This window comes from Arvicanthis niloticus, chromosome 2, assembly GCF_011762505.2.
Source record: "Arvicanthis niloticus isolate mArvNil1 chromosome 2, mArvNil1.pat.X, whole genome shotgun sequence".
Lineage (NCBI taxonomy): Eukaryota > Metazoa > Chordata > Mammalia > Rodentia > Muridae > Arvicanthis > Arvicanthis niloticus.
Genome location: NC_047659.1, coordinates 126,699,288 through 126,842,240, shown reverse-complemented (window position 1 = coordinate 126,842,240; position 142,953 = coordinate 126,699,288). Strand labels below are relative to the sequence as shown.

General features: G+C 49.3%; 3 protein-coding genes across 11 annotated transcripts; 1 reads left to right on the top strand and 2 right to left on the bottom strand.

The window, feature by feature from the left end:
* Positions 1 to 4,410: 4,410 nt before the first annotated feature.
* Src (SRC proto-oncogene, non-receptor tyrosine kinase) lies at positions 4,411 to 51,208 on the bottom strand. Of its 7 annotated transcripts, none has more exons than XM_034494974.2 (16): positions 50,893 to 51,208; positions 50,368 to 50,482; positions 35,254 to 35,330; positions 19,591 to 19,767; positions 18,514 to 18,810; positions 17,240 to 17,339; positions 17,008 to 17,025; positions 12,859 to 12,957; positions 12,585 to 12,688; positions 11,000 to 11,149; positions 9,973 to 10,128; positions 8,610 to 8,789; positions 7,684 to 7,760; positions 7,004 to 7,157; positions 6,757 to 6,888; positions 4,411 to 6,448 (listed from the first exon to the last, which is right to left on the bottom strand). In XM_034494974.2, exons 5-16 carry the CDS (start codon positions 18,761 to 18,763, stop codon positions 6,240 to 6,242), a joined length of 1,629 nt encoding a protein of 542 aa, XP_034350865.1. In that variant the 5' UTR covers positions 18,764 to 18,810; positions 19,591 to 19,767; positions 35,254 to 35,330; positions 50,368 to 50,482; positions 50,893 to 51,208; the 3' UTR covers positions 4,411 to 6,239. The 7 variants fall into 7 exon arrangements, with proteins under 7 accessions (XP_034350865.1, XP_076786255.1, XP_034350866.1 ...); XM_076930140.1 differs by having other exon boundaries at positions 35,258 to 35,330; XM_034494975.2 differs by lacking the exon at positions 50,368 to 50,482.
* Positions 51,209 to 77,785: 26,577 nt separating this feature from the next.
* Manbal (mannosidase beta like) lies at positions 77,786 to 108,507 on the bottom strand. 2 transcript variants are annotated; one of them, XM_034496931.2, is made up of 3 exons: positions 108,361 to 108,507; positions 97,169 to 97,376; positions 77,786 to 78,619 (listed from the first exon to the last, which is right to left on the bottom strand). In XM_034496931.2, exons 2-3 carry the CDS (start codon positions 97,316 to 97,318, stop codon positions 78,512 to 78,514), a joined length of 258 nt encoding a protein of 85 aa, XP_034352822.1. In that variant the 5' UTR covers positions 97,319 to 97,376; positions 108,361 to 108,507; the 3' UTR covers positions 77,786 to 78,511. The 2 variants fall into 2 exon arrangements, with proteins under 2 accessions (XP_034352822.1, XP_034352821.1); XM_034496930.2 differs by lacking the exon at positions 108,361 to 108,507 and adding an exon at positions 108,021 to 108,304.
* A 2,924-nt stretch (positions 108,508 to 111,431) lies between these two features.
* Ghrh (growth hormone releasing hormone) lies at positions 111,432 to 142,333 on the top strand. Of its 2 annotated transcripts, none has more exons than XM_034493760.2 (5): positions 111,432 to 111,687; positions 138,115 to 138,205; positions 138,393 to 138,497; positions 140,165 to 140,255; positions 142,199 to 142,333. In XM_034493760.2, exons 2-5 carry the CDS (start codon positions 138,135 to 138,137, stop codon positions 142,235 to 142,237), a joined length of 306 nt encoding a protein of 101 aa, XP_034349651.1. In that variant the 5' UTR covers positions 111,432 to 111,687; positions 138,115 to 138,134; the 3' UTR covers positions 142,238 to 142,333. The 2 variants fall into 2 exon arrangements, with proteins under 2 accessions (XP_034349651.1, XP_076784417.1); XM_076928302.1 differs by lacking the exon at positions 111,432 to 111,687 and adding an exon at positions 134,512 to 134,575.
* Positions 142,334 to 142,953: the final 620 nt, after the last annotated feature.

Sequence of the window (142,953 nt, the reverse complement as noted above, 5' to 3'; positions counted from 1 at the left end):
CACACGTACCACAGTCCACACACGACTCAGGGGATTCACACACCTGGACTGTTGGAGCTCAGGTGCTGCCAGGAAAGGAAGGGGGATCCAGACCCAGGAAACACACACACATGCGCAAGGTCCCATGCAGAAACACTGAGACACGTTCACACTTACATACATGCTAACACACAGACACAGAGATATAGAAAGCTCACATGTACATGCGTACTTGACACAAGTTCACCCACCCCCACACACAACCGACACATGCTCACACACATGCGAATGCAAACACACACACACAAGCATGATCAGACTTTTACTTCCCTGAAGCAATATTCTACCATCCAGACAAGCCCAGGAGGGCCTGCCTCTATTCTCCTGAGGCCTAGGGACGTTTCTGCATCTGTCCTGACTTGTCACTTAAATGGAAGGTGGGTGGTGGGCCCAGCTTATTCTCTAGCCCCTAAATCACAGTAGGGGCCACATCGGGACTTCATACAAATCTGTCTAGGGAACAAATGAATGAACAAATGAATGAGGAAGGGGTGAAACAATGCTGAGGGGAGGGTGTGAAGAGAGCTTCCAGGGTTTGCAGATTATAAAAAAACGGAGGGGAAGGAGGAGGGGCGCACGGAGGGAGGCCCACACAGCTGGAATAATCAGGATGAAGGGAGACCTGGAAGCTGGCAGGAAGTGGGTGAGTGAAGCCCCCCTCCAACCCACACAGAGCACACACACATGTACGCACGCAGTCTGTAAAAGCTGGCACACCAAGACTGGGCAGCTCCCTGGAGGCAGGGAGAGGAAGGAAGAGTGGACAGGGGCCTCTGTCTGTCCCTCTCTCTCTCCTTCACACACAGCTGGGTAGGAACAGCCGCTCCACTGTTAATTTTTTCAGGAGAACCATGGGAGTAAAAAAAAAAACAACCCTCCCCCCCCCACCCCCGCCTTGCCGGACGATGGCAGTGACCCCAGAGCTGGAGCTAGAAGAGAGGGAAGGCAGCATGGGGGTGCAGGGGGTTGAATTCCTTTGCAGAAACCCAGGCCTGCAGGGTAGGAGACAGTACGGGGGCTGGGCCCACCTCTTGCATTTGTCTGTGATATGAATGAATGAATGAATGAATGTGACAGAGAGACAGAGACAGAGAGAGACAGAGAAAGAGAGAGAGATCTGCTGGGATAAGGGAGAGGGCCAGAGAAATAGAGCCAGAAAGACGTCACACACATACACACACCACCCTGAGTATGAGACAAACGAAAGAAAATAGGACACAGGACTTTTTTTTAGGGTTTCTCTTGTGGCCCTGGCTATCCCTGAACTCACTCTGTAGACCAGGCTACACTCCAACTCAGAGATCCGCCTGCCTCAGCCTCTCAAGTGCTGGAAACTTAGGTGTGCGCCACCTCCTTCCAGCAGACACAGGACTTGAACACCAGCACTGGGGGGGGGCAGAGGGAACAGAAAGATTGTAGGAGCCACAGAAACAGAGTTTGCTATGAGAGTGTGTCTCCTTGCAGTGTCAGAAATGAAGTCTCACCAATATGGCTGCCTGAAGAGGACCTGAACAAGGATGACACCAACTTACGTGTTGACATGGAAGGGGGACATCTCACCGAACCTCAATCCTAAACAAAGAACTGCAGGTGACTAGGGAACACTGAGAGCAGGAGAGAGACAGCCTTCTCCAGGGGAGAACACAGCAACTGGGTGTCCAAGAACAAGTGGTCAGCCTGAAAAAATGACACACAAGTAACAGTACACCGGCTGAGCAGGTTGCATTTATATATTTAGGAACACACACACACATACAAATTACAGGAAAAAAATGGCTATGAGTTTGACAGCAGGGAGGCTAGTGTATCCCCCAGTGGAAGGCAGGAGCTCACAGATGACCCAGGACAGAGGGCTGGCTTGCGAGCCATGACCAGCTACCACAACACCACACAAGCACACATGCAGGGGCTGCAGCAGTGCTGAGCCCAGGCTGAACTCTGGTGCGAGTTTTTCTATGAAGGAACTGATGTCCAGCAGCTCAACTGTGAGCCAGTACACAAGGACCCAAGGGACAGAGACAAAGAGATCGAAGAGATAAGAAATAGGGTGAGCAACTAGACACCGCTTACACCCCGAGGAGACAGCCCACCTACTGGACAGGAGGGGCAGATGAGTCTGGGGTACGAGTGATATTTGCTTTTCGTTTTTCCTTATCTGTGCCTTTCTGAATCGTCCTATGCTCCAAGAAGGAAGACACGTTATTCTTGCCACAGGGAAGTGTTTTCCTGGAAGAAAAACGCATGAATAGGAGCAAACCTGACAGGGCCCCAAGGCCATGTGAAGCAGTTAAAGGCCCAGGCCAAGCCTGGCTCCCTCCTCTGCTGTCTGCACCTGTCCTCGTCTCTCTGACAGGCAGAGCCCTGTGAAAGCAAAGTTACCATGGGACAGAGTGAGGAACTGGAAACCAGAGAAGGAATTGGCAGGGGGAGAGACAGAAGTGACCACTGTCTCCCTTCCCTGCACAGATGTAGGCTGGGTCTGGGGGGCATCTCACCCAGCCCCCCACACACACCCGCACCCAGTCCAGGGGGTGGAGCTCAGCTAAAAACCATGGCATGACAGTTTCTGAGGATTCTAGAACTTGGAGAAAACTTGCAGGGTGTTCTATGGCCTCTGACAGGTTTTGAAGGTTGAATAGGAGTTTCTAGCTTGTCAGAGATAAGAGGTTTTCAGAGTAGAACAAGCCCAGACCCTGAATATGAGCTGAAAATATGTGAGGACGATGGGAGGAGAGACTGACAATGGGAAGGGAAGGTCAGAGAGAACACCGCATGGAGATAGATAGACCTCCATGGAGCACACACAGCTCACCTGGGCCACTCCACCCCAAGCGAGCACGTGCGCACGCGCGCGCGCGCGCACACACACACACACACACACACACACACACACACACACACGCAGTCAGCAGGAGCACACAGACTCTGAGAACAGAAGATCCATGGGGAAGCAGAAAACAGGCCACAAGCCCCTGTCCACACCCTCCCTACACCCCAATGAACATTTTTAAAAGAAAGAATAGGGCAATTGAGGCTACCTTCTATAAAGGTCCTTGGGCAAGCCGGGCCGTGGTGGCGCATGCCTTTAATCCCAGCACTTGGGAGGCAGAGGCAGGCGGATTTCTGAGTTCGAGGCCAGTCTGGTCTACAGAGTTAGTTCCAGGACAGCCAGGGCTACACAGAGAAACCCTGTCTCGAGAAAAAAAAAAAAAAGTCCTTGGGCAGCTGGAGTGAGTGGGAAGAATGGGGTGGCCTCAGGTGTCCACTGTGGACCTGGCTTGTAAAGGGAACTGAGAAGTGTCCTGGTTTTAACTGAGCAGCTAGGAGACGCTTGCAGGCCGAGATATATTCAGGAGACAGTGAGTCACTGCAGGTCTCCTGATGGGCCGGACAAGGCTAGGAAGGTGTCATGGTTTCTCCTAGTACAGGTTTGCATAGGTTCCCTCCTACCCAGTCCAGCCCCACCAGGGAACACACAACACACACACACACAGACACACCCTACACATATACCACCCCACACATACACATCACACACAGCACACCACATACCTACCACACATACACAAACACATAGCACACCACACACACCCCATACACACACGCCCACAACCACATACATCATGCACACACACACACACACACAATCATACTCTACACGATCACACATATACTGCACCCCACACACACACAGCACACCCACACACCACATACATACTGCACACACAACATACACACCACACTACACACAGCACATACACACACACACACAACCACTGCCTTTGAGATCACCTAGGAACATATTCCATGCATGCTGGGCAGCTCTGCTCCATCCTGCATCTCACAAACATTCTTGCCCTAAACTTGGTGCCTCTCCCAGATCTTCAAGTAAGTGCAGACATGCTACATCTGTCCTATCTGATCAGTCCCATGTCCGAAAGCCACTAGCTAGGGATCAAGAACCCCACCGGCAACGGTGGCACCTGCCTTTAATCCCAGCACTTGGGAGGCAGAGGCAGGCAGATTTCTGAGTTCGAGGCCACCCTGATCTACAGAGTGAGTTCCAGGACAGCCAGGGCTACACAGAGAAACCCTGTCTCAAAAACCAAACAAGCCGGGCGGTGGTGGCGCACACCTTTAATCCAAGCACTTGGGAGGCAGAGACAGGTGGATTTCTGAGTTTGAGGCCAGCCTGGTCTACAGAGTGAGTCCAGGACAGCCAGGGCTACACAGAGAAACCCTGTCTCGAAAAACCAAAAACCAAAACAAACCAAAACAAAAACACAAACAAACAAGAACCCCGACAGCCATCTTCCCTCATGTCCAGGACTCTCCTTATTCCTACAATGTTCAATAAACTGCTGGCCAAACTGAGGTCTGTTTGTGTTTAATCAGACAGTATGCAAAGTATGTACAACCAGTCTGGATCCCCTTCCCCCAAGCCTGGGCCATGGAATGTGGGATCCCCAGGCCCGACTCAGAGCTGGGGGTCCCCAAGGCCTCTGCATAGTCATCTGAAATCTACAAAACACTGTTAAAAACAAAGAAAAAAAACCCAGACAGTTGAGGCCACCTTACACAAAGGTCCTTGGGCAGCTGGAGCCAGGCAGGGAGAATCGGGGACAAGCTCAGGCTCGCCGGGAGCGTGGGGAGACTTGGGCAGGAGACTATGGAGTAAAGTGGAAATGTCAGGGCAGGCCCTGCTTGGCATCCTTCCCTGCAAGCAGGGCCTGGCTGGCTCGGATCCCCAGAGGCGGGGACATTATTGCTGTGATGGGGCAATGGGTGAAATGGTCACATCTGGGGACAAAGTAGGGATGTTTTTACACGTTAAATATGGACACAAGGGAAGACACACAGACACATGTGTACAAACACACACACACAGGGGCCCTTGGTTGAGATGCCACAAATCATCAACTGCCCACCTTACAGACAGGGACACTGAGGCAGAGAGAAGCCACCACATATCCTAAAGCTGGGTGGAAGAGCCAGGGACCAAGCAGTCAGTTGTCTGCTGTTCCAGGGCCGTGCTCCCCTTGGACGCCCAGCTGTGGATCTATCTATACAGGGGCTGCAGAGGCCAGAGTCACAGGGGCAGAGAGTGTAGCCTAGAAGGGCAGGGTCAGTGTTGGTACACAGCAGTAAGGATCCTTGCCCTCCTTTCCTGGCCAAGGAACTCCACCCCCTCCCTGTGAGTTAGGAGAGCAAGGGCTGGGTGTTGAAATGATTGGGACAAACAGAGGAGCAGGGCTCCCCACTTCTTAGCTCTTCCTCTTCTACCTGACTGCCTCTGCAGCCTGAGAGCTCACTCCACTTCATGGCTGCACTGTGACGGAAGCCTGTTCCACACCATCACTTTCTACCCCTCGCTCCTGGCTCAGCCTCCTGCTTGCCTCTTCCCCATGTCAGAGCCATGCGCATCAGAGGCAGCAGAACCCTGGCAACTTGAAGCCACTCTCAGGGCACAGCCTGCTCACTGCCTGGAGGACAGTTCTCGTTAGTTCCTGAGGAAGACAGAGGGAGCACCAGGTGCCAAGCCCACCTCAACCCTAAACTGCCCATGGTCCCGGGCAGGTCACAGCCCCTCCTGGATTCAGTCTTTGCAACAGAGAAATGAGGGCGATGTGCTGTGATCTCAAGGGTCCCTTGTGGGGGACGGGGCTGAGGAAGTGCTCACTCTGACACATATCCCAACTGGTGTTGGGCCTTGGGCTGTCTAGCCTGAGAGCCACGGGAGAGGGTTCTAGACCCAATGTTCCACCAAGAAGCCTCCAACAAGGATGGCCAGGAGCAGGAAGTACATACAGGCCAAGGGCTGGGCCTCATTCCTCTTTGGAAAGGCTCTCTGACCAGCTTGAAACAGACTCAGGGTGAAAAAAGTGGGGAGGAGTCAGGTGAGTAGAGTGGGTTGAGGTTGGAAACCTACCCCCAGCTCTGCTCATCACCAGTGTGTCCTGCGAGAAGCAGGCTAACTCCAGAGAGAATGCACAGAGAGAGCCTGTGCCATAGCAGGCATGGGACAATCACTGTACCAGCCTCAACCTGTCCTTCCAGGCTGCCCCTGTCCCTGAAGCCCTTCCATGCTCCAGAAGGGGCACTGCCAAGGCAACTCAGCCCCAGAGAGAGGATGAAGGGAGGCAGGTGCATCAGAGGCAATACCCAGAATCCTAGAGGTGACAGTTCTGTGCACACAGTTCCTATAGGTTCTCCCCAGGCTGGTACTGCGGCTCAGTGGACGTAAAGTAGTCCTCCAGGAAGGCCTGCAAGTACTCGAAGGTGGGCCGTTCCTCGGGCTCCTTCCGCCAGCACTGGCACATGAGGTCATGCAGGGACTCGGGGCACTCGGGGGGACAAGGCATCCGGTAGCCCCGTTCGACCTGATCCAGCACCTCACGGTTCACCATCCCTGTGAACAGAGAGAGGGCTATAAGGAGATGGCTCCAGAGACTGACACAGCCTCGACAGCTTTTATCCTACGGTGTACTGAACCCTGTCTCTGGGGCTGACCAGAGGCAGCCTGTGACCAGAGGTCAGCCTCTTTGACATCCAGCCTGGAAAGAGGAAGCCCAGAGGTGTGTGTGTGTGTGTGTGTGTGTGTGTGTGTGTGTGTGTGTGAGAGAGAGAGAGAGAGAGAGAGAGAGAGAGAGAGAGAGAGAGAGAGAGAGAGACTTGCTCCTAGGGCCAAGGTCAGGGACACAGGTATAGCCTCCTCACCAGGATAGGGCACTCTTCCCTTAGTGGTGAGCTCTGTCAGTAGGACCCCAAAGGACCACACATCCGACTTGATGGTGAACCTGCCATACAGGGCGGCTTCAGGGGCGGTCCACTTGATGGGGAATTTGGCACCTACAAGCAAGAAAGCACTGGGTATCACGGCCAGCCCGCTGCAGGAGCACTACTCCCATTTCCACCTGACAGACTGACAGGCTGATGCCATCAGACGACCACGAGGCGCTCCCACCTTGCCGGGCTGTGTATTCGTTGTCTTCTATGAGCCGGGCCAGCCCAAAGTCAGCCACTTTGCACACCAGGTTCTCCCCAACCAGGATATTGGCAGCTCGGAGGTCCCGGTGCACATAGTTCATCCGCTCCACATAGGCCATGCCTGAAGCGATCTGTAGAGACAGAGAGCCTGGCTCAGGGGCTAACCCACACCCATTCCCATGCTGTAAGCAGGTGTCTCGGGCCGTCCATTCCTAGGGATAGAAGGATACCCAAACACCCTGCCAACCAATGTCTTTTCAAGCAAGGAGCTTCCTTCAGCATATAATAAACAGCACTGGCTTGAAAAGGTAGACCGATGCTCAGTGGGGGAGGGGACAGCAAAGGTCAGCGGGAGGACAGGTGAGTATATAAAAAAGAGGCCCCATGGACCCATGGACACAGATGCATGCCAGGTCCTGCCTGTTGTCCCAAGTCCCCTCTCTGAGCCTCTGTTTCCTAATCTAGCAAATGGAAGTAATAAATTTTAACTTTTAACATTTTATTTTTATTCTTAATTATGTGTATGTGTGCCTTGATTCCCAATACCACTCAAGGCGCCTGCAAGGTGAGACTCTGGTGCAATGAAAGCAGGCCTCCTGAAGGGGACGCTCTGACCCGGAGAGCTAAAGGTGTAGGAAGGTGGAAGAGGAGACTCACCTGCGCAGACATGTCCACCAGCTGGGGTAGCCTCAAGTATTTGCCCGTTTCTCCCTTGAGAAAGTCCAGTAGACTCCCTGGAGAGAGAGAGCCAGCTCTAGCCTTGCCTGGGTCTCCCTGTGCAGGAAACTGTGGCTCTCAGATCCTGGCCCCCTGCTTGAAGGCCAACACTCCAGGGAAATAGACCAAGGAATCCTACTGGGCCCTTGGAGTAAGTGGGGTAAGGAGGAGGTCCCGGAGACACAACAGGGGGTTGTAAGATGCAAAAGATCAAGCGTAAGGCCAGAGACAAATGGGTTTATCAGGACCAAACCGGCCAGCCTGGGGCTGGAGCTGGAGTGTCACTAAGGACAGCAGGGAACTCTGGGGTAGTGGGGATGCTATACATATATTTTTGTTTTGAGACAGGATCTCAAGTGACCCAACTTGCTATGCAACAGAGGCTGACCTTGAACTCTGGATCCTCCTGCCTCTACCTCCCCAGTGCTGGGATTACAGGTGTGTGTCATCATGCCTAATTCTTGTAGTACTAGGGATCAAACCTAAGGCCAAACCCAGAGCCTTGTGCATGCTAGGCAAGCAAGCTACAACCCCAACCCCACACTGCTGTTTACTAAGACAGAGACAGTCTTACTGTGTACCCAGCCTGGCCTCAAACTCAAGATCCTCCTGCCTCAACCCCATGGGCACAGTTGTTACAGGTATGTGCACCACACCAAAACAACAGGAGTCTTGACAGTGGTAAAGGACAAAAGAAGCATCTTTTAGGGAAAAAAAAAAGTAGACTTGTTATTATTTACAAAAGGAGAGAGGCAGTCCCTGACGTAGCCGGCCACTCATCGGGCTGGTTTGGAGTAAGGAGTAAGTTGTCCTTGGCCCGCCCCGTGTGACACCTGAGCCGAGGCTGTCCCCAGCTCAGACCTTACCCTTGTTCATGTACTCTGTCACAATGTAAATGGGTTCTTCGGACACCACGGCATACAGCTGCACCAGCTTCTCATGCCTCAGTTTCTTCATGACTTGGGCCTCCTGCAGGAAGGCCTCTGGAGACATGGTGCCTGGCTTCAGAGTTTTAATAGCAACCCTCGTGGTGCCATTCCAAGTTCCTGTGGGGGAGAGACATAGCAACATCAGCACAGGCCACCATTCTGTTGCACTGGGGCCAGCCAGGCCAGCCCACATGGATGCCTGTCTCAACCCCTACCTCTGAACTCACGGCCTGGGCTTGGGCAAGGCCAGATACCAGATGCTGAGACTCTATTCCAACTCAGAAATGGAGACCCCTCCAAGGGCTCCGCTACTGGGATGTTGATTTGGAATGCTGCTGGGAAGCAGGGCAGCAGCCTGAGGGGTGGGCAGTCAATACTCCAGGCACCAGCAACCAGAACATGGGACAGAGGAGACAGAGGGCTGTGTCTGGGGCCACTGGGGACAAGAGGTCAGCTCAGCACTTGTGCTGCATTAGGGAACTGACAGGCCAGCTTGGGAGACCTCCATGTCACAGGGACAGAGTCTGAGGGTAGACTGGGTCATCTCTCTAGCAGTCTTGAGTCAGGCCAAATGGCCTAATTCCTGGTGGTTGCTGGTCTCCAGGGAAAGGTGGGAAGCCCTCAAATCCCCATCACACACCACGAATCATAGCTGAGGTTGAGAAGGACCGAGGCTGTGGCTCACCCAGGCTCTGCCCAAACCCTCCTTTTGGTCTCAGCTTAAAAGCTGGCTTCTCCCTCTGCCCTTCTTCCTCACAACCCAGGACTTCCCTTGCCTGCCTGGCCTGGCCTTTCTAATGCCCTCTGAAAGGAAGACAGTGAAGTGGCAACAGCCACTACAGCCCCACAGTCCCCCTCTACTCCTGGGTGGGCAGAGAGCAGCAGGGGAGCCTGGGCTTGGCTAGGGCAGCTCATGTCCCAGGCTCCCAATGGCTGCACAATCAGACAGGAAACCGAACACTGACTTCCCACTACTCCCTCTGCACAGCGCTGTCTCTTTCTGTGCTGAGCTAATATGCAGATGCTTCTTGATGTTTAGCATCAGCCCCTTGTTCACATCAGGAACATGGGCTACAAGGAGCCAGGTGCCCACTGCAGTGCTAACCCCGGGTGAGTAATAGTGGGGGAGGGGGGGAGAGAGGGAGTTGGGGGAGGGGCTGGAGGTGATATAGTTTGTATAGTTAATGTACAACAATAAAATAAAAAACAGAGTCCAGTTGTTCAATAGACAATAAAAGAGAGGAACTCAGGGCCTTTGAGCTGTCTAGCTGGGATGGGGATAGGGGTGTGTGTTGCTTACCCATCCACACCTCTCCGAAGCAACCCTGGCCCAGCTTGACCTCCAGCCGCAGGGACTCCCGGGGGATCTCCCACGCATCCTTGGCCAGGCCCTGGGTCTGAGGCTTGGATGTGGGACACACGGTAGTGAGGCGGTGACACAGGCCATCAGCATGTTCTGGAGATAGAGGCAGGAAATGGGGCTCAGGTAGGGTCCCACAGCAAGTTGGCTTCCCTGTCCTGTGTGTATGGTCTACCCTAGGGAGGCCACACCCCCACCCCAGTCACCTAGCAAGATCTCAGAACATAGATGGAACAGAGGATAGTTGGGAGAGGGGAGAATCCTTTGGGAGCCCTGGAAGACATTCCAGAGGAAGAGGTTCCTGGCCTGGATTTGAGGGGTAACTAGGTGGCACCCCACACAGCACATCACCTATGCCAGAGCCCAAGACAAGATCGGCTGTAGCATTGGAAGAGGTGCCAGGAGGCAGGAAGCTGTAGGTGAGGGCGGAGGAACTGGCAGGGGAAAGCATTGGGCAACCTTTAGCCTTGGGACTGTCTCATAAGTTTCCAAGGTAGCCCTGGAGGATTTGGTCTGGGAACCAAATGATCCCCAGAGCATTAGCAGACAAACAGAGAGGCAGCCAGTCCTAGAGAGGCTGAGGCCCAGGCCAAGGAGGCAGCTCAAGGAGCTACACCTAAAACAGCCATGCACAGAAGGGCCCACACCGGCTCATCACTGCACACGGCCTCAGCCCAGCTTGCTCTGCTGTTCTCTAACAAGGAAGCCTCCCCCTCCTTCTCTCCCAGGAACTGGTTAAGACCAGTCTTAGGGCTGCAGAAACAATCAACACCAGCCTCTGGCCCCTCCCTTCTAGCTTGCTCAAGGCAAACCTCCTCCTCACCAGCCAGCTGCAGAGGAAGGAGAGGAGGGGGCTGGGCAGGGAAAGAGGGGAGAAGGGAGGAGATGGAGGAGAAGCAGGGAGGGAAGAGGCATCCAGGGGTAAGGAGGCACACCCTGGGGCACCGTGCTCCATGGGGGCACTCACTGGAGTAGTAAGCCACGAGCTGCTGCAGGCTGTTGAACTGGGTGCGGGAGGTGATGTAGAACCCGCCGCTGTCCAGTTTCCGGATCTTGTAGTGTTTCACGTTTAGGCCCTTGGCATTGTCGAAGTCGGATACGGAGAGGCAGTAGGCACCTGTGGGTAGGAGGGAGGAGACCCCGAGGCACCCTGCTAGTGTGCTCCTTGCTGGAGGAAAGTGAGTTAGTCCCACTTTCTTTCAACCCCTAGTATCCCGAGAGGATTGGACTCCAGGGCAGCCATGTAGGCATAAACCCCCAATGGCAGAGACACACCACCCCCAAACTCACAGCCCTGTAAGACATCTGAATCCCAAATGTGCTCACAGCTATGTGACCCTGACAAGCCACTTCTTGCCCTCTCTGTTTCCTCCCTCCACAATAAGACCTTGAAGATTCACTTGGTACTCAGAAAGCACTCCATAAATGCTGGCCACAGCACTCTCTGTACATCCGTGTCTGTCCTGTTCTGCTTGCTGGAGACCAGCTGAGCAGACAGGAGTAATGGCTGGCTATGTGGGCAAGTGAGTAATTAGTCCAGGGCAGGAGGTACAAGTGGAATGTGGCCCTGCCGCTGCCCTGCCTCTGGAGCCTAGAAAACCAGCCGCTGGGAAGGTCCTGAGCAGAGATCTTTGCTAGATAAAGCCTGGATAGCCTCAGGGAGAGGTGGGCACAGGGTCCAGGGACCTGTCAAGCAGTGGGCAGTTTGGAGTAGAAGGGCTACCCAGCACCCACTGGGGAGGCCCCTGGAGCCCCCCTGGATGTTGTCAGATAAACATTATCTGGTAACACGTGAGTGAGGCAGGCAGGGCTAGGCCTGGGACCCAACCTAACCTGTCTCAAAGCAACCCTGGGAAATCATGTTTTCTACAGTCTGCCCACTTCATGTGCAGACAGAAGGCACGGGCTGGTGGCATCCCTATGCCCAGTGGCAACATGCTCACATTTGCGTATACCCCCAAGTGCCAGGAACCAGGACCATGCCGAGTTACACTGGCTAGCCCCAACAGTGCACAAGCACACCACACACTCATGCACACATGCGCGTGCGCACGCGCGCGCGCACACACACACACCACTGTGTACTGTGCACAGCACACAGCGGGCGTGTGCACTTTTCCATCTCCCGCTGAGCCCCAGACCCACAGGAAGCAGCCTGGCTTGGTTGCCATGGTGATGGACTAGGAGAAAGGGCAGAAACAGCAGAAACAGTCTGTGGGGGAAGGGCAAGACCAGAAAAGGCCCCTGGGAAAGGGAAAAGGGAAACAGAGGGGCACATTGCTTCTGTACCCATCCTGAGAACACATCTACAGCTGTGTGACATTCCTGGTAACCTGTACCCATTCCCGGTGTGAGAAACTGAGGCCAGAGGAAAGCCTCAGCTCGCGTGTCCTGACCAGCTCTGGATCAGTCAGTCTTCCTCAAGTACCACCTTTAGTTCCTGCAATGTCCTCCCCACCCCATGTACCAAACTCCTATTCACTCTCCAATACCCAGCTCAAATAATTCCCTCAAAGCTGAGCTCTGCTGGCCACAGGTGTGCTCAGACATACCTTTTGTGGTCTCACTCTCCCTCACGAGGAAGGTCCCTCTGGGGTTCTCGGTGTTGAGCAGTAACCGCTCTGACTCCCGTCTAGTAATCTTGCCGAAGTACCACCTGGGGTGGGAGGGACAAGACTGTGTCTGTCAGCCAGGGTTCGCTGGCCACAATGTTGGCCCTGGGTACTAGAGACTCAGGGTGGCCAGCCTGCTGCCCACTCAGTCCCACGAGGGACCCTGTACTAGAAGCGGTAGTGGCAGCAGACCATAGCCAAACAACATACTCACTCTTCAGCCTGGATGGAATCAGAGGGCGCCACGTAGTTACTGGGGATGTAGCCGGTCTGCCCCGTGCTCAGCGAGTGTGCCAGCCACCAGTCTCCCTCTCTGAGCAGGAGGGAGGAAGCAAAGAATGAGGTCACCAGGGCAGCAGGGTCAGTAACCCTGACTTCCCCCAAGTGCATGACCAGGCTCTGCAGCAAGGAAAGCTGGGCCAGCCTGTGGACACAGCAAGCCAGAAAAAAACTGGCTAGAGCCTCCACCTCCCTGACACACTGACCCAGAGGGATGCCACCTAAAACCTCAGCAGAACTGAGCCCCATCCGCCCAAGGACTGAACTGTCCAGAAGTGCACAGCGGCCTGCAGGTGCCAAGGGCTGCCTTAGGAGAGAGGAAGGAAGGAAGCTCCCTGTCTGGGGCAGAAGGGAGAAGCAGGGTTTACATGAGATAGATGCCACACTAGACCTTCAGAGTCTCCCCAAGCCCTGAGAGTCCTAATGCCCAATGGAGACAAGGGCTAGCCCTTCTGGCCCAGCAATAGTTCAGGCTCATCCCTTCAAACAACAGTACTTGCCCCTGTCCCAAATCATAGCTCACTCCTAAAATCCATAACCAAAAACTACAGGCCTCCTCCTGCAGCCTATGTGGGGAAAGTGAAGCCAGAGAGAACTAGGCCGTGCCCAAAGTCACACAGCAAGTCATGGGGAATGAGGTGACTAAGCCCCACGCTCAGTGTCCTCTACACTAGTTACCCCAGGAAGAGGGGGAGGAAGGAGGAGGGATCCCAGCAGGGTTCAGGCTCTGGACCTGGGCAGGAGGGGGAGGGGCAGAAGTACCTTTGCAGCCATCTGAATGTGAACCAGGTCTGGCTGGAGCAGGGGTCCAGAGACAGAGGAGGGAGGAGCAAGCGAGAGCCCGACAGGAGAGAAGAGGCAGAGATGGGGGTGGTGAGAGGTCGTGGCAGGGGGGCCAAGGGAGAGAGCGAGAGCCAGGCAGTGCTGGGGACACTGGGAATGGGATCCAGGGGGCAGCCAGAGACCTCACATCCAAAGCGACCAAAGGAGACAGGGAGAAGGTTGGAGGTTTGAGGGACAATTGGAGGACAAAGACTGGGAGCTAGGGTCCAGCCCTTCCCACACCCCCTGTACAGACGGGAAGACTGAGGCTGGAGAAGCAGAGGGCTCTGTGCAAGGTCACACAGCCAGGCCAGGTACCTCCCTGTGGGTACCATGAGGCTCAGTGGCTCTGCAGCTCTTCATGCAAGGCTTGGGGAGTAGACAAGATGGGGTTCAAATCAGTCAGCTGGTGACCTTGGCCCTGCCTTGACCCTGAGAAGACACACAGCATCCCCACCCTGGCCCAGAGACAGAAAAGAAAAGCCCTGGCCTCAAGTCACACAGTCCTGACTTGAATGCACTGGAGGCCTGAGCACATGTTTGCCCAGCTTCACAGATGAAGTTGAGGCCAGGAGCAAGCGGAGCTGGGGAAACTTGAAGGACCTGCTGGAGGCCAGGTGACCATCAGACCCTGGCTAATGCTGGGCCAGAGGGGTCCCTTCCAGGTGGACATGCGCAGTGAAGAGGGTGAGTCATGAGGGACACACACAGGCAAGGGGCAAGCTCCCCTAGCACCCGTGCCCCAAAGCTCCACCCTTGCTCGGCATACACACGTTTCAGTCTGGTTTAACCCCCAAGATCATCCAACAAGGAAGAAGGCAAGGCCCCTCACCTGAGGAAACTACATTTGAGAGGAGTGGAGGACCCAGTCACTCTGGTAAGAAGACCAGTGTTTTCTTTATAGATTGAGGAAACTGAGGCACAGAGGAGAATGATGATTTGCCCAGAGCCACACAACAGTCAATGGCAGAGAGGGAGAGGGGCTGAAATCAGGGGTTCCTAAGGTCCACGGCCAAATGCAGCAAGCAAGCTCTCCAAATCTGCAGAGGCTGAGATTCCCAGAAGCCAGGGGACAAGAGATGGGGAGACAGTAGGACTGGGGCAGAAGACAATCTGCACCAGGATGGGGACCCCGGTTTGACATCAAAGACCACAGAACGAGTTGACCAAACTATAGCCAGAATGAGCAAAGCAGCCTGACAGGTCTCTAGGGGTCACCTCCACAAGAAAATGGGCAGAGAAATCCCGAACTGCTCCCCCACCCCCATGTAGAGGCCGAGCTCCCTGGCTGGCTTCCAGAAGGTCAAATGTTAGCACCTGGACCAACATGGAGTAGGTGCTAATACAAATAAAGCTGTTGATATCACAAGAGCTAAACAGGAACTGAACCACTAAAACCATGTCTCCTAGTGTGTCTGCATCGCCTAAACCCCAAGCCAAATAGTTGTTCCTGGAGGACCACTGGGACCTTAGACAAACAGCATGCCCTCTCTGGGTTTTGGTGTTCATGCTCATAAAGGAGGCAGTATTTAGTCAGTGGAGTCTGTACATAGCTTCAGGCTGGGCTCGGGGTAAGGATGACCACTAGGCTTCGGTGTACCTACCCTAGAAATGGGACATCAATCCCCACTTCCTATGCCAAGGGTCTAGGAGGACAGACTTGCCTTGGGTAGCCAGGGACTGGCTTGGTCAGGGGTCTGGCACTCTCCCATGTGAGGGGCCCCAGTTTCTCAGCTAGGAAGAGGTGCCAGGCCAAGCTGAGCTGAGAATAACGACATTCTCCAGCAGGCAGAACGGTTTGACACCTGAACATCTCTGAGTCTGGGTAGAGCAGGGGTTGGTCAGGCGGCCCCAGCAGCAGGTTCAATAGCCAGATCCTGACCCCACCATTCCACCACCCAGGGACCTCCAGGGGATGAGACTCCTTTGTGACTCACTCCAACTGCCTAACTGTACAGCCCCCACCATCCTAAAAGGCAACAAGAGGGGAGAAAGACACTGCACCCCTAAGGAGTGGAAGCTGCTATGACCCCAGAGTAAGACACAGAGTCTAAGCCGCCAAGCCTTTCCTGCCTCCTGCCACTTGTGCAGAGACTCCCCACAGGGTGGGTCATCACCCAGCACACCCTCCAACGTCTGTGGCCATCCCTTCTCTCAGCTCTGCCTCTATGAGCTGTGTGACTCTGGGTGAGTCAACTATCCTCCCTGTGCCAGGGACACACCGCTCCTCCTCCTGGCCATCAATGCTACCAGCAGCTGGGGACATAGGGATGCAGGGGCTTCCCATTAGGAGGGAAGGAGCAGCTGGCCACTCTGGTGGAGAGGTACTACGGAGGCCCCTTCCCCAGGGTACAGGTTAGGAAAAGGAGAGCAAATGGCCAGGTTCCATCCTGAGTTTGCTATTGGTAGCCATGGACAAGGGCCTTCACAACTTTGAGCCTCAGTTTCCTCATTCACAAAACGGAGCCAGCTCCTGCACCTCCAGGATCAGAGATGACGAGATGGAGGGTTATGAGTGAGACACACAGTGCACGGCTCTTGCCTCACACAGAGGGCACTCCCACCCTGGATCTTGAGGGATGAATAGGAGTTCACCAGATGGATACAGGAGAAGTAGTATTTCAGGCAAACAGAGTAGCATGCACAAGGACTGGGAGGCATGAGCAGCAAGACACACCCAGGAAAATGGAAAGCCTACCTCATGGGCCACTGGAGCTCTGGGATGGATCCTCTCTACCCTCCAGAACAGCTCAAATCAAAGTCCCCAGGCCTTACCTGTTCCAGGGAGAGGCCTCCACAGCCCAGCACATACCTCCAGCCATCAGCTGCCCCCCTCCCAGGGATGCTGCCCGTCACCCTTACCTGCAGTGGCTCACTGTCCTTCCTTTGATGGGCAGTCCGATAGACAGCCCCCTCTCCAAGGGTCATCTTGCAGGGACCCCAGCCTGCTTCTACCCACCCATGGCCTAGTCTGGGGTAATCCACTCCCCACCACACTGCCTCCCTCCCTGGCCTTCAGAATACACTGGTCCTGCATGTAACTGGCACCCAATGCGGAATCACAAATCAGAAGAGGGAGGAAGAGAACTAACAGGAAGGTGTGGGGAGAAGATGAAGGGCTGGCTCACACAGGTGAGATGCAGGATAAGCTAAAGGGACGGGGAGAGAGCTGGGAACACACAGGGGCAGTGGAGGAAGCACATGCAGAGAGCAGCCCCCAGCCTCAGCAAAGCATCCCCCTCTACCTGACCTCGGTACACACCTGACATCCACCTTCCTCCTAAGGGCCAGCGAGAGAGAAGCAGAGAGAAGAGGCTGAGGTGCGAAGACAGGGCCCAAGGCAAGGGAGGAGACTGGTTGGGTCTAGGGAGGGCCACCACCCACCAAGGGCAGAGGCAACCCTGTAACCCTGTTGGCTCTGCACCGCCCTCTGCCAGCAGCTTTGAGTATAGCCAGGCCCACGCTCCCAGTGCTGTCCCCTCTGGGCCACTCACGTGTTATTGACAATCTGCAGCCGCTCCCCTTTCTTGAAGGACAGGTCAGTCTCTGTCCGTGACTCATAGTCATAGAGGGCCACAAAGGTGGTCACCCCACCTGCAGAGAGGGATGGGAGGTGTCAGAACCCTGCAGGGCGTGGGGTGGGAGACTGCCTTCCTCACTCACCAGCCTGTCCCCGAGAGGGAGGGAGCTAAGTGGCCTGAGCCTCCCTGCGGGGCTGCAGACTAGGTGCTCTTTGTCTGATGTGTCTACTGACACAGGCAGAAGCCCCAGAGAACAGGCTTCCTTGCTCTGCACTCAGACCCAGCACACAGTAGATGCCCCAAGCCGCGTACTTAAGGGTCTCTGCCTGTGTGTGTGCCTGGCAGCTTGAGGTTTCAGGACCAAGTTTCAGGACCCTTCCCCTGACTGTCCCCTCACCCACAGCTGCTCCTTGGACTCCTGCATCCCACCCTCCGCTGCACAAGGCTCCACAAATGCTTCTCAAATGATTGAATGGGTGTGTGGTGGCATGGTGGGAAGTGCCTGTCCAAGGGTCTCACCACAACCAAGTTCCTGTGGTGGGATATGGGGCTGGGAACCCCTACATCCTGTTTCTGCATTCTGCAGGTGCACAGGTCCATCTTAGGGGGCAAGATTGTATGCACACCTGTATCCGTGTGTGCTCCACACTGCGGGTGTCTGGCCTAGGAGTGTCTCTAGGAACACTGTGAGCATTTTGTTGGTGTCTCCACTCAGAGAGGGTACATGCCCAGTGTGGGCACATAACATGGCCGAGTTTGGGTGGGATTTGTAGGTGTGGGTGTGCATCCGTGCGTGTGGCTCAGTCTGATCGTGGGATTTGCACGCATGGGTGTGCAGCCGTAAGTATGGCTCCGTCACAGCGTGGGATTTGCACGTGTGGGTGTGTAGCCATGCATAGAGGAGTGAGCGTGAGTCACCCTGCTAAGTCCCCGGCGGCAGGGCTGCCGCACCACACAGCGCCAGCAGAGGGCGCAGGGGCGCACTCGGCCACCGCTCAGCAGAGCCAGGAACAAAGGCTGGGCGGGAGGTGGCCGCTAGTCCTTGGCGCTCCTTCCCATGCGAGCCTCAGGGTCCCCTACAACCCTCTCCTTCGGAACCCCTGAACCTGGCAGCACCAAAGAGGCAGGATCCCCGCTTTCCAGTTTATGAGTCCTTCCCCATTCGCAGCCTCTAGAAAACCAAGTCCCCAGAACCCAGAGAGGGTGCACCATAGCTCAGGGACACACAGCAAGGGGGGAGGGCCGACCTGCCAGAGGCCCCGCCCTCTGTGGGGAGGTGACCGTGTCCGAAGAGTTGAAGCCTCCGAAGAGCTTGGGCTCGGCGGCCGCGGGAGGCACGAAGGCGGCGCTGGGCCCGCGGTGGCCGTCAGCAGAGGCGGGCTTGCTCGGTGTCTGTGAAGCCGGGAAGGCGCCCCCCGCCCCGTGCACGTTCTCCGCAGGCTCCAGGCTGCGGCGCCGCTGGCTGGCGTCCTTGGGCTTGCTCTTGTTGCTGCCCATGGTCCTGGCTGGGGGGCGACAGAAAACCCTGAGGTAGAGGAGAGCCTCTGGGGACAAACAAGACACCCGAGTCACTCAGTGGATAGGCAAACTGAGGTCCTGAGAAGGGGACTAGCCACCCTAGGAGAGTTCATCTCACAGTTTCGCCTATAAAATAAATTGTTGGCACTTTAGGACGCAGCTACGGATAGAAGACACACCAGTCCAGAGTCCTGACCGCTGGACCCAAAGTCAGTTTCAGTCTTTCATTGGCAGGGACACTTGAGTCATATCTGTGTCCCTAGCACATAGGAGGGTTCAGTTAAGTTCTGCTGAATGAATACATGGCTGACAAGTTGTCTAACACAGGGGGGAAGGTGCTAAAAGTGTTAACAGAGGCAGCAGTACAGTATGTGGCTTGAAGAAGGGATGGCCAGGCCTTTCAACCACAGGACCTTTGCAAACACTATTCCCTGACAGCTTCACCTCTCAAATCAAGGAAGGAAGGAAGGAAGGGCAACAAAAATGTTTCACGTCACATCCTTTAGGAGGGGGGTCCCCAAATCCTTTCATGAGCCCCCAGACTACTGTACCCCCTTGGTTATATGTAACCCCCTCTTCTTTTAATTCCTGAATTGCACACTGATATGCACAGCGAGGTATACAGCAGGTACTTAATAAACAACCAATGAATGATGAGCAGGGAGAGAAAGTTTGAGAGGTCCTGGGACCTGGACACACAGAGGGTCAAGTGGAAGGCCCAGTGGCACCCAAGGCAGGCAACCCTCCATATTCATGCCTAACCCAGGAAGCTGGGCTGGGGGCTCCTCTCTTTCATCTCCACTCACTTGATAGGTAGCAGGGCTACCCCAGTGGATCTGGGGAGCAGTCTGGGGGCGTGGCACAGACACCAGCTGTAGTATCCGGGGTCTTGGCCTAAAGACCCTGCTCCACCTCTCCTGCTCCGTGTCCCTAGGCGAGCTGCTCCCTTTCTCTGGGCCTCAACATCCGCATCTGCAGAGACTCTGTGGGATATGAACATGAAGACTGTTAGAGCTCTCACACGGAGGAGCAGGATCCCCACCTGCCTAAATGCCCTTTGACCTCTCCAAAGATCCTGGGAGTGAGAGGAAGATGGGTAGCACAGCGGTTGGAAGGCTCTGGAACCCAATTCTCCAGCTCTGGTGTCAACTATCTGGTCTGCACTAGTGTGGACATCGTCCCCTGTACTATGTCTTCCCCTTATGTGACAGAGCTGACATGGCCAAATGGGGCCACAGCAGGAGTCACCCTGCACACCAGCAATCACTGGCATGTGTTCTGGATGTGCCACCAGGAAGGGGTGGCAGAACTGACCACTCTTCTGGGCTGCAGGAGGCCTCGGCACTAGTCTAGATCTCCTCAAAGAACCCTAAAGGGAACAAGTCTTCTTAGTAATACTAGGTACCGAGCTCTGTGGCTCCTACCCACGGGGACCTGGGTGCAGCAGTCAGTTCTATACCTTCAGAGCTGCAGAGGTGCATACTGGGGTGTGGCTCAGGCTGACACCCAGAGTCAGAGAATGTGGACAGGGTCTCACATAGCTCAGGCTGACCCTGAACTTGCTCGTGGTTGAAGATAACCACCTAATCCTGCTGCCTACTCACCCCAAGCACTGAGACCACAGGTGTGCACACCGCGTCCTGGCCTGCACATGCAAGGTGAGTATTCTACTGACTGAACCCTACACACTTTCCTTTCCTTTTGTCTTTTAAATGATATTTTTTTATATGCATTAGGTTTTGCCTGCACATATGTCTGTGTGAGGGTGTCGGATCCCCTGGAACTGGAGTTCCAGGAAGTTGTGAGTTGCAATGTCGGTACTGGGAATTGAACCCAGGTCCTCTGGAAGAGCAGCCAGTGCTTTTAACCACTGAGCCATTTCTCCAAATTATCTTCTTAATAAACTCAACTCTACTTTATATTGACTCATCCTGGAATTCTTTTCTGCAGCTCCATGTGAGTGGAGATTTCTAAGAACCCAGCAGGCTGCGGCAGGCTGCAGTGGGGAATCTCTGTGCACAGGTCCACAGCACAGGACCACAGGGAATGGATGAGAAGAACACTTGAAGCCGTGCAGTGGTGGCGCACGCCTTTAATCCCAGCACTTGGGAGGCAGAGGCAGGCGGATTTCTGAGTTTGAGGCCAGCCTGGTCTACAGAGTGAGTTCCAGGACAGCCAGGGCTACACAGAGAAACCCTGTCTCAAAAAAAAAAAAATAAAACAAAAAAAAAAAAAAAAAAAAAGAATTTGCCTGAAGTCACACAGCATAAGAGTTAAAGGATGAAGGTGGTTGTGGCAACAGCCACACAGGGCAAGCAGGAAAAGGGCTGCTTGAGGGGTCTGGTGGGAACTCAGGGCTCCTCAGGCCCCCTCTCTCCTCCTCTGTTCCCACCTCCAGTAGCTGGAGAGTACCCAACAAGGACTTTAGCAGTATTGGGGGGAGGTCATATTGGGTGGGGTTGAGGCTCCCTTTGGAAAGTGTCTCTCCTGGAGCTTAGACCCAGACTTCAAGCTTCCCTGGAGTAGGGGTGTGACATCTGCCCAGTCACCGTGAGTCACCCATTTGAGGGAGCCCCCATCTTTCACCACTTGCAAGTTCTGAGATAGAAATAGGTCCTTGAGGGTCAAAGGGAAACAGTAAAGGATGTAAACTGAGGCCCCAAAAGGAAGGTGGCCCTTTCCCATGGGTCCAGTGCCTGACCACAGGCTCCTGATTAATTCCACCACAGGGGGGCTTCTACATCCCCTGCCACAACCCAGCTCCAACAGACCAGGTCCTGCCTAACCCAGCATCTCCCTAACTCTGCCCCACCCCGCACAGCTCAGTCTCACACCAATACTTGCAGAGCCCTGGCTCTGGGTGCCAGCTGCTACAGCGTGGAACCCTGAGAAAACTCCTGAACCTTCTTCCAATGCAACCTGTGTCAACCCAGCCCCATCCCTCAAACCAGGGCCCCGCCATCCTCAAAGACACAGCCGTCATGTCCCCTCCTGCCCATCCTAAAGCCAGAGGCTTCTCTATAAACCACGCAAGCCTAAGGACTCTCCCCAGAAACCAGTAATAACTGAGTGTGCATCAGTGGAGTTAAACAACAGCCCGCTGGCCCTGAGGAGGCTGGGCAGCACCCAATTTGAAAAGATGCTCCTGCCTCATTGTCAAAGTAAAGAGAAAGAGGTAAAGATCATGGCCTCCTGGCAGCAGGAGACACTTCCACTGGCATCATGGTGCCTTGTTTTCTTTATCTGCAAAGTGGGTTCATTCTCACCAACTACCTCACAGGGTTGTCAGGGCTGGAGATGACCCAGGCACTGGGCTCTGTGTTGCCCACAGCAAGCAGGATCTACTATTGCTGTAGTGTGACTGTTTGCTCATGTGTGTGTACAGGCAGATATACACTTAGAGAAAGTTCTGGAAGAGTCCCCAAGTCTTTACAATGTTTCATGTGACAAGGTGTTGGTCTGGAAAAGGAAAGTCCCCTTTTTACTTTATATCCTGCATCAGGTGACAGCTGGAAGATTCTCATGATGATAATTATTATCTACAGTACTGGGGGTGAAACCTGAGGCCTTGTGCTCACTAGGCAAGCAGCCAAGGACCACTGAGTACTTAAGAACACTCAAGAGGACCCCACAATCCCCCTGTGGCAATCTGCTCTGGGTACAGATCCCACTGCCCAGGACTCCACACTCCCTCTCTGGGGGGCTCACAGTGGTCCTTCTCGCCTGAAAAGGTGCTTCCTCTTCTCAGAATGAATGTAACCAGGTGTGGCAGGGCTGTGATGAAGATCTCATCAGAGCAGGGCACGAGTTTGCAGCTAACTCAATGTTGCCATGGTTGCCATGGTGTCCTTGGAGATTCCCATCTTTTAAATGGGCATGGGCTGGGGCATGAGTCAGCAGAGGAAGCCTCCCTGCCCTGCACTCATGAGCCCTCAGTTCCATCCCAACACCACAGTAAAACCAGACAGACAGACAGATAGACACACACATATACATCATACATACATAAGACAGAGGGGATTATACTAAGTCTGACATCTGGAACTAAGAGTCTGTGTGACAGGGAAGAATTGGTTTCTGATGAACTCTGTCCTTACAGGGAAAGGATGAACAGTCCAAGAAGGGTTGGAGTGTTCCCACAAAGCCAGTGCTCACCAGGGACTCTCCACTGTCCCTGCGGCATAGGAGAAGACACAGCCTGGCCCACAGCAACAGAGGAAATGAAGGCTGCCAGATGTGCCTCCGAGCCCTGCCCCCACACAGATGCCCCCATTGCCCGAGGCATCAGAAACATCAAAAAGCAACCATAGCCCTGAAACCACAGCGCCAGGGCGGGTGCCAGCTCAGCTTTTCCTAGGCACACAGACTAGGCAGGCCTCAGTTTACCCCTCCAAAATGGCATGATATTCCTGCTCAAATGAGCTTGCAGTAAGGTAGACACAGGGTAGTGATGTTTGCAAGGTGGGAAGCAATGGAGAAGTATCTGCTGATATCATCATGTCTATGGAAGACCTGCCCCGGCCTCTGATCTCTCTTTGATTGCTCTCACCATCACACAAAGACCTCCCAATGCCTCATTAAGTACTAAGGTAGGGACTGGAAAAGAAGTCAGAGTGGTCATCTGTCTACGCTGCGTTACGGATGGAGGCCAGGGAGAACAAGATCATGCTCTCTGCTGAGCAGAGAGATGATGGATTCAGAGGTTACGAATATGTAGCACTTTTGCAGAGGTCTCACATCCAGTTTTCGGCACCTATATTTAGAGAGCCCACAGACACCTGCACCCCAGTTCTGGGGGGTCTCCATGGGCACTAATAGGTACAGACACATCATTAAAAACAAAACACACCTTTCAAAAAAGAACATGGAAAAACAGTCACACGCAAAGTGAATTATGCACAATGACAGAAAGCTAAAAACCAGTAAGATATTCACACACCAATAGTGTCAAAAAACGAAATGAAAGAAAGCTTGGCATTACAAACAGCCATTATTCCCTTACAACCTTCAAGCTGAGTGTGAGCCCTGTAAAACCCCTAACGAGGTGTCAGGCATCAGTGGTGCATGCCTTTAATGCCAGGATGCAGAGGCAGAGGCAGTGGATCTCTGTCAGTTCCAGGCCAGCCAGGGCTACATAGTGAGATCCTGTCTCAAAAACAAAACCAAGAAATCCTACCTATAAACCAAGATTTATAAAATACATTTTATTTTATGTACACAAATATTTGCCTTTATATACAAATATGCACCTTGTGCCTGTGCCCAAAGATGTCAGGAAGGACACTGGATCCCTGGGAACTAGAATACAGGCAAGCGTGAGTCACTGTGTGGATGCTGGAAACTAATATCAGGTCCTCTGTAAAAGCAACCAGTGCTCTTAACTTCTGGGTCATTAGTCTAGGCCTCATCTCATCTCATCTCATCTCATCTCATCTCATCTCATCTTATTTTTGAGACAAGGTCTCTCTTGTCCAGTCAGCCCTGGCTGTCCTGAAACTTACCATTTAGACAATTAGACTAGGTTAGCCTTGAACTCACAGAAATCCACCTGCCTCTGTCTCCCAAGTGCTGGGATTAAAGGCGTGCACCCCCGCCCCCCCCCACACTTAAGTTTCTTAAGAAGAAGATAAATCAGTCCATATAAAAACCTTACATAGAGTCAGGCGTGGAGGCATATACTTGTCAACCCATGGAGGCAGAAAGAAGAAGATAGTGAATTCAAGGCCATCCTGAGCTACAAAAAGACCCTGCCTAAAGAAAAAAAAAAAGTCTGCCTGGCTTGATAAACAAATTTAAAATAGAAAAAAAAAATGTGCAACTCATGTTAGACAAGAGGTTTTTTTTTTCCTTAATATATAAAAAGCTCAAACAAGATAAAAAAAAAAAAAAAAAAAAAAAAAAAATTTTCACAGGAAAAGCAAACTGAGAGAACCTTACACACCACAAGACTCAGACAAAAGGCAAATGGAACCACAGTGGCCTCCCAGGAACAGCAGATCCACATTCTCCTCAAGTGTGCGTGCATGTTGTCCAAGTCAGACCATATGCTATGACAGAAAACAGGGCTCAATACATTTTTAAAAAAAATCAAATCACACAAAGTGTTTCCAGCCATGACAGAGCAGAATCAATCAATAAAAAGGATATCGGGGGACCCCACAGGTGAAGGCTACCATGGAAGAAAACACTAAAATAATTAGAAAAGAAAACAAGAGGCTGGATGCAGCAAGCAGGGAACTTAGAGAGAACTTTGCAGGGTAAATGTCTCTGCCAAGAAGGGAGATCTCAAATCCATACGCTGACCTGCCACAGTCAAAACAAACTAAACACAGCGCGAATGAAATGGAAAAAAATAATGGAGCTTATTAGCATGGGACTGATAGAGCAAAAAACTAGCAGGAAGAATAAAAATCCCAGGCTGTGACTTTTAAAAGACCACCAAGAAAGCGCTGCCAGCTGCTGAGCAGGGACAAAGAGCCCAGGTTACTCAGCTTGGAATGAACGCAGATCAGCAAAGCTTTGGGAATCAGATGAGCAGGCTGTGGTGAGGGTGCCTGTGATCCCTGCACTCTGGAGGCTGAGGCGAGAGGACCTTGAGGGCAGCCTTAGCTACATAATGAAAACCTATTAGAAGGGTGGGGAGACTCAGCCTTAAGGTTCACCCTCAGAAGACAACCTGTGGGATTCAAATCTCTCCTTCTATCGTGTGGGTCCTGGGGACTGAACTCAGGTCATCAAGCTTGGCAGCAAGTGCCCTTATGCTCTGAGCCATCTTGTTGGCCCTAAATCTGTAAATTTTTCTATTTGTGTATGTCTGTGCCTGCAACGCGTGCATGGAAGCCAAAAGTAAGAGTCAGATCACCTGGAGCTAACGTTACAGAAGGTCATACGACTCCCAATATGGGCATTCCTCTGGAAGAGTAGCAAGCATCACTAACCACTGATTCATCTCTCCTGGCCCTGAATTAGTCATTTAAAACTTCCCTCAAAAAGGCCCAGGCCCAGATAGCTTCACTGGTGAATTCTCTTGACATGAGCCAAATGACTAGGAGGCTTCAGTGGTGGATTGGGCCAGATACTTAGGGAGGGTTAAGGCCAGTTCTCCATCAGGACACAACTCCGATTCATTCCATGAAGCCAGTGCCCCTGGAACTGCAAAAAGACATCCTCAGAAAATGACAAACTGACATCTCAGAATCCAGAAGTTAAACTGTCCACAGTCAACAGGAAAACTGGCTCAGACACGTATGAAAGAGTCAACGCCAGGCCAAGCCTCCCTTTTAAAAACCAGTGACTAACACACCCACCCGCCACAGAACAAAACCACAGGATGATCTCAACGTGCGGCAATCTAAACACACACGGAAAAGACGTCTGACGTAACCCCACACCATCCCACCACAAAACACACAAAAAAGGAGTGGGCCATACCTGAGATTCCAGCGCTCAGAAGACAGAGACAGAAAACCACTAGTTCTCAAGCAATCACGGGCAATGTTAACAAAGACTATCGAAGAATGGGGGAACAGGAAAAGGAAGTGGGAGAGGAGGAAGGAGAAGACAGTGTGACGGAGGTAGAGGGGGCAAGTGAAGAACTCCCTCACCTGACACAGAGCATCTAGAAAAGCCACAGCTCATGGGGTGCTAATGGTGACAGATGGACAGGAAAGCCCAGATGTCCCCAGCAGCACTTCTATTTGAAGCTGTACTTAGAGCTCCAGTCAGGGCAGTGAGAAAGAAAGTAACAGACAAAGCCTACAGGCTGAGAGGGAAGGTGTCAAGTTATGTCTACTTGCAGATGACATTACTGCTTGCTTGCTTGCTTGCTTGCTTGCTTGCTTATTTACTTTTAAGACAGAGTCTCAAGTAGCCAGGATGGCTTTGAACTCTAACACTGGCTCTGAACTGATTCTCCTGCCTCCATCTCTTAAATTGTGATATTACAGGCACATGCCACCACACTGGGCCAACGTGAATCACATGGATAAAACGCTAAGGAGTCTGCTAAAACTCTCACAACTAGTGAGTTCAGGAAGGTCACACATTACAGGGTCAACCTGTAAAAGCTCATGAGATAGATGGCTCAGTGGGTCAAGGTGCCTGCTGCCATGTCTCACATCCTGAGTTCAATCCCCAGGACCCATATGGTAGGAGGAGAGAACCAACTCCCAAAAGTTGTCCTCCGATCTCCACTTACATGTCATGGTACGTGCACACATGTGCATATACAAAATAAAAGATTGTACAAACTGTGGTGACTACTCCTGGTTGTCAACTTGACTACATCTGGAATGAACTACAGGCTAGAAATGGAGATCCAGATCTTGAGGCTGGAAGACACAGGTTCTGACCTGGATCATGACTTGGAGATCTTGCGGCATAGTGGCCATGAAAAGTTTAGGCCCAGGCAAGGTAGTACATGTCTTTAATCCCAGCAGAGAGAGGCAAGCAGATCTCTGAGTTCAAGGTCAGCCTGGGACAAAGCATGTTCTAGATCCAGGCATGGCTGTACACACCTTTAATCTGGGCCACACCTTCTGCTGGTGGATCTGCATTGGACATTGGTAGAAGGAAGATTTTACTCTTCTTCACTTGCTTGCACTTACTTGACAGTGCTTCTTTCTGTAGACTTTTACAGAAGACCAGCTTAAACAACTAGCCTCGTGTGACTGAGCAACTATTAGATTCTTGGACTTCCCATTCACAGCTGCCCATTGTTGGGTTAGTTAGACTACAGACTGTAAGTCCTTACAATAAATTCCCTTAATATAGAGAGACATTCCATAAGTTCTGTGATTCTAGAGAGCCCTGACTAATACCCAGACTGTCAGGAGCCATAATGGGACAAGCTAATAATTAGCAGGTGATCATCCTGAAATGGCTTGCCTTGGATTATTATATAATCTGCAACAAGTGAGCCCTTATTCAGCAAGATTGTAAGGGACTTATTTCAGGAAAAATTCCTGCTATTAATATGCTTTTCCTATTATTATTAAACATATGTAACAATCACTAAGCAATAGCACACCCCTTTGGAGCAGATCTCTGCAGATCCACGAAGATGTACTGTCTTGTAGTGATGCTATACAGACAAATAGATGACTTCTTAAGTCTTTAATGATGATCCTATAAGAATTCTTAAAATTATATCAATGATTATTAAGCTCTTTTATAGTGGGACTGCTATTAGGTCCCTTTCTGATAGTCAAAACTGCGATGAGAACTCTGCCAGTCTCCCGAGTGTCATCAGTTAATTGTTCTTAGACAGTAACCAGACTTTCTCCTACTCAGAGCACATTCCAAGAGGTTGTAAAATAGTTAACCAAAGGTCACTAATGGGGAACTAACCATTTATTATAGGTGCTGGAACAGAAGAGAAAATATTGCCTGGGTTTATCTATACAAAACTTCATTCATGTCTTAGTTATAGTTTTAAACCTACAGTGAACCTGTGGAGCTAGACAGGTGATGGATGTTTAGCCAGATAATTACTCCTAATGGATATGCATGTAAACATTCTCTGTTGTAAACTTCTATTTCAATTTATGATTTGATTTTTGGTGTGAACTTGTGATGAACTTTGTAACATGTGATCATGTATTCTGAAAGATGTATAAGTACTGAAGAGAAAGACAAAGAGAGTAGTAGTAATTGTTATCTTTTGTCCCTTCCCTTCCTTTTCCCCTGCCTAGAATTCTTTCCCTTAGAATTTTTCCCTTATTAGATTTTTTTCCTTTTACCCACTTAGGACCTTTCCGCTCTCCCTCTTAGATAGCTTTCATAGGAAACTTTTTACACTTAGTAATAAACTCTATAGCAACTTCTCTAAGTGTTTTTTCTTCCTGCAACCTTAGAGTAGCAGGCATAAGTTAGGGCCCAGCAGTTCCTGCTGAGATAGAACAATGGCTACTTACTTAATCCTTTGCTGTTTTGGGGCTGAGGTGCTAAGTGCAGGAAACTGCAGTTTCTGGCCTCAGGATCACAGAAGGCAGGTCAGCTACAGTAGCATAGTAAGTAAACTTTTCTAGCATAAATAAGTAAAATTTTATTATACGGCAACCCTAAATATCTTGTAAGACCAAGTCTTACCCCCAAACACACACACCCGCCGATGCTCTTCCCCCTCGGCTGCCTCAAGAAGAAAAAGAAGAGGAGGAGGAGGAGGAAGAGAAGAAAAAGAGGAAGAAAAAGGAAGAAGAGGAGGTGAAAGAATGAAGAGGAAGAAGAAGAAAAAGAGGAGGAGGAGGAAGAGGAGGAGGAAGAGGAAGAAGAAGAAGAGGAGGAAGAGGAAGAGGAAGAGGAGGAGGAGGAGGACAACGATGATGGGGGCAGGCCCCTGGCAACAGACCTTTTTCAACTGAGTTTGGCGTATGGCTTAACATACGTTGCTCATCAGTATTCATATGGCCTTGGCTCTCATCCCCAGCCTCACAAAATACAGAGATGCACTTCTATACACTAGCAGCCAATAAACCAAAACTGAAGGTAAGAATATCCCATACCATCCGAGAATCTTGAACAAGATCAACAACAACAACAAAAGGCAAGACCTAAGCTCCCATAGGCTACGACCCTGCTGTGAGAAATAAAAGAGCCCATTAAAGGAAGGCTGCCCATATTCCCAGGTCATGAGAACAAATACTGGTCAGATGATGAGTGTGGGCTGGGAAACACCATCAGCAAGACACTCACCACACAGTCATGAAGACCTGCATTTCAGCTGTACCACCTGTAAGCTCAGCTCTGTGAAGCAGAGAAACAAGCAGATCCCTGGGACCCACTTGCAGCATCCCAGCCTCCTGGGAGAATCCAAATCAGTGAGAGAGCCTATCTCAAAATGACAGGAATGACAGCTAAGGAACCTCTGGGTCACCCCTAAACACACACACACACACACACACACACACACACACACACGAATACGCGCGCACACGTACACACGCATGTGTACACAGCGTACAAAAATGGCAATACGCCCACCTAATCAACTGGGGGGTTCCAGCTGACCTCTCTATGAACCCTGACGGCCTGACTTTAAGTTACTCGTGGAAAGTCAAGACACCGGGAATTGTCAAAACCATTCCTGAAATTGAAAACACAGATTGAGAAGTCACACATCTCCAACCTTAGGTCATCACAACAGTGTGGACTGTGACACACACAGCCCTGAAACCCTATGGGACAGCTTCAGGGCTCACATGATGGCCCAGCGGATAAGGTGATTGTTCACAAGTCTGATGAGCTGAATTTAATCCTCAGAGCACACAGAAAAGTAGGAGAGTGACTCCACAAAGCTGTTCTCTGAACTCCACAAGTGCATCATGATGTGTGTGTGTGTGTGTGTGTGTGTGCACGCACGCGGGCACACACAGACACACAATTAATAGCAGTAAATAAATTTCAGAAAACACATACACTTTCAGAGTCAGATGACATTTCCAGGACACCAAAATACCTCAGTAGTGACAGCAGTCTTTCAACAAAGGCTGCTGGGACAACTGAGTGGCCACAAGTGACAGCAGAACATGTGACAGCTTCCTCCAACAAAATACAAAAATGGCTTGAAACAGACCACAAGCCTGAACCTAAGAGGCAAAACAAAAAGCTTGCATGAGGAAAGTCAGGCATGGTGGAACGCACATTAATCCTAGGACTCTGGGTAGAGACAGAGATACCAGCCTCTACTTGGAAACAAGCTTTGAGGCTAGCTTTGGCTACAAGAGGCCCTGTCTCAAAGAAACAAAGACCCAAAAGGAAATATAGGTAAAAGCTTCGTGACCTTGGGCTTAATGATCTCTCATGCCAGGTGAGGTGTAACAGGATTGGAATCCCAGCATGTGGGAAGCTGAGGTAGAAGGATCATGAATTGGAGGCTACCCTGGGCTACATAGTAAGGCATGTTATGGTTAGTGTTGTTACTAGATAGAATCTAGATTCACTAGGGAAGCAGGCCTATGGGAAAGACTGCAGGAGATAATTTTGACTGTTTTATCTGAAGTGAGAGACACGCCCACTATGGGTGGCACCATTCCCTGGCAGGGATCCTGGACTGTTTAAGTAGAGACTGGCGGCTGGGCAGCTGCCTTTGTTCACCTTCTCTGTTTCCTGACTGTGGACGCAATGGTATCAGCTGGGTCAAGCTCCTGCCATCTTAGCTCCCCCTATAATGATGGAGTGTGCTCTTGAAATACGAACCAGAACCCTTAGGCTGCTCTTGTCAGTGTTTTGTCACACAACAGGAAACGAGACTCAGATAACCCCTGTCCAAAAAAAAAAAAAAAAAAAAAAAAAAAAAAAAGCCAAAACAAAACAAAAAACACAGAAGATATTTCAAAATCATTGAATAAGGAATTTATATCTAGATGATAAAAGGAAACCTAGACCATCAAGATGGGCTCAGATGGGTAAAAGTTTCCTGCCAAGTCTAAAAATACTGAGTTCAATCCCCAGACACACACACACAAACCAGTGTTCCAATGTTTTTAAAAATGTCTAAGGCTAGAGAGATGGCTCCGTGGTTAAGAGTGTTTGCTATCCTCTCAGAGGACCAGGATTCGGTCCCCAGATCAGGCAGCTCACATCCACTGGTACCTCCAGTTCCAAGGAACCTAACAACCTCTACCGGCCTGGGAGAGAACCTGTACTCATGCACAACACACGCATAAACACGCAAGTTAAAAAAAAAAATCCTGGGCTGGAGGCTGAGTGGCAGCGCACTGGGCTGGCATGAGTGGGGGCCTCTGGGTACAACTGGACAACAAACAAACCCAATTTCAAAATGGGAAAAGGACACCAACAGGCATTTCTCCTCCAGAACCAGCCTGCAGCTGACATGGACAGAAGCTCATCGCCAGAACCCACGAGAAAAGGCAAGTCAGTCATGAGAGATGCTGTGTCCTGCCCACAGGACATCTGTCATCAGAAAGGCAGCCAGCACCAAGCACTGTCAGGAACATGGGGGCGCCTTCTTCTATGATTGTGGGGCATCAAGCGATACAGCCACTTGACAAAACAGTCTGGCCGTCCATAAGAAGGTTCAATGGGGACTTACCATGCCATCCAGGAAGTCCACTCCCAGGTGCACATCAGCAGAAATTAAAAGATACAAGCACACAGAAACCCACGCGCCACAGCACACAGAGTAGCATTCACCGTGGACCCACAATGAAAGAACCAATGCCCATCAACAGATGAGCACGTGAGTAGACTGTACACATGCCAGGGTACACATGCTGGGTAGAACCACAGGAATAGCACCAGGCTTAGAGTCCACGGCTGTGCTGACCCACTGCCTGAGTTCCACTCGGAAGGTCTGTTTGTCTTGCTCCTCTTCCGACTCCCTTGGCCTGGCACTCAGGCGCTGCTGGGCATCCTCACTTCATCCCTAACCCCATGCAGCTGGCTAGCGGATGACCATCACAGAGCCCACCTGGACTCCAGACCTCCTATCAGGAAGCATGAGTTTCCCTCACTCTTATCCATATCCCTCCTCCTGGCACCTGAGGTCTTCAGCTTGTTGTTTATCTCTCACACTCCAAAAAATTGCACATATGCATGCACACACATGTTTTCAAAATAAAATGAGTACATTAAAGGGTCATGGTAACTTCCACATTCATCACAGCACTATTTACAATAGCCAGAAACAGCTCAAGTGTCTGCCAGCCAGTAAGTAAAGGACAAAGCTGTCATTTGAACCAACATGGAGGGCATGTGGAAAGTAAAGTATGCAGGCACCAAAATACAAGTCCCACCTGATCTCACTCACACGTGGGGCCTTTAAAAATTGCTATCATAGGAGCTGGTGAAACAGCTCAGCAGTTAAGAGTATTGGCTGCTCTTGCAGATTTCAGTTCCCAGCATCCATATGGCAGCTCACAACCATCTGTAGCTCCAGCTCCAGAGGAATGGTGCCCTCTTCTGGCCACCTCAGGTACCTGTACCCACATGCACACACACACACATACACACATTTAAAATAAAATAAACATTTTTAAAAACTTTGACATCATGGGCTAGAGAAATAGATCATCAGTAAAGAAAACTGCTCTTTCAGAGTTCTGAGTTCAATTCTCAGCACCTACATGGCAGCCCACAACAAGTCTATAACTGTAATCCTATGGGAGTCAGTGCCTACTTCTGGTGTGCATATATACCCGCAGGCCAAACACCTGCATATATTACATACATACATACACACATAGATTTTTTTAAAATGTTATCATAGAAGCTAAGATAGAATACTACTACTTTTTACTTTTCCTGAGGAGGAAAGAGAAAAGAGGGGATGAGGAGAGGTTGACCAATGTGTAGGATGTTCTAGCTGGATAGGTCGAAGGAGGCCCTGTGTGCCTGCAACTGAACAGCTGGACTGTCAATAGGTAACAATACACTGCACACTTCAAAAAGCTGCAAGAACTAATTCTGAATGTGGGAACCCAGAGAAACAGAGTGTCTGAGAAGACAGGCTCACTTGAGTTTGACCATTATAAAACACACAGGGGCTACAGCTGTAGTTTAAGGGTGGAGCAACTAACTGCCTAGCAGGAGGGAAGGCTGCATCTCAGCACAGAATCAATCAATCAATCAATCAATCAATCACATGTTATCTATAAACATACAATTTTTATGTCAATTTAAAAATATTTTCATTACATTTCATTTTTTGAGATTATTTTACGTGAGCGTTTTGTCTTCCATGTATGTCTATGTAGTGCGTGTGCATACCTTGTGCCCAAGGCGTGCAGAAGAGGGCATTGACTCTCCTGAAATTAGAATTACCACCACGTGAATGCAGGGAGTTGATCCAGGTCCTCTGGAAGAGCAGCAAGTGCTCATAACTGCTGAGCCACCTCTTTAGCCCCTGAGTTTATTGTCATCTGTGTGTGGTTGAGTGTGTGAGTGTGTGTGTGTGTGTGTGTGTATGGGGGGGGTATATCTGCCATTGTATGCATGTAGATGTCAGAAGGCAAATTAGAAAAGTTAGTTCTCTCTCCCATGTGGGCTCCAGGGATCACAACCAGGTTGTGAGCCTTGATGGCAAGTGTCTTTACCTACACAGCCATTTCACTAGCCCTCAAAAGCATCTTAATGTGTACATACATACATACATACATACACATATATGTATACATATACATACATACATATACATATATGTATACATACACATATATGTATACATATACATACATACATATACATATATGTATACATACACATATATGTATACATATACATACATACATACATACACACATACATACATATACATGCATATATACATACACATATATGTATACATATACATACATACATACACACATATATACATATACATGCATATATACATACATACACATATATGTATACATACATACATACACACATATATACATACATATATACATACATACACATATATATACATATACATGCATATATACATACATACACATATATGTATACATACATACATACACATATATACATACATATATACATACATACACATATATATACATATACATACACATATATGTATACATATACATACATATATACATACATGCATGCATACATGCATACACACACATGGGCTGGGGAGATGGTGGTCTGGATGAAGTGCCCGTTATGCATGCATGAGGACCTGAGTGCAGAAGTCTAGCACTATCGCTGCTCGGCCTTTTGGCTAAGATCAAGTGCAGAAGTCTAGCACTTACGCCAGGCACAGCAGCCCATGCCTGTGACTCCAGCAATGGGAGCCGTGACAGGCAGATCCTGGGGACTTCCTGACCTAGTCTAGCTGAGAGTGAGGTGCAGGCTCAGTGAGAGATACTACCTCAAAAGATAAAACGGACAAGTGATTGAGGAAGATGTCAGACTCCAGCTGGCACGTGTGCTCACAGGGCATACACCCTTACACCCCCCACTCGGGGAAACCCAGAGGACAGAGACAGAGACAGACATAGGGCATATCCACACAATGAAATATTATTTGACAAGAAGAAGTCTTGACACAGCTGGCTAAATAAATGCCCCAACTAAGTAGGTCTTGAAAATATGATGCTAAGTGAACAGAGAAAATCAACTCTGACAAGGACATGCAAAGGGCCACTTCAAATGGACAATTCCCCCGGGACGTTATCTCATCACTGTGACAATTTTTAAAGCCATCCTGGAAATCAATGTTCACCTGACAGATTGGCAAATTGATACTTCTATAATTTAGCCTTAAATCCAGTATCATCTCCAGCCTGGTAGGAGAGAGGCGACCACACATGGCTGCTACTTCTCCAAAAGACACTCTGTTAACACTACCCAAATTATAATTGCAGAGTTATGTCATAAGTTCAAGACCAGCCTGGGCTACATAGTGAGCTGAGAGCTATCCAGCCAGTTGAAGGTTAGCCTAGGCTACATAGTTCATTCAAACCAGCCTACACGAGACTGAAATACACCCAGCTTACCTGCCTTTGTTCAGATCCTGGCTCAGCCTCTCATGGCTACACAGGTCATTCAGCACTCTTGGCCTCCGTATTCTGTCCTGCAAAAGGATGTCTGTCAGTGATTTCTCCAACATGGCTGTGGTAAGCCACATTCTCTGTCAGTGATCAATGTTACTATGGATACCCAGTGACTGTCTCAGAGTGAGTGTGCTGTGTGTGCTCCAGCAGCAGAGACCAGGCAGGCTTCCTGCTGAGGCAGCCCCACACAGGGCAACAAGGTCCCCACAATAGGGTAGTGTCTCTGGCAAGGGAAGTCTTTGGATCACCAATCCCTGACAGGTCACTGAGCTGAAAAGCTACTACATAGCAGCTGGACACACTGAGGGAGAGCCACAGACAGTGCGCTGTGACCAGCAGCGGTTCACCCAGCCCCGCAGATCACTCAGCACTCTCCCCTAGCCCAGAGGACAAACCCCAGAAGCTGTCTAAACTGGGGGCTCTCAGAGGAGAGTGATTCCCAGGGACAGGCACCATGCTAAATAGTAAACCATGAGCCCAGGATGCTCCACCCCATCCTCGTGTGACCTGTGCCTTTGTGCAGATGGGAAAACTGGGGTAAAAAGTGGGGTTAGCTGTTTGCCTATGGTCACGTGCCGACTAAGAGACAGCATTAGGAAGCAACAGGGATAACCTGGGATCCATAGCCACCTATACCCCAGGTCCATCTCATCATGAAGGTGACATCAGGGCCTATGTCTGCCCTTGCTTACCATCCCTTAGGCTGTTCTCAGCCTGGCCAGGAACACCAGCAGCACCACTGAGCACTGGGGAAGTGGGGTGCCTGCCATGGAGGAATGAGTGAGTAGGAAGTAGCGGGTAGACTGGGCAGTGCAAAGGCCCCCACAGGTACCTGCCCAGCCAGGCTGGGAGAGCCTCATGGTTCAAGGGTGTCCTAGTGTCATTCTAGGGGCCAATACACTAGCCTACAGGCTGCCTTGGCAAGCCTCTGAACCCCACTGCCAGCTCCCCAGCTCTCCCAGGCCCTGGCCACAGGGACAGCCAGCCAGCCATGTTGAACAAAGAAGCTAAGTCAGGGCCTGGGACACTCTCTGAGGTCCTTGCTATCTTCCAGCCTTTTCCCCAAGGTCACTGGTCCCAGATGACCTCATGGGGAGTCTTAAGCTCATGGGTCAGCTCATTTTTCCAAAGAGGAACAAAGACTAGACAGAAAGACAAGTACACACGTCAGGCCCCAGGAACCAAGCCTCTTAGCCAGTGGGAGAAAGCATGGAAGCCTGTGGGGCTCAAAAATGGGACACCAGCTGACAACAGGACAGGCCCAAGTAGTGCCCACTGTGGGCGGGTCAAAAGACCTAGGAGAGCATCACCCCACATCCATCGGGTAGCCTCCTCTACTGTGGGGAGCCGACAGAAGGCGGCTATCATCCTTGTAGCCATCTTGAGCCATATACCCCAACAAGAGACTTGATTACAATAGCCTACAACAGCTGAGCACACTCTGATAACATGTTTTAGATACCCAGGATTTTCCCTTGGGTGTGTGAGACTTCAAGGTGTGTGACTTAAGGGCGTGACTTAGAGATCAGATTTAGAGACAAGACCTAAGGGCATGACTTAAAGGCGTGGCTTAGAAGTGAGACATATAAAAGGCGAGAGGCAGACAGAAGAAATTATTATTAAGTATTAGGCACTTGGAGTAGGCACTTGAGACTCAGACAGAAACTAGGAATTAGACACTTGTACTTGGATGAGACTCGAGACTAGAACTTGGAACTTGGAGGCACTAGGGACTAGGAACTAAGGACTAGGAACTAGGGACTAGGAACTCAAGACTTGGGACTTGGACTAATAAGAGAGACTGAAGAATAAGTGGGATTGAATCACACTCTGTCTGGTCTCCATTTCTCACGTCCATCCTCTCTCTCTCTTGCTGGACCTCGAACCGCTGACCGGAGCAGCTTGGGGCAGTGTGGGCTCTAACAATTTAGCCCCCAAGGCTTTTGGCAGTGCGGGTTCCAACATTGACAGAGCGATCCGCAACATTTTGGCCCCCAAGTCTGGGGCAGCTCGGGCCGCAACACTCTACAGCATCACTCTGGGGGAAGCTCCCGGTGGACAGGCAGCTGCGCCCTGATTGTCTTCAGTGTGGCGGACGGAACTCCCTGCTTATCCAGGCAGCCTTTCAACAAATGGCTTAGCATTGTGGAAAGGATGAACAACAGCAGTGACGACTGAGACTTAGCATCTACTGAGTACCCTCACATAGCCCAGGCTGGCCTCAAATTCACTATGCAGCCGAGGATGACCTTAAAGTTCTGAGCTCTTACCTTTACCTCCCAAATTCCGTTTACATGGTGCTTGGGCCTATTAGCTGAGCACCCACGCCAGCTCATTGTATGAGTTTTCTAGAGATAAGTAAGAGTCATGCTACATATCACTGGCAAGCCTAGAATTCAGTAAGGAGACCAGGCTGACCTTGAACTCAGAAATGCACCTGCCTTTGCCTCCTTCCCAATTACTGGAATTAAAAGCCTGTGCAACCATATCAGACCCATGTGTCATTCTTCAGCCCATTTTACAGATGAGATGAAGCAAATGAATCTAAAATCCTACGACAGCTGGTGGTTCTTATGACAACTGCCCAGCTTTTCCAGCCAGCAGGCTGCCCCTGGGGGCTGCAAAGGCTCTCAGAAAAGAGCCTATGGCTGGGCTGCTCTTTCTCCTGGGTGAGAACATGGGGCATGGGGCAGGGGCAAACCCTCCTGCGGTTCCCACCACCCCTGGGGTCTCTTGTAGCCTGCAACCTCACAGTTTTACAGCTGAAGACTGGATCCTGGAGACTTCCTGGGGGCCAGGAAACCCTTTTTTTCCACACTGTCCCAGGATGCAGGGAGAGTAGGCAGGAGCTGGAGGTGTAGCTGGAGCTGAGGAGTCACTAGCACAAGGCCTAGGAGTCATACACCAAGATGGCTCATTAATGAATTCCAGGAATTACCATCACTGTGTGACCCTAGACAGGCCACAGTTCATCTGGGCCACAGCCAGTATCTGGGCACAAAGTCTTTGGCATGTTCAGGATGAGGGAGTGACCTTGGTGGAACACTGAAGTAACAAGTTCTAATCTTACCCTAACCTCCCAAGGTCAGCTGGGCGGCCCCCTCCTCCCAGGCAGCAGACTGATAGGCCCTGAGAGGGGCTGCCAGCCGGCCCCTGCCCACGGTGCCCGCTGTTCCCTGCCAACAGCTCTGGTTGCTTTTCAACTCTGGGAACATGGTCCCCCCTCCTCCCCGCCCACACCCAGGTGGCATCTCCCTTGGGGACATGGGTGGGCAGGAACGCCAAGTGGCCAAGCCCGAGTGCATGAGCAGTCCTAAGCTCCTCCCCACCCCTCAGCTCACAGGTGCCATCCCCTTCACTCTCCATGACCTGAGGACAATAGTGAACATGAATGAGGGGCAGTGGTCAGATTTAACTCTCCTCCTGCTGGGGGCCTCCTGCTTGCTCCATCTGACTCTACCACCACCAACTCTCCACCATTGCTTCACCCCTAAATGACCCTCCAGCCTCTGCACGGGCTTCTCTCTCCTCAGGGGCTGCTCATGGTCAGATCCCGACCTCACCTATCCGCACCCAGTAAAAAGAGGTAGTCCTTTTTATCTGGGCTAACAGAGCCCCTCATCATGAGACTTAAGAGCAAACCACCTAGGTTCAAAACCCAGCTCCAGCCCTTCCTTACTGTGAGGGCCTGGCAGTTTCTCTCCCTCTGCCTATATAATCAGGATACTTTGAAGAATGGCCATGAGAATGAAGGAAGTTCCTACCTGTGGAGCCCCAAGAATAGGCTCAAAGCCCAGAAAGCATCCGCTGCGTCCATCAGAGCAGCAGCTGCTGTGTACTGGCCACCTACTAAGCGCTAGGTCCTGAGCTCAGCATGGCCACTGGCAGGTTGGTCTTATGAGCCAGCATCCTCATCGGCAAACTATACCAGGAGAGGGAGGAGGCAGCTGGCAGAAGGACCGGTGGGCTTCGGGTGGATTACAAATTTGTGGCTACAGAGAAGCATTTACATGGACTGTGGAACACTGGAGATCTACTTTAGCATGATGTGAGGGGGTGCGAGGCAGGGGCAGGCTAGAGGGTCTGCTACGGCTTCTCCATACAGAAAGAAGATGACTACAAAACACAGTGAACTATGCCTAAGTACCCAAGTACTCCAAACACACCCATCTGCCCCCCGCCAGCATGTACTACAGCCCACTCTGGGCACCTGGCGCTGCCCCTCAGCAGCTCTGCCCCTAAGGACTTCTCCCTTCATGTTCTCCCTCCTCACCCCATTCCCCAGCCTCTTGCAGTTTCTCCAACACTCCAAGTATGCTCCACACCCCCCCCCCCACCTCCAGTCAGGGCCTCTGCATTGCTGTTCACTCCCCAGGTTCTATCCCTGAGAGGTGTAAACCCACCTCACTCCCAGTGCCAGCCAGTCTTCAGTGTGGACACCTTCCCCGCCACAGGTACAGTAGCAGCCCATCCGTTTCCCAGCTTACGTATCAAACCCCCTCCCCATTTAATGTAGGGTCCACAGCAATTGGCTCCCTCTAACAGACCGTGCCCACTGATGCCTTGTTTGCTGGTTTTCTGTTCACCCTGCCAGTCAGCAAACACTGCAAAGGCAGGGATTGTGTCTGGCTGGTTCTCTGATGTGTCTCCAGCCTCCAGAATATTGTCCAGAGCATAGAAGTGCCCAGTGTACATGGATGGATGGATGCATGCATGGATGATGACAGATGGATACATGGACAGACAGGAGAATCAACAGGTAGATAGATGGATGAAAGGATAGACAGGTAGGTGAATGGGTAGATGTGTACATGGATGGGCCCCACTGAGGACTAGGCAGGTGGGTGATTAAGTAAGTAGGTGGATGGATGGATGGATGGATGGATGGATGGATGGATGGGCGGACAGACAAGTAGGTGGACAGGTGGGTGGGTGGTTAGGTATGTGGTTGGACCCACTTAGACCCTCCCCAGGAAGAGGTAGCCTAGGCCACAGGTCTATCCATTCCAGAGGCTAAGCCCCATCCCCGCTCTCCCTGCGTGAAGTCCCAGCAGAGGCTCTGACCACCCAACTTACACAGGCAATGTAAAATATAAAGGAATCCAGTCCCCAAGCTCCACCCAGCACAGGCCTGGGCCAGGAGCTGGATGAGTAAGGAGTGAGGCAGGAGTGGGGGTGGGGGAGCGGATCAAGGGCCACGGCTGTCAGAACACGCCTGGTCCTGCATTCTCAGTACAAGCTGCTGGGGGTTGAAAAGCCTCAAACTGGCTCTGCCGGTGCCACTGGGGAGAGCGCCTGCAGGCTCCAGCCGGCCCTGACCAAAGTGGAGGGAAGACAGGAGCTAAGCAAGTGAAAAATGGGGCTCACCACAAGCCCAGGCCAGACAGACTGGACTTGTTGTTCACTGCCAGACCTCAGCCCCTGACCTGTGGCACGGAGAACAAGATCCCTTTCCTCGAGGCTCCATCCTAAACAGCCTAAGTGTCCACCCTGCAGGCCTCAGGCTGCAGCACCCCCAGGCCAGACATGATGAAACCTCACACAAAGTTGTAACTTACTTTCAACAAGATCACACACACAGACACACACACACACACACACACACACTCTCTCTCTCTCTCTCTCTCTCTCTCTCTCTCTCTCTCTCTCTCTCTCTCTGTTTTGTTTTGTTTTTTTAACTCAAAAGACTCCCTGGTGCATGAACCACATAGATGACAATGTTGTGTTACAATGTCAAGAGGCTGCAAACCCTGCCTGTGCAGAGCCCAGAGCCAGGAAGTGAGCAGAGGCTGCAGGGGGAGGGGAAGGGCGGGCGGGGCTAGGCAGTAAGTGACCTGGCTCTCAGTGCTGACCTGTTCTGCCAGGTTAGGAGGCCTTCTGCAAACTGTGGTGCCCTTCTGGGCTGTTTCCCCATATAGAGAGAGGCTTTGGCTCTGATTGCAGGGACCTTCGACCCCAAGGTACTGAGATATTGAAAGTCCCAGCCCTGCTCCAGCCCAGCTGTGGATGGGCTGGCCCTCACACACCTGCAATGAGGAGGCTTTCCCAAAGGGCTGGGAAGGAGACACTATGAAGAGCAGAGGAAACAGGCTCAGCTCCCACAGCAGGTTGGAGTCGAGTTTTCTTAAAGCCCAGAGACATACTGAGCAGACTACTTCTTAAGGCAGACATGGGTATACTTTAATATTGCTGTCTGGGGTTGGGGACCAGGGTCTGTATAAAGCCATAGGTCCCCCTAGGCTTTGGGAGCCCAAACCTAGCCCTGCCTGACTATGTGATCCTGGCCATGGAGAAGCCATGCTCAGCCTTGGTTTCTTATCATCAATAGCTTGGTTGCAAACCTTGTCAGTAGTCCCAGCTCCAAACACTTCCTGAACTCCCTGAACCCACTTCCCTTCCTTCTCTCAGGCACCACCATTCTGGAGCAGAGATGCTGAACTGAACCCTTCAGCCTGTGACCTCCTCATGGGTCTTACCCCTAAATGAAAGGTCCCTACTGGGGACCACACCAGCCCTCACCTTTCCCTCATTGGATAGTGCACAGGTCAATAGCTCCCCCTTCCCTGGAAACAGCATGCTCCTGCCTCAGAGCCCTGGCACAGGCCATTCTCTGCCCAGAGTTTACTCCACCGTGTCCCCTCCATTTCTCCATGACTCCCCCACTTTCCTCAGGTCTTCAGGACGCATGTCACCTGCTCCAATAAGCGTTTCAATGGCCACACCCCAGCCAACTCCCCTCTCTCCCAGTCTCAGTTCAAAAGCGACCTTTCCAGGGAACTTAAGGACCCTCAACCCTACCAAAGGGCCTCCACTCCTCTTTCCTGGCCTGACCCTTCACTCTGATGGCAGCAGTCTCTGGATGAGGACAGGGCCACATCTATTCACTCACAGCTGAATCTTGTGTATTAACACTCCCCACACAAAGCTTAGACAGTTTTGAACACCTGCAGGACAGAGCAGATGCTGTGGCCAAATAGCCCAGGCCCAGGAAGGGAAGAAGGTGCCTGGGGTAAAGAATAGAAGAAAGATGGACAAAGGGAAAGACGGATGGCTGAATGGAAGGATGAATGTTGGAGGCACAGAGAACCTACAGTAGGCTCCGGATTTACCAGGGATACCTGGGCTCCTGAGAACTGGCCCAGACCGGAAAGAGATGCTGAGCTTCCCAGCCAGAGCAGTCAGGCTGTGCAACCCACTGGGTTCCCACCCTTGGCCTCAGAAATCTCCTTCTCCCAAGGGATGGAGTGTATTGGAAGACACACAGCCATGCTCCCCAGGGAGGGGGTTCCCAGGCTCCATCTGTCTCCCCACAAAGGGGCTTTGTCCTTGGAGCTAAGAGCTCAGGGCGCCCGGAAACTGTCCCTTGGCAGCCCAGCAAGGCCGTGGCTCTGAGCCAGGCTCTCCCAGGACTGTACCACTCTGGACACAACCCTCCAGAGCCCAGCCTGTTTCTGTGAGGGGAGAAACTGAGGCTCTGGAAGGCAAAATCGATTAGCCAAGCTCTCCCAGGTAGAATCAATGTAAAGTTTCAAACAATTCTGCTGTTCCCAGGGTCCCATAGTAGATAGCTCTCAGACCATCAGGAGCTTAATAGAGGGTGGACTGTGTGCCCTGGGAGACTCACCCAAAAGGAAGGAAGCTAGGACCTGGACCAGAGTCCACTTTAGGTGCCTGGGGTACCCACCATAGGACCCCACATTTCCTGAGGAATAGTGTTACCAAGAGATTCAGAAAGAGGGAACTGTGGCACCCCTCCCTGGCCCCCTCCGCCAGGTTTTTGATATTCCTAGACTCAGCAGGGCTCCCCTGGCCACTGCAGCAAGGCCACACTGCCTGAGCCAGGCATGACCCACAGAACTGGATACACCCATCTTCCCAGGGGCCTCCCGCCCCATAAGGCTATATGTACACAGCATATGCTTGGGGTATACACAGAGGGCACCAGGTCCAACCCCAGCTCCCAGAGCTTATAACAAGCTCACAGGGTATGTCACAAGGCCCTGATGAGTCTCCTCAGAAGGCCGGCCTCTGTCCTCTGGCCAGTCAGGATCTTTGACCCCTCTCTGACTCCAGCTCCACTTCATCCTTCTATGTTCTCCACCACCTACACCACTGAGTGTGCAGAATAAACCAGGCTCCTTCTCAGCTTGTATACATGACCCAAAGCTCCACAGCCACAGGCTATGCCTGAGTGCGCAAGCATGCACGCACGCACGTGCACACACACTCTCCAGGCTGCATATACACGCACACACTTTACCTCCTGGGTTCCCTCTTGTCTAGCATGCCCTCACCTTTCTCTTTTTCAGGATCTCTTGCTCATCCTTTAAGACCTAGGTGACCTTCCTTCCCAGAAGCCTCCTTGGCATTGTTAGGCTGCCATCATTCCTGTGGCACCCAGCTCACAACAGAGAAAACAGCAGGGTCTGCAACTGGCTCCAGAGCATTGCTTCCAGTGGCCCCAAGACTGATCATGTTGTCCTGTCCTCCATAGTACATCTCCCCTCAGAGCCCTGGAGCAGCCTCCTGTGCCCCACCCCCACCCCACCCGGTGTGCATCCCATCACTGGCTCAGACACCATCAGTTGTTAATCGTGGACAGGAGCCCAGAGGCAGAGACCCAGGCAGCACCAAAGGCAGCCAAGGCCTATTCTGACCATGATGCCCATGGATCTAAGGTGTGGGCAGAGTGGGTGGTGGGGGAGCTGCCTGCAAATGGCCAACTGGTAACCAAACCCACGTTGCTTCTAAAACTAGGGCACGGGATTGAAACGGGAACAGCAGAATTGTCCCCAAATAGAACAGTGGCTCATCTGGTTCTGGGCCTTGGGAACACCTTGAGGGGTGGGGGTAGGGTGAAGGAGGCAAATCCTGCAGTGAGGACTCGCAAGCCCCCGTGGGTCTCAGGCTGGCCCACCAGTAACCCTTCGATCACACCATCGTCTACCTGGACAATCTCCCCTTCCTGCCACCATGATCACTGAGGGAACTTCCTACAGGCATAAGATAGGGAGCCAGCCCAAGGGGAAAAGCTGCTGCCTCCTGACATGGATGAAAGAGAAGCCATTTACCTGGATGTCCAGCAGAGGCAGGTGGAACAGCACTGGCTTCAGCCACCCTTGGGGACTAGGTACAGCTCAGAACAAAGTCCACAGGGCACAGCAGGGCCACCTGGGCAGTACAGGAGTCCCACCCTGCCTAGGGTGACAGGTGGAGAAGCCACCTCAGTGAGATGTTGTCTCCTACCAGTCATCCAGCCACCTGAGTGGGTTTCTTCAGATGGGTGGGAAGGTGGGCGTGATCTGCCTTTCACAGAATCCTTAGAAGAAACCTCCAAGTTTCACCCCTTCAGTGCTATGTGACCCCAGGCAAGTCACTTAACCTCTCTGATCCATCTAGGCACTCATAGGGGACTACAGACTCAAGACTCAGGAGAATAGGGGTGTCCTAGCTGCCCAAGCAGGGAGAGCACCCAGCAGGAGCCCAACTTGAGGCCAGCTTCCTCATCTGTCAAATGAAGGTGATCGCTGGGTTCTGTCTCCCTCATAGCCCTGCTGGGGTACACAGGTAACTACATAGAAGTGCTTTGTAAACTATAAAGTGCTGTACCCTTGGGAGTCGTAACTACCACACATTCCCTTAGAAGCAGAGGAAACCAGCCTAGAGGTGGGTCTGCCAAAGATGGAGCCTTGAGGGATGACAGAGGAAGGGTAGACTGAAGGTAAAGAGAGAGCCAGGGATACTTGAGCTACTGGAGGGCTTGCTCAATAGCAGGGTATCTAGCCAGCCGTGACGGTGGATCCTAAAATCACAGTTCTCAGAAAACAGAGGAAAGAGAATCAGTCCTGCCAGTCTGGGCCATGAGACGCGCCCCAGCTCAGTCTAGGCTAGACAGCAAGAACTTATGTCAGACACACCCCCCAATAAAAGAATGGGGACCTTCACAGGAATGGAGGACCTGTACAGGCAAAAGCAAACAGGAAACCAGCCAGTGGCTCAGAGCACCTGTGGAGTAACCCACAACAGAGACAAAACAGAGAAGAGAGGCTGGGTCTGAGGATAGAACTCTGTCTAAACCGGGGACATGTCTAGGAGACATGCAGAGGCCCGACCCCTCTCTGAGCCTCCGTTTGTCTCCACCAGAAACAAGTGCAGCTTGTACACAGGCCCGAATGCAAAGCACCCACTGCCCAGATAGCAGATACCTCATAGGGAGGACCCCACAGGGTAAGGAGATTCATGGGCACTGCAGGTCATGGGATGGACATATGATCAGGTTCTAAGGAGGACAAGGAGGGGTGGGAACTGGGCTCAGATGGAGCTGACAGGCTGCAATCAATGCAATCCTTCCTAGATACACAGGCCAAGACAACCACAGACCAAGGTGGCGGGTGCCAGCCCAGAGGGTTCCCAGATCAATTTGCCTTTCTGGCTCACCACAGAATCACCTTCCCTCACAGCATGAGAACACCCTGAGTGGGCCCTGTGCCCAAACACTGGACATATACTAGCATGCCTGATATTCGGCCACCTTCTCAGAGATATGCTAGAGCTACACAGATTGGAGAAACTGAGGCATGGAGCAGTCATCTTCCCCACCATGATTCAGCAAAAGGGCTGCCATGTCAGAATTCAAACCCAGAGCCAATTGCCTTCCTAGGCCTCACTACTACCAGGAGATCATGCAACTGGACCATCCAATACCCACCAGCCACGATTACAAACCCAGGAAGTCAGGGAACCTGTACTCTGCCTAAGAAAGATGCCAACCGCAGTGGGGACACTCAGCAGGAACCAGATAACCACAGTCATCCAGACCCATATCTTACCAGCTGGATGGTTACGGCCACCTTAGCTTCCCCGAGCTCCTGCTCTTCTTCCACATAATAGGAATAAAAGTTCTACCCATTCCCGGACAGGAAACAGATATAGTGGGTCACTCTGCTGTGGTCTATCTCTGGAGAACTTAAATGTGGATACTGACATCAGATAAACTCAAGTGGAGGCCACAAGTTGGACAGAGTGGCCTGAGAGAAGCTATCAGGCCCCAGCAGGATCCCCGTGTTTCCTGGTGCTACTCCAACCCTGTTTCCAGCCCCCAGTGTCCAACTCAGTTGAGCTGGCTGCAAGGTCCAGCAGCCCAAGGATGCCTAAAGACCCGTGTCTACCATCACCAACACCCTCCACCCATCCCAGACATGCCCTGCCCCACCCAACCCCAGGCAAGACCCTGTCTCAGGTCCTCAAAGAAGAGACAGGCTCCATGGTGAGGACTTTGGGGATGAGAAGAGGAAGAAACAAACCACAATCTTTCAGCTTCTCCTTTCTAGAACTCGTCTGAGTAGTCCTAGGGGGAAGTCTCTTGCCCAAACTCACACAGCAAGGAATGGAAACATAGGGCTTCTGGCTCCCTGCTCTGGGATTCTCCCTAATTGCCTGGTCAGTGCCAGGCTCACAGGCAGGTTGACTGGTGAGGACCATCCTACCTCAAAAAGACATTAGCATTTTCTTCCTAGCTTGGCTAACTTGCCCTGTGTCTTTCTCCTTCATTCACACTGCCCATCCCCCAACACACATATAGTAAAGAGAGAAGGTCCGGATAGATCAGGAATGACAAACTCATAGCACACAGACAATGCTTGCTAAGCTTCTGTCCAGAGCAGACATTATGAATCTATCACAGCACTGTTTCCCATGAAGCCAACACTGGACCTCAGAACGCAGCTCGACACACCACTTCAGCTTATGAAATTGGAGTCAAGACTTCTTGTCTGAGCCAGAGAAGAGCCAGAGAAGAGAAAATATATATTGTAAAATGACTGTCCATAGATTAAGCTATTAGAATTACCATAGGAAAGAGTCTATGACTTGACTCTAGGCTTACCAGTGGAATGAGGCCTTGAACAACAGGTCTCCCCTAAGAGAGCAGGATCCCAGCCTCTCGTTGGCCCTGTCAGCTACAAGTCCATTTTACAGCATCACCCTTGTGTCACTGGACAAGAATCAACTGCTGGAGGAGGCAAGAGCTCAGTCTATGTCCAGCTCTGCCCTGACCACATTTCTTAGGTCCTGAGTTAAGTACCCCATGTCCACCCTCTTGGGACATCCAGGGAACCACGAGTCACTGCTGTACTTGATGGATAAAAAAGTGAGGCCCTTCAAAGGTGATGGGGCCTCTCCCCAGAGAGCCAGAAAGGCTTTCTCTGGGGAGATGAAGAGTGCACTGGAGGCCTGAGATGCTGTGAGGTCTGATGGACCACAGAGGGGCAGGAGGACTCCAAACTGGGGCCTCCACACAGGGCCTCTGCAGGATTTTAAGACTCCAGGAGCACCAGATTATAAATGTGGACTTCAGAGCCCTATAGCCCATCCCTGGCTGTCACCTGAGAAGCCCTAGGCATATGGCTTTCTCTCTCTAGGTCTTATGGTTTACATTCAGAAAGCCAGACCATCTCTTGTGTACCATCCCCAGCTCAGCTTTCTGGCACAGAGATGCCAGGGCTCACGGTCACCCAGCACACTAGTGTCCTTTACTGTGAACATCCTCTTATAGCAAGCCCTGCCCAAACTGGGACCTTCAGACCCATGCCAACTCCCGCTCGAGGCCATGGCCACACAGATGGCAAGGCTGAGCCCAGAGATACTAACAGACTTCCCAGTGCCACATACAGCAAATAAGTCCCATTTTCTGTACAGTAACTAATTCCAGGCGCAGAGCCTTCTCTTAACCCTACCTGGAAAGGGAGAGATGGTTGGTCTTTCTGTGATGAAGAAACCAAATCTCAGAAAGAGACAATGAAGGACCCAAAGACACAGCAAATAGAATGGTCAACAGTCAGAACTTGAACCCAGGCCTATCAGATGCACAGGCATGATCTCCGGTTTCCTGGCTGAACATGCCTGCTCTCCCAAGCTTCCCCTCACCCCGACCCCGACCCTGCTCTGCACTTCCTGATCCCTGGGCTCTCACTGCCCCTGGCTTTCTAGGTTGAACTCCTACTATACCTTCAAAATCTAGCCTCATACACCTCCTCCTCCTGAGACCTGATCAGGACTCCCACAGAATATGGGAGTCCAGACTACACATCAATTCCATTAGCTCTGAGCCTTGGCCTCCAGCTTAATCTGGTTCCAACAGAGGATACCCATCAGCTCCCTGTGTACAGATAGAGGCCAAGATCCCCCCCTCAAGGCTTCTAGGGGCCCCACAGAGGGAGCAGCCCTATTGACAGCAGGCCTTGGTGGATCAGCCTCTCATAGCTCTCTCTTTGGTTCTCCACAACAATTATACACTTCCCCCACCTCAGGGCCTTTGCACATACACACCTCTCTCTGCCTGGCACACCTTCCTCTAGCTTCATGCCCAGACACTTCCTACACTCCTCCTTCACGATTCCTCTGCTCCCCAGGCCTTGCCCTTATCACAGTCACAATTATATGTTCATTTATCTGGCCACTTGCTTGATACATGGCCTATCCCCCACACTCCAGTTTCTGGGAGCCAAGGACCTGTTCTCAGTTTCCCAGAAAGTCCCCAGGCAGATGACCTTCTGAACAGAAAGGAAGAACATGGCCCAGCTGCATTCTTGGCTGGCTGGCCACTGTTTTCCCTCCAGCTCAAGCCCCTCCTCCAGGAAGCTGTGTGCTCCTCCTACCACAGAGCTGCTCAACAAAGTTCCCAGGCCTTGGCGCATAGTATGTGCTCAACGCACCATCAAAGTCAGCAGAGGACTAGATGGACAGCAAGAATAAAAATCATTTAACCGTGTCCTTCCTGGGGGCTTAGAGGAGCGAGACATGCCCCATCCCCACCCCCACCCTCAGATGACCATCAGGGGAGAAGCCCAAAGAGGAGCCAGCCTATGTGCTGGAGGACTGGGGGCCGTGGGGGGCCGCTGGGGAAAAGGGAGAGATAGGGTTGCCCTAAGGCTGGGATATACAAGGATGGACATGAGACTGGGGGGCAGGGGGTGGAGCACGGCACGCCTAGCTCGCATTCTCAGTGTGTACCCCAGGATGTAGACAGGAGATCAGCTGAGAGGTGACACACTGTAAATCACTTCCCTTGTGGAAAGGTTCCCTCACCAGGACACGCCCCATCTCCAGTAGAGCTGTGTCTCTGCCAGGTGCGGGAGATATGGAGGGAACCTTTTCCAATAATGCCTTGTGCCTGACCTAAAACTACACAGCCTTCACCATCACCTCAGGTTAAAGGGCAGCCAGACAACTTCTCAGGAAGGGTAGGCTCCGGCTCTAGCTGTAGACCAGGCTAGCCCCAAGAGGAGTTCACTGGATATCAGCAGCTCTGGTCATTACTGCTCTGTTTTCTTTCCTGACTTACCATTCTGAGGTTCCTTGGCTAGCACCAAGGCCTTGGACAGGCTAAGCCTGTACTCTACCACTGACCTACCTCACAACTGATCAATCCTCCCTGACAGGATTGAGGCCAAAGGGAACCCAAAGCTGACTACATCCACTCTTCTGGAGGGGCTCTAGGGCAGGGCTCTAGGGCACCCTTTGAGGCACACAGTTACCCAATTCTTCTGGCAGCTGTGCCACAGGTACCTCAACCATCTTGTGCAAGCTCCAGGGTAGGACTCATTTATTGAGCCCCCCCCCCCCACCCTCATATATGCCAAGTCCTGAGCTGCCAAAGTGCAGAGAATAGTCACCTGAGGACTGATGTGAAGAGTCCAAGGGGCAGTCCCTGGCTCAGATCACTCAGGAAAACAAGAAATCAAGATACCTGGACTTCATAAGGTTGGAAAGAGACCCCCGCCCCCACCCCGTGTCCACCTTGGTAACCGAATCTGATCTCCACCCAGATGGTGCCACCACCGCCTTTATTGGGAAGTCTGTTCAGGGAGCCATAAGCCTCACACACCTCTGTCCACCTTTCTAATCTGAAAGCCCCAAAGGTTTAAAGGACACCCGAGTGAGTCCCCTCTGTTCAGCCCACCTACCACTGAGGAGAGCCCTGGCTCACAGAGCTAAAGCAGTTGTCCCCAAGACACACAGCATGACAAGTGGTGGTCCTAGTAGAGGACACAAACTCACCTCCAGTACCTGCCTGGGTGGGCAAGCGGACCTGGTGGCGGTAGTGAAATCCCAAAACTTTTGCCAACTTCTGAGCCCATCGGTCGCTGGGCCTGCGCAGGGGCTAGGTTGGGGGCTGGAGGGTGGGGGGTGGGGGACGAGGACAGGGTGGCCCGGTCTCTTCCAGGCCAGCAGCACCAGGCCCTACCCAAGGCCCCAATGAGACCTAAGGAGGTAGTGTGGCCCTCCAGGCGCCGCTTCCCCGACGCCCACCCCACCCCCACCGCCCACTCCGGGCCGGGGGCGCCGGGCCCGGCAGCCGCGATCGCGGGCGGCGCCGATCGGCCGGGTTTTCAAATGTGGCCTAACCGAGCCGGGGACTCTGCGGCCGAGGGTCCCCGAGCTCCGGTGGCCCCCGCACCCCGCCCGGCCTCCCCCGCGCATCCCAACAAAAGGCCGCGGCGGGCATCTCGCGGGCCGCGGCGGAGAGTGGGCAGGGCGGGAGCCCGCAGCAGGGCGCGGGGCCGGCGGGGCGGGGGCGCTCACCTGCGCGGCGACCGCGAGCTCCGGACGCGCCCGGGCGGACCCCAGCGAGGCGCGCGGCGCTGGCGGGCGGCGGCCTGGCCGCTCCGGCGGGGCGGCCGGCTGGATTCCGGGCCAGGAGAGACAGACCGAGAGAAAGGGAGGCGGCGGCGGCGGCGGCGGTGGCGGCGGCGGCGGCGGCGAGGGGGAGGGAGCGCGCGGGAGGAGGGGCCGCGGCCGCCGCGAGCCGGAGAAAGGAGGAAGCGCGGACCCGGGCCCCGCCGGCGACCCGGAGGACCTGCTGTGCGAGCCGGGCCCGCGCCTCCCGCACCCCGCCCCCCCCCCCAGCAGCTCCGCCCGCGGGGGGCGCCCCCTCCCCCCCCCACTCCCCACCCCCCTGCCATGCGCCGGGCTCGGCCTCCCGGGACCACGATAGGGTTCCACCCTAGCTACCTGAGCTACACACCGGAGGCTAGCACTGTTCGCAGACACGGAAACTGAGGCACTAGCCACACCAGCCTTGACCTGGAGACTGGGAAGGAACGGAGGGACAGGGAAAGAGTGAGGGGGAGAGGCAGTATTATTAAAATGTATCAAAAGGCAAAACAGTGGCTCACTATGTGGCCCAGGCTGGCCTTGAACTTGCGGAGCCTCCAGACTCTGCCTATGGAAGGCAGGAATTTGCGGGCCCAGCTCAATTAGGCCAAGCCTAAATTCACTTTCAGTGCATAAGGAGACCATGTACACGGGCGGTTGTGTATGTTTCCAGCCACTGAGGATGGCAAAACCAACCGGACAGGAAGTAGAGAAGAAAAATGGGACAAGCAGGATGGGATGTGGTTTCAGGCTGGTCTCAAAGACTACCAGGTTCTAGGGCTTCCCGTTGGCAGTCCAGGAGCATCTGTGTCTTCTTCTCCCATTCTCTCTGGAAAGATAGGCCTGACCAGCTATCCACCACCTCCATGTCCCTTCCTTGAAAGTGCTTCCATCTCACAGACAGGAAACTGAGACTCAACCAGGTTCATGTGGCACAGGCCTGGGCTTCCGACAAAGATCCCTCCTGAAGGGCAAGTCCTCGTCATCCTAGAATGTGAGAGGTTCAACCTCCAGGGTACAGCTATATCTCACAGGAGACCAGGAAAGGGTAAAGCTTTGAGTCAGACTGATCTGAGTTCACATCTAGGCCAGGTGCCTCCGGGTGTGTTCTGTCCATTAGCTTCCTCTTCCCGCCCCCCTCTGTTGTGAAGAAGTAGTGGGCAAGACTGAAGATCTGAGGGCGGGGCCGCAAGTGTGGCCAGGGTAGCCCACTGTGGCCAGGTGAGGAGATGGGGCTGCTCAGGGTACCTCATGAACAGCAGGCAGACTAGCCACTCCTGTCTGCAAGGCTTGCTTAAAGATTAACGGCAGTTTCCCAGGACTCCCCTGGGCAGGCTCTGGCTGGAGGAGCAGGTTTCTCCGCCCTCCTCCATGCCTAAGACTTGTCTAATGGCCTTTACTGGCCACTCTGGGCTGAGGGGAGGGTGGAGACTCTTCCTGTGGGGTGCTGGGGCTGGCTCTGGCTCAGGGCATCAGCTTGCAAGAACTTATGGAGCAGTGTCCTTCCCTGTGCCATCCTTGGTGATGTCAGACTGGTCACCTGGTGTCAGCCTCAGGAAGTACGTTATACTTGGAAATGGGGAGATTTGACATGTAATGCATTAGTTTTTTTCTTCCAGAGAGTTGGTTGTTAACTATTTGCCAAATGTACCACTACATCTATCCCCCAGAAATTCAACAGAAAGGTCTGGGTGTTTCTAGAACTGAGAAGATAGAAAGCCTCACAGCATAAACTTTGGACTGGTAGGCTAAGGTCTCAGCTCTACCATTTTTGCAAATATATGCATGACCTAGAGTTTGCTATTATTTCCCCCGAGCCTCAGTATGCCAACAGCCTGCACAATGGGGAAGGCTTCCGTGAGGAGACAGAGAGGTGAGGTAGGTTTGCACCGATAAGTTCTCACAGCCTTACATGGAAGACTGGTGTTGGCTCTGCTGCTGACAGAGCCTCACTCCTGGGACTACCTCTAGCTTTGAGGGCAGAGTAACATCGGAGCTTCTCAGAGGAAACACCCAGCACAATGGTTTCATTATTGAGCTTTCGTTGTTTTTAACCATCCCTCTGGGCTTCAGACAGTCAACCCCCACCAGGAATGCCCACCCTTACCACCAACCTCCCCATCCTCCCAGGCCTCCATGATCCTGGGTAAGGGCCATGTCCTCCAGGACATGCTTCTAGACACACCCCTGATAGAGACACAACCCAAGTCTATTCTGGGTGTGTCTGTTTGTACCCTGAGGGCAGGAGCCATGGCTTGGCCTATGCCCAACCTAGAGTGGTCACTGGCCAGCTGGCTGAAGAAAACACACTGACGTGGCATCCAGAGACTCTACAAGTACAAGTTCCAATCTTTCTGTCACTGACTATGGCCCTCCTTCTTCAGGCCATGGTTATTCACCAGTCAAATGGGAACGATCATTTCCATTGCAGGATATGATGGCAGGGTCACTAGTCTGGCCTGGCAGACAAATCATGTACCTTCTTCTGCTCTGTGTTAGTAAAACAGCAACTTACTGCGTCGTGTCTGTGCATCAGTATTATGAAGCATACGGAGCCAGACTTGGACCATCCCGGCACCAAACACTAACACTTCACCCCCAACCCCACGCCCCAAACCCGAGATAAGTCTCCCTCTGTAGCTCACACTGGCCTCACTCAAACTTTTGACACTCCTCCTGTCTCAGCCTCCCAGATGGGAAGACATGGGCAGAAGCCATCTTGCCTAGCTTTGGCAAACTCTACTTGTGTGGATGTTGTCAAAATAGGATAGCAAGCACATCTAGAAGTGGAGGATGTGTCACTGGGTCAGAGAACTTGGTGTGTAAACATGAGGATCTGAGTCTGGATCTCCAGCCAGGCGGGGCCATATATGTAAAACCCCAGATTAGAGGGCGGAGACTGGCAAATCCTGAGAGCTCACTGGCCAGCAGATCTAGCCCAAAAAGTGAAAATCCGGGTTCATTGACAGACCTTGCCTCAAGGGAATAAGGAGATGAACAATCAGAGAAGACACTGGATAGCCTGCTGTGGCCTCCACCATATGCATGTGCTTGTGCACTCGCCTACACACATGTGCACACGCGACATAGACATTGTTTTTTTTTTTTTTTTTTAAAGCATTGGTTGTACACAGTGCTGTTTCAGGCCCTTCCTTCCTCTATAGAGGTAAACGCCTAAGGTCAGGATACAAGATGGGGTACTGTCGATCCCGAAGGCCCTACATATGCAGTGGACCCATGGGTCAAGGCTGTCTCTGTCATGGGATGAAGGATAATTCCCATCCTCTTAGGAGCCTTGGTGGTAGCTAATCTACAGAGCTCAGCCTGAACCTAGCTCACCCTCCCAGTAGTGACCAGGAAACCAGACCCATCGAAGTCTTCCCAAGAAATTCTAACCCAGCCCCACCATACCCTTCATGGCCTCTGTGTGTCTTCTATTTGAAGTCACCAAGCTAGAAAGTACAGGACAGGGTGGAGGAATGGGGATGCTCCAGGCTCCAGGCTGCGGCTCTAAAATGAGGTTGCCTTTCTTCCACTTGGTCTAAGACTTTACAGTGTTCCCCACTCCCACGCCCCCAGTCCTACCTCTCTGCCACTGGTACTTACTGAGCTTCTAGTAGATACCAGGGTCGGGGATATAGCAGTGAATGAGCCTGGCCTACTGAGTGAATTAGAAGAGCCTGAAGTAAGGAGCAGGGTCTAAAGGGGTGTAGTGGGGCAGGTTACCAGGTAAAGGTAGGGTGGGGCAAATATGCAGGCAGAGGGGCTACACACACAGTTGGAACTGTTAGTGGAGCACAGACAGAGCAGTGGCCAGCTGAGGGTAGGAGGTACCTGCTAAGGGAATGGCTAAGGTAAACCTGGGATGAGTCTCAAGAATCCTTGGGCCTTTCCTGTGACCCAAGGAGAAGTCAAGACTTTCCTCCCAATAGAAGTAGGAGCTCGTAGAGGGTGCTGGGCAGAGAAGCAGAGAAATGTAGAAAGGCAGGGAGGGGCAGTGGGACCCTTAAGCCGATGGCAGGTCCATCCAGAGGGCAGGAACACAGGTGAGGCAGATGTCTGGGCTTCTACGGAGTGTGCGTGAGCGTAGGAAATGAGGCCAACCTCTGAGGCAGAAAACAGCCAGAGCCATGAACACCATCTCATTAGAGGCTGACACTGGGAAGCATGGACCACTGGCAGGTCCCTTCTCCATCTACCCACTAACCAGGGAAGAGATGGGAACGGATATGAGATCAAAAGCAGACAGGAGACTGACTGGTCTGTCAACCTAGCTGTTCAGGAAGCCAAGGCGGAAGACTCACACTCCATTGCCTGCATCGGCTACTGTGACAAGATCAGCCCGAGCAGCTTAGTGAGAACCTGCCTCAAATTGAAAAGAAAAATTTTCAACCCAAAACTTAACCTATCTACAAGAAATGCAGGGATTGGGGATCAGGCACAGACTGAGGGAAAGGCCAATCGATAACCGCCCAACTTGAGACCCATCCCCCAGGCAAGCACCAGTTCCTGACAACATCATGATACTCCGTTATGCTTGCAGACAGGCGTCTGGCATGGCTGTCCTCTGAGAGACCCCACCCACCCACTGACTCAGACAGAGTCATATACCCACAGCCAAACAGTGGATGGAGCTTGAGGACTCTTATGGAAGAATAGGAGGAAGGATGGCAGCCCCTAAAGGGATAGAACGCCACAGGAAGACCAACAGAATCAACTAACCTGGACTCTTGGGGCTCTCAGAGACTGAACCACCAACCAAAGAATAAACACGGGGTGGACCTAGGCTTCTCTGCACATATGTAGCAGAGGTGTAGCTTCATCTTCATGTGGGTCCCGAAAAACTGGAGTGAGGGCTATCCCAAAAGCATATTGCCTGTGTGTGGCATATGTTCATCTAGCTGGGCTGCCTTGTCTGGCCTCAGTGGGAGGGGCTGCGCCTAGCTCCGACCAGCTCAGAGAAGGGGAAGAGGGAATGAGGAAGGATTGTGGGAGGGGGTGAGAGCAGTGAGTGTGACATAAACTGAATAAGCAAAAAATAAATTTAAAAAAATGACTGGGCTGTAGCTCACTCAGTAGTAGCACGGTTATTTAGTATGCATGAGGGTCCCCGGTACTTGAGGAGGGGGGTGTTAGATTTGCTCATGGGAAAGTAGGGAGATGCCCTGTCCCACCAGGCTCTCAAGAAGGCCAAGTACCAAGAAACTTAATTGTTTAATTGTTTATCCTATCCCTCCCTAAGGCCCTAGGAGAAGAAGCCCAGAGAGGGTCAGACAGCTTCCCAAGGTCACCCAGAGCAGAGGGGTGGAGACCTCTAGCCCAGGCCTCCTTCCTCTAGAATGTCTGGGAAGAAACATGAAAGAAATCAGGCCCTTGATCTACCCCCTCCCCCAGGCCTGACAGGAGGGCAGAGGGCAGGCCGGAAGTCTGCGGCAAGAGCAGAGATTCCCCCCTCAAGTGAGAGCTGCTTAGAAACCTGCGGAGGGAAAGGGCACTGGGGGTGGGGGGATTCCGGGTGGGGGCGGGGAGATAATTACAAAGACAATGCACTCAGTGACAGTGCCTACGTGTGGAGCCTCAGAACAGCTCTTTGTTCTTCACTCGGGAGAGGGGAGACACTGTCTTTCCTTCGAATGGATGAGAAAAGAGGCTTGGAGCCAAGTAGCCGGACTTGTGACACCGGGAGGGAGTGCAGAAGTCGCATCCCCAACATGCTGAAATCTCTCCCTGGGAACCTCTAGCTTCCCTCCCTTTACACCTGAAGGAGAAACCCACCCAGGACCACCCTCCCTCCAGCCACGTCTGCACTACTTTCCCCGTGAGGGAGAGGTGCGAGATCCTACCCGCTGCCTGTCTCAAATAGAACAAGGAGGGCAACTGACTAGGCAGTGGACACACCGGACACAATACTTGCTCACGTCAGGAGGTTGCTAACTTGTGTTCCTGGCATGTTGACATAGAAATGGCATCTCCCTGTGTTGTTCTCACTCCTGGATTTAAGAATCTTGAACAAAAGAGGAGACAGGTTTCAGTGAGCGAGGGAAGTCAGGGCAGAAACCTTGAAGGTGCTAAGGCTGTGGAGGAGTGCGCCCATAATGGGTGCACTAATTAATCACTAATTAAGAAGATGCAACATAGGCTTGTCACAGGCCCCTCTGGTAGGAACATTTTTCCAGTTGAGATGCTTTCTCCCAAAATGACTGTAACTTGTGTCCAGCTGACATCAAACTAGCCAGCATACGCCCGACTCTAAACACTGCTTCTACAGTTGGGGAAGCAGGACTAGAAAACAGGCTTGCCCAAGATCACACTGCAAGTTCTAAAGAGAGTCTAGACTAGAACTTAGATTGGATGTCACAAGAACTTATTAACGGCCTACTGTATACAAGAGACCTATTAGTCTCCTCTGGTCTGCTCTCAGGGACCTAGCAGCAGCTTAAGTCATCATCTTCCAGGTGTGTGCTGGGGATAACAGGGCCTGCAGCCACCGTGTATGTGTGTGTGTGTGTGTGTGTGTGTGTGTGTGTGTCTGTGCGTGTTCTCCTGTCTCTCGCTCTCTTTCCCTCCCTCCTTCCCTCCCTCCCTCCCTCCCTCCCTCCCTCCCTCCCCTCTTCTCTCTCTGTTGCCCTGTCTGCTTCTCTGCCTCTATCTCTCCCCATGTCCCCACTCCTCTCCCCTCCCCAATAAGCCTCTTATTTCAGATCTGTTTCATGGTGAACTTTCTCAGGGGTACACCTTGGCTCAGACCCGCCAAAGGTACCTCTTCGCTCATTCACATTTTGTCATATCAAAACCAGCCCAGGGCCTCATGGTGGTGAACACAGTGGGGAGGGTCTGAACCTGTTCTCTGAGGATATAGGGCTGCCTTCTGGGGATTTCCAAACATGAAAGAGGAAACACTGAACAGAGGGTTCAGTGTCCTGGAGGCCTGGCTTCGACATCTGTGGATCACGTGACTTTCAGAGCTCCCTGCTTCTGGACAATAGATTCAGGAAGGAGGTGATGGTGGGCATCACTTCTGGACAATGCTGTGAGGAGCCCTACTGTGAGACACTGTAAGGCCTCACTCATAATGAATGCTCAGTGGTCAGGGACCCTTCCAGTGGGTTCCAGGAACCTCAGAAGTAGTGGAGGAACCGCTTTCCCCTCAACTGTGGTAGCGATTTCTAGAGAGCCTCCGTGACAGCAGACATTTGGGCAGGGTCTTGAAGAATGGAAAGGACTGTGCCCCCAGGAAGACCTGATGGCTGCATCCCTAGCCCAATCACATGATTTCTAAAACAAGGAGACACAGCAGGCCACCGCCCCTAGGACTCTCCAGGACTGATCTTTATGGTCTCAGCCTTGTCCGGGATCTGGGGTTCACCACTGCCTAAGCCAATGGACAAGAGAGAAGAGGTTGGCTGGAGCTGGGGCCAGGCACCAGGGCTGAAGAAACTCGGGGCCTGTTAGGAAGGGAAGCTGAGCCCTGACTCCTACTCCCTTTGTTCTAGCTCAGGAGTTACCAGGTAGGCTTGGAAGTGGGGCACCCAGAGGCTGAGCCTGGAGCCTCCCAGCCCTTCTCCAGCTACCCCTGGCCCATTGTTGGTGGGGTTTACCATGGTTTCATTTCTATCTTCCTACAGGCTGAGCCTTCCTTAAAAGTCTGCTGGTAGTTGGTGATAGCCCGCCTTTAATCCCAGCGGTCAGGAGGCAGAAGCAGATGGATCTCAGTAGTTCAAGGCCAGCCAGGGCTACATAGTGAGAGCCTGTCTAAAAAAACAAGTGAGCCGGGTGGTGGTGGCGGCGGACGCCTTTAATCCCAGCACTTGGGAGGCAGAGGCAGGTGGATTTCTGAGTTCGAGGCCAGCCTGGTCTACAGAGTGAGTTCCAGGACAGCCAGGGCTACACAGAGAAACCCTGTCTCGAAAAACAAAAACAAAAACAAAACAAAACAAACAAACAAAAAACAAGTGTAGCTGGGTGGTAGTAGTGCACACCTTTAACCCCCAGCACTTGGGAGGCAGAGGCAGGCAGACCTCTGAGTCCAGCCTAGTCTACAAAGAAAGTTTCAGGACATCTACCATCTAGAGTTGCACAGAGAAACCCTTTCTCAAAAAAAAAAAAAAAAAAAAAACAAAAACAAAAAAAGTGTGTGTTGAAGATCCCTCCCACTTCCTACGTTGCCCTTGCTGGTCCAAGGTAACCCTGGGCCCCTCCTGAAAGTCTACCACAGAGGCTCCTCCATGTCTACCCATGCTTGTTGGTGCCCCCCCCCCCCACTGGATTGGGGACAGATGGCAGCAGATGACCAAACCACATCCTGTGTGTTTGGGGACCATGGACTCCTGCAACCTGTGCACAGGGTGACCTTAATGGGCCCCTTACCCTCTCAGGCAAGTAGTGACGCCATAGCTCAGGAAAGAGGTCCCCATCCAGGGATCCTGGAAGTAACTGTTGGACCAGATAAGGAAGACCGTCCCGCTCTGCTCTGACTCACACCAGTTCAACCCATCCCACCAGAGTTCTCCCATGAAGAACCAGTAAAATGCACACGAGCTCCCTGACAGGTTTTCCACGAAGTGGCGACCAACAGGTGGCCAAACAGTGTGGTTAAAAGCAGCTTTGGAGCTCTCTGGCCTCTCTCTCTCCCTCACTGGCCTCCCCAGTGTTCCCGGAAGACCTCTTCCCTTCTTTCTCTCTCCTCTTTCTGTCCCTTTCCATCCCTTTCTTTTCCACACTCCCCTTCTTATGCCCCAAATAAACTTCATTTTATACCAAAACAAACAAACAAACAAACCCAAAACAAAACAAAACAAAACAAAAAAACAGCTTTGGAGCCTAGGTTTGACTCCTGCCTGACCTTGGCTTCTCTCGTTTGCTTGCTGAGTTTAATTAGTGGTATTATTGGTACCAGTAGTATTACATTTTATCTACTTTCTGTAATTGTATGGGTGTGTGTGTGTGCCTGTGCCTGCAGAGTTCAGAGGACAGCTTGTGATCAAGCATGGTAAAAAGCGCACCTTTAATCCCAGTACTCAGAAGGCAGAGGCAGGAGGATCTCTGTGAGTTTGAGCCCAGCCTGATCCACAGAACAGGTTCCAGGGAAAAATAAAACCAAAAGATACCAGTCAGTTATCTTGTTCTGTCAAACTCAGGTCATCAGGCTTGGTGGCACGCACCTTTACCCACTGAGCCATCTTGCTGACCTTTGTGTCTGAGACGGGGTCTCATGTAGCTCAGGCTAGCCTTAGAACTCATGGCAATGCCCCATGTCTCTGAGTCCTGGGATAGTAGGCATAATACATCACACCTGCATTTAAAATAGTGTATGTAACCCCATTTATGTGTTTTTAAAATGTGGCCACGGAGAAAGCAGAAGGGATAAACACAATGTTCTCACTTGCTGTCCTGGAGGCGGGGCAGGTGCCCGAGATGAGTTTGGTAACCTGCTTCTCTCTGTGTTGAACTTTTTGCTTGTTTTGTTTTTGTTTTTTAGATTTGTCTTATTTTATGTGTATGGGCATTTGCCTGCATGCATATATGTATGTGCCATGTATACTTGGAACTGGAATTACAGACAGCTGTGAGCTGCCATGTGGTTGCTGGGAATTGAACCGGGTCCTCTAGAGGAACAGCCAGTGCTCCTAACCACTGAGCCATCTCTCTTGCCAGCGGATTCTGGCTTTTTAAAACAGGGACAGAGGATCTCATGTTTCCCAGGCTGGCCTCAAACAAAGATGGCCTTGAACTGCTGATCCTCTTGCCTAGACCCCAGGTCCTGGTGTCACAGGCCGTGTCCCCAGCACCTCACTAAAAGACAGGTTGAAGAAGTAAAGCTCTCTTTGTGTGTTTAGTTTTCTACACTGAGCTTAAGTGCTTGCACCCTAGAAAACAATGTTATTTGTTAAGCTTCAGGGGCCCAGGGACAGCAATAGAACTGTCATCGAATATGAGCAAAGCCCTAAATGCAATTGCAGGACTGCAAATAATAATAATAACAACAACAACAACAACAACAACAACAACAATAATAATAATAATAAAAAAAGTTAGAATCTGTGGTGGTTCACATCTTCCATCTCAGCACCCACTAGACAGAGGCAGGAGGATCTCTTGTGTATTCTGGGCCAGTCCGGTCTACAAAGTGAGACTCTTGTCTAAAAAACCAAAACTGAAAATAAACTATCTGGGCCCAATTGGTTAGTTTGTCCAAGCACATGGCCTGCTCACAGTTCTGTAGGGGCCATAGTTCTCCAGTGTCCTCTAGGGTTGATTTGGCACCAACCCCCCAAAGACCCCACACCCTACTTCCCTTGGTCAGGCCCTCCCGACCTGGAGAGAAATGTAGCTCTGTTGCTTTGTCTGGTTCCACCTGCTGAAGACAGGAAATCCTGGGGGCTGCTCAGTTTTCTTCTTGAGGTCTTAGCATCTGGCTGTACCCAATCCCTGTGCCCCTGGACATCCTATCATTGTCCATAAACCCTCTAGGAAGGAGCAGGCTCAGAGTAGTGGGATCCTTGGCCCTGGCCCCATGTTGGGGCAAAGACATTGTTAATGTCGGCCTGTGGAAGCCCCTGCTCAAGGAATTCTCTAGATTTCAGTCCAATTTCTCTTGAGGTAGAAAGGAGACTAATGGTGTTTAGGTGGCCCCAGAAAAGAAGAAAAACAGGCAAGCAGGAAGAGATACACGGGAGGAAGGACCATGAGAGAGGGTGAGATTTCAAGAAGAATCAGCCCACTAGTTAGTGTCTGCCGTCCTCACTTCATAATAAAAGCATTGGAGAGTCAAAATAGAAAAAAGGAGGCAGCTTATTTTATGACTTGGCAATGCTGGGATGTCAGCTTAGAATGGCAGGCACACTGACTGAGAGCAGAGAACAGGTCATAGACCCTGATATGTGGCCCTTCTGTCTTTCTTCCATTGAGTGAACAGAAGGGAGCAATCTAGAGTTCTCGAGGTCCCACCTCTCCCTCTGTAGCTTACAACTGCCTTTTTGCCAACAGAGTCTTCTGTGCAAGGGTCCCCTCTGTTTCCCATCTAGTTCATTTTAAAGCTTATCAGACACATAACCTTGCAGGCAAGTTCGGCTCTTAGTTGTTTTTTTCCATAAGCTTCTCGTTTGGGGCAGGGGTATGGGAGGGCTTCCCAGCAGAATTTGGGTGGAGGTGGACAGCTATCTAGGAAAGCAGGCATTACCAGGGACCAGTGTTTTCTCTTCATTTATAGCTTGATCTAAGCTGGCCCAAGGTACTTTTGAAAATGAATCATTAGGTTTCAGTTTGAAAAAAAAATTAGATGTATTTATTTGATGTGTTTTGCCTGCTTGTATGTCTGTGTATCACATGTGTGCCCAGTGCCTGGGGAAGTCAGAAGGGGGTACTATGCCGGATCCCCTAGGATTGGAGGTATGGATACTTGTGAGCCACCACGTGGATACTGAGAACCCAATCAGGTTTTCTTTAAGGGCAACAAGTGTTCTTAACTGCTGAGCCTTCTCTCCGGGCCCCAGATTTCACTTCTTACACCTCACCCTGCCTCCAGGGCACTGTCCCTCTGAAACTCCAGAGGAGAGGAGGAGAAGCAGCTATGTAGCCAGCCTCCACCGCTTCCCCTCACAGTGGCCACACCAAGGATGGCTACTCCATCCTCTCTGGAACGGGCTTGACAGACTCAAGATGCACTTCACTTCAGCTTCTTGGTCCTTTCAGCACATTTAAGCAGCCATGGCCCCAGGTCCCTTCCAAAGCCAGTTTCTTCCAGTGGGTTCCTGTGCTTCCTCAAAGCCAGGCCCACATAAGATGCCACACAGGGCCTGGTCACCCTGGCTCCACCTTTACCTGCTGTTCCACATTTCTGTCATCCCCTGCTTTTCCTCTGCCAACCTCTGCTTCCTGCTTAGCTCCTGATGGTTCTTGGGCTCTCCCTGGATCTCCATGACTGGGTCCCAGCCTATGGACCACATCTGTCTGTATCTCTCAAGGAATGAACGGTGGCCCATCTCGTTACTCCAACATTGTCAGGAATGCCAGGGTAGAGGTTGGGCCCTGGTTAGCTGTGGGCCCCAGCACTGCTCAGACCACATCCTGACACAGACCAGACTTGTTGAAACAAGAATCTGACCCTAGATTCCCCTGGACAGCAGGAGCGGTGCCAGGCAAGCTCAGCCTGGCCGGAGGCTATGTATCAGCTCCTGCTCTCTGAGTGGGAACCCAGCCAGCTACTCCGTCCTGGGTCACGCCCTGTATCTCGCCTCACCTTCTCCACAGCCCCTGCCAGCTCAGGGAGTAGCCGCAGGGTGGGAATCCCTGAGGAGGCTGGAGGAAGTCCAGATCTGTCTACAAAAAAACTAGGGCCATGGGTCTGACCGTGAATGCTGCATCCAGATGCCTGAGTTGGGGTGCTCAGACCCAGCAGGGAGGGTCCTCTCCAAACCCCAAATTTGAGCCAGGTTGTGGCCTGTGCTCAACTTTCCATTGCAACCCCAATAACTAGGCATTAGGAAACCATCCGATAGTTAAATTAGCTCTCTGGCCCTTGAGTGGCTCATCCTTGCCTTCCCATTTCTGGAGCACGTATGCCTGCAAAACCATAGGGCAGGGCTGTTTGACTCAGCCAGCTCCTCAAACCCTGTGGAGCTCTCTCTGCCTCAACAGGAAGAATCTTGCCCTCAGGAGAATGAAGAAGAGGGCAAGCCTGGGCAGCTCCACCTAGGACCAGGGGGTCGGGTGCTATACTGGCCAGGCCCTTCTGCCTGCCAGGCACTAGAAATTCCATGTCAGAGAGGATGAAACACTTCCGGTTCTGGCCCTCTGGCCAGGGCCTTGGGAGTAGATTCAATGCTTAGTTTTGGGGCACACTGGCTAAACACAAGCCTGCTTCTTTCTTGGGGTGGTTACAGGTTGGTGTTTGAAATGATGGATGGGAAAGAGGCTCTGAGGACAGGAGGACCAGGGAGGAGTCTCAGGAGCACAACTTTGGGAAGCATAAGGGATGAGAAGCATGGGCCATGCGGTGATCTGAGGAGGGGCCTTCGGGCGGAGGCCATACACAGCCAGTTTGAACTGGCTCCTGGATGACAGTGGAGGGAGAACAGTGGGTGATGAAGCTGGAGCCCTTAGCAAGACTGGAAGGACTTGGCTGTGGGAAGGGACAAAGTGCCGAGTCCCTGGGGACAGTAAATGAAGAGGCAGTCTGTGGCCACATGTCCCAGGGTCTGCTTCTGAGAAATTCCAATGACAGCCAGATGGAGGGGCGGAGGGAGGCGGTGGAGGCAGGGAGGCCAGCAGAAAGGCTGGGAAGTCTTCCAGGAGCGGGTGAGAGCAGCTCATCAGTGGCAGAGGAGGTGGCAAGTGAGAGTGATTCGAGTACATTCGGAGGAAGCACCCCCAGTGCTTGCTGGTGGATCAGGAGCGTGGGTGTTCAGAGAAGGAGGCTTGAGAGTGATCCTCAGGCTTCAGGGTGAGTGGAGGAAGCTGCTGATTGCTGAGGTGGGGGCAGGAGGGGGGAGCCTGGGTAGGGGGGACTTCCTCTTCTTGTAAGGGAAGAATCAGAGTCAGGTTTGGACCAAATTCTAAAGGTCAAACCTACTAGCTGCCCATGGGGATGCTGGAAAAATTAATACTGAACACATTGTACCAGGTACCAAGTGCTTCATGGGTATTCACCCTTAGGGAAAGGTGCTGCTATTAGCTCCAGTCTCCTGCGGAACAAACAGGCTCAGAATGGGATGCTGTGGGCAGTACAAGGAAGCCAGACAGCATTCACGGGGGTCTCCTATCTCACTGGCCTCTGGAGGGACCTGTTAAAAAGTGCTAGGTCAGGGAAGATGCTCAATAAATATCCAGAAGACTGGCTGGACCTGGGGATGCTGGAGGGATGGGAACAGAAGGGTGGGGGGAGCAAGTGGGCTTCATCCTTCTAGGCACTTGGCTCTCAGGTCAGCCCAGAGTCTCTGCGGCAGAGCTCTGTTGCCTCTGAGGACTCAGATAAGGAAGTCCACGGCACATATGTCAGAATAACGGAGTCTCCAGGCTACTGAACTTCAACCTTCCAGCTCAGCAGCTAGCATCAGTGCCACCCCCACTTCAGGTTTATTGGCTTGTTCAGTCAATTTTCTTATACACCCCAAGACCATCTATCTAGGGGTGGCCTTCCCTCGATCAGGAACAGAGAAACTGTCCTTGGGCTGGACCACAGGCCGGTGTTCAGGAGGCATCTTGTCAGTTGAGGTTCTCTCCTCTCAGATGACTTTAAGCTTTTGTCATGCTAACAAAACAAACAAACAAACAAACAAAAAACAAAAAACACAAACAAACAAACAAAACCTAGCCAGCACAAGTGGAAAATGGCGTATCTAAGATCTCACCCTGTGTGGCCACCACTTCCTGTAATCCCTTTGAAGATAATAGACCTCCACTTCCTGGAAGCCTTTCAACTGGTCTCTAAGCTGTTAGACCCTCCTCTACAAGGCCCCCCAGTCATAATGTCACCAGGCTTCACACAGTCTATTGCTTTTGTCATTGCTGCTGCTGTACTGTTTTGTTTACTGAGACAGAGTTTAACTCTGTAGACCAGACTGGCCTCTGACTCACAGAGATCTGTTTGCTTCTGCCTCCTAAGTGCTGGGATTAAAGGCGTTGCACTGTCACCCCTTATCCAAAAGATTTTTGATTTTTTTGTTTTTGTTTTTCTTTTTCTTTTTGTTTTGAGACAGGGTTTCTCCGTGTAGTCCTGGCTGTCCTGGAACTCACTCTGTAGACCAGGCTGGCCTCAAACTCAGAAATCCACCTGCCTCTGCCTCCCAAGTACTGGGATTAAAGGCGTGCGCCACCACCGCCCGGCTAAAAGATTTACTTTATTTTGAATTATGTGTATGAGTGTGGGGATGTGCACATGTGAGCGTGGGTGCCCAAGGCATGGCATTCTCCGAGAGCTGGATTTATAGGCAGTTGTGAGCCACTTAACATGGGTGCTGGGAACTGAACTAAGGTCCTCTGCAAGAGCACTGTGAACCCCTGAGCCATCTCTCTAGCCCTGCCACAATCTGGTGTAATGGGTCTGTCACCTCCTGGCCCTGAAAACTGAAAGTCATAAGCTGGGCAGTGGGGACACATGCCTTTAATCCCAGCACTTGAGAGGCAGAGGCAGGTGGATCTCTGAGTTTGAGGCCAGCCTGGTCTACAGAGTGAGTTCCAGGACAGCCAGGACTACCCAGAGAAACCCTGTCTCAAAAAAAAAAAAAAAAAAAAATTAATTAAAACAAAAAAACAAGAAAGAACTGAAAGCCACATCCCTAGTTCCAGAGGGAGGTCTGGGAGCAGAAGGGCTTTGGCTGTGGTTCCATAGTCCCGGGGCCTAAGCTCCTCTTCCCTTTGCTGATGGCCTCAGTCAGTCTCTGACTCGGGAAGCAGAACACTGAGTCCCTCAGTGACAGAAAAACACAAGGACCTTAAGCCTCCCTCTAGCAGAAGTCTGTAAGGTGTGGTCCATGGTTCCGTGGCCTTGCCCTGTTCCACAGCCCCCTTCCCCATCATGTGACACCTGGGTCCTCATTCAGAGCTGCGCTAGCCCAAATAGTCTCCTGAATTTCAGCCACTGCTCCAGTCCAGGAACTCACAGGCTCCAGCCTGTGGGGGAAGGCAGGCCCTCAAGAGGCTCTTGGTCATCTTGTAGCACCCCAAGCTCTCCGAGTGGAACACGCCAAGCAAAAGATGACTCACTCACAGCAACCTTCGCCAGTTCCCGGGAAAACACAGATCATGAAACCCATCCCCGGACTTCTGAGGACAGAAAGGGATTCCCAGACGGAGTCTCCCCTTGGTGGACAGAAGCTGGGGAAGCTCAACATGGGCACATTTCCTTCCCAAGAGACGCTTTCTGAGAGGACTGTTCATCTCGGGCCTCTCAGAGCACAGGATAGTGCCCTACACAACGGGGTGGTGACACTGCACTTTCAAAGGATGACCACAACCACCGTGATAGCTGACCCACTGTGCGCAGTTAAAAACAGTTTAGAAAGCTGGCACATGCTTTTAATGCCAGCACTCAGGAGGCAGAGGCCAGCTGATCTCTGTGAATTTGAGGCTAGCCTGGCCCACAGAGTAAGTTCTAGGACAGCTAAGGCTACACAAGAAACCCTTTCTCAAAAACTCAAAACAAATAAAACAGTTTTGAAACCCTTCATGGCGATGCACATCTGGAATCCCAGTGTTCAAGAACTGAGGCAGGAAGAGGGACATGTAGGATAACCTGGGCTACAAAGTGAGGCTTTGCCTAAATAAACAACAAATAAAATGAAACAAAACAAGAGTAACTACTTTAGTTGTTCTGGTTGCTAATCCAGTCAGAATTCTCTGATCATGTGTCTTCCTCTAACACAAAACAGAAATGCTTTGTTCACTGTTGACATTGTTTGTTCCACAGTGACAACGAGGGAAGTGATAAGTCTGGAGTGAAGTCGAAAAGGTGGTAACCTGGGATAGCTGGGAGGTTGATGGGCACTGACAACAAGCCTGGCATTACAAAGACAGATGAAGAGCCAGGGGTGGTGGCACATACCATTAATCTCAGCAGGTAGATCTCTGAGCTCAAGGTCAGCATACACTACAGAGTGAGTTCCAGGCTAGCCAGGGCTAATAGTAAAACTGTCTTAAACAAACAAACCAAGACAGACGGGAAGAAGGCTCTCATTTTGAATTACAGGACGCAGTGCTCTAGTTTATCAGCCACTCATGCCTACTGCTCTGACACACACACACACACACACACAGAGAGAGAGAGAGAGAGAGAGAGAGAGAGAGAGAGAGAGAGAGAGAATGGAGAATGGCTGGGCTGAGCGGGGCACCAGGGTGATAGAGGCGAGAGGATCAGGGTCATCTTCAGCTACATGTTGAATTTGAGGTCAGCCTGGGCTACAAAAATAAACAACAAAAACTAACAAGAATATATAGGAACTGGATGATGGTTCGTGGCAGTAATCCTAGCACTCAGGAGACAAGGCAGGAGACCTGCCATGAGCCCAAGGCCATTCTAGGCTGTAGAATGAGACCCTATCTTGAAAAGCTAACAAAAGGGCTGGAGAGATGGCTCAATGGTGAAGAGCACTGTCTGTCTGCCCTTCCTGAGGACCACGGCACACAACCATGTGCCAGGAGATCTAACAGCCTCTTCTGGCCTTTGAGGGTATTGAGTCCATGTAGTGCACATTCAGACAAAACACCAATATATATAAAATAAATAAATAATAAAAATGAAACTTTAAGACTGGGACTACAACTCAGAGTGCTTGCCTAGCATCCTGGAGGTCCTGAGTTTCATCAAAAATAGACAAACAATTGGGCAGTGGTGGTGTAGCCTTTAATCCCAGTGCTGGGGAGACAGAGGCAGGGAGATCCTCCCTGAGTTCAAGGCCAGCCTGGTCAAAACTCTGTGTGTGTGTGTGTGTGTGTGTGTGTGTGTGTGTGTGTGTACATCAACATGTGAGCAGATGTATACACACAAGCACAAAACTACACTCTCAGCAGCTTCCTCCCCCAAACTAGGCAGGTGTGACAATGACCTTAGCCTTTGTTTCTCCAGGCTTTCTGGGTCCCAATACACTTCTGACACCTATGAGTTCAGTGGCTGTGTTGAACTTGTCTCCAGTCAGCTGCCAACACAGTAAACCCTTAGGGCAGAGAAAGGGTTGATGGAGGGGACCAGATGGCCCAGAGGCGTGCAGTAACTGTCACCTGAGCACTGAGCTCATTTATTCTAGCAAGTTCCTCAAGGCAAGCTGCTTGATGTGTCTGAGCCTCCGCTTCCTGAGAGGCTAGCAAATCAGCCTCAGAGATTTTGCTGAGGAGGCAAATAGTGAAGCGTTTGACATAGTGTCTAGCCCTGGGATGAAGGTCTGTTTAGGACAGCTGACATGGAGGGAAAAGGTCAGCATTCAGTCAACGCAGAGAACCTTAAAAGTCTATTGATAATTGCCGTTGTACATGTGCAGGATGTATGTATGTGAATGCAGGTGTGTGCTCACCACAGCACACACAGACAGCTCTGTAGAGTTCTTTCTCTTCTTCCACTGTGCACTCCAGGGACTGAACTCAGGCTGTCAGGCTCACGAAGCAAAGATATTTACTACTGAGCCATCTTTCCAACCCAAGGATGCTTTGATCCCCGAAGAAAGCCTTTGTACTCAGCCTTTCTCCTGAGGCATCCTGGGTAGTGGTGCCTACTTTATCATGCCATTTGACTAGAAACCGGAAGTATGTATTGTACGTGTGTGCTTGGCTTATTGCATTCACCAAAATTCTTTCCAGATTTATTTAGATCCTTTATTATTGCTTTTAAATATACCACATTTTGCCTATTTGGGATTTTTTTTTTTCTTTTCTTTTCGGAAAGGGGAGGTAGACAGGGAGATAGGTTCTCACCGGCCTAAAACTAACAATTCCCCTGCCTCAGTTTCCTGAGTAGTGAGATGACAGAGATGTGTGCCACCATGCCCTCACCGATTCCGTTTTTGATAGCCCCTGGCATGTTTCCAGTTGTTTTGCTTGGTTTTGGTTTTTGAGAAAGTGTCTCGCTATGTAGCCTGGCTGGCCTGAAACTCACTATGTAGACAAAGCTAGCCTCAAATTCTCAGAGATCCACCTGCCTCTGCCTTCCAATTTCTGGGATTAAAGGCATACACCTTTCCAGTTTTTTACTTTTATCAATAAAGCCACCATGAACATTCCTGCTAGAGTTTAGCACAAAACTCTGTGGCCAGCCGATTTCACTTCCCTGGGGTGATGCCCAGGGGCTGAATGCAGAGGTCTGTGGAGCTGTCTGGAACTCCCCAGCGCTTTTCTGAGGTTACGGCTCTCCTCATAGTCCTGCGGGACACACCAGCCTCTCCATACCGGGTGTGTTCTGTCTTTTTGACTCTTCTCAGTCCGGGGAGCTTATGGAATTGTGGTTTTAATTTTTATTTCCCTGATGACTAGCAGTGAACTCATTTCTTGTACTTATTTAGAACTCTTGTATATGTGCAGGCCTAGCATGCATATTTATGTGTGCCCATGTGCATCTGTGTGTGTGTGTGTGTGTGTGTGTGTGTGTGTGTGTACATGGAGGCTAAAAACCACCTCATCCACTTTTCTTATTTGGGTGTTAGGGATCAAACTCAGGTCCTTACATGGCAAGTACTTTACTGAATAAACTAGTACTTCGTGGGGCTGCAGGTGCGCCTGCCTGTACATATGCATGTGAGTGTCACAGATTAGGGCTGGAGAAATGGCCCAGTGGTTAAAAGCATGTACTGCTCTTCCAGAGGACCCAAGTTCAATTCCCAGCACCCACATCAAGTGACTCATAGCTTGTAACTCCAGCTCCAGGGGGATCTGGATACCCCTGGCCTCTGTTGGCACATGCACTCGTGCGAACATACCCACACAGAGACATAAAAAACATAACTCAAAATAATAAAAATAAATCTGCATGTAATGAGCATGTAGTTTAAAAAAAAAATGCTTTTTTAGACCTGTAAAAACAGTTCAGTCAGGATCCCTACTACACCCAAGGCTGCGCCTGCTAACCAGAACCCAGTGATGTCACTCACTCAAGGTAAACACAGAATTCTAGAACTCCATAATGCCCACTGGACAGTAAGCATAGAAGCAGAGACTAAGAGCAAGGCTCTGCTCTGCACATCTGGAGAGACGTCACCTTGATCTGCCCTGTGGCTGGAGGGTCTCCCCCAGGATCCTGACCCTCCAATCAGAGACTTCTGTTAGAGACTAGACCTGCTCTTCAGCCACATGGCATAGGTGAGCAGCCTATGACAGGCCTAGGAAGACAGGCCTAGGACTGAGTTGGGAATTCAGAATGTTGTGTGATGACCCTCAGCATAACAAAACATTTAACTTGTTTGCCATATCAACTACTCACACTGACCTTCTTGCTCAAGACAGAAAGAAAGTCATGGATTAGTGTTGTCTTCTTTGTCTCCGCTTTAGTTTTTGAGGCAGGGTCTTTCGATGAGCCTGGATCTCACTGTTCCTCCTATATTAGGGGCCTGTGAGGCCCATGATCTTGTCTCCCACCCTCTCACCTTCCCTGGATGCTAGGGCTGCAAACACACTGCCACACCTTTTTCCCTCTCTCTTACTTGATTTGAGGGATCCGAACTCCAGCCTCCCTGGCCCAGGAGGTTTGTTGTTGTTTTGAGTCAAGGATGACCGTTAGTTTCTTATTCTGGTGTTTGAGCATACCAGGTGCTGGTGTTAAGGATCGGGCCCGAATTACCACACCTGTAATCTTTGAGGCTAAGGGTCCAGAGTGGGTCTCTGTGGATGAAAATCAAGATGTTGGCTTTATCAGGAAGAAACTTCCTCTGTGGGGTGCTGGGAATTCTATACCTCATCTTATGACTCCCTCAGTCAGCCCACGCTCACTGCTCACTGTTCCAACTTCTGCTTCTGGGTCACATCCTCTCTGACTGCAATTTTCCTTTCTCTTTCTTTCTTTTTTAATATCTTTTTTTATATCTTTTTTTTTTTTTTTTTTTTTTTTTTTTTTTTGGTTTTTGGTTTTTTGAGACAAGTTTCTCTGTGTAGCCCTGGCTGTCCTGGAATTCACTCTGTAGACCAGGCTGGCCTCAAACTCAGAAATCCGCCTGCCTCTGCCTCCCAAGTGCTGGGATTAAAGGCGTGTGCCACCACCGCCCGGCTTTCTTTTTCTTATAAGGGCTCTTCTGATTAGACTGGGCCATTTGGATACCCTAGTCTCCTCTGCTCAAATTCTTAACCTGATTATACTTTTAACCCCACACGCTGGCCCAGGCTTTGGGGATTAGAACACAGATGTTTTGGGGGCATCATAGCTAAAGGAAGTGGGAACATGGGGCAGAAGAGGTCTGAGCTGGGGTTGCCTGGCATCTCGGAAGATGGAAACCAGTAAAAATGGAGTAGAGTTGGGGAGAGGTCAAAGGAGGTAGTGTGCTCCTTTCAGCCTCTGTGGGTTCCAGTGAGAACCTGAGTGAGATGGGAGTAGGTGAGAGACATGATCTCACAAGTTAAAAAAATTCTCATATCTGTCTATCTATCATCTATCATCTATCTATCTGTCTGTCTCTCATCTATTTCTATCTATCTACCTATCTATCTATCACATCTGTCTATAATCTATCTCTATCTGCCTATTATCTATCTATCATTTATCTGTTTATCTATCATGTATCTATATTTATCTCTCTGCATACATCTGTCATCCATCTATACAAAATCTACCTATCAACTATCATCTATCTTTTACCTATTGTCTATCTACCCATCCATCCATCCATCCATCCATCCATCCGTCTGTCCATCCGTCCATCTGTCATCTATCTATTTTGAATGGAGAGGAGACAGGCACACATACAGTAGAAGTCAGATGACAACTTGCTGGAGCTGGTTCTCACTTTCCAGCATGTGTTTCCCAGGAATCAAGCTCAGGTTAGCCTTGGAGCCAAGCACCTTTCCCTGCTGAGCACTTCGCTGGCCCAATCTTATGATTTGTAATAGGCTGTTGCCAGCTGCTACATTGAGAACAGGCTACCATGAGGAGTTTGCTCAATATTCTGGCTGAGATAATGTCAGGAAGTGGTGAGATGGGAGATCATTTTAGATTTTGAGCTGCAGGGAGATACTTAATGACCAACCAAGAGAGGGGAATCAAGAGTAACACCAAGATCTTTTAAGATGTTTGGCTCACTGGGATAGAGCCTTTTTGCTTACCATGCACAAAGCTCTGAGTTCAAATCCTAGCAACCCTTCCTCCCCAGAAGATACTATTTATATTGATGTGTTCTCTAGTACTATAACAGAATACCCAAGGCAGGCTACTTTTAAAAGAAGTCTATTTAGATCACAGCTTGGAGCCTGAATATCCAGGATCGGGAGGAATAGCTCTTGCAGCCTTTGTGGGTTCTGGAGAGAAAATTGGCCTTCATCCAAATAAGTCTGGATTAATGAGAGATATGATCTCTTAGTTTGGCTTCTGCTTAGTGGTGTAGCTGGTAACATCAAGGCAGAATCGTGCTGAGGAACAGTGGGTTCATCTCCACAGATATAAAGCCAGAGAGGTGTCAGAAAGCTGGTTCAGGCTTTTCTAACCCCTCATGACAGTTCATGAGAACATTTCCTTATGACGATGACCCCTCTCCCTGAAGGCCAGAGAAAACTCCCACTCTTAACCTGTGTGTTAAAGAGAGTTTCCAGCTGGGCGGTGGTGGCGCAAGCCTTTAATCTCAGCACTTGGGAGGCAGAGACAGGCGGATTTCTGAGTTTGAGGCCAGCCTGGTCTACAGAGTGAGTTCCAGGACAGCCAGGACTACACAGAGAAACCCTTTCTCGAAAAGAGAGAGAGAGAGAGAGAGAGAGAGAGAGAGAGAGAGAGAGATTCCCTCACATCTCATATCAGCACACTGGGGACCAGGCTTCTACTACATAAGCCCTTAGGAGACAAGCCACACGCAAGCCTGCAAGCCCCAGGATCCTTCAAGCTGTGAAGAGAGAATTTCCATGTTCATGTACTGGAAAAAATTAATAAAATTGTTAAAATGTCCACACTTGCCCATGTGACCTAGAGATTCAGTATAATCTCTTTCAAAATTCATATTTTCATGGAAATAGAAAAAAAAAGTCACCCTAAAATTTATGTTGACAAGGACTTTGGATAGTCTGAAGCATCTTCAGAAAGAACAAAGCCATATGTATAGACAAAGCCAGATGTGCACCCAATTCAAGCTGTACTACAAGGTTGTAATAATAAAAACAGAAAGATATAAAACGGAGGAGAGCGGAATGAAAGCCAGAAGGAAATTCAAGCACATGCTGTCAATGAATCTTCAATGAGGCCACCAAAAATATACACTGGAGAAATGAGTCTCCCTTCAATCCATGGTGTGGAGACAGGAACACCTCAAGAAGTGAAACAGGACCCTCCCTCTTCTTACAGGATATACAAATTTCAACGTGAAATAGAGTTTAGCTATATGCATGCATGAGTGTCTCTGTGGGCATGTGCACGTGAGTGCAGGTGCCATCAGAGGCCAGAAGTGGGTGGCCAGATCCCCTGCAGCTGGAGTTGATGACTGTCTGACTTGGGTGTTGGGAACTGAACTCGGGTCCCTGAGCTATCTCTCTAGCCCATTAAGACAGATTACAGCTAAAACATAAAACCTGACAAGGAAAACTTGAAGAAGGAGGAGGAGAAAAAGCCCCTCTACATTAGCCTTGGCAACAGGTATTTGTTTGTATCAGGGTCTCACCATGTAGAACTGGCTGGCCTGGAGCTCATGGTGTAGACTAGGCTGTTTTCAAATTCATAGACATCTGCCTGCCTCCAGCTCCTGAGTTAAAAGTTTGCACCACCATGCCTATCTTTCTATCTGTCTCACTCTATCTCTCTCTCTCTCTCCATCTCTCTCTCTCTCGCCCTCCCCCCCCCCCCAGTGTATGTGTGTGTGTGTCCATGTGCGCGCGCACACACGCGTGTACATCTTTCCTTTTTGGATATGGCAGTAAACAACACATGGCAAGGACATGTGCACAATGTCCCACTGAAGGTTCTCGAGCAGGGAGATGAGACGGAAGCCGCTCTACAGAGAGGAGGGGCTGAGAGTCATGGTCAATAAAGGGCCAATGTCTAAAACAGCACGCACACAACCCAGCAGCAAAACACGCTGAGCTGTCTGACTTAATAATAGCCAAATGACCTCAACAGACATTTTTCCAAAGTTGGCCTCCACGTGGCCAACTGGTATGTTATAAGTTCCTAGGCTCCCATTGTCAGCGAAGGGTAAACAAGACCAGGGGTGCTGCCTTGCACATGCTAGGATGCTCTCTCAAGAAAAAGCTAAGTGATGGCAAGGACATGGAGGAGTTAGAACCCTGGTACCTGCCAGCAGTTAAAACTTTAAAAAGGCTCTGAAAGCTAAAAACAGGCTTATCATGGAGGCACACATCTTTAATCCCAGCACGCAGAAATCAAAGGCAGACAGATGGATCTCTGTAAACTTGAGGCCAGTCTGGACTACATAGTTCTAGGGCAGCCAAGGCTACATAGTGAGACCCTGCTTGAAAAACAAAAGAAAAAGCGGCTTTGTAAACAATAGAACACAACACTTTTTAACAACAAAAAAGCTAAGCACTGTGGTAATAGCTCATAATCCCAGAACTCAGAAAGCTGCGGGAAGAAGGAGAGAGGGAGGGAAGAAGGAAGGATTCTTCCATTTGTAACAACAGAGAGGGTACCAGAGGATGATGTGGTGATTAAGCAGACACAGGATACCATGGTCTTGTCAAACAGACAGCAGAATGGAGCACTGAGAGGATCGTGCCATGGGAAGATACTGGCCAAAGGTACAAAGCTTCAGTTATGCAAGATGACTAAATTCCAGAGGTCTAACATATAGCATCGTGATCCCAGGTCATGGTATTGTGTGCACTTAAAATGTGCTGAGCAGGTAGATTCTATGTGTTGAAAATACTTGTACACTCACACACACTCAAATCCCACAGACACACTCACACACCACACACACTATACACAGATACACATGTGCATGCACTCTTGAGTATGATGGTTTTATATAACTAGCCTGATTACAGTGGTTATGTATAATGCACGTATTTCTATATACATAGATAAAATTGAGTTGTATACTTCAATTTTAAAAAGAATTTAAAATTTTTGTACAGGACTACACAGAGAAACCCTGTCTCAAAAAACCAAAAAAAAAAAAAAATTTGTAAACAAGTGTTTCATCTGCATGTGTGTATGTGCACCACGTATTTGCCTATTGTCCACAGAGGCCAGAAGAGGGCACTGGATGCCCCTGTAACTGGAGTTACAGTCAGTTGTGACCTGCCAGGTGCATGGGTCCTCTTTCTCCAGCCTTTTCTTTCTTTTTCTTTCTTTCTTTCTTTCTTTCTTTCTTTCTTTCTTTCTTTCTTTCTTTCTCCCTTTCTTTCTTTTAAGGAGACATGTTCTTCTTAAAGGTGGAGGACCATGAGCTTTCTGAGCAGCTGGCTTGGAATGCTGGTCAAGAGACCAGGAATCCTCTCTGTGGTGCCTTTGGCACTTACAGGGAGACACTGGTAGGTCAGATCTAGAGAGAGATGTTTGGGAAGGGCTGACACTGGGTGGCACTCTGTCAACTCCCCAGGGCTATGGAGTCCTCAGATCCTGGGTTAGACTATTTCTGGGTAGTCAGCAAGGGTGTTCCCAGACAGACAAGGATTTGAACTACTGACTAAAGTGAGCAGGCCTCCCCATTGGGTAGGCCTTGTCTAGTTGGTAGAAGTACCAACTAGAACAAGGTGAGGAGGCTTGGAGCTCCCACCCTCACCCTGGCTCAAGGGCTGGGCTGTTCTTGCTCTGGTTTCTAGGCCTCCTACTCTGGCTGATTTACTCCCCATTGGCCTCAGTTCCAGCTTCCCTGCCTGCACACTGGATCATGGGATGGGTTTGCCTCCCTCTGTAATCACTATAATCTCTTATGATAAAGCTCTCCCACTGCTTCTAGAAACCCAGGTAACTCAGGAAAGCTGAAGCCTGGACCACAGGCTCAGGAAGGTGTCAGGCAGAAGGTAGAGGCCAGAGCATTTCCAGGGCGCTCCGATAAGTAGGAACCAAGGATGGGAAGAAGACCCAGGAGAGACTTATGAAAGCTGACGCTGCCATCTCTGCCACAGTACAGAAAGAGGGTATGGAGGAGCACACCAGTCAGGAGTCCTAGAGGGATCTCTGGAGCAGCCTTTGAGGTGACACAAGATGGACCCAAGGTAGAACTGCTCCTGGGAACAAGAGGTTCTCTCCCTCAGGGAATAGATCTTCTGCAGTGGCCTGCCACCACATCCACCATAACACCCCAGCTCTCAACTCCTGCCAAGCCTTTGGTCAGCTGGTTACTTGTACTCCGCCAGGCATCTGGGCCGAACATTAGTCTGAATGGCATCCCTGAGCTGGGCTCCCACCAAACCTGCTGTGACTCCCTTGATGGAGCTTCCACTTCACGTCTGCTTGTGTGTTAGTTGCCGGCCCCCACCCCCAGGGGCCAGGTGCACCAAGGTTTCCACAAAGGCTCCTTGTTTTCACGGCCTGGGATAAGAAGTGACTGTCAAACAGAACCTTCAGCGGAAGCGTTGCATACTTGTGTTTGCAAAGTGGCCCTTTGCCAACCAGAATGTCCCTGGACTTCCTGAGGTTCTAGGAGGCCTTGTCAAACCCCTCTGCACAGCAGGGACCCCACATCCCCAGTACACTAAATACCACTAAATTGCATGTTCACTGGGCTTGAGTTCGTACTTCCACTGTGGTGTCTCAGTGGCCTGGACTAGCACCTGAAATGGACAGGTGTCTATACCTAAGTGCCTCAGCAACCCTCATGACACTGGGGAAAGGGTCTGGCAGGCAAGGGAGCCTGTTGTCTGTGACTTTGTGGTGTTAGGGGCACATGATTCAGGCCCTATAAACAGAGCTGCCTGGAGCTTTGAAGCTTCCTACAGTATTGTATTGTATTGCATTGCATTTTTCACATCTCTATGGACAGCAGTGTTGTCCTCTGGCAGTAGGGGCCTATGGAGAGAGGAGTTCTGGACCCTGTGCAAAGTAACTCGCAAGGGTCCCCAATGACTAAGAACAGCACGGAGCCAATGACTGGACCCTTTCTGAAAATCTGTCCAGACTGGCCTGGCCTGGAGGGCTGCTTTGGCAAGAGCTGCCCTTTCTCTCTATGCTGTCCCACTTCTCAGGGACAGTGTTCCTCTCACCCTCAGGAGAGACCCAGAATGCCCCTTTCCCTCCTCAGCAGCAACACAGGCAGGCTCAGCATGCGGGACACTTTATTTGCTTTGACTTCTCCACATAATTATCCTTCACTGGTCAGGGAATGAGAGATGTGGGGAGGACAGGTTGAAGTCAAAGGCACTTTGAATGTTAACTGGGTTAAAAAGAGGTTGGTGTGAAAGTGACAAGCCTGTTTCAAAGGCTTTCGAAGTCTGTGCCCAGGAAATCTGGCCTCATTCAGCTGTAGCTTCCTCGGCAGGCATCACTGGACCTGGGCCTTCTACTGTGCCCCCAACCCCGACATCTTCAGGACCTGGCTGCCGCACTGCGTGGGCTGGCTCACACTGCATGGCCATGTATCCCACACTGAACACATGTGAAGTTCTATGTGCACAAAAGTGACAAATGTGGCCCAAGCCATGGGAGAGGGTGTGCCTGCAGCCTTAGGTACCTGCACACCATGGTGAGGCTCAAGTCTCAAGACTAATGTGAATACTTTGCCCTCTGAGCTTGACCTGACCTCGGAACCCTAGGGCAGTGTTTGCTCTCGGGGAATCTCTTGTGTACCAGAGAGAGAAGGAAGAGGAAGCGGTGGTCTGCACAGATGGAGCCTAGGGACTGCTCAGACCTCTGTAGTCAGAGGGAGTTTCAATAATCTCAGACCCCGAGCCAAGGACAGAGACAGTCTGTGAGAGCAAACAGGACGCTGGTTCCCAGGAGGGCTGTCCCCACGGCTAAAGCCTTGGGCTCTTCAGGCCTCTGAGTCTACCGCTTCTTCTTCGTCTCCTTCTTTGGCCTCTTGTTGGTGGAAGGGATGGCAGCCTTGGGCTTCTTGGACACCTCTGTACTTCTGGGTTCAGACTGTTCTGCCTCCTGTGTGATTTAAAAAAAAAAAAAAACAGTACTGTTAAGAAGAATCCAGCTTGACCAAAGGGATTCTGTCAACTGAAGCATGCCATAGAGACACAAGGAAGGACTATTACCCAGACCAAGGTCTGAAAATACATGGCACTGGGTGGCTCCTTTACCTTCCAGTCCAGTGGCCTGTGGGACTTCAGTCCCATGTTTTATGTGTAAGATAAGAACAGTAACAGACACCCCAGGGGGAGGGGGCTGATGAAGCCACAGGAAGAACCAGCAAGGCATTAGTTAGGCTTGGCTGTGAGGCCAGTTACTGTGGCTGGCACTCCTGGTGATTGTTTATCCTCAGGTTTTCAGCTGGAGGTGGAGAAGGCGGCTGGAAGGTGGGCTATCACTACACTGTGTGCTACGGGTCTGGTGGAGGTACCCTGGGGGAGGTTAGAGGCAGCCTCGGCCAGAACCCCAGGTTCTTAGCAACTGGGGCAGCTCTGCTCTGTTTTATATCCAGCGATGCGCCCTCATAAGATTTGGTTGGAACAAAGAATTTGCTGCTGAAAAAAGAAAGTTCAAAGCTGCAGATCTGGGTCTGGCCTCACTGGGAGATAAACAAGCTGAGACCCAGGAAGGGCAGGCTGCCCCAGGCCACTCTGCTCATACCAGAGCAGAATCTGGAATGGCAGCTCCTAGCTGGTATTCCTCTCATCTGGTGATAAGATGAGGAGTGCTGTGGCCCCAAAGGACACCAAAAGCAGATTAGCCTAGGGGATGTGGGACACAGCCTGGGCTTTGTCTTCAAGCTGCACTTGGTCTGCAGTGTTTATTCTTAAAATTCCATCTCCAGGTGGGGGTGGGGTGTGTGACACAGTGGCTCAGCCAGGAAAGGTGTATCGAGCCCAATGGTCCCAAATAGTAGGAAAGAATTGACTCCTAAAGTTGTGTTGTCCTCTGACCTCCAAGTGCACATGGTACACATGACGCCCATGCAACAAATAAACACATACATAAATGCAATAAACAAACAAACAAATAAATAAATGAAATTAAAACAATGCATGCCAGGCTGGTGAGACAGTGCAGTAGCAAAAAGCAGCTGTCATGCGCGGTTCAATTTCCAGAGTCTCCATGAAGGTGGAAGAAAAACCTAACTCCATAATCGTCCTCTGACTTCCACACATGTTCTGTGGTACCTATGCACTTGCACACATCACATACACACATATTCACTCATACACAAAACACTCACACAATACACAGCTTCACACAGACACATACAAATGCACCACACATACCTGCACACACATATGCACATACATAAATACCTATTCATACTCATACATGTATATATACCTGCACGCACTTAAACAACACTTTCACACACATATGCACACATACACATACAGTCTCATACATACATATAGTCACATACACGCCCTCATACACACATGTTCAGACACACATGCACACATACATACAACATACACACACACACACACACACACACACACACACACATCATCCACAAAAACACATAGTAACGTTTAAAAAAATTCAAGATGCATGCCAGCTGGGTGACTGACTTCCCATGAAATCTGGACTCACCAGCTCTTCCTGGGTTCTCTATACACACAGTGATGGCAGCTCTGTGTTCCCTTGTAGTGACTCAACAGCACTCTCCTGTACTCAGGGCCAACAGCCCAAGGTGGCAGAACAGCGTGGGGAAAGGTCGACCTGCCACCACCTCCTGATACAAGGTCTCACTGGGTAGCCTTGGCTGAACTTAATATGGGAAAGGTTGCTGCTTGTTTTGCCCCTAGATTTTTTTCAAACTGTTATGAGATTTATTAATTTTATTTTATATGTGTTTTATGTGTGTGTTTATATGTCTGTGCATCATATGTGTTCTCAGTGCACAGAGGTCAGAAAAAGGTACTGGAGTTCCTGGAACTAGAGCTACAGATGGCCATGAGCCACCACGTGGGTGCTGGGAACTGAACCCAGGTCCTCTGCAAACAACTCAAGTACTCTTAACTGCTGAGCCATCTCTTCAGCCTCCAAACCTCTTGATCTTTACTTAAAATATAAAAATTAAAAAGTAGACTAAGGCTATCTCCTAGCTCTGGAAGACAAAGACATTCCTCTGTTGTGGTGGTCTGAATAGGCTTGGCACAGGGAGTGGCACTATTAGTAGGTGTGGCCTTATTAGAGTAGGTGTGTCACTGTGGGTTCGGGCTTTAAGACACTTGTCCTAGCTGCCTGGAAGCCAGTCTCCTCCTAGTGGCTTTCAGATGAAGATATAAAACTCTTAGCTCTTCCTGCACCATGTCTGCCTGGACACTGCCATGCTCCTGCCTTGTGAACCTGTAAGCTAGCCCCAATAAAATGTTGTCCTTATGAGAGTTGCCTTGGTTATGGTGTCCGTTTACAACAGTAGAGCCCTAACTAAGACATCTGTGTTGAACTCATTGAGCCCAGGTTCTAGCTAATTTTATTTTCTGGCATTACCCAGCCTCCTTCCTGCAAGGGGAGGGACTGCAGTTCAGGGAAATGGCCCTGTGGGTGTTAGGAGAAGGCTTCAGGACTGGAGCTCACATGCCTAAGCTGCTGAGTCTCCTCCTGTCAGAACTCCAAACTGGTATCCAAAGTCCTCCAACACTATTATTTATGTAACTTGGCCAAGAAAAAAAAAAAGTTAGAAAAACAAACAAAACCAAGCCCTAGAAAAGTGGCTGTCAACTACACACCCTTGCAGAGTCCATTGGGCAGGCTCATGCTTAAGGCAAACCCGGCAGGATATGACGTCTGTCACTGAGGGCCTTGGGAGATGAGTGCTGCTCCTTACAGCACCTGCACACGTCGTGGAGACCGGCTGCCTTTAGTGCCCTGAGCAGAACTAAGGCATACACTGGAGAGCTTACTGAGTCCTGCCCGAGTCTCCAGGATGGAGCTGCTACTCTGAGCTCAAGCCTGTTATGGTGGGGGCTGGTATAGTGACCTCATGGCTGTCCTGTGCTGCTTCACGCTACAGAGGTTCTTCCTGCTGCCTCGTCCCTTTTTGCTCTGAGACTCCACACCCATTCAACTACATGCCAGATAACTAGTATGGGCATGTCCCATAGCCTTCCAACTCAACCATCCCAGGTCACATGGCATCTTTTCTAGAAGTCCAGCCTTCCTCCAGTAGGAAGAGTAACCAGGGTCCACTGCTCTGCAACAGGTCTCAGGGCTGCTGACCCAACCTTCTCTCTGTCTTGACTCAGCCCCTCTCTAGCATCTGAGACCCCCCACCCTGCTGCTTCCATTCAGCCACTGTCCCTGCCCTACTGCTGCCTCTGTTCACTCCTGTAACTGCCACAGGATGCTTCCAAGATGCAGGTTTCTCCACTGTTCCCCACCCTAAGTCTCCCCAGGGGCTTTCTATCATGCATTGCCTCCTGTCCCATACCTGAGAAGGCAGTTGAAGCAACATAAGAGCACCATGGTCAGGTGCAGGGATTCACAGGAGCACCCTCTGTCCTTGCCCAGCTCCCTACCCTGTGGCTTGGGCACTCTTAAGAACATACTCCTGGGGTTGGAGGGATGGCTCAGTGGTTAAGAGCACTTGCTGCTCTTACTACGGACCCAGGTTCAGTTCCCAGCACCCATGTGGCAGCTCGCAATCACTTGTATGCAACTCCAGTTTCAGGGAATCTGACATCCTTTTCTGGCCTCTGAAGAGTATACTTACATGCATGCAGGGAAATCATTCAAACACATAAAGTTAAAAAAATAACAATAGCTGGGCGGTGGTGGCGCACGCCTTTAATCCCAGCACTTGGGAGGCAGAGGCAGGCGGATTTCTGAGTTCGAGGCCAGCCTGGTCTACAGAGTGAGTTCCAGGACTACACAGAGAAACCCTGTCTCGAAAAACCAAAAAGAAAAAAACAAAACAAAACAACAACAACAACAAATTCTACTTATAATGACTGCCCAACCTTCCTTCTCTGTTGCATTTCTTTATGGAAGTGTCCAGATACTTTATAACACCACCAAAACTTTACCACAGACATGTATACTGTGTGTATGGTGTATACATGTGCAGGTGTATACATGTGTACATAGGTATGTGTGTACACATATGTGTGTGGAGGCCAGAGGCTGATGTTGAATGTTTTCCTTCATTGCATGTCACTTTTTTTTTTTTTTTTTTGGTTTTTCAAGACAGGGTTTCTCTGTGTAGCCCTGGCTGTCCTGGAACTCACTCTGTAGACCAGGCTGGCCTCAAAGTCAGAAATCCACCTGCCTCTGTCTCCCAAGTGCTGGGATTAAAGGCATGCACCGCCCAGCTGCATGTCACTTTTAAGGTGACATGTTCTCATGTCTGTCTTACCCAGTTAGCCATTGGCAGGACAGTGGCTACGTGAACAAGAGAGGAAACACAATGAAGGCGCATGGACAGGTCCTCTTGTCTATCACTAAGAAAACGTTGGAGACAAGGCCTCTTGTTTTCTATGAGCTCAGAGCACAGCACTTTCAGATCCAATTCATGCAGCCTCCAGTGTTGTCACCAGTCACACCACTGCCACACCAGTGACACCATGGCCATACCCCAGTCACACCAGCCTCACCACAGCCACAGCCCAGCCACACCACGGCCACACCTGCCCACAAGTCACACCAGTCACACCCCAGCCATACCACCATACACCAGCTATGCCCCAGCCACACCAGCCCAGCAGTCATACCATGGCTATACCAGCCCCAACACTGCTGGTAGTTAGCAAGTCAGGCCCTGTGCCATTCATCTAGACAAAGGATGGGCCTCAGGCTATAAACACAGGGAAAGGACCAGGGCTGGCTTGAGGTCTAGGTTGGTGAGCAGCAAAGGCAGGATCTGTGTCTCTCAGTGTTCCATTGTTAACTATAAAATCTATTTTATATACTTAGCAGCCCCCCTAAAGTCCCCTGACAGAATGAGAAGACCAGACTGTTCTAGATTCTGTCTGTCCCCTCCTTGTGACCAGTGGTCCTGGAGGAGTCAGAAAAGCGGGTTAACAGTGCAGTCACGTTTGCTTTGGGCAGTGGAAGCAGTCCTCTGTGGTGTGTGCACACCACAGTCATCAGGCCTCTCAACACACTAGCTGTTTCCTCCTTGCTCTTCCCGCCCCCACCCCAGCTTTTGGCACTGCCATCCATGCAGCTGCCCAAGTTCATTTCTAAGTTGTCCCTGGTCCCTCACGCCCCCACACCGATCTGTCCCCAAGGCCTGTTTACTCTACGTTCCAAGAGCTTGCCCCAAGCACGCACACAGTCCACTGCCCGAGTGGACCCATGGCAGCTCACCCACTATACATTCTGCATCCTTCCCTCAAATCCTCCTTCTCGCCCTCCACACACCTTCTAGTCTCTTCCTAAAACGATGACAACAGTCATGACTGGGACTGCTTTTAAATTTTAAAATGTTACTGGTCTTTTGTATGAGATGGATTTTAAAAGACCCAGTATGGTTTCCGGGAGGCAGTCTATTCCAGCCTTGGCCTTGTCTCCAGGCAGGTTCCTCTCACTCAGGGCCACTGGCATTGCTTGCTGACATCCACTTGTTGCACAGGGGCTTAGCACTCACTGTCTATTCATGTGTGCCCAGTATAAGAAGTTCTGTGCTTACCACAGGGGGCTGCAGAAGGACCAGTATACTCCAGTCACTTGCTCACTGGGCCTCATGATGATAAGGAAGTCACTGGAGCCTCATTTACTGGCAAGGAAGCTGAAGCCCTGACACTGCAACCTTCTGGGCAAGCTCCAGGGAAGCAAAGGCAGTTGTCACAGTGTGATCTGGGTCCTCGGTCTTAGCAGTACGGGGGTGAGGGACGGGTGGTGTTTCCCTCTCAGCTGACAGGAGTGACTTAACTTCTTTTCAGATGTGTGTGGCTGGGACAAGCCAGGGAAGTGCAGACTACACACCGAACAGCCTCATCTTTCAGTCTGGGGGTGCCATACCTCGTATAAAGCAATTGAGGAAAAAGAAGAAGCCTCCATTGCAGGTGCTTCCTGGGTCCATGGAGGTGTCTTTTGTGAATAGAACCCTATCCATAACGAGGTGACAAGAGAGCAGATCACCAGGTCAGAAAATGCTGCTATCAGCCAGGCCCAGGGAACGGAATCTGTGCAGTGTTGGAGAGAAGGATTAAGCTTCCTGTCTCCACTGTACAGCTCTATGAGGCTGTGCTCCTGCAAGGCAGGACAGAGCAGTGTCCTGACTCAACACTGTCATTTCTCCCTTGAAAACAGTCCAGGGAAGGAAAAGTAGCATGCTGCTCGGCGCCGCCGAGGAACTGTCTCATTAGACCCAGGAGCTTTCCTCTCTGGCTCAGCAAGATTAGGACCGCACAGAACTCAGACCAGTCAGCCTCACGCTGGAGCTCTGTCCCTTCCCACTGCGTCATTCCTGCCAGAGGCCCCAGGCAGGCCAGGGGCTAAAATAACCTTGTAGAGATGAAGCAGAGCAGTGGCCTTGAGACCAGGACAAGCTACCAGATGAAATGGGGAGTGAGGGAGGCTGTCCACAAGGGCTCAACTATGCCAGAAACACAGCATCCAAGACACTTGGCAGGTAAGTGGAACTGTGTTAGAAAAAACAATCTGGGCGGGGTAGCTGAGGAGACAGCTCAGTAAAGCATTTTCTGTAGTAGCACGAGGACCTGACTTCACATCCCCAGGACACATGTAAAGAGTGGGCGTGGCAGCACACACCTGCTATCAGGGCTTAGGGAGGCAAAGACAAAATGCCCCGGGCTTGCTGGCCAGCTAGCGCGGCTGAACTACTGATTTTGAGGTTCAGTGAGAGAACTCATGTCAGAAACATAAAGAGAAGGGAGCTAGCTGGGAGAGGGCTCCGTTGGCCAAGAGCTGATCCTGGCAGCGGACCTGGGCTGGATTCCCAACACTCACTGTCTGTAACCCATTCTAGGAGATCCAATGCTTTCTTCTGGCCTGTATGAACACTGCATACACATGGTGCATAGACATACACACAGACAAAACATTCTTATACATGAAAAACAAAATTAAAACTAAGAAAAACAAAACATGATGAACAATTAAGAAAGACAAATGACATTAACCTGGGCCTCTACATGCAGTTCTACACATTGAGTGCCCGTGAGCGTGCACGAGTACACGCGTACATACGTGTACGTACACACACACACACATACACACACATGCCACAGAACAGCCTCAGAAGCTCATCCTAGACACACTTTGACAAAACTCTACAGGTCCTTCGCACTGGTTAGTCTGTGGCTGCTGTGGCTAGCCTCCCTATGAGCTGGCACACACTCGCAGCCCAGCCGTCTTGGGAGCATGATGCCTTCACTCTGCCCACCACACAGCACTCTCAGAAACGTGTCATTAAGTAAAGCATACCTGCCTCCCAAGCTGGCTACAAGCTCCTCCCAAGCAGCAACCCCATGCCAGCAGAACCAGAGGTGGTTCTGTGAGCCAGTCCCAGGATGCCAGGACTAGGAATGTGTTTGTTCAAGTTAACTATGTAGTTATGGTGGCCCTGATGGGCATGGAAACTCAAGGCCCCCACAGAACTTTACACAGGCTCTCAGACTCTTGGCCATTGACCCAGAGCTCAGGGAAGGGCTTCTAGATCTCCAAACACTACACAGTCTTCAGGTTCTCTGTGGGCAGCACACTAAATGCCACCACAGTCACTATATGCGGGTAAGTCCCACAGGACAGCACGTGATCAAGTAAAGCCTCCGTGAGATTTGTAAAGTGACCTAGCAAGGGAATGGCTCTGAGCTATATAACCCCTGGTGACAAGGATGCTGACAGCAACTCTCTTCCCTACTCAGCATGGGGCCCGAGAAGGAAGTCAGTACCCTGGGAAAGGCAGGAACTGGAGAGACAGACAGCTCCAAAGACTCTAAGCTTCCAAGTCCACTCTGCCTCAAGCTCTCCAGTTCCCCAAGCTAATGAGCCAATACCATGGCTGTGTGGGGAAGCTACAGGGACTTCTAGGTGTTGGCAGCTAGTTGGTTGCTGAGATGAGACAGGAATATTCAAGATTAGCTCAGCCAACATTTTTACTCATGGTGCTGTCAGATGCACTCTGGCTGCCTGCTATACAAGTCACTGAAGAAAGCCAGGACCCACTGACTTAGGACTAACTGATTCTACATTCTGTGCATCAGCTGATCCAAAAGACATCTGGGGGTAGTGGTGGGGGAGTGGGCGCCTGGCAAGCTCAAGCCAGACAGGGGAGAGGGAGCAGCCATACACACTGCTTCACTATTCTTTCTTTCCTTTTTCTTTTCTTCTTTAAGACAGGGTCTCATTATGCAGTCCTGGAACTTGCTGTGTTGACCAGGCTGGCCTCAAACTCACAGGATTGGAGTGCTCTGCCTTGAGTTACAGGAAAAAGGCAGCACACAAACTCACAGGATCTAAGTGCCTCTGCTCCAGCATGTCTGGCTCACTGCCCATTAAGGTGCTCTATCTCAACTAGAAAAACCTACACAGACCTCCCCAGAAAAGCACCCAGGGAGCTTACAGATGTCATCACAGACTCCAGATGCCTAAGTCAGCTCTGCTAGAACCCCTCTGATGAGGGGTGCTTGGGCCTGGCAGAGACGGTGAGCAGAACCTGTTTGCAGTCTAGTTTCTGGAAATTTCACATAAGCTCCCCAGGACTCCAGCTTTTGGAGGAAGAGATCTCTGCTCCTCAACCCCAGCCGTCACTCTCTGCAGCTCCAACCCACTGACCACTGCTGTCCCCAGTAGGCCAGCTGTACAGTTCCTGCCAGAGGTCTTTCAACTAGACCAAGCAGGAAGGCAGCCTTCTTGGGATGCTGTAGCTGAGAGATAAATCCTGGGAGCGGTCACCTCACCACAGGGTCAGGGAGCAGGGGAAGTAGGCCCTGGTGAGAGCCATGAAAGGCAAGAGACAAAGGGGCAGAGGAGGAGGCAGAGGACACCTTAGGAGTCCCAGGTTCCCACCCCAGCAACGACCACATATCAGTCAATCTAAAGTGCACATAAACTTCAAGCATGGTAGGAAAATAAGGACAAGGTCAGGCCTTGCTGGAATCTTAATTTCTTTGCATAGTCCAGCAATTCCTTAGGTTTCAAGTAAGCATGTTAATGAAGCTGGGTGTGGTGGAACACTGATAATCCTAGCTGTTGAGGGAGGCAAAGGAGGAGAATCAGAGTTCAAAGTCATCCTTAGATACATAGCAAGTTCAAGGCCAGATGGGCTAGGGCCAGTCAGGGATACAGGAGTAGTGTCAGCTTCAAAAGCGTGACTCCCCAACGCACGCACGCACGCACACACACACACACACACACACACATTCTACATTACTCCAAGGTCTTTAGTCTAACTTCTCCCAGCTTTTCCTTTCCCAACTTGTTTGGTTGTTTTTTGTTGTTGTTGTTGTTGTTATTTTTTTTTCCCCAGAGAGGGTTGCTCTGTGTAGCCCTGGCTATCCAGAACTAGCTCTGTAAAACAGGCTGGCCTTGAACTCAGAGATCTGCCTGCCTTTTCTCCTGAGTGCTGGGATTAAAGCATACACCACCACCACTCAGCTCCCTTCTCAACTTGTGATATCAAGCTACCACTTCAAATTTAACCTATCCTCCTAAAATCAGTTTATGCTCAGGGAGACCTGGGGCAGACAGTGGTACCTGTTAGTCTCACTTGGGCATGTCAGCAAACTCCGAAGAGACTCAGACTCTCCAGCAGTTAGTCTAGGGCTACACAAACTCCCCAGATGGCCCAGCCAGGTACAGAACCACAGAATGAGGACACTCTCAGCCCCTGGCTCATGGGCAAACATTGGCAATCAATCTCTTTCCTGTAGAGCCTAGAGGCTATCTCAGAATCCTTTTTATTTTATTTTCCTTTTGAGACAGGGTCTTACCACATACCTGTAGCTGCCTACATAGACTAGGCTGGCCTTGAACTCAGAGATCACCTGCTCTGTGCTCTGAGTACTGGGATTAAAGGTGCGTGCTGCTACGTACAGTTTACATTTTATTATCTTTATTTACTGTATGTGTGACATTGTGAAGGTCAGGGGACAACTTGATGGAGTCAGTTTGCTTCTTCCACCATGGAGGTTCTGGAACTGGGAAAGGCTTGGGGCCTTGATACACTGGTCACCAGTGTCCCTCAGAACCCCCCCCCCCCCTTTTTTTTTTAACCATGCTCCATATAATCAAATTTGGCTTGAGAGATAAGTACATTTGCTGTCTTGTCTGAGTCTAAGGACCTGTTACCATCTCTTTTTTTTTTAAATTCAGCCTTCAGGAAAATACCTGGGTTGTGTGGCCTTGGCCTTAGGAGCAAATAAATGTTTTCTCAGGTCTTAGCTTAATGAGGTGTCAATGGGAAAACCTTCCATCTGGCTTAGGATTCTGGCTTGCATTGGCCAATGGGTTCTTGTTTCTCCCCTGAAAAGGAAGGGGGTGGTGTGGGAAGCATTTCTGTGTGTTCTTTTTCCCTCCTGATTAGCCTCCAAAGAGCTTTCCCATAATCTCCTAATAACTGAAGCACAGAAGGCATAAACCGCTATAAGGAGTCAGCTTATTGGAAAACAGGAAAGACATTCTTTTGCTTTTCAAAGGCTTTCCCAACCAAAAATATTATCTTCTGACCCAAAAAGCCGCTAATAAACCTTGTGTCTATATGCTGAGCAAGAGGATGGTTTGCCCTAAGCAAACCAGCAAAGAGCAGCACTGTTCTTCACCCACTCTGCCCCTCCCCCACCTCTGTAGCACCCTCAGCTACCAAGCACCTCCCCACTGCCCTCAGGCTGTGAGGAGCCTCTACAAGCTGCCCCTACTTTCCCAGGCTCTCTAAGACCTCCCTTGTCCCCCAGTTAAAGCCCCCTCCCCCACCCTGAACGGCCAGCTGGCTGTCAGATACACCCCAACCTCCCAGCCCAGACACTCACCACTGTGCTCTCTAGTTCTCACACACAGCTCTTCTCCTTTCCATGTGAGTAGTTACAGTTGTGGGAGGGAGAGGATGCTGTCTCATGGCAACACACAGAAGAAAGTTGGTAGCAGAATCCCTAGTCCCGGGGACCGACCATATGCTAGTCTAAGGCAGTAGGTGGGTGCATAGTACTTTATCATCATCATTATCATCATCATCATCATCATCATCATCATCATCACCACCACCACCACCACCACCACCACCATCATCATCCCCACCACTACTGACCCACAGAAAAGGTTTTGGTTGTCTTTGTTTTTTTTTTTAATTTTTAAAAGATGTTATTTGTTAGTATTCTGTCTAAACTCCACTCCAACATTACCGGGCAAAAGCCTGGGTATACTCCAATGCAGTTACCTGGCAACAGCCAGATAGGCCTGGCCCACTATAAAAGGGGCTGCTTGCCCCCTCTCCTCTCTCTTGATCTGCTCTCTGGTTTTCTTGTTCCTCCTCTGTCCCCTTGCCCTTTCCCCCTCTCTCCACGTGCTCATGGCCGGCCTCTATTCTTTTCCTCTACTTCTTTACTCTCTCCCTCTCTCTGCCTTTTTCTGCCTCTACTACCCTCTTAACTCCACTTCCAGCATCCTAACACGCCCTGAATAAACTCTATTCAGTGTGACTGGTCCCTCAGGGGGAAGAGATGCCTTGGCATGTGTAAGAAATATCTGACCACCATTGAGAATAGACCACTCCAGACCATGCGGTTCTAAGGGGGAGAAGGTTTATTCAGGAGATGGGGCAAAGGTGGGGAGAGGACGGTGGAAAGAGAAGAGAGAAGAGGGGTAGAGGCCGGCCATGACCATGTGGAGAGAGAGGAAGGGGGGAGGGGACAGAGAGAGAGAGAGGGTTTAAGAGCAAGAGTAAGAGAGTAAGAGAGCAAGAGAGCAAGAGAGAGAGGAGGGGGCAAGCAGCTCCTTTTATAGTGGATCGGCCTACCTGGCTATTGCCAGGTAACTGTGGGGAGGAGCATACCTGGCTGTTGCCAGGTAACTGGGGAGGTGGAGTTTAGACGGAATACTAACAGCATGGGCCCGCTGAGACATCCCCTTCCCCCATACTTCTCCACATACCCACAGAACATACTCTGTATCTCTTTATCTTTTTATAAACACATCAGTTTTTATTTTACTGTATGTGTATGAGTGATCTGTCTCCTTGTTTAAATGCATACCATGTGCATGCCTGGTACCCACAGAGATGGAAGATCAGGCTAGAAGAGGCTGCTGGATCTGCTGGAACTGGAGTTGGTTATAAGTCACCATGTGGGTGCTGGGAACCAAACCCAGATCCTCTGCAAAAGCAGCCAGTGCTCTTAACAGCTGCACTCTCTCCAGCCCCAGTTTTTGTTGTTTAGGATTTATTTTACTTTATTATTATTTTTTGTTTGTTTGTTTTCTTTCTTTTTTTTTTTTTTTTTTTTTTTTTTTTGTTTTTCGAAACAGGGTTTCTCTGAGTAGCCCTGGCTGTCCTAGAACTCACTCTGTAGACCAGGCTGGCCTCAAACTCAGAAATCCACCTGCCTCTGCCTCCCAAGTGCTGGAATTAAAGGCGTGCGCCACCACTGTCCAGCTTAGAATTTATTTTATTTGTATTTATGTGTTTATACTGGTGCCTACAGAGGCCAGAGGACAGTGTAGGATCCTTTGGAGCCTGAGTTCTAAGTGCTGTGAGCTGCCAAATGTGTGTGCTGGAAGCCAAGCTTAGGTGCTCTGCAGAACAGTAGCCATCCTAACTGAACCATCTCTCCAGTCCCCTAGCAGGCTCTTCTTAAAAGGAAATGGCGCACCATTTTAATCCTAGAATTTAGGAGAGGTGGGCAGATCTCTAAGTGTGAGGACAGCCTGGTCTACATATGAGTTTAAGACCAGCTAACACTGGAGCCAGTGAGGTGGCTCAGTAGGTGAACTAACTTGCCACCAAGCTGCTAACAGGAGTTTGATCCCCAGAGTCCACATAGTAGAGAGAACAGATAGATCCCTGTGAGTTATCCTCCGACCTCTACACAGACACATGCATCCACAAAAATGGCTAAAACAGCTCTGTGTGGTGGCACACACCTGCGACTGCAGTACTTGGGAAACTGAGGCAGGAAGGCTACTATTCTCAGTTTGAGGCAGCATGGACTACATTGTGAAATCTTGTTTCAGCAAAACAAAACAAAGCCAAGTTAATACAGTAAGCGTCAGTTAGGAAGACAGCTCCCTGAACTACAAGAAAAACAAAACCATTTGCTGCAATGTGTTTATAGTGTTTATATTTTAAAAGATGGCATAAGTTAAGGTTTCCTGCTTGTTGGGTGACTTAAGAGGCATGTACTTAAAATATTTTTTGCCTGTTTTTTAGGAGACATGTATTAAACTTTTTTAAAACTTTCATGGGAGGATGTCATAGTGAGCATGTGGAGGTCAGACAGGAACGCTCAGTTGATTTTGGAGAGCTTCTTTATGAGCCCTTTGTCAACTCCTAGCTCAAAAGAGCCTGCTTTGGCTCTTCCCTGAAAGCCTGTGGATGGACCCAGGCCTCTGCTCACTTCAAAGGGTTAAGAACAATAGGCGGAACATGGCTTCCTTTCCTAGCTCTCCAAATAAAACAAGTTAACACGCCCCCATCCCTGGAGAGCCAGGGCAGCTTCAGCAGGGGCAGCTAATGACAATAAGTTTGTCACTTACAATACCCACAGCATGCCCTGGCCGAGGACTGAGGCCGGCCACAGAATACCAGCACAGGCCACAAGCCAGTTCATGCTGGAGCCCCTCCAAGCTCTGCCCTTTGTCTTGTTTACGTGTGCATGAGAATGTGCACATGCTGTATGTGGTATATGCATCCACGTGCATGGAGACCAGAAGAAACACCTAATCTGGAGCTGCTATTTTCCAGCTAGGTTGGTGGCAGACAAGCCCTAGTATTCTGCCTGCCTCGCCCACCCAGGGCTGGGGTCCCATGCGCTTAGCTAACATGTGGATGCTGGGTCCTCATGTTGTACTGCCAGCCCTTCACCACTGAGCCATTTCCATATCCCACTGCAGGCAGGGTCTGTGCAGCCCACATCGGCCCTGAATTTTCTGGGATTACAGGTGTGTGCCACAGGGCCAGCTCGTAGTCCGTGTCCCCCTGGGAGACTTCATGCTCTCCATCCTCCAACATGGCTTCTATGTCATCTGACACATGCCCTGACATCTCAACTGCTTGCCCACCTCTTTCCACAGACATGCAAACCCACCTGCTGACTTGACAGACCACCCAGATGCCTTAAAGGCACCTTTTAAAATATGTAATTTATTTTTTATTGTGTTTATTGGGTTTTGTCCACATGTGTCTGTATGATGACAGCAGAAGCCCTGGAACTAGAGTTACAGATAGATGTGAGCTGCTATGTGGGTGCTAGGAATTGAACCCAGGTCCTCTGGAAGAGCAACCAGTGCTCCCTCCCTGAGCCATCTCTCCAGCTCCTTAAAGGCACTTTTTAAAAACCTAAAACCTAGTACACCTCTTCCCCTGGCCACATACATACCACCCCTGCTCCTTTGACTTGGTTCCCCCTGCACCAGGACCCATCATCCTCTCCGCTGCACAAGCAGGAGCTTTGGAACACAACAAGCTCCCAGATGTGCACGAGATGTGCAGTCTCCAGGATGTGCTGTGCATTATGAAACAGCTGGCCGTGGTGACATACGCCTTTAATCCCAGCACGTGGGGGGGGGGAGGGGGAGTTGGTCTATGAAGCCAGTCTGGTCTACATGCAAAGTGAGTTCCAGCCAGCCAAGGCTATATATAGTGAGACATTGGGGAGGTGGGGGTAGGAAGAAGGTATGATGTTTATGACTATGTGCCAGCTCAGTACTTCAGAGAAAGGATTACAAATATACAAATATTCATATATATATATATATACACACACATACATACACACACATACATATATATACACACATACACACACACAAAACACACAAGCTTTTATTTGGGTTAAAAACCAACAATGAAGCAAAATGATAAAGATGAATCATAGTAATAAAAACGGCTCCCTCGGGAGGAAACAGGGAGTGGTAGAAGCATAATGAGATCAAAGGAAAAAAGGAAACTTCTGTGAATGCGCCTTATTACACAGTTTGGGAATGTTATATATAAACATCTTATAAGATTTCAAAAACAAATTGAAAAGAAAAGTTCCTAGAAACTGAGAACAAGTTGTAGCAAATGTACCCAAGGCCTTCCAGAGTAGGGTGACCCACAGAGAGGAGACTGAGCACCGTTCACGCAATCTCCCTGCTGGAACGCAACCGGAGCGAGGCCAAGACAAACCCTCACCTTCCCACCTGAGTCAACACTGTCAACAGTTGCTGTCTTTCTAGGGATTATCCGCATGGACGGTCCCTGCTGGCATGGCTGGTCCCTGCCAGCACTGGGCACTGGATCTCTAACAGCTCCCTCACTCCCATGGCTGGTAAGAACACACTGTGCCTAACGCAGTAAGCACTGCGGCTTGTGCTGCACAACTGCTTGCTGCGAGTCTGAAATTTGAGCATACAGTAGGTAGAAAGTGCTTATATGACCAGCCCTTAATAAAAAGTCGTGTGGGCTAGGGCCTTGTGTGCACAACACCTGCCTCTCAGTAAGTGATGCCCTAGATCTAATGCCCGATACTGTCACAGAAAAAGACTGTTAGCTTACAGCCATGTTTATAGGCTGGGATGTTACTCATTCTGTAGAGTGCTTGCCTAGGATGCATGAGGCCCTGGGGTTAACCCCAAACATCCCATAAACCAGATGTGGTGGCACATGTCTAAAATGTCATCATTAGGAATACAGATGTAGGAAGATCAGGAATTTAAGGCCAACCTCTGCTATATGACATTGTCTCAAACAACCCAAAAAAAAAAAAAAAAAAAATACACCCGGGACACAGAGTCTCTAAGGAGTTCCTTGCTAGACAATGCTTCGTGATCTATGGACTGACTCCACGCTGTCGGAGCTGGACACATCTGTGTGGCTCCAGTTGGGGCACTTCTGGCCTTGGGTCAGTTCTTCTCCAGCTTTATCCCATGCCTTCTCTATAACCTTTTACTGTGGTGACCACAGCTGTGAGGCCTCCTGGCTCATCACTGAATCTAAGTTGGCCTTGATGACCTCCAGCATAGCAGGACAAAACAAATTAGTCATTTTGTTAATCTTTCTATGAAATAAGACTGCCAATATAAGCCAAAGATATAATGTTAGAACTGGCAAGATAGCGCAATGGGTAAAGGCACTTGCAGCCAAGCCTAACAACATGAGTTCAATCCCAGGGACCCTCATGGTCCAACTCCTGATGTTTGTCCTCTGACCTCCATACACAGTGGCACATGCACACACTCACATACCACCTGACTAAAACAAACAAACTACCCAGTATGAATTCCAATTCTTTCCATTGAGATAGAGTCTCACTGTGTAGCCAGCCCAAATTGGCCTACAATTTACTAGAGTCTAGACTGCCCTCAAACTTACAGCAATCCTCCTGCTTTAGCTTCCTGTATGCTGTAATTATAGGTGTGAGCCATTATACCTGGTGCAATTTCTTTTTTAAAACACATATTGTGGCTGGGTGTGTCGGTACACACTTGGTATCACAGCACTTGGGGGGGGGGCTGAAGTGGGAGAAGAGTAGGTTCAAGGACAGTTTGGGCTTCAAAGGAGACCCTATCTCAAGTATCAAAACAAAGAAATAAAACCCAGGTCAGTGGAATGGTTCACACAGTAAAGGCGTCAGCTGCCAAGACTGACAAACTGTGTTCCAGCAACCACATGGTGGCTCACAACAATCACAGATGGTTGTGAGCCACCAGGGGATCCAATAGGCAGGCACACACATACTCATATAAGCATGTGCAGGCAAAATATTCATACATATACAGTAAAAACCAAAAATTTTTAAAAATTTTAAAGTTTTACTCAAATTTTTAAAATGTGCTATTTATCGAATAGAGGGCTCACTGGTTAAGAGTACTCATTGTTCTTCAGGAGGACCTGGGGTTCGGTCCCCACCACCCACATCAGGCAGCTCACTGAACTTCAGCTAGTAACACAAAGGTCCTTGCTGAGTGACTGCAGCTGGCATCGCAGAGGGGATACTGAACCTCAGTGGTGAGCAGCAGTGGCTACTTTGTCCTTTTAGGACAAAGACTTCAGGGCCAGTGAGAGCATCTCAACTTACGATGACCTCTCCGTGCCCAGGAGCCAGAAACCATGATCCTGCCTACAACTAACCTAACCTCAGCTGTGAAACAGCAAGTCCACACCACCAGCCATGATGGGTGCACCAGTAACTGCATGGCCTTAGGTTCCCATACGGAATTTCCTGTGCGAACAGTGGCCACACAGAGAAGCAATTATCAAAATCCTGGGATGTGTAGATCACAGATGATAGACTTGGTTTCTCCAACATATCAACATCAGAAGAAAGTGGGGACAATGTATAAACCCAAAGCCAATGTGATCATATCACTGTGTGTGTGTTGAAACCCTCTGTGCCCAACTTACACCTCCGCTGCACCTCTCACCCGGTCTCCTCTGTGTTCCAGCAACCATCATTTCTAGGTCCCTGGACTAGTTCCAGCTCCTTGCAAGCACTTGCCCTGCCTGGAATGCTATTCTCCCACCTTTCCCACTGTACCTGATAGATACCTGCTCATTCTGTCTCAGCAGCAGGGACAGCTAGCACTTCCCCAGGGGATGATTGGGTCCCTCCACTTAGTTATTCACTCATATTGTACCTTGTATTTCTCATGGAAGTACATTTATTGCTTCCTCCTTGCCCCCAGTTTTGGGAGATAGGATCTCACTATTCAGCCCAGACTGGCCTTGAACTCAAAATCCTCCTCCCCTGATCTAAATGCTGGGATTATAAACACACATCCTTAAGTACTGTTTTATATCTGCATCCCTCCCAAAGGCAAGACACTCCTTAGCAGGCAGAGGCCACATCTCTTAGCAGTCCAATGCACAACAGGAGCTAATGAAAGTCTTACCAGAAGCCATCACGAATGGCTCACACTGGTAGTCCCACAAGGCTACCTCATGTCTAAAGCCAGCTAGATTCTGCCTCAAAATAAAATAAAGAGGGCTAGAGAGATGGCTTAGTACATCTGGAAGAGCACTGCCTGTTCTTCCAGAGGTCCTGAATTCAAATCCCAGCAACCACATGGTGGCTCACAAGCATCTGAAATGGAATCTAATGCCCTCTTCTGGTGTGTCTGAAGACAGTTATAGTGTACGCATATAAATAAAATTAAAATAGATTTAAAAAATAATAATAAAATAAAGAGCTTAATAGAAACTTAGCATTCAGGATTCATGCAGATAGAGTTTGGGGCCAGCCCTAAGTTATATAGTAAGAGTTTGCCTAAAAAAATATGAAAAACACCAGAACAAAGCCTATATGAAGCCACATGGCCCCATATAGGGCTTCCAGGGACCAAGCTGATTTGACAAGGGGCCAACACGGTCCCTGCCCATCTTGCATGTGATGATTTCTCCTGGTATAAGAATCTAGCCTGCTACCCAGAAAGCTGAGGTCCCAGGGAAGGACTCACCGTCTCATGGGACTTGGGAATGGGTACAATGATGGCCAGGACACAGATGAGCTGGAAGATGGCTCCCAGGAAGAGCCCGTACCGCAGCAGGTTCTCCAGGAAGGTGGGCTCAGGCACCTCGGGGGGCGAGAAGTCCAGGTCAGAGGCCATGGTCCAAGGCACCACTGCCAGGCGTCTCCTGAGATTCACTGTTCTCCAGAACCAGATTCTAAACAGAAAGAGTGAATGTCAGGTTTTTCCATGTGATCTGAGTGGTCCCACTGCGCGCACGCACACACCGAACAGGAAGCAACTTCAGCAAGGCATAAACTATTCTTGAATCTAATTGGAGGATATATGCACAACAAACTATCTTTTCAGCTTTGTAAATGTTTGATATTTTCTGAATATAAAGCTAATAAAAATAAATAAACAAGTGCAAAAATCTCCAACCAATGTTTTTATAAAGACCTGCACATTTCTGTATTTTGTTCTGCTTTGCTTTTGAGACAGTATCTCACTCCTCTTGGACTGGCCTGGAGCTTGCTATTAACCTAGGGTGAGCGTGAGCTTCTGATCTCCTGCTTCTGCCTTCAAGTGCTGGGGCTGGAACCCAGGGCCTCACGAATGCTGAGCAAGCAGTCTACCAACTGAGGAACAGGGACTACTTACCTGACTTTATCTATTCATTTACCTAGTGGTTTAACACTTAGGGATAGCAAAGACTGAGACACAGACTAATGGCTGCTCTCAAAGCTCTGTTCAAATGGAGCCAGACTGTATGGGAAGAGAAACTGTGTGGGAGACGTTAGATCTTGTATGAGGTGGGAGGGAAGACCTCTGTGGATGACACAGGTCTTCAGTAAACAGAGATGAGAACAGGGCAGAAGTAGAGTGACTCAAATTGTAATCTGAGGGAAGAATAGTCTAGATAGAAAGAAAAGCAGATGGAGAGAGACCCCAGGGTGGACAAGGGACCCACATGGCCAGGAAGGGAATCTGGAAGCTAGAGAGATGGGGTGGACATAAATAAACCTTGGAAGACCCAACCCTTTTTAACTTGACCAAGTAAAAAGTAAGGCAGAGAAAAGCACTAAGTTCTAAATTACTTTTTGTTGCTGTTATTTTATTTACTTATTTACTTTTTTGTTTTCTTTTGTTTTGTTGTTTTCTGAGACAGAGTCTCTTTATGTAGCCCTGGTTGTCCTGGAACTCAATACCTAGATCAGGCTGGCCTTGAACTCAGAGATCTGCCTGCCTTCCTGGCTTTGACTCCCACATGCTGGCACACAGAGGTGTGCACCACATCCAGCTCTAAATTCCAAGTTTGAATGGAGAGACAAAGTGGATATAGAGAAACCCCCGCTCATACATGAAAGCTGGTAGATGGGTAACAGGGTGACCAGTCAGGCCTTCCCCCACCTCTCCTCTCACTAGCCCTCTCCCATTCTCTCTGTTTTTTAAAACAGGGTTTCTCTGTGTAGCCCTGGCTGTCCCAGAACTTCCTCTATAGACCAGGCTGGCCTAGATCTGCCTGTGGAGTGCTGGGGATTAAAGGCTTTTGCCATCACTGCCAGGATCCCTATTTAATTCTCCTTTTTTTAAATGATTTTTTTATGTGCACTGGTGTTTTGTCTGCATGTATGTCTGTGTGTCAGATCCCCTGTAAGTCATAGACAGTTGTGAGTTGAACCCTGGTCCTCTGGAAGAACAGCCTGTGCTTTTAACTACTAAAGCATCTCTCCAGCCCATCCTCTTCCATTCTTAATACCTTGGTAATGCTAAAGAACTGTCTGTGGCTCTCCAAGAACCCTGAGCCCTCCATGAAGCTGCCATTTGCCCAGAACAGCCTTCCAACCATGACCACTATTCAAAATTCTACTCCAACTCCAAGCCTGAGCACAGAGGTCGCCCTGCCCATCATGCCTTTTGTGTTACCCTCCCCCTTTGCCTCGTTTTATCATGGTACCTACAAATGGCTTTCTTTTGCCACCCCAACAATAAAGGGACAGATGTACTATGCTATCAGGTGTTATAGATGCCTTTGTGTTTTCAAAGAGAGACTTGTACCATGCCATGCAATTTCCAGTGAACTCTGAGCTACCCAATATGGTGCTCATGAACCACATGTGGTCCCAAATGTGGCTGGTCTGAACTGAACCGACAGTTAAATTAAACACAGACAAATTTCAAGACTTATTATGACAGAATGTAAACAATCTCATTAAATGCTGAAATGCAGACTGTTAAATTACTAAAGCTAATTTAACTTAATTTAAAAAAAAAGTTGGAGAACCTATTTATAGAAAACTGAGGTAATCAAAGCAGAGCTACTGACATGAGAACAGACATACAGACGGGCAGACAGAGAGCTCCAAATCAACGCTCACAGGCAGGAGAGGACAGACTTTAAACAAGTGGTACCAAGAAACAGTGTCTACACACATAACAAGCCGAAGAAGTAGATAATCCCCTTGTGCCTCTTACAAAGGTCAGTTCAAACTGACCCAAGATCTAAGTTTAAGAGTCCAAACTATAAAGCCATTAGGAGAATCTTAGGGGGATATCTCTATGGTACTGGGTTTGGCAGTGGTTTCTTGGATGTGACATCAAAGGCACAAGTTACAAAAGAAAGGAGTCAATTAGACTCCGCAAAAAGAACAAGACCTTTTGTTCATAGAGGACATTCCTAAGAGAGTGAGAGACAGCCCAGAAAATGGATGAAGACATCTGTGAATCATACTGACAGTAAAGGTCTAGCATTCCCACAGACAAAGAATTTCCACAAGGCAACAATAAAACAAAGCAGGGACGGGAGAGCGGGCTTGCCAGCTAAGGCACCTGCCACCAAGCCTACAACCTGAATTTGATCCCTGGGACCACATGATGGAAGGAGAGAAAGAACTCCTGAAAGCTGTCTTCTGACCGTCACATACATGCTGCAGCAAGTGTGCCTCTGACCCTTAAAATCAGAATAAAAACAAAACAAAGAAGTGGGGAGAGGGGCAGTCAGTTCATGTCTGCAATCCCAGTAGTCAGCTGAAGATGAGTTCACAGCCAGCTTGTGCTATAAAAACTGCCAGTGTGGGCTGCAGTTAATAAGATTCAGTCTCAAACCCAGGAGGGTGGGGTTGGTGACATGGTCCTCTGGTAAAGTCACCTGATGCTAAGCCTGACAAGCTGATTTTGATCTTGGATAAACATGATGGAAACCCAGAACCAACTCTCACAAGTTGTTCACACACACACACACACACACACACACACACACACACACACACAACCACACAGGGTGGAGGTAAAAATGTAAAAAAAAAAAAAAAAAAAAAAAGTGTTTCAAGAAGCACTGGTGGGCAGCAAGCACCAGTAAAACTGTGGAGAAACTGGAAGCTGTGTGCATTGCTGTCTTAGTCACTGCTCTATTCTGTGAAGAGACTTTGACCAAGAAACTCTTTTTTTTTGGTTTTTTCGAGACAAGGTTTCTCTGAATAGCCTTGGCTGTCCTGGAACTCACTCTGTAGACCAGGCTGGCCTTGAACTCAGAAATCTGCCTGCCTCTGCCCCCCAAGTGCTGGGATTAAAGGCGTGCGCCACCACCACCCGGCGACCAAGGAACTCTTATAAAAGAAAATATTTAACTGAGGGCCTGTTTAGAGTTTCAGAGGGCTAGTCCATGATCATCATGGCAGTAAGCAGACAGGCATGGCATCGACGCAGTAGCTAAGAGCTTTATTTGGATCCTGACCCAGTCAGCAGGCAGAGTCTGGGCCTAGTGTGGGCTTCTGAAACCTCAAAGTCTACCTTATAGTGGTTCACCTCCTCCAACAAGGCCACACTTCAAAATCTTTCTCAAATGCAAGGCAGTGGTGGCGCACGCCTTTAATCCAGCACTTGGGAGGCAGAGGCAGGCAGATTTCTGAGTTCAAGGCCAGCCTGATCTACAGAGTGAGTTCCAGGACAGCCAGGACTACTCAGAGAAACCCTATCTCAAAAAAAAAAAAAAAAAAAAAAAAAAATCCTTCTCAAACAGGTGACCAATTGGGGACCAAGCTTTCACACATAAGAGCCTATGGAGGCCATTCTCCTTCAGACCACTACAGCTGCTGATGCGTGCATACACTGGCAGATCAGCTGTGGAAACCAGTGTCTAGGTAGGATGCAGAGTTTTTGTCTAGGAGTGTGAAGAGGTTCCAGAAGTACTGGTAATAGTGATGCAAAATGGCTAATGACACACTTTATTCTTGTTTTTTGTTTTTCGAGACAGGGTTTCTCTGTGTAGTCCTGGCTGTCCTGATACTCACTGTGTAGACCAGGCTGGCCTCGAACTCAGAAATCCACCTGCCTCTGCCTCCCAAGTGCTGGGATTAAAGGCATGCGCCACCACCGCACGGCTCACTTTATTCTTAAAAATGGTGAATTTTGAGTTACATTCAGAGGCTCACATCTATAATTCCAGGACTTGGGAGGTGGATGCAGGAGAAAGACAAGTTCAAGGCCAGCCTGGACAACATGAAACTGTCTCAAAAAATGCAAACTGTATGCTTTAATACAAAGCAAAAATTCATTCTTCTTTTTTTCTGTCTATTTACTATTTATTTCATTTTGACACAGGGTCTCAAGTAGCCTATGCTGGCCTTCAACACCTGACCCTGCTGTCTTCAACTCTGGACTACTGAGATTGCAGGCCTGTTCCATCATGCCTGGCTTACCTGCTTCTTATACTTTAAACGTAACTAGCTAAGCATACATTATATAGTTCTATGGACTAGCCCCATCCACCAGAGCTGTTCATACGACTTTCTTTCATTTTGACCCTGCTGCTCCTCTACTTTAAATGACTTTTCCAACATGAAAACCACATAAAGATTACAAGATGGCTGACTATGCAAACAGAGTGGGTTGTTTTCCTTTTGACCTGGTTACTCTGGAAGCAAGATAGTCAATTCTCACATCAGTTCAGCCTATTCTAGAAGCCTTTCAAAGCAGGAGCTACCCCTCACTCACTATCCTGCCCCCCATCCTCAGAGCTGGCAGAACTTCCTCCTCCTGAGAAGGATCTGACTTCTGGAAGGAGCCCAGCGTCGGCTGGTTCCAATCCCGGTGGATCAGGTGGGGCATGGTGCTCAAGGATACCATCTTTGGTCATGTACAAGGTGCGAGGCTTGGAGGCCAGCAGACTGCTTGGAGCAGCTCCTAAGCTGGCTCTGAAGTGAATTCCAAGGCAGCCAAGCCCAGCTCCAGGAGAGGAACTGACAAGGCTCTCCAGGACACCAGCCCTCATGCCAAAGCTGAAGAAAGCGTCACTCCTTCAGTGGTACCTCATAAACTTCGTGCCCTTGACCATGTTTCACACTCAAACCTGTGAAAAGTCTATTGAGGGCATCAATACTCAGTGTCACCATTACTATGAAGATTAGGGGACAGGAAGCTGGGGGCGTACACAGCATGGCTATGGGCATCTAGCTACACTGTAGCTTATCTCTTGACTTCTTAGAGGTTGATGTCACTTTGAGCCCATCAGAAAATGTGCCCAAAGCCATACTACACTTCAGTCTTTTTTCTCTTTAGTGGTCATTATGCCAACATATAAGAAGTCATAAAATGGATGATATCCTTTGTCTGAATAACTTACTTCCTAGAATTTAGATTAAGGAAATAATTAAAAAGAAAGGGCCTCCAGGTACAAAAGCAGTCTTGGCAGCACCATTCCTATCACTGGAAGGCAGGAAGTGTGCAGCAGGAAGGGAGCTGGTGGTGGAGCATGTGCACCACGGGACTTCATTGACAGGCACACGGGGCACATAAACACTGTGGTCAAGCCAGGGGAAGGTTTGGCAATGCAATACTGAGAAAAAGAAACAACTGTATCACCAGTGTGACTACAGCTCTGTCTAAACCAATGTTACTGCTAAAGACCAAGGCAGACACTTGCAGAGGATTGCTGTGGACAGGTGCCATGGTGGTGTGTCATGAAGCTCTCATTCCAGGGAGTGCTTATAGTCACATACAGTACAATGTCAGGGCTAAAAATTCGAAAACCCAAAGGAGGAGGAATAGCTTGTTATTTTATGTGGGGTGGTCAGAGAAGGGCTAAGAAAGTGACATTTCTGCCAAGGCAAGAGAGCAAAGGACTGCAGAAGTAGTTCAGGTGTATGCAAGCTCCTGAACTCACTCTCCAGTACATACACACACACACACACACACACACACACACACACACACACACCCCAGAACCAACTAAGTGACTAGAGCGGAAAATGGAAAATGGGTCTGCTGCAGTGAGGAGGATTTCCAGATACGAAAAGGAAGCTACAGTCATCCACAGGATAACAACTGAGGGTTAGAGACAGCAGCATAGTATACTTAGCTTAACACATACAGAAATAGTTATAGCCTTGGACACTGCTAAGGACATTTACCAAGAAATAGTTATAGCCTTGGATATCATACTCTGGCCACTTAGAGAACACATAAGCAAGAGTGTCCCAGGAGCAATGACCACACCTTGTGCCCAGATCTTGGTTTCTGGGCCATTTTTCCATAAAAGAAACCAGGACTCCTTACAGAAGTGGCTCATTTCTAAACAGAAATAAACAGGATGAGCTGGGGCAGAAAGCATGCAAGTGCTTTAAAAACAGAAAAAGCAAAAGCAAACATTGCCAGGGAGTTGTCAAGAGTGGGGATTTAGCAGCTTAAGTTGGGACACGAATGAGAAACTTCGGGTAAAAAATAAATACTGATGAGAGAAACAGCTGATAGGTCGATGACAGAGAACAGACCCATCTCTCACCTTAATTACAACTATGTATGGAGCCACTCTGCCTGTGTGTGTGGAGCATATACTTCCACAATCTCAAATGTGTGCTGTACATCATGACTTTCTTCTAGACAGTGGAAAAGTAGGAGAGACATATGACTGCTCCCTGAAACCAGGTGACCCTGGAGACCATCAACAGTGTCCCTCAGACCTACAGCAGGCTCCTCAGATGGCTTTTCTTCTCGAAGCCTTTGACTGAGTCTGCTCACAAGAAAAAGATCCATCTGCAAAATAACTGGCAAGTAATCCTCAAAACCCTCATCTAAAACAGGGATGTTCTGAGAAACCATCCCAGCAAGTGAAAGGAGCCTCCAGACACGCTGCCTGGACTGTGCTAGGCTGGAGAGCAGAAGGAGGAAAATGAAGAGCTGGACATAGAAATTCCAGTTTACGGTGCTGTACTGACACGGGCTCACTAATTATGGCAAATGTTCTATCCAGAAATTCAATAGTATCTTAAAATAGCCATAAAGCTAAAATTGTTTTTATATATCTTTTGAGCCAGTCTCACATATCCTAGGCTGGCCTTGAACTCAGTAGGTATCAAAAGGTAATCCTGAACCTTCCACTCTACTTTCTCAGCACTAGGATCAAAGTGTGAACTGTCAATCAATTTATGCAGTGCTGAGGAATGAACCCCGACAGATCATCATGCATGCTAGGCAAGTACTTTCATCTGCACCACATTCCCAGGACCTAAAATACAATACTTTCAAACCACCAACGTTTCAAAATAAATAACTTAAGGTGCATACAGAGATTGCAAGACTTATCCAGTACTAGCTCAAATTGGCAGAGGTTTCCGGATCTCCCAATTGCTCCCCAGTGCTGTAGACTCTGGACTGGGATCCTGCCTCCTGAGGAGAGTTTCAGAAGCTGTTCTGAGACTTCAACTAAAAACAGGCAGAGTGCTAGAGAGATAGATGGCTCAGTGGTTAAGACTGTTCTTCCAGCACACCTGGTTCAAGTCCTAGCACCCACATGCCAGCTCAACCTGTCTGTAACTCCATTTCCCCAGCTTCTGACACCCTCACACAGGCAAGCATATAGGCAAAACACCAAGGAACATAAAATTAAAATAAATGATATATTTTATTATATATGCATACATACATACATATTTATATTTAAAGAGGCAGGGGCATAGAAAAGTATCAGTAGATACTGCCTTGGAACAATCGTCAACAAATTCCTAAAAGCTACTAAAAACTGGGTAAGAGCTTTGTCTAGTAGAAAGGTAAGCAGCCCCTAGGTGAGTCACAGTCAGTAGTTGCTGGACAGAAATTGCTGAGCAGACATCTTGCAAAATATGACTACTGGTTCATTTACTGTCATTTACAAGTATGAGATGCAGGGGCTGGTGAGATGGCTCAGCAGTTAAGAGCACTGATTGCTTTACCAGAGGTCCCGAGTTCAATTCCCAGCACCCACATGGTAGCTCACAACCATCTGTAATGGGATCTGACACCCTCACCTGGTGTGTCTGAAGACAGCTGCAGTGTACTCATATACATAAAATACATCTTTTTTTAAAAAAAGTATGAGATGCCACAGAGTTGTTCTGTCTTACCCAGTGGATGCTAGACACTACGCACGGTAGTGGACCCTAATATATTGATTTCCTCTCTCCACACACACCTGAGACAAAGGCTACAGGCTAGGTCCTAGGGATCAAACTCATCATGTTGTGCTGAGTGGATGCCACAGTGCCTGTCTGATGAAATAAAGTGTGGGTGTTGTAATGTAGCATTAGGCTGCCTTACACCTTCTAACAATACATGAAAGAGAGACCTTTCAAGCCATAGTTATGTTGGGGATGACCGAGTGTCAGGGGCAGGGGGGGATGGATGGTGGTTGGGGGATCTGTGACAACAGGGGACTTTTTTCTAAAAAAAAAAAAAAAAAAAAAAAAAAAAGTTATTGTAACCACCATCACTAAAAAAGTAGATATTCTATTTGTTTGTTTGTGGCAGAGTCTCACTATAGAAGAAGACATGTAGACCTCTATGGCCTTGAACTCACAGAGATCCATCTGCCTCTGCTTTCCTAGTGCTAGAATCAAAGACACATGGGGAAAGAGAAAGGCTAAAAGCCCGTATGCCAGTCAGAAAGATTTCATACAGTTTTTACAAAGCATCAGACCACCTTGTCCGACAGACTGGAGCAAGGACTATGGTGGACCAATGACAGACAGGACCACATCCTGACCAGAACTGCTTGACTATGCAAACCTCCACCCCTCTATTCAAGCCTAAACCTCATGACAGTATCTTGGGGAGGGACTTGGAAGCCAGAGGATCCTTTCATTTGTTCTTTGTCCCAATGTGGGCACACTGAATACATCTCCTTTTCTGATCTCCACTGTTAGTTATCTCATTAATTAAAATATTATCAATCAGTAGCCAAATCTAGCTTGTTGGCACTGAGACCCCAGACTTTCACCCTAAAAACTCCAGGTAATAAAACCTTTCAAAAAGACATTTCGGTTGCCTGGGACAGTGGTATATACTTTCTGTCCCAACATTAGGGAGGCAGGCAGATCATTGTGAGTTCGAAACCAGTCTGATCTATATACTAAATTCCAGGCCAGCCAGAACTGAAACCCCGTCTAAATATAAATATTTTACTTTAATAGCATATCAATCTGAAATTATCTTGTTAATTCTATCAATAATGTTTACAGGGAATACAGTTCTTAGGTGATCACATGGATACCTTTAATGATCAGTTCTATCCAAGGATCATAGTTTATAACAGTGTCCTTTGGGGCATGCAGAATTTGAAACATACTGACAACATTTGATGATGTCCACACTGCTAGCTCTGCGTTCTCACATGCCTTCCAATTCTCCACTTGCTGGTACTTCAAAACTGCCTTCATGTGTTCCTCTGCTGGGATTATAGCAGAAGCTTATTCACTGGCAGCTACAGAGATTTTGTTTTTGTTTTTTTTTTTGATTTTGTTTTTCAGAACAAATCCATTCCTAACCTGTGTAGCCATCCCTTATTCCCAGTAAGTGGCTTTGTGCTCTTGTTTCAAGGGACGCTTGGCCTTCACATAGCATAAGGCATTCTCTGTCTGTGTCCACTCACAAATGTGATGCCCTCTCTACCCTACCTAAGCAAACATTACATACACACTATGGCTGTAACCTTGACAATGTGAGGTTCGCAAGCAAAACTACCACTTATTGCCGTTTCATACAAGTTCCCATGTAGCCCTCAAATCTGCTTTGCAGTCAAGGATAGAGGTACAGGAGTGCTCAGCCCCCACCTCTAGTCTTATGGTGCTATGGATAAAACCGAAGGTTTCTTGCATGTTGGGTAAGTAAGCACTTTCCCAACTCAGCAGTATCACCAGCTCTGATTTTCAATTTTTTGTTTTGTTTTTTGTTTGTTTGTTTTTGTTTTGTTGAGACATGGTTTCTCTGTGTGGCCTTGGCTGACCTGGAACTTGCTCTGTAGACCATGCTGGCCTCCAACTCACAAAGATCCTCCAGGACAGCCAGGACTGCACAGAGAAACCCTGTCTTGAAAAAACAACAACAAAAATTTTGTTCTCCAAAAGATTTTAGCAACTTTTGCCTAAGGAGCTTTCTTTAAGTTAAAAAAAAAAAAAAAAACACCTTTCTTCCTTAGCAGTAGCAGTGTTTGGCTTTGTTCGGCAAACCCCAAAGGCTCTTGTATATAAGAATAACCTGAACACAGGCAGCTATTCTAAGTGACTAATGAGTAGCATATACAGAGGGATACGCCAAGCAAGATGATGTATGTGCAAAGCAGGAAGAGGTAAAACTTCATTATGCCTCTTTCTTAGGGTCGGGAAGAACAGTACTGGGGCATGAACGTGGGACTCAAGCAACTGAGCTCTTCAACACGCTACTCAAAACACACGAATTAAAAGCCACGTGCTGTCTGTTTCTGGAGTCTTTCACTTTCTATATTCAGGTGACAGGTAACTGAAACCGCACGTAAGTGGGAGGCGATTGCATTCACCGTCCCTCTCTCTGACAGAGTTTTCTCTCAAGCGCACACTGCACCTAAGTAAGCACTTACACATTCATGGCCTCCTCATCCTCCGCACAAGCCTTTGTGCTCCTTTTGCGGAGGAGAAAAGTGACCCGGAGAGGAAACTCGAGACACCCTAGGTTACACAGCAATACAGGGCACACCCCACAAGTCAAGCCCGGGCTCCACCTGGCGGAGGGCAGGCTGGGCCCTGGCCCTGAAGAACCGTAGCTCGGGCCCGGGCGAGGGCCCCCGTTTCATCGGAACGCAGACTGCCACCGCAAGTAACGTTCCTCCGCAACCCCGAAAAGCCACTATAACCCGCAGCACTGCACCGATCCCGCCCGCCGGGAAGCCCCGGCCGGGTCACCCGCACCTGAGTACTTACCTCCGGTAACGCTGCGCCGCCGCACCGGAAGTGATCCCTCGTGACCCGGAAGCGATGTTCCCGGAGCCGTGGCAGCAAAAGCAGCAGCAACAGCAGATTCCGTTCAGCCGGCTTTACCGGGCCAAGGCTTCCCTGCCGTCCTCCTCCTGCTCTTTCCTAAAAGCACACTGAAGGTTGAAGCTTTAACGAATTTTTGTTTGATTTGTGGCAGGGTCTCACAGTGCAGCCCTGACTAGCCTCGGACTTGGAGCAATTCTCCTTATTACAGACGGTCTTCACACTGTTTAGAACTCAGTTGTAAGTCTGAGCCAGAAACCTACAATATCAAAGAGTAGGACAAACATTCATAATTCAGACAAAACCAAAGCAGCATAATAAATTAAAAAGAGACCAGTGCACATCTCTGCTTCCGTAGAGTTTATAGTCAGAGTAAGTTAACACGATAGATATGGGATCCATAATGCGATAAATGTTTGGGTGGCAAATAACAGAGATTGGAATAGGTGATACAGATCAGTTAGGAATGAAGGCCCAGTTTAGGCAGTGGGTGGTAACCAGCCTCCGTAATGAGCAGTGATGTTATTGGTGCCTGATAGTCAAGCCTTTTACCATCTCCTCCCACGCTGACCAATGTGACCCATAGGATATTGGGGAAATGCAGAGCTTGAGTTCCCGAGATTAAGACAGAAAAACACTGTGACTTCCTCTTTCCTCGCTCTTCATCATTCCTGGGAAGTCCCACACAGTGAGGTTCACATGGGCAGTTACCAAGCCTCCAGCCAACAACAAACTCAGCTTGGCAGCCAAATGGATAAACTATCTCCAGGGTTCATCCTTTAGTCCCAGGTCAGCTGATGTGGCCCTGACCCCTAAAGCCTTTAATTATGTGTGTCGTGTGTGGCGTTGGTGTGGGTGGGTGGGGTTGGGTGTGGCAGATGCATGCACACATATGCATGCACGATGAGGCCAGAGTGTATCAGGTGTCTTGCTTTATTATTAGTCCACCTTGCTCCCTTGAGATAAGGAAAGCCCCAAGGATCCTGTATCCCACCCTGCCTTGGCACTGGCGTTAACGATGTATGTGTGGCCAAGCCTGGCTTCTTACTTTGGATATTGAGACGTTCATACTTGGTCAACAAGTACTCTCACCCACTGAGCCATGCCCAGCCCCAAAATCAGTTGTGTCGATGGATTTCTGGTTTTGTTGGTTTTTTTTTTTTTTTTTTTCCTAATGCTGAGGATGAATCTTCAAGCACATGCTGCTCCAAACTCCTGCTGCTGTCACTTCCTCCCAACGGCAGACAGTAATTGTCAACCATGAGCCAAAACAAACTTCCTAAGTTTCTTTTGTTGGAGCATGACAGCAATAAGCAAGTGACTAGGGACTGGAGAGAGGGCTCAGTGGTTAAGAGTGCTTGCTGCTCTTGCAAAAGGACCTGGGTTTGGTTCCCAGCACTCACACGTGGGCACAAAATCTTTTATAACTCCAATTTCAGGAAATCAGAAGCTTTCGTCTGGTCTCTATGTGTACCAAGCATACATGTGGTATACATACATACATGCAAGCAAAACATTTCATATATATATATATACACATATATATGTATATACATATATATGAAGAAAAGCTAAAGGAATAAAAGTAGCTATTAAAAAAATAAAGGTAGAATTGAGATCTGGAGAGAACAGTTACTACAGAACCTGCCCTAAAGGGTCCCATCATGTATAGATACATGGACATCATGTATAGATATAGGACAGTGGGTTTGTTTGGGGGTGGTTTACTTTTGAGGCAGGGTTTCAATGTGTCATTCTAGCTGGCCTGGAACTCTCTATATAGACCAGGTTGGCTTTGAACTCACAGAGATACATCTACCTCCCTAAGCCACCATACCCAGCCAAAAAAAAAAAAAAAAAAAGATGTTTTATGAGATGAGTTATATACCCTCCACCGACAGATATATCAGAACTTAACCTCCATTACTCCATAATATGATTCTCTTTGGGGACAGGATATTTGTGGGGGAAGGGGTTGCAGTAAACCTTATGGATGGTATTCAGGAGTCCTAAGCCCCTGCCCTCCTCCCAGGGTCTAGGATAGAAACTGTGATGGGGCTCAGTGCTGGGGGCTGAGTTGGGACAGGGACTCCTCAGCAGCCTAGGGCCTTTCCCTCCCGTGAGCTTGTTGGGGTGGGTGGTCCAGGCCTTCTTACTCATTAGAGGCCATGTAGGCCATGAGGTTCGTCACCTTTGCTGTATTCATTGTCATGATAGGAAATGAGCGTTATTAAGTTACGGAGTCCGGATTTTTATAAAAGTAAATCAACTGGACATGGTGACTCACACCTGTAATCTTGGCACTTGGGAGGCAAAGACAAGCAGATTTCTGTGAGTTCAAGACCAGCATGGTTTACAAAGTGAGTCCCAGGACAACCAAGACAGACATAGAAATCTTGTCAAAAGACAGAGAGAGAGAGAGAGCTGGAGGAGCAAAGACAGAAGGACTTATCCAGGAGAGACAAGACTAAATAAAGCAATCTTGCACAAACAAGAGGGCCTAGGAGCTTCTTTAGTCAAGATGCTGCTGCATATGTGCAAGTGCCTGGGAGCCTGAGTTCAACCCCCAGAACACACATAAAAATGGAAGGAAGAACCTACCCCACTAAGTTATTCTCTGACCTCCACATGTATGTCATTCATAACATGTATGTTCTTTTCCACAACATTCAGACACATGTATGCACACACACACACACACACACACACACACACACATACAAATAATATATATTTTAAGAGAAAAATTAGATCAATAGGATGGATGTTAAAATCTAATCTAAAGGGCTAGAGAGATGGCTCAGAGGTTAAGAGCACTGGCTGCTCTTCCAGAAGTCCTGAGTTCAATTCCCAGCAACCACATGGTGGCTCACAACCACCTGCTGTGGGATCAGATGCCCTCTTCTGGTGTGTCTGAAGATAGCTACAGTGTACTCATATACATAACATAACATAAATAAATAAATAAATAAATAAATAAATCTTTTTTAAAAATCTAATCTAAACAGAAGGGGACACGGATGCAAACATGAGGATGTCATGTGAAGATGAAGGCAAATATGGAGGGATGTTCCTATAGATCAAGAAACACCAAAATTCCCCCATCAAGTCCCGGGAGCTGAGATGCCTGCAGAACAGACTTCCTAAGCCTTCACAAGTGCTATCAGACTACTTGGCTTCAGACTCCTGGCTGCTGGAACCAATAAATGTCTGCTGCTCAAGTCACCCAGTATGTGACATGTACAGCCCAGCCCTGGCATGCAACTACAGGTAATGTGGGAAATATGCTACTACAGGTAATGTAGGTAATACACTGATTCAAGTACTCTGAAACCTGTTACTGTCTGTCTCCGAATGTAAAAAGATGCCCAGTGTGGCTGCCGCAGGCACAGCTACTTTCTTACTCTCTGGAAGTACCTAGCGGACTGGAGCCGAGTTGAGTTTCTCTCTGTGGCCCACAAGCCTCCAGCAGCAGAGCTCTATGGCAGGTCTGTCTCCAGGTCTAATGTCTGAACAGTCTCGAAGCACGGGGTTAGGAATGGTTTCCACTCAGAAAACATGTCTAACGTGGCTTAACATAGGACAGGGTGAGCACTGCATTAATTTATTTTGTTTTCTTTGTCTCTGTGAATGGGTTTTTCTTGGTTGGCTTTGTATATTTGGGTTTTTTGGTTTTCGAGACGGGGGTTTCTCTGAGTGTCTCTGGCTGTCCTGGAACTCACTCTGTAAACCAGGCTGGCCTCAAACTCAGAGATCCACCTGCCTCTGCCTCCCAAGTGCTGGGATTAAAGGCGTGTGCCACCGCCATCCAGCTCTGTGTATGGTATGTATATAGTGTATGCATGTGTGCACATGTGATATGCAGGTACATGCCTATGTGTGCACATGTGGAGGCCAAAGGTCAATGTTGGGAATCTTCCTCTATTTCTCTCCAGTTTTTTTTTACCCCAGCCAGAGTTTCTCACTGAACATAGAAGTTGCCATTTATGCTAAAATGGATGACTAGAGGACCCCAGGATGAATGCGTGCTAGGATTAGAGATGCAAGCCACCATCTTGCATAGGTGCTGGGGATTGGAATGTAAGTGCCCGTGCTTGTACAGGAAGCACTTTACCCACGGAGTCTCCCCAGCCCTTCACATGGTGTTTATTATCTTCTGACTGGATCCAAGTACTCCACCCTGATCAGCACCCTGCCCTCCTAAAGGCTAAGTCTCATTTCCAACCAAGGCTGAAGGAAGCTAAGGCTGGGAAAGCCAGGAAAGTCCCTCAAGGCCTCAGAGACTGCATTAGCCATTGCACAACAGCCAACCTGTGCAAGACAGTCAGAGGCAAAAACCATGCTGAACCGAGGCAGCTTCCTGTGGGCCCTGGATGGTTGGTGTCATAGTTAGCATCAGCTGTCAACTCGACACAAACTTAGAGTCACGTACAAGGTGGGGACCTTAACTCCAGAATGGCTGGGATCAGAGTGGCCTGTGGCTGTGAGGCGTTGTCTTAATTAGTAATTGACATAGAGGCGCCCAGCACACTGTGAGTGGAGTCACCTTGGGAGGAGGCTGAGCAAGCCAGAGGCTAAGCCAGCAATCAGGGTTCGTTCAAGTTTCTGCCTTTTCCTGCTTCAGTTGCTGTTCTGGCTTTCCTGAATGATGAAATAAAGCCTCTCCTCCCCAAGTTGTTTTCAGTCAGGGTATTTTACTATAGAAACAGTTGCAGATGAGAATAATGGGCTATCTCTAGGTATGGGAGAAGGAAAGTAGAGGTATGCAGTACTTTGGTATGAAATGTGGCCCAGAGCCTGAGGTATTTGATGTACTGGAGGAGCTGGAGAAATGAGTATATTTTAAGGGCTGTAATTTTATCATCAACGAATTAATCCTTTGGGTGATATATTATTAATTTTCTATGTGATGATGATGATGATTGAGAGGTGGTGAAAAGCCAGAGGTAGTAGGGCTGAGAAGATGCCTGAGTCAGCAAAGTGCTTGCTATACAATCATGAAGACCTGAGTTTAATCACCAGAACCCACAGAAAATGTGGGCGTGGTGGTACATAACCCCAGTGCTGGGAAGTGGAGGCAGGCAGATCTCTGAGGCTCACTGGCCCACCAGCCTAGCCTACTTTACAAGCTCCATGCCAGTGCAAGACCTTATCTTAAAAAAGAAAGATAGAGTTGGTCCCCGTGGTGGGGGTGGAATGTCCATTCTTAGTCAGGCACGGTGCACAGGCCTTTAATCCCAGAACTCAAGAGGCAGACAGGGTTCTGTGACGTCAAAGCCAACCTGGTGAACATACAAACTCCAGGCCAGCAAGGACCACATAGTAAGACACTGTTTCAAAAACAAAACACAGTAGATGGAAAGTTCCCGAGGAATGACACCCAGTTTTCCCTTTAATACCACCTGCACACACACAAAGAGCCATTCACTCCCACATGCGCGCACACACACACACACACACACACACACACACACAAAGGAGAAGGGAGAACCTTGGTGAATGAGATAGGCACTGGAGTAGGTCCTTGAGGGAATCTTGCCTGTGGCCTCTTTCTGCCTTGCTCCTGCTTCCTGGCTGCCATGATTGATAGCTCTGGTCCTCCATGATCTCCCATGAGCAAAACAAATCTGTTCTTATTGTTTGTTTGTTTGTTTGTTTTTGGTCTGGAACTCACTCTGTAGACCAGGCTATCCTCGAACTCAGAAATTTGCCTGCCTCTGCCTCTGGAGTGCCAGGATTGAAGACGTGTGCCACCTCCACACGTGCACCGTCCCCACCCCACCATGGTTCAGCCCCCTCCTACCTTTTAGTTATTCAAGTCAGGCATTGTGTCATGGTGATGAGAAAGTGGCTAGAGGGCCAGTGAGATGGTCCAGCGGGTGGAGGGGTGTGCTACCTGAGCCTGCAGACCTGAGTTCACGCCCTGCAATGAGTCCGTAGTAGAACCAACTCAAAAAAAAGTTATCCTCTGACTTCACACACACACACACACACACACACACACGCACGCACGCACGCACGCACGCACGCACGCACGCACACACACACAATGTTAAAAGTAATTAATGCATTGGATACAGGGAAAGGAAAATAGAGTTAGGTAGAGGGCATGTTTTTCATATGCCAGTCTTGACCCATGCCTGGGATGGAGGCCATACAGAAAGGCAGCTAAGATCAAGGAGACAGCAGGAAACACAAGGGTCTCTTCACACTGCACTCTTGTCTACTGCATCAAAAATTTCAGTATAAGTATCAAAATTTGTTGTGAAAGTTACCCACATAGAATCAGAATTCCTTTTAACATTGATATTTCAAAGTTAAAATAACAGTGACCCATATGTATATGACTGAATGCAGCCTGTCCCCTTTCCCAGTTGAAATCCTACAACATTCTAGATACCTCATAAACAAGACTATACACTCCATTTGCAGTAAAAAGACATAGTTAACTTCCTTGTACAAATTGTGTGGCCCATGGTTTTATTAGTTTGTAACTCTATTCAAGGAATCCTGGGATCATCCTCTGATATTATTTATCAAAAAGGGGGAAAATGACAGAGTGGTGTTAGCATATACCTTTAATCCCAGAGCCAGAGACAGGCAGACCTCTCTGAGTTTAAAGTCAGCCTAATCTACTTAGTGAGTTCCAGGACAACCAGGGGTACACAGAAACACCCTGTCTCTAAAATAAACAAATAAACAAATAAATAAATAAATAAATAAATAAATAAGAAAGATAAATAGAAAAGGGAGAGAGTGAATAAAAATATATTTTAGAAGTCTTTCAAACAATGCAATTTCAGAAGATACTAAACTAATGTATATGGTGCCACTGAGACACTGGAGCTCACACCTACACTTGGGTGTGCACTTTTCCCGGTCCCCTCTATACTAATCTCCATGCTTAAATCTTGGTTTAAATCTCTTCCTAACAAACTCCAGCCCTGCCTCACACAGTGTTATCGGGAAATTCTTTACTGCAGGGAAGTCAAGAACCCTTTCACCTGAGTACAGTTCTCTGAAGGACACTCCACAGGCTGATGCAGGTGCCAGTGTGGCACTTCTCTCTGGTCCAAACCCCACTGCTGCTGACAGAATGTTCACTTCTGTAGTGGCTTAGTCTGATGCTGCTTGCATTCAAATACTAAATTATGTGTTGCTCCAAGATGAGGAGATCCTTGTGTATATTTGTTTTTGTTGTATAAACCTTGCCCCACCAAGTTATCTGTGATTGGTTAATAAAGATGCCTAGAGTTTGTAGCTGGGCAGAAGAGAAGTAGGCAGGGCTTCGGTTCTTGTGCTTGTTCTTGTGCTCTGAGGCAGAGACTACAGGAGTGAGGAGAAGGAAGAAGTCCCCAGGGGATAGTGGATCATGAACACATGACCATGAGGGCGGCTCGTTGGAGTAGGAGCTCCTAAGCAGAACATGGCAAGAAATATCTCCTCCAAAGGGCTGGCCTCACTTCTCCAGCTCTGCCCTCTGTAGCACTCTAAGCTCAGGTTGATCCACGCCACTGCTGCTGCTGTTCTTGGTGGTCATCCCATGGTACTGGCATCTCCAGTACACTGGGGTCTTCCACTGCAACTAGGCTTCACCAATAGCCTCTCATAGGCTCTCTTCATGGTGCCAAGCCTTAAATCCTTTGCATGAACCCTTCATTCCTGAGCTCTCAACTGCAACAGAGACTGCACCTTTACCAATGGCCTTCCATGGCCTCTCACAGTGCCAAGCCTCCTCATGACCCCTTCATGCCTTCAAAATCAGTACCACCTGAGTGACTCTTACACATTACCAAGTCCAGCCATAGCACTAGATACAACCTTGGCTATCTCTGGAACATAGCTTCTTTGTGCTCTCAGAAAACACTTCCCAGAAGATTTCACCTCAGTGATGCAGGCCTCTTAATCATCGATAATTTCTTAGCTCCAGTATCCAGCATCAGTTGTCCCTTCTGTTTTTCACTCTAAAACCAGAGCCACCCACGTTCTACGGCTTGCTGGGGCTAGAACCTGCCCCCACCCCACCTTATTCTATCACCAGCTTTCTGTTTTCCAACTCCCTCACTGCCTAAGCTAGCTGTCCTGGAATTTGCTCTGTAGATTGACCTTGAACTCAAAGATCTGCATAGCTCTGTATCCTGTAATGCTGGGATTAAAAGTGTGTATCACCATACCTGGATTTAAGCTTTTCTTCACTTAGAACCTGCTTTGTCCCAGGTTGGCCTTGCCTTTGTCGCCTGGGATTAAAGGTGTGTAGCACCATGCCTAGATCTAAATTTAGTTGGATGGGGTCTTGCCCCCAAATCCTTTAATCTGCTATCTCCTAGAACATAGGATTCAGGTCCATTTCACTTCATGGTGCCCCTTTAATACTCGAACCATATATTTTATATTTTTCCTTTCTCAGCTTACTATGCTTGTTCAAAAGGCTCTTCATGAGACTTAAGTAGAGAACAAAGTCTCTGCTGGGCATTTCTGAGACTTCCTTTATAATGCAATTAATCTGAGTCTCTGCACCTTACCCTCAGGCAGACTCTTCAGACAAGGGCAAAAGGCAGCCACATTCTTCACCAAAATATCACAAGAACAGTCTCTGGGCTACATACTAACATTCTTCTCCACTGAAATCTCTCAGGTCACCTCTATCTACAGTTCAAATCAATCTCAGCAACAAAGTCTTTCATATTCCTACTAGGATAGCCCATTATGTCCCATTTAAAGCATTCCACTGCTTTCCAAACCCAAAGTTCCAAAATTCACATTCTTCTAGACAAAAGCATGGCCAGGCCTATCACAGCAATACCCCACTCCTGGTGCCAACTTCTGTCTCAGTTATGGTTTTACTACTGTGAATAGACACCTGATCAAGGCAAGTTTTATAAAGGACAGCATTTAATTGGAGCTGGCTTACAGATTCAGAGATTCAGTCCATTATCATCAAGGAAGGACCATGACAGCATCTAGGCAGGCATGGCACAGGAGGAGCCGAGAGTTCTACATCTTCATCTGAAGGCTACTAGCAGAATACTGGCTCCCAGGAAGCAGGATAAGGGTATTAAAGTCCACACCCACAAAACCACACCCACTCCAACAAGGCCACACCTCCCAACAGTGCCACTCCCTGGGCCAAGCATATACAAACCATCACAGGAACTAAATGATCAAAAGCAGAGTAGAAACCCCCAAATCATATTTATCACAGCACTCTTCCTTTTGCAAGGCAGACTCATGCTCATCTTTCCAAGTTCAGACCAAATATCAACATCTCTGAAAAGGCCTCCATCTTCCTCTGTAGCTGACGGCACTTCCTAAAGATGGCTACAGCAACATCTCCGCCAGGTTCCTAAGCTTGAGCAGTGGACTTCTGTACAAGAGGTACCATGTCAGTCAGACACAGCACTTAACTCTCCTGAAAGTCAACCACCATGTAAAAAGTGTATCTACCCTGAGACCACCCAGCTGCTAGCATCAGGCATCAGACCAGGGAATCCATCCACAGGGTGTAGAAGCTATCCATGGGGTGTAGAGATGGACGCACTCCATGCAGGAGTGTGCGGTGCAGGCTCTAGATGCAGGGCATGATGCTTGCTGTGAATTTTCTTTTTCTTTTTTCTTTTTTTTAAAAATAATTGGAGATTGTGATGATTTAAATATGCTTGGTCAAGGAAATGGCACTATTAGAAACAAAAATGCATAGACTAGCTGGGCGGTGGTGGCGCATGCCTTTAATCCCAGCACTTGGGAGGCAGAGGCAGGCGGATTTCTGAGTTCGAGGCCAGCCTGGTCTACAGAGTGAGTTCCAGGACAGCCAGGGCTACACAGAGAAACCCTGTCTCAAAAAACAAACAAACAAACAAACAAACAAACAAAAATGCGTAGACTATTGCCAGAGGCCAGGGTGGGTACCCTTTCTCTTCCTCCCTCTCCCCGTCCCTGCTTCGATTTGTTTTTTTCTTACAGGGGTTGTGTTGCCCAGGCTAGCCTCAAACTTGCAGTCTTCCTGCCTCTGTTTACCCAGAACAAGAGAGTATTTTGAGTTCTGTACAAGAAGAATTTGCAGAGTGACAAGGGAAGCCCGGAGAAACACCAGAGACCTTTGGAAGCCATGGGAAGCTTTCCAGGAGAGGTGAATGTTATCTCTCAACGGAGCACACAGTAGAACGGCAGATCCAGTCCAGGGCTCCCCAGCCCCATCTCCCTGCACAGAGTCCAGAACTTTGACTCTCAGAAGCACTTCAATCATGGAAGCTGAACAAGTTTCATGACAGCAGCATCCGGCTGGTATTAATTACTTCCACATTTATTAAGTGCCCCATTAACCTTGGCTCTGACAGCATTGTTGGCTTCCCAGGTTAAATCCACACTAAATATTCAATTATACACAGCAGAAGCAAGTGCACATTTGGCAGGGATTGCCTTACTCTTCCTGAGAAAAGCACTTTTCCAGTTGAATAACGATGGTGCCTTTTGACTGTGTAGTGTTTTCCTCTTGAGGGACTTGTACAGACTGGATGTCATCATCTCCACTGAGTGATGATGAACTCACTCAGCAAAGGGATGTGACTGGCCCTCTCATCACTTACCCCACTCTTCCTCCAGGGCCACACTCACATTATGTTGGCTTTGAAGCTTTCTCCATTCCCACATCAAACTCTCCAGGCCGTGCCTGCCATTGAAGGAAACACAGCACGTAAGAGGACAGCTGAGCCTAACGGCTCACCACCTCGTGGCGGCTCTGTGACCTGCGTTTGCTCACTTGAACCTCCCACCAATGCTGATGATGCTGAGGCCAAGAACTGAGTGGAGAACCTCGAGTTAGCTGTATATTGTATTCTGTATATCGTTGCATTCTGATTAGGAGGTGGCCCCTCAAAAAATTCGTGTTGGAGGCTGGAGAGATGTCTCGGTACTTAATAGCAAGCACTTGTTGCTCTTACAGAGGACCTGAGTTCAGTACCCAGCACCCACATGGCAGCTTACAACTGTATAACCCCAATCCCAAGGGCTTTGACACCCTCTTCTGACCTCTGTGAGCAGCAGGAATGCCTGTGGTGCTGATACACACATGCAGGCAAACGCTCAAACACATACATGAATCATAAAAAGCAAAAAGCCTCCTTGAAGTCCTGGTTCCCAATGTGCTCAAGTTCAGAGCTGGGTTCTAGAGAAGTACTTAGATCTTGAGGGCTCTCCATCCATTGGTGGATTCATAATTTGATGGTGTTATTGGGAAGGGATGGAAGTTAGGAAGCAGAGCCTCCTTGAAAGCTATAGATTACTGGGCAGAGCCTGGTGGGAGGAGCCTGGTGGGTGTAGAAGATGGGGGTGGGGAATCTTTATCTAGCAGTCTCCTCTACCTTCCCATGCTTTCCTGGCTGCCAGGAGAGCGGCTGTACTCTGCCACACCTTTTCTGCTGCAGCCCACAGTAATAGGGCCAAGCAATCATGAACCAAAACCTGTGAAGCTGTGAGCCAAAATCAATTCTCTCTCTCTCTCTCTCTCTCTCTCTCTCTCTCTCTCTCTCTCTCTCTTTTTTTTTTTCGAGACAGGGTTTCTCTGTGTAGTCCTGGCCGTCCTGGAACTCACTCTGTAGACCAGGCTGGCCTCGAACTCAGAAATCCGCCTGCCTCTTTCTCCCAAGTGCTGGGATTAAAGGCGTATGCCACCACGCCCGGCCCAAAATTAATTCTCTTTTCGACTGTTTCTCTCCAGTTTTTGTCACAGCAACAGTCCACTTCATACAACATTCATCGGTGTTGTAGCCAGGATTCAAAGTCAGGACTTGGAGCTCCTTGGCTAAACCACAGACAAACCTGCAATTCATTCACTCAAATAGGCATTTACTGAGTACATACAATTGAATATTTTTGTATTATTTTATTTTATATGTACAGGTGTTTTGCCTGCATGTACGTATGTGCACCCCACATGTGTGCCTGATGCTCTTGGAGGTCAGAAGAAAGCATTGGATCTCCTGGAACTGGAGTTATGGACGGTTGTGAGCAACCATGCAGGTGCTGGAGACTGAACCCAGTCCTCTGTAAGAGCAGCCAGTGTTCTGAACCACTGAGCCACCTTTCAGCCCGGAGCCATGCTCCGTGGCCAGGACCTGCAGTGTCGAAGGAACATGTTCCCCGCCCTAAAGAGTTATCCAGCAAGGAAGGCAGACTTAAAGCCCCTCCACAGGGTGTATGTGAACACCATATTAACAGAGTTTTCCGTGGATGTGTCTGCACATGTGGAGGTCAGCGGTCAACCTCTGGTGGTGGTTTTTTTTTTTTTTTTCTTCAGGTGCTTTGTTTGTTTTTAAGTGATAGAAATAGTTTGTTCATTATTTATTTTTGCAAATTTCACTTGTTCACCCATTTTCATTTGTGCATCTACCTGTACATTCCTGTGTGTGAGAGTGCTGGCATGCCTATGTGGAGGTCAGAGGTCAACCTCAGGTGTTGGTCCTCAATTTCCACCTTATTTGAGGCAGATCTCTTGTTGGCTGCTGCACACACCAGGCTCTGTGGCCCACGGGCTTCCAGGGATTCTCCAGTCTCAGCCTCTCTAAGCTCATCTAGGTTTAACTGGGATCTGGAGATCCAAACCCAGGTCATCATGCTTACACAGGAAGAGTTACCCACTGAGCTGTCTCCACAGCCCAGATAGTTATTAAAGAGACAGATGGCTCCCAAGAACAAGGGTGGTCTAAAGAGCTAGAACAGCATCGAGACCCCAAAACCTACCTGGTTTGTTTGGTTGGTTTTTGTTTTGTTTTGTTTATAAGACAGGTCTCATTGGGACCTGGGGTTTGCTATTAAGCATAGACTGGCTGTCCAGCAAGCCCCAGGGATGTACCAAACCCTCACCTCTTCTTCACTTGGATCACAAACAGCTTCTTGTGTGCCGGCTGGAGAGTGAATTCATGCTTCGTAGAGTAGAAAGGCACTGTTGGGAAGATAAGTCAGATCTCTGGATGGGTTGTTGGTTTTTTTTTTTTTTTTTTAATTTGGGGGTCAGCAGCTCTTCCCTTACTTTTATATTTTGTAACTAAGCAACGGAGAGGATGCCTATATTTTCTCCAAAAATGTTACCGGGCACTTCTTTCTCCGAGTCACAGGTTCTCCAGCTATAAAAATGGGAACAAAAATAGCACTAACAAAAGACCTGAAACAGCTCACACGTTCACCCATAGGGGACTGTTCGATAGACGATGGGCATCTATACTGTGGACCACGACCATGTAGCTTATAAAACGGGTGGAGCAGGCCAAGCATGGTGATATGTACCTGTAATACTAGCTGAGGCAGGAGGATTTTGAGTTTGAGACCAGCCTGCACTGCAGTGAGAATCTGTCTAAACACAGAAAAGCGTAAACCAGAAAGCAGGAGGCAGTTCCGAATGCTGGAAAGGAATCCTTGAGGCAAACGGAAGGAAAGGAGCCAGTGCAGGAGATAAAGGAGCATCCTCACAGTGCACACAGGCGTCCAGCAAGGATGTGCAAGAAACATGGAAAGGGCCGTTCCAGGAAGGGGACCTAGCACCTATAGTCTGGAGGAGACTTACTGGGGTTGGTTTGTCTGTTTAGAGGGAGTCTGGCCATATAGTCCAGTCTGGTCTTCCTGCCTCAACTTCTCCAGTACTGGGGTTACAGATGCATGCCATCACACCAGCTCAAGATTTAGTCTGTTTATTTATTTAGTTATGTACTACTCTGTATTGTAGAGAAAAGGTCTCATGTATCCCAGTCCAGCTGAGGCTAGCCTTGAACTCCTAACTTTCTGCTCTTCCCCAAGTGCTGAGATTACAGGAATGGGTCTCACATTTATTGTATGTCATTTTGTACAGTTGGATTTTATATTGTACTCATGTATGTTTCTGGAGGATATATATTAATCAGTCTAAGAAAAAAATAAATATTTATAAGTATTTTTTTTTCTGAGACAGGCTTTCTCTGAGTAGCCCTGGCTGTCCTGGAACTCACTCTGTAGACCAGGCTGGCTTCAAACTCAGAGATCCACCTGCCTCTGCCTCCTGAGTGCTGGGATTAAAGGTGTGCACCACCACCACTGCCTGCCCAGCTTATTTTTAAATCTTAATTGGTGTGTGTGTGTGTGTCTGTCTGTCTGTCTGTATGTATGTATGTATGTATGTATGTGTGTGCACATGCATGAAGACTTGAAGAGGATGTCAGATCTCTTGGAACTGTTACAGGCAGTTGTGAGCCACTTGACAAAGGTGCTGAGAACTGAACTTGGGTCAGCATCAAGTTCTGTGAACCTCTGAGCTGTCTTTCCAGCCCAAGAAAATCTGCATATACCATTCATGTGAGGAAAAAAAATTCAGTCACTATTCCTGTTCTCATCAGCCTCTCGAACAATGATATTGTTATTTTCAAAGGAGAGGTTACATTCATTAGCCTCTGGGAGAATCTAGAAGGATTTGACCATGTGTTGTTTACAGTGGGATGGCCGAGGACTCAAGGGCCAAACAGGAAAGGGGGGAAAGAAGAGGAAGAGACAGGAGAAACAGAGGCTATGTCTACATACAGTGACCTCTGGGTAAAAAATCCACAATTACTTTAGTGCCACTGAGACCGATAGCTATGTGAGCTGCCTGCTGCTTTGTTGTCAGCTGCGCGGTTGTCATGGTAATGTAATAACCTCCGATAAGCTCATTTTCAATTCTGAAACATTTTAAAGAAAAGCAAATATCCGTAATCAGCAGACCGGCTGCAGTGAGAGACAAGACACCCATGGGCGAGAACAGCATCAGGGTGACCTTTCTGGGGCTGAAATCTGTCTTAATGCTCGTGGGCTGAGCAGAGAGCAGTGGGTCAGAAACCTGGGCAGCCATCTGAAGAGCCAGAGGCGCGTTCAGTCATCATTTTCTGCTCCAGTAGGTCTGATGTGTGTGGTGCTTTGACCCAGTTCCCAGTAAGTGCACAGAGTGCCAGCTGGGACCACATTTGAAAAGCCACTGTCCTGATGGATCTGTACTGGGCTCTGAGTGGAATACTCCAACCTCCTCTTGCTCTATACACATCTACTCCACTCCACTGGTGTCCTCCATCACCAAGTGGCACAAGGTCCTAACATCCTCACAAGAGTTATCTTGTGACAGACATATTGTGAGCCAAGGGCTTTCAGGGCAGCTTCCAAAGCAGAGGTCTATATGTCACCGTATAGACAAGTGGGTGGGAAGACGGGCGGGTGTCTGCCTGTTCTTGCTAGAATTCTTTCATTCAGCTGGCTCACGGTAGGGATGACCAATAAGGACCACTGGGCCAGAGAGAATTGCTAACTATTTATTCACTATAAGTATATGTAAGGAAGGGCTAGAGCTGACTGGAGAGAACTCAGAAGTGCTAGAAGTTGTCTTCAGGAACCATCATTGACTTCAGTGGATTCTGATTTCCTACAGAAAAGGATGTTGAGGGCCAACAAGTCCAAAAACCAGCTTGTTGGTCCAACACACACAGCTTGTTGAATAGAGACACAGCCCAACCTCAGCACCAGCAAATGAGGCAGGAGGATGACCAGGTCAGTGAGTGGTACCTGATCCTAAAACAAAACAACAAAAACCAGGGGTGAGGATTAGAATCTCATAGAGCATGAAGCCCTGGGTTCCATCCCCAGCCCAACATGGTGGAGCACACCCATGAGCCCAATGAAAGAGAGGGGCGGGGGAAGAGGAAGGAAGAAAGAAAACAGTTAGAAATTTAAAAATAAAAGTAAATAAAATTTTAATTTTTAAATTAAAAGAAGAGACAAATACATAAAGAGTTTTGGTAGCAAGCACAGTTTTGCTTTTAAGGGTCTGAGATACAGTGGTTTGTTGGAAACAGGCAGGCAGGGGAGGGCAGCAGTACCCACTGAGCTCTGAGCCAAGCCTGTTCAGGACAAAGAGCTGCCTTCCTGGTTGAGGACTGGATGAGCAGAGCCGGGGATGGGAGCCGGCAAGGCCCACTGGAGGAACTAGAAACAGAAGCAAGAGCAGCTGGAGCTGCATCTCCTCTCTCCAGATGCTGCAGCCTGTCAGAAACAGGAAGGGGAAAGGACTCCTCTTCCACCCCAGGACAGAGTGTTTTGTTTTGTTTCTCGCCTACTCTGCCTGGCTCCTCTCCAACACTAGTTCTTAAGGCTCTGGACATACACAATTCCACAGGCCCCTGTCCCGGGATCCAGGAACAGAGGGCAGCAACATCCGGTATCCTCTGCCAGCCCCGCTCCTCCAGCTTCATCGCAGTCCCCAGTCCCTGGTAACCACTCATCAAATTCCTATCCGTACCATGGTGTGTGGAACCGGGACACTGGGCAGTCATTTTAGCTGATTTGTTCAATTTGTTTCCTGGGCTTTGGGCAACCCACTCCATCTGTGGATGGCTGGAAGCGGCTTCCAAGCAGCGTGCCTTGCTAGCCACTGCCCAGGAGCTCCCCAAGGGCCGCCTTTCATTCTCTTTCCAGGGGTCTGTAGAATACAGCCCTGGGTGTTTCCAAGGCACGAACCGACATAATAAGCGCAAGGCGTCTCCATGGCACCTTTCATTGAGCTTATTGGAGCGTTCTGCAGTTGCCACGGAACACCGAGCCAAATCCCAGGATCACATTCTGAACCCCAGGAGTTGCACACCACTTTATTAGGTAGTTTATTGGCACATCAAATCTGGAATCTACCACCTTCAGTTCACATATCAGTCCAGAGAGAGAATCTAACTTACCCAAGATTAACGGTCCCACCTGCTCCTCTTCCCTGAAAGGCATGATGCCAGGGATTTGACTGGTGGCCTGAAAGGAAAATCAAGGCAGGAACGAAGAGGGGTGCTAGAGACCTCAGGCTATTGTGAACCCAACAAGAACAGACTCTCCAGAGGCAGGCTTCACTGTAGCTCGTTCAACTGGGGAGCACAAGATCTATTTACACTTTGGGGGAGTGAGTAGGACACTCAGGATGAAGGCCAAGGTGTAGGGAATGCTTTACTTGCATGAAATAGAACTTGAGGTGCTTGCTGTCTGGACATGACTTTGTCCAGATAGAAAATGTAACCTATAACCTGGCCACTGGTTATGACTATCTCAAGGATGACAGAGATGGGGCCAAAAGGCTATGTACGTGCTCTGGAACATGCAGGCCCCAGGACAGAGAAGGAGGAGTCCTGCTCCTGCTGGCTTTAAGACGGGATTTTCAGGGTCTGGACACACTTCGACATCACTGGTGCTCCAGGTCTGTTTGGCTCCAGGTCGGCAGTCCTGGTTGCAGGTCTCTTCTGGTCGCGGCTCCCTGTTCACCCGGCTCCCACAACCCCGAAGTGTAAGTTTGTAGACATCTAAATTTTGAACCTTGCTCTCCTACTACCCCTGTTGTGGGAGAAATGTCCTCACTGATCCGTTAATAGGAATGCACAGACCTCTGATGAATAGCAATATGGCTAACCGCCCTTCCCCATGAAATGTACAGAACTGCATAGCCTGGGTGGGAAATGAACCCCAGCAATCTGTTGCAATTAGTAATTCCTCTTTTGTTATTTTTATCTGATTGGGTTCACTTCAGACCTGTTTCCTATCTCTTATTTATGACTAAAGGCCCTTGGGTGAGGAAAACGGGGGTCAAGGACACTGTTTTCTTTTATGCTCTGCAAATGTTTCTATGCTTCCTTCCTCCCCCCTTTAAAATAAGATTTTCTTCCCAGAGCCCCCTACAAGCTTCTAAAATTCCTGCCTCTCCAATCGCCTTTTCACCTTGGCTATAATTATCTTGGGAGAATTTAGATTCCTTATCATGGGTTTATGACAGCTCCAGCTTGAGGACATCGGCCTGGCTTCCATTCTGAGGTCTTGTCAAATTGCCCTCAATGGGAATTATTGTTAAATTTTTTTTTTCTTACAGGGTGATAATGGGATTGTGACTATGTTAAAGAAAGAACCCTTATCTTTTTTGAGATATGTGCTGAAATATTTGCCAGTCTGAGATTTGCTTCAAATCTCAGTCCAGTGAGGGAGATGACGAACACCACAATTGCTTACTGAAATTATCAGTCTCCGCTGGCTTTCTCTCACAATTCTTCATTCCTTTTCCAGTGCTGAGGGTGGAACTCGGGACCTCATGGATGCTTGGGAGGGGTTCTTCCACTAAACAGTTTCCCACCTCTCTTGCAGGGACCCCTTTGCTTCTTCTCCTTTACCCTCTCACCCGAGTCTTTGGATCTGTATGTTTTGAGCCTGGGGATGGATTTGCCTCTGGGAGACTCAGCAAAGAAGAGGATCTTAGTTTTGAGACCCCATCTCTCTGGGCACGTGTTGGCTCATCTGGGTCCAGGCTGACAGAAAGCAGCTGCTTTCTCACTTGGGTCATTTCTTTTTTGACTTTGTTATTAGTGTGTGTAGAGGTCAGGGGACAACTTAGCAGGGTTGTCCCCTCTCCGTCCACTTTATGTGGGTCCCAGGGATCTGACTTAAGTGGTTGGGCTTGCATGGTAAGCGCCTTTATCTGCTGCACCATCTCTCTGGCCTGTATTCCCTATTTCTACTTCCCATTTTCCTGTCTTGAAGGTAGACGTAAAATTTCCAAGGTCTCCCCTACCCCCACCCTACTCCTGAATCCTGTGCCCTTTGAGGACGGAAGAAAGGGAAGAAGGAGGCAGCTTAGAGAAATAACCATCATTTCCAAGATCTGGACCAGCTCCAGCTCCCTGGTGCCCAGGGTTTCTTGGGAGGTCTCATGACACTCCAGCTGCAACAAGTGCAAATGGAGCTCCTATCCCCTCTTAACTTGGTCCCCACAAGCATCCTGACCTCCCTCCAGTCATTCATAGACTCACTTGGGCATCCCTTCACTTCCCTCATCTGGCTGCCCTGCTATGCTCATCTAGGCTATCCTGGTCTAGGCTGTGCTGGTCTAGTCTATGCTCATCTTGTGGTGCTTCCCTTAGTTACCTTTCACCATTGCACTGCTTCAGGCCATAGGCATACTAGCCTGGGCTTTCTGACTGGATTCACTTCCTTCAGGCTGCTGCCAATGTTCCCCCTCTCAAACCATCCCACCAGGCTTCGAGAGCCTCCAATGGCCTCTTTCTGTAGAGAACAAGAAAGAACTAAATTCCTTAGTGTAGCGTTTGAAACCCTGCATAGCTTGGTCGAAATCACCTATATTTCCTGCTGGTGGAGCCAGGAACTCAGGTTCATATCAAAACAAGTTAGGGCCTTGATTAACACTCCAGAATCCTAGGTCCTACTCCAAACAGTTGAATTAGGAGTCAATCAGTCCATCGGAGAAGCACACAAAGGACGGGACGACATGGCGATCAATTGGGAATTAGTTATGTACGTTTGAGCACCAGAACTCAGATCCCTGGAATCTATGTCAAACAACATTCCTGTGATTCCAGTTCTGGGCAGGCAGAAATAAAAAGACCCTGGCGGCTTGCTGACCAGCCAGTCCAGTGGAATTTGTTCAACAAGAATGTCTTGGAGAATAAAGTAGAGCGCCTAGAGAGATAGCTCAGCAGTTTAAGAGTTCTTCTTGCAAAGGACCTGGGTTCGGTTCCCACCTATCCCTCACATTGGGAGGTTCACAGCTAATTACAGAAAATAGAATGCTCTTTTCTGGCCTCCACAGGTACCTGCACATATATTTGAGACAGGGGCTCTCTACCTAACCCTGGCTGTCCTGAAACTCAGTATGTAGATCAGGCTGGCCTCAGAGGCAGAGATCCACCTGCCTCTGCCTCCTAAGTGCTGAGACTAAAGGTGGCACATGCTACCATCGCTCCGCTATAATTTTTTAAAGGCCTATATTTTAAAAAGTAAAAGTGGGGAAGTGATGGAGAAAAACCCCCAATGCTGACCTCTGACCTCTGGCCTCTGCCCACGCACATGCATGCCTATGCATCTGCAATGCACATGAGCTTCTACACACACATGCATGTGCACCTGCAACACGTAAGAGCCTCCACACATACACAAGTACACTCCACACACACAAAAGATCCAAGGGCCCTCCCTCCAGCCACAGTAAGTATCCCACCCCTGCCCTTTGTTCATACTAGACTGATTTTCCCACTTCTCTTTGAGGCCCAATCTCAATGCCACGTCCCTCACAAAGCCCCCGCTGCTGGCTGGCAAACTGAACCTGCACCCACTCCGCTCTGAGAGCACTAAGCACACTTCTGTTACAGAGCATGCACATCACACTGTAAACAATGTTCTGCTTGCCGTCCTGTCTAGAGTGGAATCTCCACCAGAGCAAGCCCCAGAACACCAGGGCTCCCCAGTGCCTCACTCAGCACAGAGCAGTGCTTCATAAATATCATTTCATTCGATCGCATCTTATTCTTCCTGGTTCCTGACCACCAAGCAGGGTGCTTAGCTCCAGTGGGTGTTGCCTGATGGAAAGATTACAAAAGAACGGGTGACAGCTCAGAGGGACGATGAGACACACAAATCACTAGAAGTGATGCCTTCTCCTTGCTTAGCGTTCTGGAATGCTTGTCTGTAAGAGACCAATCTGAGGGAGCTGTGAACTGAGTCAGAGCCTGGCTTCATGAAGTCACCACATCTGAAAGGTTCTGATGTTAATCAAAAGCCACGTATGACATTTATTTATTTATTTATTTATTTATTTATTTATGTGTGTGTATGTACATTACACATATGGAGGTCAGAAAAAACTTGTGTGAACTGGTTCTCTCCTTGTGCATCAGGGTCTGCAGAGCCTTCTCACCCCACTGTGATGAATGCATGTGAACCCCACAGAGCCATCTTCCCTCACAGTCCCCCTGTCATGAACTACGGGTCAGTCTTAATCTTATCACATTGAGAACTTCACCTGACCGGATCTACAGAGACCTCCACTGGCTTTACTCCGTGAGAAATCTGCTATTTGTTGTAAGGCTGGAGGAAATTTGCCTCAGAGTGCTATAGCTGAGCCAGGGCGGTTACACTGCTCCGGAATGAAACACAAACGCTTGTTTTGACTCAGGCCCCCACTTACTGTCTGTGGGACTGGACATAGCATTCCGCATTCTTCAAGGTTCAGCTTTGTTAGTCCTGCAGTGGGAGACCTAGGTGTCCCTAATCCTGATGGCTGCTGAGTGGTGAAGTCATGGATGGTGGACGTACCACCTGGGCTGTAGGTTAGGACAACTGAAGTTTAGTAAATAATTGCTGGCCCCAGGTGAGAGGGCTAGAGATACAAGTTGGGTCCTAGACGTGAATTCGGCTTCTGGAGTTCAGTATCAGAGCTTCTAGGGAGCCAGGGGTGAGTGGGCTGGGTGTGGCAGGGCTGACCTTGGACTGAATGACTGGGAGTGGGTGAAAGTTGGGCTGGAGATTGAGTCCCTGAAGAACTCAGACATTTTGCTTCTGGTAGTTGGTGCTGGATTACTAGATCCCTTAACTGAAGTGCAACTGGGGAGCGGACATGAGGTTATAGTAGAGCCCTGATGTTTTATGTCACGGGAAACTGAGAACTAGAGATTCAGACAGGGCTTTGAGGTTCAACTCTGATGGGAAAATAAGAAGGTCCACTTCATGTCTGCACAACTGATTGTCACTAAGATGTGCTAACCCTGAGACTTCACAGGAGATCGAAAGAGAGGCTCCTTCCTTACTGACTGACACATGCTCTTGGCCCTGAGGTGTGCTGAGAGCCCTGGGTGAGATATACTTTGGTCCTGAAGCAGGGCTTGAGCCCGGACGTTCCCCTAAGTGGAAACACAGATAAAAACTTGGGTATGAATTGGGAAGAGAAAGATGAAGAGGTTTGGGTGGCAGAGGATGGCATGGTAGATCTGACCAGAATCTGTTTTGTTAGTCCGGGGATTTCATAGGGAACAAAGCCGCACACAAGGTATCTCTGACATTGCCTGACACTACCAAAGACTGGAGAACAGCGCCACCTCCTGGCTGCCTGAGGCCATGACCCTCCAGCCCCGGCATAACCATAGGGCTTTTAGAGAGACTAGAGAGTGTCTGATGTCTTAGCATCCTAGAATAAAATGACCCTTTGAGCTCGTTTCTGGTGAGCCTAAGATTCTGTTCTTTTACCAACTCCCCCTCCTCACCAACACACCTGCTATTCGGACCCGGATTAGCTTTGGTGCCTAGCATCTGGAGAGACTTAGAGAAAGAAAGCATTCCCTTCCCCCACACATATAAAATCATCCAAACCCAGGGGAGATCAGGCAGGGAGAATGTTTCTTGGAGAGACAGGCCCAAGGAAAAGCAGCCTGATGTAGGGACAGTTTCCTTGTAGCACCCTATAGCCAGCCTGGTAGACACGCATGGTTCATAGTTCTCTGGCCACAGGTGAGATATTCTAAGCAAGAAGAATTTACTAGAACTGCCACTCTCGAGTAACCCAGAGGTGTCACACAGAGACAACTGTGCATCACTGTGCTATATCTCCAGGCCCCTTTTAAAATTTTATTTTGTGAATTGCCTAGGCTGGTCTTGAACTCTCCCTGTAGCCCCAAGGTGCTCCTTGACCTTGTGGTCCTTCTGCCTCCATCTACTGGGATGGAAGATGCTGGGATTAGAGACCAGCTCAGGTAGGCGAGTCTTAACTTTATCTCTTCATTGGCGAGCTCTGCAAGATCTCCTTGGATTCGGGCTTTTCAAAAAAAAAAAAAAAAAAAAAAAAGATGAGCTTCGACTTTTCTGGAGGGATCACACAAACTAGGAAAGAAGACCAACCAGGCCAAATTACAGAAAAAGAAACCAGGGCTCAGAGAAATCAAGTGTCTTGTCTGGGGCCACCCAGAAAGGCCACAGCAGCCCACAGTGGTGGCCTGGCTCTGGCATAACACACACGTACATCCACGTGACACTTGCTACTAAGGACTCCATAAACAGACCCGGAAGGGCAAGAGGGTCAAGGGAATCGGGAAGTCTAGGGTCTGGACCTCCCCGTCTCCTGCACAGTGGCCTGGGGCAGGCTGGGAATGCTTCCATCCTTCAGGAAAGACATGAAAGCAGCTTTCACAAAGTAGAGTCTGAGGCCCACAGATAGGCCCCCTTTGTTCGTGGGCTCTCCCTCCCCTCCCTGCCCAGCCTGCAGCAGCCACCTTTTTGAATGGCTGGCTCTCACACTGGAAATTTGCAACACAAATGTGCAGCCTGTCTCCCTCTCAGCCTGGCCACACTGCCCCAGCCTTTGGGGGCCTTTTAGAACCCACCTCTCTCTGGGGTGCTCTCTCTCTCTCTCTCTCTCTTGTTTTTTTTTTTTTGTTTGTTTGTTTGTTTGTTTGGTTGTTTGGTTGGTTGGGGTTTTTTTTGTTTTTTTTTTTTGTTTTGTTTTTTGTTTCAGCTCAAGCCCCAGGACCCTAGACACCGACACAATCACTAATTAAGGCTGGGTTAAAAACACATCTTGGGAAGGAGCCAGCACTGAGCGAGGCCAGCCAGAGCAGGGTGGTGGGAATCAGAGGTGGAGGCTGGATTTTCATTCTTGGGAGTCTTCCTGGCTTTCTCACCCCATCTTAGTGGACTTGTCAACAAATAAGGCATGAGATGGCTCTCAGCTCCCCTAACCATGCAGCTTGGCTTTCTGAGCGCAGGACTGGTCATAAGCTGTATCTGCCTCCACTTGCTAAGTCACAGCCTGTCTCCACCTCCTGACTGAGGAGGCAGGTGTCGTGATCCTCACCTCTGCTCCAGATTCTCTCATGGGGCAGAGGGCTGTTTCATAGGAATCACTGGCCGCCCTAGCCAGTGTGCCTGTTTTAGGCTTCTTTCTTATCCCAGCTGATGAAGTGCTTCCTGTTTAAAATGACCTTTCCTTCCCCCACAATTCTTGAGCACTTTTGTGTGTTTTTGGAATTGAAGCTTCTGCTTCCCACAACTCTCTGAAGGCACCAGTGAAGAGAGGTGCTGGGTCCCCCTGTTTCTCAAGGCCCAAACCCAGCACAGAGGACAGAGGCCCATATATTGCCACAGTGGCAGAAATGAGACCCTGGCTCTTGGGATAGCGAGTGCAAAGAGCACTGTGGGCTGGAGGGTTAGGGGAGCTAATTACATGTTTAATAAGAATTTGTAAGAGAAGGAAACAGATGCTCACTTAACAACTGGCCAGCCGGTGTGCCTTCACCCTGGAGGGAATGTAAGTGGTACAACTATTGGGTTCTGGAGGAGAGTTTGGCAGGCACTCCTTCCTCCTTCTCCTCCTCCTCCTCCTCCTCTCCCTTCTGTGTGTATGACTTGTGTGCACACCCATTATTTTGTGTGTTTATGCCAGCAGCCATGAGCCACAGTGACCCTACTGAGGTCAGAGGGCAGCTTTGGGGAGTTGGTTCTCTCCTTGGACCATAGGCTCCAGGGATAGAATTCAGGTTCTTGTACAGCAAGCACTTTCACGCGATTTTAACGCTTGGCAGCCTTTTAAATAGTCAAAGTATTCTCTTACAGCACAACAACAGTTCTGCTCCTAGAGCTCGCCAAGACTGATGAATTTACCCATTCTCACTGAATCTTGCAAAGATTCATAACTTTTAGACACAATTTTATTTATTTATTTATTTTTCATTTTTTGTGTGTGGGTGTTTTGCCTCATCTATGTCTGAGCTCCTTGTGCATGCAGTGCCCATAGAGGCCAGGAGGGGGCACTGGGATTCCCTGGGACTGGAGTTACAGATGGCTGAGTCAACCTGTGAGATCAAACATGCGGCCTCTGAAAGAGCAACCTGTGCTCTTGATCACTAAGCCACCACTCCAGCTCTGAGTGTGATTCTTAATGTACAGCCTCCGACTAGAATTAACTTAACCGTTCCTCAAGGTGAGTGGATAAGCAAGCTGTCATAGTCATACAATGAAGGAAAAAAGGCCGGGCAGTGGTGGTGGCGCACGCCTTTAATCCCGGGCACTTGGGAGGCAGAGGCAGGCGGATTTCTGAGTTCAAGGCCAGCCTGGTCTACAGAGTTCTAGGATAGCCAGGGCTACATAGAGAAACCCTGTCTCAAAAAACAAACAAACAAACAAAAAAAAAAAAAAAAAAAAAAAAAAAAAAGAAAGAAAGAAAAGAAAAGATAAAAAGACCTCATTCCTCGATCCCACGCCCTTTACAAACTGAGCCATCTCTTCTTTGCCTGCTTGGCTATATTGCCCAAGCTGGCCTAGAACTCCTGGACTCAAGCGATTCTCCTGTCTCAGCCACCCAAGAAGTTGACACTTCGAATACACACTCTCCAATACTCAGTGAGGCCCACTTAAGAATCTGTTTTATAGGTTCTAATTTATATGGATTCCAAAGAAAAGAAACTTTTAAAAAAAGTGTGAAAGCTGTTATTCCCAGGTATAGAAACTGAGGCCTTAAGGGCAGAAGGAGCTTGCAAGGGTCACAGAGGTTGTGAGTGACAGAAGGGAGAGGAGGCAGGTCTCTGACCTCTGTGTGAATCTCTCTCTTCTGACCCACAGAGTTGCATGAAAAGCCAGCGCTTCTGCCTCAGACGCCTTTATGCCATTCTTGAGAACGCTTAGCTACAGGATAGAAAAATCTGGAAACATCACAGTTCTCCTAAGGTCTCTGTCTCTTCTCTCCCTTCACACTTCTCTGAGGCAGCTTCAGTGTTGGGCTGTCTTGACACATTGCAGAGGTTGCTCCAGGGTTTGGCTGTCAATATCTGCCTGTTTACAGCTGCAGCTGGTATAAATCAAACACAGGGACATTCTGATAATTGGATGACAAGGGAGACAGTGAACAATTTTCCCCACTAAGGGGGGAGAAACACTTATTAGTAATATTATCTACTCCATAGTGAAATAAAATTAATGTGTGGACAAAACAGAATTATAGGAACTTGGAAAAGGACAGTTTTGGAGCACAAAGCCATGACATTGTTGTAAATATAATTATTAGAATCCTAGTGTTATTCACCATTTTTCTCAGAATAATCATTCAACATTATATTCTGTTCACCACAAAGATGAAGGAAAAGTTCGGTGTGGGTCTTAATTAGTGGGGGCACAGAAACCACTTTTCTCCATTAGTTTGTCTGTGTGATGCTAAAAATGGCACTTTTGGTTGACTTCTGCGCAATTGACTCTCTGACGCTGACAACACTTACGGAAATGGAGGTATAAATGTGAATTACAGCAGTGGCTGGCGCTGATGCCCAGTCTGAGGTCAGTGGAACCTGAGCAGCGCCTCAATCGGAGAGGAATACCTGTCACCTCGGAGGTGAGAGGGGACGGTCCTGGGGGTAGGGCTGGATAGGGGCAAGAAAAATTGATGTCTCACCAACTCACAGAAGCCAAGTCAAATGGCCCATGGCCAGCGCTGTGTCCACAGGCTGGTGAGGACATGTAGTAACTGTTCATAGTGTATTGTTTCTTCAGTAGAGCTCTAGTGGCTTTGGTGGCTTTTGGTGGCTGGTGCCATGTAGGGACCATGGTGAAGGCATGGTACTCGGGCACATGGAGAAGTAGCAGGCACAAGTGTTGCAGGGTTGGTGAGAGTCAAGAGACGGCTTGAAGGCTCCTTCCAGGGTGTGGGGCAAGCTTCTGGGTTGAGCTGTGAGCTGGGCTGGGTTTTTCCTGTCAATGACAGGACTCCGCTATGCATTTTTTCTGAAAGCCATCCAGTTGCTGGAGAGATCAATTCGGCTCATCGATCATCAGAGCCAACTCAGTATGATTGCCTGGAAATTGATAATATTTTGCTTTCTTCCTCAATGTCAGCCGTGTTCCTCGCTCTTATTTTCTGTCACAATTATCGGGTCTTGGAGGCTTCTGTCACTCAGTGTGTGACCCCCCTGCTCTCTGCTTGAATAGACCTGAAGCACTTATCATCATCATCATTGTTTGCCACCATAAACCCCTTCTTTGGCTTATGATTCCTCACTGAACACTTAAGATTTTATGTGGGATGTGGTTCGGTGCTAGCTAGAGCTTTTGGCCAGGATGATGTGCAAAGCCCTGAGCTTCGTCTCTGGCAACACAAAAATATTCAGCCTCTGGTTTCTTTGCACTTGAAGGGATTTGTTTGTTTTGTTTCTTTGTTTGTTTGTTACTTGGTCAAATGGTTTCAGAATTGGACTAGAATCTCATGCTTTGAGATTGTCAGTCGCAAAGTAGAACATTTAACCAGAGTAGACAGTCCCCTGGAGGTCTTCACAGAGCCTGGCTCATGTGTACCTTTCAGACTTGACCTCTGTTTGCCACAGGTGTGTGGCAGGTGGCAGGACGATGGCAAATGGTGTCATTTGATGAGGATTGACACCCCTTCCTTCTAACACTCAACATTTACTTCATCTATGTCTAACCCCAGAATTAGCCCCATCCAATGCCCCAAAAGCCAGTGCTTCAAGATCTACAGTGTCTTCAGCATCACCAGAGGCAGCTGGGTTTGGGCCACTTTGTCACTCAGAACAGAGTCAACAGCTATTTCACAGTCTCTATTCCTGTCTTACTGTAGCCTGAGTGACTCTTGTTCCTCCAGTCTGTGTCCACTGGGACTGGCCAACTCCATGCAATAGGTTTGCTTATCTGGCGTTGCTGTAGAGTCTGGACCCATCCCTGGGGCAAAAGGCAAATGTTGAGTCTCCTGCCTGACCAGACCGTGCAGTGACCAAGCCTTATCAGTGTCCAAGCCTTATCACGAAGGATTGGGGTGTTACTGGATTTGAAATAACTGTTCGCCTGGAAGCCTGCTCTCTGCTGAGAATTGATTTGCTGTGTCTGAGGGTTCAGAGGGAGGTGTGCAGGAAACATGTGCTCGTGTTTGCTTCCCCTTTGACTTCTGGGAGGCCTCATGACAAAGAGCAAAAGCTTTCCATCTTTTTCAGAACCCTTTCCCACATGCAGGTGACAAATCTTGAAGGCTCCATGAATAGGAAGAACTGTGAATGGGTGACCTGTGAATAGGGCATTGTATCTGAGACTGCAAGGGCCAAGAAAGTCTGCTAGCCTGGGAAGAAGGGCCCATTTGAAAGCATCTACTCTGAAGCTATTTTGATGGAGGACCATGTGAAAAGTCCCTTCCTCCTCCTTGGACTCTGGTCTTGTCCGTGAAATGAGGGTGACCGTGCCTGCTCTGAAGTGGATGTGAGGAGAGTAGTAGGCAGGGAAGGCCATAGGTTGGAGGTGGGGACTTGGCTGGGATCTCCTTTTGAATCCTAGGGAGCAGGGCAGGAGGGGAGAAGGCAGAGGAGGTAGAGGAGTTAGAGGAGAGATTAGGCCAAGAGTAGGGTCTGAGCTTCATGACAGAGGACTTCTGATTCTGGGAATAAAGAGACCAGGGCCTTGGAGATGAGACATGAAGAAGTGAGAAGCCAGAGTGTGTGGAGAAGCAGGAAATGCAGAGGCTGTGCTAAGGGACCTCCGTATGTCCCAGGAACTCCCTGAAGTCCCACTTCCGGAGAGGCCCAGCCTGCCTGGAGAAGGAGTGTGATGTATGAGGAAGGCAGGAAGTGCAGATACTTGGCCCAAGAAACAAGGCCTAAGTCTGGTGAAAAACGTACTCGAGTGGCCTGGTGTGGAGGGAGGGGCCTGAGGCCGCAGCGAACAGGTCCCATGGATGCTACGGGGGTCCAAGGCACCCCTTGTCAGTGGAGGCCAGAATCTGCAGAAGGGGCCCGGTGCTCAGTGAGAAGTGAGCCTAGGCAAGCATGGTGGACTGAGTTGGTGCTGGCCAGGCTTACAGAAATCAGCCCTGAGCAGAATTAGGGAGAAAGAAGAAACATCGGGAAGGAGGGCTGCTCTCCCTCTCAGAGACCAGTTCAATCATGCAGAGCAGACATATGCTGAGAAGACTCCTCAATGACCAGTGGTTCCAGAACAGGGCAGGCCAGAGCTGACAGGAACATCCTCCTGAGCCAAGGCAGCTCTTCCCCTCAGTGTGGAACATGGTGTTAACAGGTCCAACTCAGGGGAATTATGAAGTCCGAGAAGACTCGGGCACACTCCCACTCCCTCTCGGTGCCCCTTCTTCCCTTTCAGCGCTAATCCTCTGGGAATGTAACACTTCTGCCAGGTGAGGTGGCACATGTCTGTAATTCTAGCTCTCAGGAGGCTGAGGCAGGAGGATTATGAGTTAGAGGTGAGCCTGGGCAACACAAGTGAATTCCAGACAAGCCTCAGTTACATTTCGAGGCACTGTCTCAAACCTCACCTCCAAAATGTAAGCTTCTGGAACAAGAAGGGCCTCCATTTGCTTCAACTCTACACAAGACGAAACACTGAGAATCTGCTCTCTGAGTGAATAAGAGCTAAAATGACCACAGTAGAAGTTTCTAGAGTGTTCCTTATGTGCCACGCTGTTCACTCAGGTGTTTCTCTGCACCTGGCCTGATAATAATGCTTATTACTTCTATCTTATGTCTAGGGAAACTGAGGCCCAGATAGGTTAAGCCACTGTAATGGGGAATGTAGCTAGTAAGATCGGAACCAGGGTTGGAGGTCAAATTTACCTGTGAGCATGGTGCCTCTGCCTCCTGCTGTCAGTAGACCAGGGGAAGGTCCTCTCTCCTTCCCCACCCCCTCTCTCTGAGGCAGTTTGCTTCCCTCACTCTTGCAGGAGGGGCAGTTTCACTGATTTTCAGCTCAGCCCCACGAGGTGGCCAGTGTGTGTGTGGCTTCACTTCTGGTGGGAAAGTTAGAGCTAAGGACTGGCAATGCCAAACTTGAATCCAGGTGGATGAAGACCAGGGCTTGTCATGGAGTGGTACCCTGGGGGATACTGTGGCTCTATCTGATTGTATCCTGCTGATCTTTCTGCAGGTCCCACCCAGGAGTGAAGAATGCCACTCTGGGTGTTCTTTGTGATCCTTACCCTCACCAGTGGCTCCCACTGCTCACCGCCCCCCTCCAGGTAAGCAGCAGGGACTCCTGCATAAATTGAGTCACCACTGCCAGTGTAAACTGCTCATCTCAGGAAGTGACGAGACACCAAGCCCCAGAGGCCACGCAGCCAAAATCTGAGTCTTTCTGGGAGTAAGGGGAACACTCGCAGTGTTCTCCTACCTAACCCCATCCTGACCTCTGACCCCCTTGCACAGGATGCAGCGACATGCAGATGCCATCTTCTCCAGCAACTACAGGAGACTCCTGAGCCAGATATACGCCCGCAAGGCGATCCATGACATCATGAACAGGCAGCAAGGGTAAGCGGACATTCTAGTAGCTACTTCCCAGTCACCTCTGCATCCAAGTTGGGAAGGGCTGAGGCAGGAGGTGGGGACCAAGCTTTGTTTCTTCCCTGATACAGCATGTATCAGTGTCTCTTAACCTTCTTAGTGCTCTGGCCCTTTAATACTGCTCCTCATGTTATGGCAATCCCCAACCATAACATTGATTGCTACCTTATAATTGTCACTTTGCTACTGTTGTGAATTATAATGTGAACATCTGACATGCAGATCTCATCTGCAACCTCAAAGGGGTCAAGACCCACAGGCTGAGAACCACCGGGCATGTACCCTTTTTCTGAATTTTGCTCAGGAAAAGTAGCCCAGGTCATACCTCCACTTAGACATACTGTGTGCCTCTCCCTGTCCTTGGCTCCAGCAGTGACCATGCTGAATACCATTGTTCCAACTTGATCTAGACTCCAGGCCAGAAACAAAGACTGAGCTTGGGGACATGTGTACACATGGGGACTGCACTGTGGACACAGGAAGCCTGTGCCAGGACAGCCACCATAAGTCTCTTCTCAGATCTTTTGAGACCAGCTGTCATTACCCCATTGGACAGACCCATGTGTCATCTCTAAAGGCTGCCCAAAGAGTTGCCAAGCCAAGATCTAAACAACCTGGCTTTGTAGTTCTTATTTTGAAAAACCTTTCAAAGTACAAGAATGCAATAGCAATGGGGTTAGCATGTGCTGCCTTTGCAGAGGACCTGGGTTCAATTCCCAGCACCCACATGGAAGCTGACACCTGTCTACAACTCCAGTCCCAAGGGCTCTGATGCCTGCTTCTGGCCTCCACAGGCACCAGGCATACATGTAGTCAAAAACACCTATACACATAAAGATAAAGAAACAAACTTTAAAGCTACAGTGGTACTTTCAGAGTGAACAGCTCCTACCATTTGCTCACTTCCCCTGTACGAGCAGCGCACAGGGGCACACCCAGACACGTGAACATTTGCCACGACGATGGTCTCTTTTTTGCTGAGCCATTTTTAAATTCCTCACTTCTTCTGAGGTAGGGTCTTCTCTAGCTCAGGCTGGCCTTGACCTCAACATGTATTTGAGGGTATCTCTTCTGAGCCTCCTGCTTTCCACCTTCTGAATGCTGGGATTTCCAGCCTGTGCCTTGCTCAGTAACCTTTTACCCAGTGGCACTTGTATCTCCTAACATCTAACACCACCCTCTTCTGTGTTCAGAGACACTGTCACTCACGATGCATATTTAAATCTCACAGTTGTCCCAACAGATTCCCTATACTTACTTCTTTGTCTGCTTACCACACGCATGCCAGGTGCCCTCCAAGGTCAAAAGAGGGCACCAGATGCTCTGAAACGGATTCAGTAACCTCATAATTAGTACCTGCCGTGACCTTCCCAGTGTGGGTATCAGAAGCTGCCACCCAAGTTTTTCCAGTTACTGGTGGGGTGGGTAATAAATTTGATCACTTGTTTTAATGCTCCATCTACAAGATTAGTGATCTGTGGGGAGGGTTTTGCAGTGGTACAGACATGCAGGCTGTACTTTCCACTCCCGGGCCCACTGCTCCCCAGATATTACTGAATGTAAGAATCCACTCAGACCGACTGGACATCCCACTCAACGGTGGCCCTCACTATTTTTCCTTTCCAAACCCATAGGGAGAGGAACGAGGAACAAAGAACCAGGTTCAGCCGCCGGGTGGACAATGTGTGGGCAGAGGACAAGCAGTTGACCCTGGAGAGCATCTTGGTAACCCTTCTGCAAAAACACAAATGGGGGTGGGGTACAGGTGGAGGAGGAAGGGCACAGGTTGGAGGGGCAGAGAGGTTTTTTTTGTTTTGTTTTGGTTGAGACAGTATTTCTCTGGGTAGCCTTGGCTGTCCTGGAACTTACTTTGTAGACCAGGCTGACCTTGAACTCAGAGATCTGCTTGGCCGCCTCTCTCCCAAGTGCTAGGATTAAAGGCATGGCCACCGGCACCCACCTGAGGGAGATTTTTCTAGGGACTTTGAGACTTCCTTCCCTCTGGATTTTCCCACAAGTGTGGGACCTAGTCATCCAAGCAAAGAGACAAGGCTCTCTGCCCGCTAAGCCATACATGTAAGGGGACTGCATGCTGGCCATTGCAGCACAGAGTAAGAGGCCAGGCTCAGCGTGTCTGAACTGTTATCAGTGCTTCTGATATGAGTCTCAGACCCTTAACAGGTGCCCCAAGGGATTGTTGTAATACAACAGGTACACCTCAGACCCCCCCTGTAAAAAGACCCATGTACCTATAATGCCCAAAACAAGCTGGATTTCCCATTCCTGGTGCTGATAGGACAGGCACATACTGTCATAAGAAGCAGAGCTGGTCATGACAGTTTCCCCATCTCCCTGATCCTCACATCCCCACCAGGAGTCAGGGAAGATGGAGACTGTTTCCCCTTTTTACAGAAGAGGAAAAGTAAAGCTAAGAAGAGGCAGGGCCGGAGAGACTGGCAAGTCCAGGCTGTCTTTGTCTGCCTTGGGATGTCTTCCCATAAGACCTAGTTCTAAAGACTGTAAACTGAGCACATGCACGTTCCGGCAGGACTCTGCTCCTGCAGCAGCCTAGGAAGCAAACTCAGTTGTCAGACAGATGATGAGGGAGGGGCTTAGTGAACCAGACTAAAGGCAGGATGCAGGCAGGATGCAGGCAGGATGCAGGCTGGCTTTGGAGCTCTCTACCCACAATTTCCTCCTCTGCAAAAGGAACAGGTGAATTCTGTTCCCTTGTAAGAGCTCAGAGGCTAGAACCACGGGAATGTTGTTGTCTCTAAGAATTCCAATGGCTCTCTTGTTCCCTCCAAATATGACAAGGGGCCTAAGAGAGGTAGAGACTTGTGGCTCGGTCCCTGTAACCCCACATTTGGGAGGTTAAGACAGGAAGACTAATAGTTCAAGGCCAGGACTGAAAAGAGAACTCAGCAGTTAGGAGCAGTTGCTACGGTGGGGTGGCAGAGGTCCTGCATTCCCAGCACCCACGTGGTGGCTCACAACCATCTGTAGCTGTAGTAGTCCCATGGGACTGAATGCTCTCTTCTGGTTTGAAAACATACATGCAGACAAAACACCCATATACATAAAATACACACATAAATAATTCTTAAAAATAAAAAGTTCCTGGACAGCTTAAGCTGTAGTTTAAGACTCTGCCTCAGAAGAAAATCTATGGAGTAGAAGAGAACAATTTGTACCCATCCCCTCTGCTAACCTTCCTGAGAAGAGGCCAACCTTTCTCTTACCTTTGCAACAACCATCCGGTGGATTCTGTGTGTGAAGCCCTGGGCTGGGCATCAGTTATATTCAGATCACGGGGTAGCTTCTGCTCTCATGGAGTCCACCTCACAGAGGCAGGGAGGAGTCCCACTTGTTCTTGTAAGGTTGGTCATTCAACTTGTGACCAACAGAAAGGTTTGTAGGGTGTATGGGACAAAGCTGGTCCTGTCTAAGGGTCAGGAGAGAAGCTCAAGGCCTCAGTGGCAGACAGTTAGCAGGGCAAGGGCTAACAGTGACAGTGGGATTTACACGGTTATGGCCATCAGCATCTTTCCAGCCAATGCCTCCCTCCTGTCTCTGGGAACCAGAGTTCTGGCCCCACCTGGAACCCCAGTCATTTTAGTGGCTCACGAGTCCTGGCATCTGGATTGAGTGTCTCTTTCTTTCTGCAGCAGGGATTCCGAAGGATGAAGCCTTCAGCGGAGGCTTGAGCGCCCTAGCCCCCAGACACACCTGTACCCCCGTTACTTCTCCTTCAGTCCTGACCTTTACCTTCCTCTGTAAATACAATAAAACCCCCATTCTCACCTGCAGTTCAGCTTCTTTTATTGTCAATCTGTTTTATTTTGTTTGTTTGTTTTTTTAAAAACATGGTTTAATATGGCTACCTCTCCCAAGTAGCATGATAACGGTGAGTATAACGGTGTGAAACAGTTGGAACTGGAGAGACAGCTCAGCTGGTGAGGTTCTTGCTGTGCGAGCAAGCATGAAGACGAGCTCAGACCCTAGCACCCACATAAAGTAAGACAGGAGTGCGTGCCTATAGTGTCAGAGATGGAGAGGCCAAGAAAAATGGATCCCTGAGGCTCGCTGGCCAATTAGTTTAGTCTGAGTCCCAGTGAGAGAGGTCTCAGAAAAAAAGGCCACTGTCCTTGCCTATGTAGTAAATTCCAAGTCCGTCTGGGCTACATACAACAACTTCTCAGAAAAACAAACAAACAAACAAACAAACAAAAACCCGAGTAAATTAAGCCTTAAAAATTGACAACTGTAAAGCCTGGATGATGGGATGTCTGGAATGACTGATTAAAACTGTAAAAATAACCACAACATTTAAAATTGGATGAGACTCCTACTTCTAGGTTTTCCCAGCCAACCTAGTTGAATGCCAGCAGGAAAGGGAAGCAGTGACCTCGGTCCTGAGACG

Excerpts from the sequence above, each read along its gene's own strand:
- Src (XM_034494974.2), bottom strand. The coding sequence starts at position 18,763 with ATGGGCAGCAACAAGAGCAAGCCCAAGGACGCCAGCCAGCGGCGCCGC. Across the intron at positions 10,129-10,999 it reads GCTCGTGGCTTACTACTCCA|AACATGCTGATGGCCTGTGT; the intron begins GTGAGTGCCCCC and ends CTCTATCTCCAG. Across the intron at positions 6,889-7,003 it reads CGAATACACAGCCCGGCAAG|GTGCCAAATTCCCCATCAAG; the intron begins GTGGGAGCGCCT and ends TCTTGCTTGTAG.
- Manbal (XM_034496930.2), bottom strand. Across the intron at positions 78,620-97,168 it reads TTCCCAAGTCCCATGAGACG|GAGGCAGAACAGTCTGAACC; the intron begins GTGAGTCCTTCC and ends TAAATCACACAG.
- Ghrh (XM_034493760.2), top strand. The coding sequence starts at position 138,135 with ATGCCACTCTGGGTGTTCTTTGTGATCCTTACCCTCACCAGTGGCTCC. Across the intron at positions 138,498-140,164 it reads ATCATGAACAGGCAGCAAGG|GGAGAGGAACGAGGAACAAA; the intron begins GTAAGCGGACAT and ends CCAAACCCATAG. Across the intron at positions 140,256-142,198 it reads TGACCCTGGAGAGCATCTTG|CAGGGATTCCGAAGGATGAA; the intron begins GTAACCCTTCTG and ends TTCTTTCTGCAG.